The sequence below is a fragment of the Chiloscyllium punctatum genome, chromosome 26, assembly GCF_047496795.1.
Source record: "Chiloscyllium punctatum isolate Juve2018m chromosome 26, sChiPun1.3, whole genome shotgun sequence".
Classification (NCBI taxonomy): Eukaryota; Metazoa; Chordata; class Chondrichthyes; order Orectolobiformes; family Hemiscylliidae; genus Chiloscyllium; species Chiloscyllium punctatum.
Window position 1 is genome coordinate 20,397,589 of NC_092764.1, and position 144,179 is coordinate 20,541,767.

Genomic DNA, 144,179 nt, shown 5'->3' on the forward strand with positions numbered 1-144,179 from the left:
AGAGGAGCTCACTGAGCATGAAAAAGATTCTTGACCTTTGGAATAATCTTTTAATCCTTTGATCAACTATTTCAAACCTTTTCTTCATTTATTGTCAGTCTTTGCACACGAGCATCATCATCTCCATTCCAATCTTGATTTCCTTCACTCTTTTTTTTTCTCTCTCGTCATGGTTATAGTTCTGTTGTTGCCAGCCAACTTTATTCTGTCCCACAGAGAAGGTCCTCCTCAAGGTGTGAGGTAAAACCTTGTGATTAGATTCTAATGACTGGCAAGTCACAAACAGCAGCCCAGGCTTTTATTGATCATAATACTGACTCCAGCCTTGGGCACTTTGAGGCAGCTGGCCAACTTCATGCTGGCATTATATCTGATCTGAAGAAGGTGAACCCTTCATTGGGATGGCTACTGGGGTTTGGCTAAGCTTGGGATTATTGAGGGTGAAGATGTCAAGCTCAGTTGCACAGTTTGTGTGGATGAGTACTTCTCCTCTTTCTAACCCACAACAATTGGTCCTGACCACGCTTCAGCTAAGCCAGTTGCAGATTGAACACTGAAGGTTTATGTCAGAGGACCACGTCTTAAGTTTTAAAGGGGTCTATAGCTTCACTTAGGGGACAGTAGAGGGTTAAATCAAAAGAAAGTTGTGACAGGCAGGAGAGAAGGCAACTCCTTGCTGAGCATGTATCAAAGTATCACATTCTGAATGAAGGGCGGCCACACTATCTCCACTAGTCTGTCTCAACGTACTATTTAAACAAAAATAAAACTTTAAAAAATGCACATGCTGGCCATCTGAAAAACAAATGCAGGGGCACTGGACTCTGAACATTAGCTCTGCTTTTATTTCTATAGATGTGCCAGATCTGCCGAGATTCTCCAGTACTCTGTTTTTGTATGCTATTTAAATATACTGTGTGCCTGCCTGATTGTCATGAAATTGCTTTATCCAGCAGAAGTTATTGGATTCTGATTGGAGATATTTTCAGCACTACTTGCAATTTGAATGTGTGTTGTTGTTTCAACACCAAGGAGATCAAGCCTGGGGCGCACCTGATCTGTGTAGCGCCTTTTCAAAGTGGGTGGTGTTTTATATTTAGTGTGTTTTCATTACTTTTTTTCTTTGAAGCTGGAATACTGCGGGAAATCAATGTGTGTGTGTATTTTTAAATGAGCTTGGTATCCCCTTGCCTTGTTTAACTTCCATTAACTGCCAATCAGACATAATTTCCCTAACCTTCACCCCAACTAAGTGGACAATTGATACTGTTATTAAATGCTGCTATTAAGAGTATTACAGTTAACACTGATTAATTACATCGACACATTGTATAACACAATTTTGAGGGAGAGCTACCATTCTGAAAAGATCGTTCATAACTTCAGGACAGCCTAAGGATGTTCCCATTGAAGTGTAATTCCAATATAAAATCATTAAAGTACAGGAGCTGAATTAGGCCATTCTGCCCATCGAGTCTACTCCATGGTACATATGTTTCTCAACCTCATTCTGTTGCCTTCTCCCAGTAACCTTTGATCCCCTTAATAATTGAACACACCATCCAAATTGCAAACAGCAAGTGCCAACAAACAGTTGTTTTAGTCGCATTGATTGAGGTTTAATTTATTGCACAGGATGGGAGGATTCCCTTGCACCTCTTCAACTGTGCTTCTATGAAATTTCTTGAGCTGTTTTGTAGTGTATGTCTTCTATCGCTGAAAAGTGGCATTGTTGCTTCAGGAGTTTAATTGTTATGCCAGTCATGATATTGCTGAAAGCATGCCCTCTCGGACACCTGCAGGAATTGGATTGATTACGACATATTTTCTGTGAAGAAAATGTTTTATGAAGCCTCTTCGTAGATCTTTGCTTCTGTAAACATCTCATCCATCTTGAAAAATCATTGTTTTGTTTTATTAAATACATATTATACACTCCACTGTGAAGCAGATGGATCATGTCATATAGGTGATCTATCAGGAGTATAGAATATATCTTTGCATCACTTTAGTTTACAATGCCTATCAAATGTAACAGCCTGTTGCATCAGAAAACTGAACTGTCAAACTGGGTATGATAATTAGATGGCTCAGCTCTATATTCAGGAGTACTTGAACAAGCATGTATTGAGTTACCATAATACTGTTAACATTAAGAGCATTTTTGATCTACAAACAACACTGCACTTTGAATCTTGTGGTTAGAGGGATTAGTTGTTTTTGCACCACCTCTGAATTTCTGCCCTCAAGCCAGGTTAGAGCGCGCACTGTTTAAATGAATCCAGAGAAAAAAAACTATGATAATATTGTTCTCATGAACAGAGAGCTATTTCTTGTATGCAACCACTGTCAGCCTGTTAAATGCTCAAGGGAACAATTATTTTGATGCTTTGCATTCTCAAGTTACCCATATGAGGACTTAAGTACGTCTAAACAATTACATTACATTGCAAACACCCACTATATTCAGCTCTCAATTTACTCTGCATGCTAAGTCGGAAAAGAAACACACCCATCGCTAATGTGAAGTGATGAAAGCACCAATAATTTGCAGCTTCTCTTTAAGCTACGCGACAGATGCAAATATGTCTGTTAACTTTTTGATAATGATCATTGGGCTTTGGTCCATGTTTAAGCCAGAGATGTTTGTATTACGCACTTTTAAATTTTTGCAAAGTGCAAGGAACTGGAAACATTTGATAGGAAGTGTGGCTGTTATTTTGATTGTTAAGAGACGATGGAAGTCCTTAAGCAACTCAAATGCTGGAATCTTATCTGCAACTCATTCATCACTGAAATCCAATCTCGTTGCCTGCTTCAGCAGTCACTTCAGGCTTCCTTAGTACTGGAACAAACTTACTGAATAAATGTCATTATCTTTAGACCGTTATCTTTCTCTTGTTCTGACTCAATGTCGATGCCACCAAGTATTGACAGGTCATAATAAAGGAGTTTGCATCACTTCCTTTTATCTGTGTTTAACTCCTACCTCTCCTAAAAGAGCTATTAGAGGCCTCTAGATACTTTTTGCATTAAATTGACTGCTGTAAATATATATTACTAACATGTTGACACTTAAAGAGTAAACCTCAAATTTTCCCCACACAACATGATCAGCTCGCAGATGCCTCAATACGGTTGCAATAATCGTTCTGTTCATGATGTACACTCCACATCAGGCATACAGCCCAAGGGCAAACCATTTCAAACGTAACATTATTAAAAAATGAAATAAATGTCAAATGTTTTTCCAGATGCCATATTTCACTCTGATGTGCCTCATTGACATTTCTTGAGTATTGAAATTGCATTGTGAGTATCTAGTCTGATATATAGGCCTGAGGAGGACCCTCAGCAAAATGTAGCTGGAAGTCCTTAGATGGTAATCTTTTGCTCTGTTTTCCCACAATGACAGCTGTCCTGGGCTTTAGTGTGTTCCTCAACATATAGTTTTGCACCTTGAAATATGTCAGTTTGCAACACCGGGTTTTGCACTGGATGACCAACCAATTTTAGGCAGACCAAATAACATCTTTATTTTGGTGTGGAAATCGGGCACTTTCCAATACCTAGCCCATGAGAGGGTATGACAGCGATGAACAAGAATAAGCCAGCTGGCCCCTTCAAGCCTGCTCCACCATTCACTACAGTCACGGCAGAGCTGAATTTATTTTCAAATCTATATTCCTGCAGACCTCCAAATTTTCTTTTGCGTTTGACCCAAAGTACATGTGAATGCTTCCACATATATCTTTTAAGAGTAAGGTTAATTGGATAGCAATATGAATTAAATATCTTCACGAGTTCCTGCAAACCAATTCCTGTCCTGTTTGAATATTAACACAGTGCAGTTCAACTTTTGAATCTAAAAGCTGGCTTATAGATTGTTACATACTGAAATAAAAAGGGAAGAAGTGCATTTATTTGGCACCTTTCATGACCCTAGACATCCTAAAGTGCTGTAGCCAATCAGGTACTTCTTGGAAATATGGTCACCTTTGCAATGTTGGAAATGTTATAGCCAATTTGGGCAGGGCAAGGTGCTGGTAAAACAAAATATTCATGACCTGGCCAACTATTTATCTGATGCTGCTTCAGAGATAATTATTGGCCCAAACCCAAGGGAAAGCTTCCTTGGTCGCCTTCAAAAGGGCACCATGTGATCTTTTACATCCATCTTTTGAGTACAGATAGGGCTTCAGCTCAATATTTTATCTGAAGGATAGCAACTCCACCAGTGCAGTATTCCTGCACCATGAAATTGGAGTGCCAGCCTAGCCATTTAATCATGAAGGACTATATACCATATATGCTCATATTGCCCTAATTAAAAAGTAAACATGAAGACATATGAGCTGCCACTTAAGGATAAAAATGTTATATTTCACTACATTCACCTGTTAGCAATGTTCTTGAAAGAGTGTTAATATTGTCCCATTAAACTGACATTACAACCAACTTGATATTGAAAGATGCTTATAGCCAGATGTTCAAAATCACCACCTTTTTCAGAAAATAGGTTCTGTTCAATATAGACAACCATAATATAAAAAGGACAACAAAAGTCATTTTATGCTGGAATTGATCAGAGCTTATATTGTATACATGGACAATGGAAATAAATAGGCTGTCAAAGACAAACATTAAACAGTTATTGGGAGCTTTGCAAGAGTAAGATTAAGTTCCAGAGCCAGTGCAGTCTGTGAATTTGATTGCTCCCTCTTCAACTCCCTGATCTGGCAGCTTCCCTGGCCTGAGCCCAAGGCAATGGCATCTGTTTGACACCCTGCAGCTTGGTTTACATTTGTCAGACAAGGCATCAAAATCAAGGGAGCCATTTTACTGCCAAAGCAGATAGCACAACCAACCACTTGATCTGTCAGCTAAATGTCAAAATCAGTCTCAGGAGTCAGCTTGGGATATTTTACTTTGCTTGAAGGTTTGACAATAGTAGTATCATTGATAAAATAGTTGAGAATTGAATTGACTTTTTAAAAATTCTGAATTGTATTAGTGGACAAGTGTTTGGAGGAAATTTTGGGCCATACTGTAGTGTTAGTGTTAACTTACTTTGCCATGTGGCCAAACAATGCTGTCCAAGAAATAAGGCCACCTTATTATATTATGAGTTTTCTGAGAATAACAGTAACCACGGCTTGGAATGATATAGTATTACCAAAAAAAATCTCTACAAATACATTTTAGGAATATACAAAGTACATTAACAAGACTTATCAAGGACAACATAGCAATTCTTTCTGATTTCATTTCATTTGTTTCTTCACATGTCCATTCATCTCCAATTAGGCTCCTTCAAACTGAAGACCAAAATAGTCCAGACCGTAAACTTTTCTCTGAAAATTATCAATGCTGCTTGGTAACTAGCAGAACTTCCCCCTTGGTTGCATTATACGGATTATGCAGAAAGGACAGGAAAATGATTGTAAGGAATGCTGTATCTGCTATGATCCTATTGAATAGTGGGACAGACTCAAGGGGCTGAATGGCCTATTCCTATTCTTGATGAAGGGCTTTAGCCTGAAACATTGATTTTCCTGCTCCTCGAATGCTGCCTGACCTGCTGCGCTTTTCCAGCACCACTCTAATCTAAACTCTGGTTTCCAGCATCTGCAGTCCTCACTTTTGCCTATTCATATTCCATATCAAGAGAGTCAATGACCTTTTTTGCTTCACACACAATGAAGATGAAAATCGGCTAACGATGAGACAGTAGCAGCGAGAGATACTATTTTACATCTTAAATGTTTGGCAGCCATGAAACCAAATGATACAAGATCTTGACGGCAAATGTACAAACTTAATGCTTGAAGCAGTGTGCCATAACTATCATTTGCAATATGCAGTCATACTCTAAATATTGAAAATATCACCTGAATACGTAATGTGAATGAATCTGCCAGACCATCATCATTCTTGGTAAATAACATTTCATAAGTTGACTGGAAAATCTCTTTTTTTTTAAAAAGTCAGCCAATGTATGTAAACATTTTCCCTGGAGCACCAGAGGCTTAGGGGTGACCTTATAGAGGTGTATAAAATGATGAGGGGCATGGAAAGGATAAATAGACAAGGGCTCTTCCCTGAGGTGGGGGAGTCCAGAACTAGAGGATATAGGTTTAGGGTGAGAGGGGAAAGATACAAAAGGGACTGAAGGGGAGGCTTTTTTCACGCAGAGGATAGTGTGTGCATGGAATGAGCTGCCAGAGGAAATGGTGGAGGCTGGTACAAATTACAAAAGGCATTGGATGGGTATATGAAGAGGAAGGACTCAGAGGGATATGGGCCAAGTGCTGGCAAATGGGACTAGATTAGGTTAAGATATCTGGTCGGCATGGACGAATTGGACCGAAGGGTCTGTTTCCATGCTATACATCTCTGACTCTGTTTAACATTCTGCTAAAGCTGGAGAATAATGCGAACATTGCTACGGCATGGAGCTGAGGTGAATAGTACAGATGTATTTATTGGGAAGCAAAAGTATGCAATGTTGATAGGAACAGAAGAATTTGTTGATGGGGTTGGATGTGTAGTGTATGTTCGTGAGCATAAGCACCGGTTAGTGGGCCAAATGGCCTGATTCTCTGCTTAAATTTAATTTTTTTTTGTAACCTGGCAAGGTTAGACATCTGAACTACAAGAGCATTTTCACTGCCTCTGCCAATTCTATAATCTGAATTAGACTTTAAAAAGAAAAGGCTTTGTAATTACAGAGGGTTACATCATATTGTGTGTTCTTAGCAATGATAAAACCAGCCGTTATGGTGACTGTATGAACATAGGAGCAGGAGTAGACAATTCAGCCCATTGAGCTAGCTCCACCAGCTCAGATCATGGCTAAGCATCTATTTCAATCGTACATTCTTGTGCTATGCTCATATCCCTTTATATAACTGTCATTAGAAATCTACCAATCCTTTGGTTTGGATGTACACAATGACTGAGATTCAACAGCTATCTGACGTTGAAAACTCCAAAGATTCACCAGCTTCTAAGTGAAGATGTTTCTTCTTATTTAAGTCCTAAAAAGCTTGTCTTGCTTCTGAGATTGTGGCCCCTGGTTCTTCAGCCCCAAACCAATGGAAGCATCATTTCTGCACTGATTTTGACTATGCCCTTCAAAATTTAAGTTTCTATGAAATCATCTCTCATTCTTCTAAACTGCAGAAAATACATTCTTTCTGCTCAATGTTTCCTCATAGGAGGTTCCCACCACCCCAACAAGCAGTCTGATAAATCTCGGCTAACCCACTCTATGGCAATTATGTACCTTCCTTCAGCAAAGAACCAAAAACTGCACAAAATATTCCAGGTGGAGTCTCGCTGCCATTCTGTACAACTGAAGCTAGACAGCTTTGCTCATGTACTCAAAATGGTCTTGTGACATACTGTTTGCCTTCTGAATTGCTAGCTACACCTGCATATTGTCTTTCAGTTGGCGTTTGAACAAGGACACCTAGATCTTTTTGGACATCAGCACTTTTCCAATTTTTTTCACCATTTTAAGAAATACTCTATACTTTTTGCTTCTCCTACTAAAATAGATAATCTCACTCTTATCCACATTATATTCCATCTTCCAAGCGCTTGCCCACTCGCTCAGTCAAATCCCCTTAAAGCTTCCTTGCATTCTCCTCCTCAATTCTCCCATTCCTACCAAACTTTGTGTTGTCTCCAAATTTAGAAATATTACAATTGATCCAAACCCCCAAATTATTGATATCAATAATGATTGAAGTATTGATCCTTCTGGTATCCAACTTGTCAAGGTCTGCCAACATAAGAATGACCCACTTATTCCAATTCACTGCTTTCTACTTGTTAATCCTGCCTCAATTCATTTGCATAATTCTGCTAGTCTTACATGCTCCAATTCTATTTATTAATGTGGAGGTCCTGCTGATTTTAACAGTAGGATCTTCAGCAGGAGTTCATTTGATGTTTTTTCTCTCTTTCACTGTTACCTGGTGGGCAGCTTCTAGAGTGTGAGGCTGTCTGTCTGTTGGATAGGGAAAGTTACAACTGGAAATGGAGGGAAGAAGGGAGAATTTGCCAGTCATGTCATGGGGAAGAGGATGTTTGGAGGTGAGTTGGAGATTGGCGTGTGGATCATGGACAGAGAAGTAGCCTGGTTTGATGTCATGTTGATAAGCAGTTTTTTGTTCCCCCTCCTAGGATCACAAACAGTGGCAGAAAGACACCTCACTGGTGAAAGTAGCCCTTCTTGTGTTTCTCTAGCTGCTGAGTTGGAGGATTCAACTGGGGCTTAACACAACACAGAGCCCAATGTGATGGTTTCCAATACTATTGATGCTTTCACATCATAGAGAACTTCCAAAAAAAACTGTGCAAGACTTAAAATAACTTTTGGAAAGTATCATTAAGAGTGCCTGGTAGATCAGGATATTTTGAAACAGACAACCGGTCAAACTGAGAAACAAAGAAACTGCACTAGACAGTTTCAAAGGATAACTGAATCTACAATGATGACAGGGTCTATTTGTGATTTGGAGATGCTGGTGTTGGACTGGTGTGTACAAAGTTAAAAATCACATAACACCAGGTTATCGTCCAACAGGTTAAATTGGAAGCACTAGCTTTCAGAGCACCACTCCTTCATCAGGTGGTTGTGGAGGACACAAGTGTAAGACACAGAATTTATAGCAAAAATTTACAGTGTGATGTAACCGAAATTATACATTGAAAAATACCTTGATTGTTTGTTAAGTGTCTCTGGTGTTGTGATTTTTTTTTTAAAAAATGGTCTACTTGGGTGACCGCTTGTTTTGGTTTGAAAATGATGTATTGATTAGGGTTAGCTGATATTTTGGTGAGGAGGCTGAATCCCAACCTGGAATCTCTTATCAGCTGTTTTTCTGCCACAATTTTCTGCTGATGTAACTGGAAATAAATTCTCTGATTTTTAAATAAAACTATTATAGTGGTGTAGCAAAGTCAGAAACTAACACATTCTCCTTTTTGATTTCAACACAACACTTGCCATTCTGAGCATTCTAAAAATGCCTCATTGTGAACGGATCAAATTAAAAGTTTCCTTTTAAAAAACATATATTATCTTTCTGCTTTGTATTTTCTACATTTTTGTTTGAATTGGAGGGAGAGAATTATCATATTAAGGGTTTCCAAATTTTGTGTGGGAGTAAAAAGGTTAACTCAGCATGTCCACCCTTCCTCCACATTACTCACCCCAGCCATGAAACACAGCAGACACCGAAAATGTGAGTTCTGATTCTATGAGACAGTGGCTTTTGGTTTCAAACAAAATTCTTTGCTGAAATCCCTGTGTTTGTGTTCATTTGCTAAGGGTTTCTGGTACAGCTGAGTGTGAGGTTTCTGGGTGGGATATACCACCGATTTTTGCAGAGTCTGTGCAGCTGCTTCTAAGTTTACCCACTGATTTATTCTCTGGAGGGTTCCTCTGGAATGCCTAATCCACTGCAGACCTTAGCGCAGTCCCACTGGGACCAGGTTGCAGCTTGTTATCATATGTTCACTGTGCTTGAGGTGAGAGGGTCAGAATGGAAGGATTTAAGCCAATCATCATCTCTCTCTGTCAAGGAACGCTTTAGGGGGAAGGAATTATCCCATAGGGAGTTAAAGTAACAAACTCTTTTATATGAATTTTTTTTAACCTTATCTGCAAATCTCACAACACTTTAAATATACAGTGAGTCTCTCTGTAAAAGACTGAAGCATTTCATTCTCCAATATTTGCGTTGTAACGATAGTGTGAAGGGCTTTGGTATGGAAAATGGAGTTAAGATTTCATTACTTTACAAAGTGAAAATATTATATGGTAGAATATAATAAATTATAAAAATATACTGCTCAAAGGTTGCAACAAAGAAACATTTCATAAAGGATCAACTAGTTGCCAAGTTTTCCTTTATATCTTGCCACGATTAAAGAATAATCTGTTTTTACAGAGTTTGCAGATAAATCAGTTCCACATTTTTATTAAATAGGAGAAGGAAAATGAGTATACTTAAGTCTTTCGGCAGGCAATCAATATGGTCCTCACGTGTTTGAAAGAAATCGAGTTGTGGTTCCTAACATTTATTCACAGCCCAAATGAATTTATTTTGTCTCACATGCTCTCTTTAGAATTTCAAACTATTTAAAAAAAAATAAATAACTTGAGCAGAATCAGTTCTGAAAGATCCCACTGCAACATTTACACTCTTGTTGCAGTGAGGTGAGGGTTATTAAATTAATGTTATCCTAGGGAAATCAGTTTCCACCCTCGTGAAGTATTCTACATCATAAGGAACCAGCACAAAATATACACAGGCTACTCAATGTATTGCTATTGAGTAGGAATGTTATGATGAGCAGAAATCAATTTTATATTCAGTGGTGATGAACAGAGTATTTGATTGAGAGTGGATGTTTTGTGTACATTAAAAATGCAAAGTAAAATTATGTGGTTCAGCTGAACAGACTAAGAAGGCCCCATGTTCTACTCCCCTAAGCTCTATCAAAAGTGAGATGATTACTTACTTAGACCGCTAGTTGTGACATGGAGATTAGTCTTGCTGTCTCTGAGTTGATGAAGGGGAAAATCAACTGCGGTTCCATTTCTCCATTCAGTGATCCCTCCCAGGATCTGTACATAACAACAGGCCACGAGTGATGGCAAGGCAGACCGAGCCCATTATCTTGTGATACTTACTTCCTGACCACGCTCCCAGCTGAAGAATGAACACTTGGCAAGATATTGTAGCTCTTGTAATGATCACAGATTCTGAATGGCAAACAGAACCATCAGGAAAGGAAGAAGATAGTGAGAATGTGAAATTTTGTCAGATGACATGGTTGATATGATTGACATAAATGTATTTAAGGAGATGCCAGATAAGCAAATGAGGGAGGAAATAAACTTGATAATATGGTAATGAGGGAGGAGACTCATATGGAATTTAAAACACTGGAATGGAATTGATGGGCAAAATGTCCTTTTCTGTGCTGTGAAGTCTTATATATGTACATATTCTATGCAACTATTGGAAAATCAGTGTTGACTTAATTGCTTGAATTTTGATAAGGAACTCTGTAATTACAAAGACTGCCTTTTGTGCAAGTCTAAGTGAGCTAATGTGATCTGTCTTCCTCCTCTTAATGGAAGTAATTGATTTGTTTTTGCTGAAATTCTTTATCTCTACAATTAATAAAATTAATTAGATTACAGTAGCTATCAAAAGAAATTTATAAGCATATGATCAATAAGCTAATTAAAATATTTATCTCTGAGGCATTGCAGAACAAAGGAAGTTCCACTGAAACCTTTTATTGTGCCTAAGTTAGGATAGAAGACATGTCTGGGTATGCAAAGTGTTCCATTTCCCAAGGATATCTCCTCTCATTTTCAGCAGCATAAATGTCACATAAAACTCAAAAACTGATCAATGATTCAATACAAGCAAACAAATATATGATTTCAGACAAATTGAAGCAAGTAATATCACAATTATCATGAAGATTGGATTTCACAATTCAATAACTAATGCATGTAAGACATGGGCACTTAATTGGTTGAGTAAATAAGATGCATTTTTGGAGCACCTTACAAGTTGATGACAAATTGAAGATTCCAATTCTTCAGTTTTTTGTTGTGAAGTGGCAGCTAATTCCCATGTGCAGACACGGCACTTGGATATCTGAGGGAAACCTAGGTGCATGTCTACCAGTGCTAATGAAATTCTTACTCTTATTGTGAACAGCGTATTGAGTTGCAAAATGGCCTGTTGTACAGATGCTTTATTTATGGGCTAAGAGACCAATAGTGTTTCAGCTGTGGCTCTGTGACCCTGATCTTTCTTCAGAATCAGAAGGTAGTGGCTTCAAGACCTTCAGCATAAAAGTTAGGCTAAACGTTTTGGAGCAGCACTGAGCATAAATCTCAATATTGTACTCTGGTTTCTGTCATGAATCTTGAACTTACAAACTTCTGCAATAGTAAGGGAGTACTACACTATGAAATATGCGGTCTTTTACTTGAAATATTAAGGCGACTCCCTACCTGTCATCTCAGTGGGTGGCAAAGATACCCCAATATTGTTCAAGGAAGAACAGGACAGCCATCTCTGGGTATGCTGGTGTATAATCATGCCTCAACCAATAAGTGATATGGATATTTATTTCAATGCCAATTGTGGGATCTTGCTATGCCCAAATTGGCTGCCATGTTTCTTACATTGGTACAATGAATAAAATATGTTAGTGCTTAATAATTATCAAATACTTTGAGACTCCCTGACTTTATGATGGGTGCAATACAAATGGAATTTTCCTTTTTTTTTTCGCAGTTTGCAACATGACTTTTTTAAAATTACTGCAACGTTATTTGAGCCATGTGAGAAGTGTAGGAATTTTGAATATATGATACGTGATCAGTTGCATGCTTATGACCATAATTTAGTTAGATTTAATGTAAATACAAATAAGGCCAAAGATGAACTCAATATAAAGGTTGTGAATTAGAGGAAAGCTGATTTTTAAAAAAATTATAGAACTGACAGGATCTGTCCAAAATGAACTACAAATAGTCATAGGATGTTCCAGATGCCAAAAAGGAGTACAAAAAATGGTAGGGGATTGTTTAAAAAAGAAATTAGGAGAGCAAAATAGTGACTTGAGAATACAACATGGGTAACATTTAAGAATAATCCAAAGGCACTTTGTTAATGTATTAGGGGCAAATGAATAACCAGGGAAAGAGGAGGCCCATTGGGGATAAAAATGGCAATCTGTGTGTGGAGCCAGAAGACACAGCTCATGGTTCAAGTGGTTACTTTACATCTGAATTCACAATAGAGATGGGTGATGTCGGTCTAGACATTGAAGATGAAGACTGTGATGCACTTGAATAAATTAACACTGAGACGGAGGAGGTATTAACGGTTATAGCGGGTTTGAAATTAGATAAACCTTCAGGCCCAGATGAGATGTATCCCAGGCTGCTGTGGGAGGTAGAGTAGATTTCAGAGCCTCTGCACTTAATTTTTAAATCCTCCCTGGTCACAGGAAAGGTGCCACAGGACCAGAGGACAGCTAATGTTATACCATTATTCAAGAAAGGTGGTAGTGATACATCAGGAAGCTACAGGTCCATGAATCTAACCTCTGGATAAGGAAACTCTGAGAAAACGTTCTGAGGAACAGAATTAGTCTTAGTTGGGGAGGTAAGAATTCAAGAAAATCAGCATGGCCTTTGACAGGGAGATCCTATCTAACAAATTTAGGTAACTACCACCTGATGAAGGAGTGTTGCTCTGAAAGCTAGTGTGCTTCCAATTAAACCTGTTGCACTATAACCTGGTGTAGTGTGATTTTTAACTCTGTAGAATGAAAGAGTTAATGCTGCTTCAGACCTAGTTCATTTAATGTAATGTTCAGTGAATCAGTCCATGACAGTCATGGTAACAGTGACAACTGCAGATGAAGTCCCACTTTCACATTGAGAATATTCTACATCATGGTGTTTGGCACCATCACTGTGCTAAATGGGACAGACTTCAAACAGATCTTGCACCTTGACTGGGCATCCATAAGGTACTGTGGGCCATCAAAAGCAGAATTGTACTCCAACACAACCTGTAACTTCAAAGCCCAGCATATCCCCCACTTAACCATTACACTCAAGCCAGAGTATAGCCTAGTTCAGTGGAGAATGCAGAAGGGCATATCAGGAGCAGCAGGGGGCATACCTAAAAAAATGAGGTTTTAATCTAGTGAAGCTACCAAACAGGACTACTTGTGTGTCAAACAGCATAAGCAGCAAATGATAGACAGAACTAAGTCATCTCACAACCACTGGATCAGATCTAAACTCTGCAATCCTGCCATATCCAGTTGTAAACAGTGATGAGCTGACAAGTGGCAAGTAACATTTGTGTCACACAAATGCCAGACAATGACCAATAAGAGACAATCTAACCACCACTTCTTGATATTCAATGGTGTTGCTGTTACTAAATCCTCCACTATCAACATCCTGGAGGTTACTATTGACCAGAACCTCAACTGGTCTCACCACATAAACACCATGAGCACAGAAGCAAGTCAGAGGCCAGGAATACTGTAGTGAGTGGCAAGTAACATTTGTGTCACTGTGCTATCACTAGTGACCAGATGATGACCAATAAGAAAGAATCTAATCACCGCCTCTTGACATTGAATGCTGTTACCATCATTCCTGACTGTAATAGACACAGCCTTGCTGTCACAACTTACTTCTGGAAATCAGCAGTTTTGTCCATGTATAACGAGATCAGCAGCTGAGTGGCCCTTGCAGAACACAAACTGTGTGCCACTGAGCAGGTTTTGCTAAGCAGGTGTTGTTTGATAGCACTGTTGATGACATCTTCCATCACTTATGATAGAGAGTAGACTGATGGGACGGTAATTGGCCAGGTTGGATTTGTCCTACTTTGTGTGTACAGGACCTACTTGGGCAATTTTCCTCATTGCCAGATAGTTGGTCATTGTTGTAACTGTGCTGCAACAACTTAGCTATGGGAATGGCAAGTTCTGGAGCACAAATCCTCAGTACTATTGTCAGAATGTTGTCAGGGTCCATTGCCTATGCAATATCCAGTGCCTCTGCCTTTATCTTGGTATCACAGAGGAAATCAAATTGGCTCAAGACTGGTATCTGTGATGATGGGGACGACTGAAAGAATGTGAGATGAATCATCTACTTGGCACTTCTGGCTGAAGATTGTTGTGAATGCCTCTACCTCCCAGTGAGTTGGTTAATTCTCCATCACTGTTTACAACTGGATATGGCAGGATTGCAGAGTTTAGATCTGATCCAGTTGTTTTGGGATCACTCGGCTCTGTCTATCATTTTGCTGCTTATGCTCTTTGGCACACAAGTACCACCTCCTGACTGTCCAAAACTGACTAGGAGTGTGATGGAATACTTCCAATTTACCTGGATGGGGAGAAATTCTTTTTCCCTTTTGAGGGGTCAATAATCAGTTTTAAGGTAAGGAATAGGAGAAGGTTTAAAGAGGATTTAAATAAATATTTCTGTATCCAGAGAGATTTGTGTACAGAGGAACCTGGATTTATCCGAACCTCGATTATCCGAAGATTTCAAGATCCCGCAAAAAAATGTTACATCGAAGAGGTAAGTGTACTGTATTTGATTTTCCTGTACTGAAGAAGATGTGAAAATGCTGGCAAAAACAAAGAAACACCAACAGCTCCAGCATCAGCGACTGTTTTTTTTAGATAAGGATGTTACACAGCCCTTTGCAAAAGTAAGTGTTTTACAGCATTCCGGCACTTTACCGGGCTGTTCATTTTTTTAAAAAAACAGGCTGCGAATGTAAATGCATTTATGAGGCGGGGTTCCTATCACGATACTGAGTTTACAAAAACTAACATTGGAAATGGTCTTGCGATCGTAGAAGCTGTTCAGGACCTTGTTTAATGTTGGGGTTTCATGGTAAGGGTTTAGTTCTTATTTTAACCTGTAATTTGCAGACCGCAAAGATTAGTTTGTTTAAATGACAGACTCATTAAAATTATAGATTTAAACAAAATCTCTAGTAGAGTACAGTATTAGATCAATACGACTGCCCCGTTCAAGCTAAAATAGATTCTGAATAATCAATTATCTGAATGAAACAATGCCTGCTCATCTTGCTCAGATAATCGAGGTTCATCTGTATTTGAAATCTGTTGCCTTAAAGGGCGGTGGAAGCACGAACCCTCAAGACATTATATGAAATATTTACACCACTTGAAATGTCACAGCATACAATGCTATGGGCCAAAAACAGATTTACAATAGAGGGAGTTTGACTAGTGTGGACAGGATGGGCCAAAGGGCCACTGTACCAACTCTATGATTCCACTTTGTTTGCCACATAATAACTAAATATTAATATCTCAAATTTCCTTTGTGCAGTCGAAGGATTGTTTGGCAGGAAAGATGAGCTGCATCCTTTTGAACAATATATTCCATAGAAGTGTATTTGTAATGAATGAATTGTTACTGTTTGCTCTCTTCTTTTGAACAGCAAATAGTCTGATGACAATTTGTAAGAGGTGATAAAGTTCCATTATATAAGTCTTTCCATATTCAGGAAATGAGCTTTTATCCAACATTATTTGCTAGCTTTTGGCATAGGTTTTCTGGATAGGTATGAAATAAATCTACTGGTGACCCAGCACTTCTAGCAATAAAACAGTAAACTCCCATCCTCAGGATCCAATTTTGAATTCCAGTTCTATTTGTCATTTGGTCTCAATTCCGTGCAATGGCTAAGTTTCAATAGCTTCAGGCCAAGGCCTTCAATGGAGCATTTCATGTTAAGATCACCAAGGGAGGAGAGAGCCAGGCAGACACTCCCATTGCACAGAAAATATACTACTTGTTCATAAATGATGAGGTATCAATGAGGGTGGTCATTGATGTCCCACTGAAGTTCAATGTTACAAGGCTTAAACAGGCTGGTGGCTGATAAATTTCAACACTGCTTCCTCAACCAAAAGGTTTGAATCCCACTCTTCATTTTCACACAAGCTTCCCTGTGAATTGACACTCTGCCAATTTAGCTGAGTCATCAAGCAGAGAAAAAAGAATTTGATATGTATTGAAGTCATTGCTTGCTAGCCAACAACTGTCTTTTTTGTTCAAGGGAATGCAAAAGATCTCTTGGCACTATTAAAAGAAGAGCAAAGAGTTTTCCTGTGTGCCCTGGCCATTTTTCTCTTGACCAACATTAACAGAACAGGTTTGACAGATCATTTATCACATTTTCACTTTTGTGAATTTGCTGCTTAGCCTTGTGTAAAACTGTTTCAATGGACTAGTGGACGCTTGGACTCTCAATAAAGAATTCATGTGGGATGCAGCTGAGACATCTAACAATTTCAGACCTGCGGCAACAAAAGGGGAAATATTGCTTGATTGACAGTCCACTTCTTTGGATCCATGTTATAAACTTGTACTTTTTTAAAAATGTGAAATGAAGAGGCATCAATGGTTGCAGTTCTAATATTAGTATTTGAATAGTCTGCATGATCCACAATGTTCTATAAGGCTTTAGGAAAAGTAGTTTCTTTTAAGAAAGTTGTGATCGAGTTAGTTTAAAGCTTTTGCATAGATGTCATTGCTACTACTAGTTTAATCGTCTCTCTGTATAGCGTGTGTACAAGGTCAATAAGCAAGGATGTACCATACATTGGCATGGGCTTTGAGGAACATTGGAAGTGGGTGCAATGCATAGGACCGCATGAATGGGGCATATGGAATGTGTGTGGTCGGGGAGAAGCTGCTGTTAGGCATGAGAGCTAGAGGGCCCAATGCTAAATATAATAATTGTGATGAGGGCAGGTGTTTTTAAATGGTTTAAATTGGCTACAAAGTGCTTTGAGGTTTCCGGTGATCAGGAGTCATAGAGTCATAGAGATGTACAGCATGGAAACAGAACCTTCGGTCCAATCTGTCCATGCTGACCAGATATCCCAACCCAATCTAGTCCCACCTGCCAGCACCCGGCCTATATCCCTCCAAACCCTTCCTAGGATTCTAGGTAATCCAAGATGGAGGACGGGAAAAATTTCTGGCTGTAAGAGCTGCTCCTTTTTTTTGAGGTATTTTAGGTGCTGGAGGTGATTTCCTTGAATTCCAGGAGCAGCAATTACTGTTTTATATGCAGTTGCATTGTTTTGGAACTTTGGAAAAAAAAACAGTCAAAACAACAGCAGTTTTAAAAGGGAGAAGAACAGACAAAGGAAGCACATGGTGAGGACAGTGCAGGAGAGAGAGAACCTGCACAGTTACTGCCTTTGATGTTTTTGAAATCATGTGCAGCTGGACATCGGGGTGCATCTGGGAAAAATTAACAAACAGTGAATTTTACAATTAATCTTGGAGGAACCGGTTTGGGTGAAGTTCACAACACAAAATCAAATAAGTTAATCGTTGTTCTAAGTCTGTCCAAGAGAAAGGCTACATTAGTGAGTACAGTGGGTTCTTTCTTGATTATATGTTTTTGGAGATAAGTCTCTTGATTAAACTTAAAATATAAGCTATAGACATTAATTTAACCTGGTGCACTGTTTTGTAGAGGAATAAGACCGTGTTATTTTCTGGGTCGAGATTGTGAAGAAGCAAAAAATGGCCTTTGTAATGATGTGTACTTCTTGATTTTTGGAGAAGTGTTTTCAATGCAAATCCTTTTCTCTTCTTTTCACAGGAATGCAAAAATGGAATTTTCACAGTCTCCAGGTTCAGGTTATACACAAGGAGTGAATTGCAAAACTTTCAAGACTGACATTCCATGGACGAGTACAGTACTGTTGGAAATGCTGTCTTTTGGTTGAAATGTGAATCTAACTGCCTGCATGGGTGGATGTAAAAGATCCCATGGCAGTATTTTGGAAAAGAGCAGGAAAACTATCCTTGGTGTTCCGAGGAGTCTGATGTTTGTCAAAACTTTGGTAAATACAGTGGCAACAAAGATACCGTACCTGTGCCATTTTATCACCAAAAGCTTTGAAATGTTTATCTAAATTCATACTTTTGAAAGATTTATTTTGTGACCCTTAATGGGGGAATGTCAGCACCATGGAGTGAGACCTGGTTCAATCCGGTACTTGGAGGTGAATTTGTTCTCCAGTGAAGGTTGACAACAGTGACAGTGAATAGTAACTAATTTTACATTGTGCTCAGTGTTCTTTTCTGTTGAATTCAATGTCCTATGTTACTTAAAGAACAAACTAGACCTGAAATATTCTCCACATGATGTTATTCCTGTGTATCCGTTGTCTTCATACTTTGAGGTAGTAGAGATTGTGGTTTTGGAAGATGACGTCTAAAGATCCTTGCTGTAGTGCATCTTGAAAATGATACATCGTGCTCCCACTGTATGTCAGTAGTGTAGGGAGTGATTGCTAATAGTAGGGCTTGAGATGCTAGCTGAAAATGTGTTGCTGGAAAAGCGCAGCAGGTCAGGCAGCATCCAAGGAGCAGGAGAATCGATGTTTCGGGCATGAGCCCTTCTTCAGGAATCCGTTGAGATGCTAATCATGCTCATTGTTTTGTCCTGGATGGCGTCGAACTTCAGTGTTGTTGGAGCTGTACTCAAACAGGCAAGTGGAGAGTATTCCTTAATACTCCTGATTTGTGTCTTTGAAAATAGTGGACAGGCACTGAGGAGATAGTGGGTGAGTTACTTGCTGGAGAATTCCCAGCTTCTGACCAGCTCTTGTATTTATGTGGCTGACACCATTTAGTTTCTGGGGATAATCTTTGAAGTGACCAAGAAGATTGACGAGGGCAGAGTGGTAGATGTAGTCTATATGGATTTCAGTAAGGCCTCTGATAAGTTTCGACATGGTAAGCTGGTCTGGAAAGTTAGATCACATGGAATCCAGGACGAACTGGCAAATTGGATACAAAATTGGCTTGATGGTAGGAAGCAGAGGGTAATAGTGGAAGGATGCTTGTCGGACTGGAAGTATGTGCATAGTGGAGTGCCTCAGGGGTCAGTGCTGGGCCTATTACTGTTTTGTTATCTATATCAATGACTTTGAGAATGTACATGGCACGATTAGTATGTTTGCTGATGACACTGAAATAAGCATATCATGGATAGCGAGGACAGTGATCTGAAATTGCAGCAGGACCTTGGTCAGCTGGGGAAGTGGGCTGAGAAATGGCAAATGAAGTTTAGTAGAAGTAAGTATGAGATCTTGCATTTTGGAAAGTCAAATCAAGGTAGGAATTTTATGATGAGTAACCGGGTCTGAAGGAGTGTAGTGGAACGGAGGGATCTTGGAATTTACGTTCACGGTTCTCTGAAAATGGAGTCGGAGATGGACAGGGCAGTGAAGAAGGCTTTTGGTTCACTGGCCTTCATCAGTCAGAGCATTGAGTATAGAAGTTGGGAAGTTATGTTGCAGTTATACAATATGTTGGTGAGACCCCGCTTGGAGTATTGTGTACAGTTTTGGTCACTTTGTAATATTAAACTGGGAAGAAAACAGAAGAAATTTACAAAGATGTTGCCTGGACACAGTAGTCTGAGTTTTATAGGAAGAGGTTGGGCAAGCTAGGACTTTTTTCTTTCAAATGTAGGAGACTGAGGGTTTTTTTTAAATGAAAGTGTATAAGATCATGAGAGGCCTGGATAGGGTGAATGCAACCAATCATTTTCCCAGGGTTGGGGAATTGATAAATGGGGACTAAGATTAGAAAATGAGGAATGTTTGAATGGAGGGTGAGTTAGAATCAAATCTGATAGAAACAGAGTAAAAGAGATGGAGTCAAAGAATGAGTTGAGAGAGAGTGAAAACAGGCAGGAAAAGTAAGAAAAATACAATAAAACATTAAATTTTGAAATTTCTAGCAGCAACCTGAAACAAAATGGCACCTCACATTTAAAATAGTTCATTTTCTGGCCCAAAGAGATTAATTGCAATCATCAATAATTAGCAAGTCATTAAAAAAAAAGTACTTTGCTTTTAAATTCATCATAGAGAGTTCAGTCTTGTAATTAAATCAGCAATGAATAATGCAGTTTGATTAAGTTCTTTCTTGATGAGAAACTAAGGGTGAAATGCCATTCATATGAAGTTATTGACAAAGTGATATAAATCATCCAACAACTTTGAAAGATTCATGGCCATTTTTATCTGCAAGTTATTGGGTGACTGAGCAACATTAAACTTGCAATTATTATGTAAGAGATGCTGGCTAAATGTTCTTGGAGGACAAACGATTGGCTGGCCAGAAAACATTTCAACAGTTGATTCTGTAAATGACCTTGATACGGATGAGGGTTTCAGTTGCAGGTGGGTCAGTGGCAGTGAGTTATGAGTCTGCAGATAATAAAGGCTTGGAAGATCAGATTGCGTTGAATTGGGTGGTGAGATCATGAACAGTCTATGGACAAATTGGGTTGGTGCTAACAGAACAGAGTTTGTGATAGAGATCACACAAATTATTACCTTATTTTGCCAGTGCTTGGGTGGAGTAAATTGGGTTTTAATTTAGCCTGGCAACATATGTCAGTCGATTGGACAGAAGTGGAAATCATCAGTTTACATGTGAAGCTAACCCAATATCTATGGATTAAGGATGAGGAGGGATTCAAGATAGTCATTTCCCTTTACTTCTGCATGACACTGCCTGCTACACACTTTCACAGTAGACTCATTCGTAGTAATCTTGGAATAATATCTTCCCACAGCCTGGCTTCCTTAGCAGGGAGTGGAAGTTTGGAAATCAGATGAGAATCTACAATAATTATTCATCCTTTCCTTTTGAGAGGAGTGTGATTCCTCAATATTAATTTTGGTAGCTTACTTGACCACGTGAATGTAGAATTACGGGACATTTTATGATCCAACAGAAACTGGCCTAAATCTAGAAGTTTTGCTTCTACAGTTAGCTGAGCAAGGGGAATTTCAGTCCATGAGTACAGGCCAGATTCAAAATCAGGTCCCAGCAATAAAAGGTTAGCAGGCAAGTTCAATGCATCACTTATTTCTCCAACCACAATGTATAATTTTTAGATAGGGTGGAGTCATGCATTAAGCATACTTAACAAGTCCATACCAAACTTTCCACTGGTTGGAAACATAGCTGAAGATGTTATGTGCATGCAAAATAACATTTACTTTTTAATTGTGGCTATTTACATCTCGTTTTGCTTGTATTACTTATGAAACATAACTCATGCTGACTGGAAAATAGAGGATAAAAGGATACCACAAAATTAAAGTTTCAGCAGTTCTTAACTGCCATCTGAAGTCTAGATTAAATTACTGCCTTCAAGTTGCTGCAGGCTTTTTTAAAATAACTCTTTAAACTGTTAATTTGATAAATTGGTTTTACGGAGTTGTGCTGATGGTGGCTGTTCGTACATTCGGTTTCATTGATGTCTGATGGGATTCACACCAGAGGATTAATTGTCGCTGATATGTTGTATACATTACAAATCTCCTGGGGGACCCCTGGATTACTTTCCTGACTCAGTTCCCGATGTTCCAGCCAGATATCCTGATTGCGTAACTTCACGCAACACAGTTGGAAGGCGTCCTGGCAACATTTAGGAGTCAGCACCTGGTGCAGATATACTGGAATTCTCCTGGATGGATTGAGAGAATTGCAAGAGTTGTTGCAACATTTTGGCATCCTTTTATTTTAAGCATTTGTGGAATGGCTGTGAGCAGGAAGTTTCAGAGGAGTGGAGACATTTGTATTTTCCTTGAGCCTGATTTCCCATAAGCAGAACTTGATACCAATGCTTCTCATCATTTCCCCTATTGGTTACCAAGGATTAATGCAGCTACTGTAGAGATCAACATAGTGCGATGGAAACTGTTTGACTGATCTATCATAGATTGTGTAGTGGCACGTGCCAACGATGAGAATTTAAAGATTTCTGAATATTGTTTTCAACTACTGCCAACACTGCTAAGGCAGGCAAATGCTATGCTGTGAATCTACACTCCATTCAGAAGCTCCACAGAAAACCAGGGAGTCCATGTACCATCTGTAATTGAAGACAATTCTTATTTCAAAGAAGGATTTCGATATAGTTCTCAAGGCTTGAGGGGTGAAAATGGGAACATGGTACTAAGTAGAATGGTCAGCCATGATGGAGTAGGATCGATGGGCTGAATGGCCTACTGTTGATCCTGCTTTCTGTTTCTATGTGTCAATATAATAACTGTTAAGAAAATCAGCTCTCATAGAAAGGATGCACCTTTATGTTGACAGGAAATACTGCCACATTGAATGGAAATTTCCATATCTGTTGAAACAGGCCATGTTTTGCATTTGACTGATGGGAAATCTTGAGGCTGATTTATTTGAAGAGTGCGTTCACTCTATAACTATTACATTGACGGAAAATAGATTCACTTTTCGCTAATACTGCATTAATAATGCAAATACACCCTGAATCTGTTGTGAGGGCCCAAGTAATGATAACTTTAAAAAGCAAAGAGTGCAAAGCTGATTTCAATTACCAAACAAAATGTTGCAAATCAAACTTACTTGCATTTAGAATTGGTTCATAATTTAATCAATGATGCCATATAATGCATCATTCACAGCTTTAAACAAGCATTATGAAATCTGTATTACTGATAACTGAACTCGCCAATATAGGGACATCTTTGGGTGAGCAGGTCTGTGAAACCATCTGTTAAAAGAGGAGGGCAAAAACAAATAATTTTTAATGGATGGCGAAGGAGATCGATAAAGATAAAACAACATAGCCCCGGACAAAGGCCTCAATGAAAAATTACTCCTTGAAGAAAGCTGAAAAGGTCAAAGATAGGAAAAGAGATAACAGAAGAGTGCATTTGCTGTGGTTAAAAATCAATTGGATTGTAAGGTGGCAAAGCCTTAGAGCACAGAATACCTCTGTTGGGGCCAATATGCCAAGGGTCATTTGTCAGTTCAAATGCTTCAGGTGTTATTTGACAAAGATTTATTTGCCTAATTTAAGGGTGGCAATTACTAAAGGTACAAGAAGAAATTGCCATCATGTCACTGAAACATCAATCTTTCAGGGAAGATAGTATCAGGTCTCCCTTCAATGGTTACTTCATATCGATGACCCTGGTTGAACATGTTAAATTCACTGCTGCATCTGGGCAATTTGGTAGATTCACCTCCTCTGTCACCGCAGGGCTACTGGGACTAAAGATAATTCCTGTAAGGATGGCTCAGTGAGTTTAGTAAAGAGATGGTTGAAATGACACTTTTCCTAGCCTATGTGACTCAGCATCGTACATTTCCATTGTTTTTGATCATTTTTATTTCCAGAAAGAATGAAATTTACATGACAGGCCTGAACAAGTCTAGCAAACCTTTCAATCTCTTGGTGAAATAAGTACTAGCTGGCCTATTGACAAAAAGTTAATTTGGAGCAGGCAGTTTCGGGGTGCTCATTGTTGTGTTGTTTGCAATCCCTTCTTCTGATTTGGTCAGTCACTGATTGTATTTTCATCTAAAATGTTGTACAAAAAGATTTTCCAGTGAAAATTCAAAAGTGGTTTTTTGCCTCTAATACTAGGTGTTGAATCATCAGCACCATGATGAGTGGACTCCATTGTAGGCATACACTCATCAGCACCTGATATTCCCCTCTGGGCTGTCTCTGGGTGACGCTGAATGCTAATAGAAAAAAAAACTTGTCATGCTGGTTCCTTCTTTGATCAGCTTGACTGCCAGGTATTGCAATGTGCTTGTAGAAAGGTCAATAATAACACTTTATATTTATATAGTGGCTTTAACACAATGATACAATCCAAAGCACTTTACAGAAGCATTGTAAAACATTTTATGATATCAAACCACAGCAGAGGATTCTTATTTCAGATGTATCAAAGGCTGGTCTAAAAAGAAGAATGAATCTTATGTTTATTGTTACTGGTTAGTGCAAGTTGTATTGAAACTGGCTTGCTACTGAGACTGTTGTCAGGAAGCGCTCGCGAAGGAATGAAGTTTCAAGTGGATGTTGAAAAGAATGAATTAAGTTCTCCAATATTTAATTGGAGAAAACTTCTGCTCATGCACCATTGAATGTTGGTTAAGCAGTCTGAAAATTAATGTCAAGAAAGAATTTGATCTGGATGTCATTGTACATGTGAAAAGTAACTGTGTCTCTTTGGATGATATTGCCATAGGTGTCTTTTGGTGAGAAATAGAGGGCAAGGCCAAGTCTTTGGGAGCCACCGTGGTGATGGGAGCCACCAGTGGTGATGGTGTAAGATAGGAAGATATTGAACATGATTCTGTGGCTATGACTAGATTAAATAAGACACACCCCTCTCCAGCTGGACAGCAGTGCAGAGGGACAGGAGGAAGGATAATGTTTCCAACTAAGTTAAAGGCTGCAGACAGATTGAGGGGTTCACAGAGAAAAAAGCTGACTTTGTCATAATCAGAGTGACATTTGAAACATTGATAAGAGCTCTGACTGTGGCAAGTGCAGAAACCTGAAAGAAGGAATTCAAATATAGAGTTCCATGAAACATAAGAATGTATTGGGGGTAGAGTGTGTGTGTGTGTGGGGGGGGGGGGGGGGGGGGCAGCGCTCAAGAATTTTAAAGAGGATACAGAGTTTGGAGATGGCATGGTAGTTTGTAAGGTTGGAGTGGTCAAGGGTGGTTTTGTTGAGGAGGGAGTGATGATGACAGATTTAAAGAACAAAGGGATAACATCTGAAGAGAGAGTATTGTTTTCAGTGTCTATCATCTGAGTATTCTTCCTATTTATGCTGAACTAACTGAGTTCATCTCGAATATGGATTATTAAAATTGATCTCGGTGCTTTGGAAGGGAAAAGACCAATCCAGAATTTTCATTTCTGATGGCTGTTTCTATTAGAAAGGGGTATATGCATGGTCATGAGTGAGTATATAAATGGGGTGATGACCCTGCTTTAGCAGAACCAACATCCCAGTCCTCAACAACCTGGCAAACTGGCCTTCCAGTACTTATTTAAATTTGTATACTAATGCAACATTAAGTACGACAATTTCAAATTCTAACCACTGCTTTCAAATTCTTCAAATACCAGATCCTTATAATCATTCTGCAGTTTCCATTTACAGCTTCTGTTGACTTGGTCTTTTTTACTTATCCGATTCTTATCTCGTTTCACGTTGCACAGTCATTTTTGTCATTTAAACAGTTCTTGTCTTCCAACCTAGCCCAGAGCTTACCTTTTACTGTTTCCCTCCTCTCAACCACTTTCCCTGCCTCAGTACTTAAACAGACTGTTGAATGTTCTGATGAAAGGTTAACAACCTGAGATGCTAACGTTGTTTCCCTCACCCAGATACTGCCAGACCTGCTAAGTGTTTCCAGCGTTTTTGTATGTATTCTATGGAGAATCCCTATTAAGATAAGACCTATAGTACTTCAGCCATTAATTTAAGACCATTCACCAGGAAATCCAATAAATAATTCAGAAAAACTGCATTACCTAGAGTGGCGAGAATGTGGAATACTCAAAAGTTGTGAATGGTTTAAGTGAATAGATTAGATGCATTTTGAACTACACAATCATTTGATGAATTAATTTAAGGAATACAGAAGGAACCATTTTAAAGTGGGGCATGAACACTGGCATAGACATTTTCATAGAATCCCCTAGTGTGGCCATTTGGCCCATTGGTCCACACTGACCCTCTGAGCAGTATTCCACCCAGACTTGTGCCGCATCCTATCCCTATAACCCTGCATTTTCTAGGGCTAATCCTCCTAACCTGCACATCTTTAGCAGGTGGGACAAACCTCCCAGAACTCCTGGAGAAAATCCACATAGACACAGGATGAATGTGCAAATTTCACATATACAGTTGCCCAAGGCTGGACTCTAACCCAGATTCCTGGTGCTGTGAAGCAGCAGTGCCAACCAATTGAGCCACTGTGCCACCCTACAATACCTTTGTAATGAATGGACTGTTTTTGTGCTTTCTATTCTATGTATCTCCTGCCAGTATGTTTTAGGATAAAAAGGTGAGAAAGGGAAGTGAAACAAGATCTGAAAGAAAAGTTGTATTTTCCAGCAGCTTATTGATTTGAAATAGTGCCAAAAAACAGGGCATTCAATACCAATAATTTAATTAATTACAAGAGTACTAATTCCTGTCTTCCAGTTAAAGTCCTTGTTAATTCATGTATCATTGCCTCAGACAGTGGTTAAAAATGATAATCCATTTGTCCAGTTTAGGCTTTCATCGGTTGACTCTAATGACGACAACAACAAACAGCTACCGGTATTTGATACAGATGGCACAGAGTCATAAAACAGTCAGAGCTAACACGATGCTAGACAGTGCTACAGTACCAAATGTGAGCTGTAATAGTCTAATCTACTATGATAATAAACTTGCTCAGCAAGAGAGAAATGTCAACACAGATTCATATAATCAAATCACAAAGCAGACAATTTAGACTAGATTTAAATTCTAAAAATACTTAAATTTATTTATACAAAAATGGTTATCGTGATACAAAAGGTATTTCACTCATCAAATTTACAATAGGGCTGCAATACCTTTGCCCAACTATTACCAAGGATCTTGGTAAGTATTTCGGTCTGAAAGTAGATGTTTATTATTTTCAGGATTACCCTTTTTGGCCTAATCCAGACAAAGAAAAAACTGTCTCTTGTTCAGCCCAGTCTAGTTATGGAATAACTTTTCATCTCACCATCTCTGTACATTCTTACAATTGGAAAAACTCATTGGGAGAGCAGCTGCAGTCTTGAAGTTAAACATTTATATTGGTTGGGATATATTTACATGTGTTAGCTGAGTGTATGGGTATAGTTGTCTATATGACATGTTGCTATGTATATTTGCATGCAAGCATGTCTTGCTATATGTACACATGCATTTGTAAATCATAGAATCCCTACAGTGCAGAAGCAGGCCATTCAGCCCATCAAGTTCACACTGACCCTCCAAAGATCATGCCACCCACACCCATTCTCCTACCCTATCTCTGGAACCCTGCACTTCCCATAGCCAATCCACATAGCCTGCACATCTCTGAATACAAGGGAAATTTAGCACGACCAATCCACCTGACTTGCAGAAAGCGAGGACTGCAGATGTTGGAGATCAGAGTCCAGTGTGATGCTGGAAAAGCGTAGCAGGTCAGGCAGCATCTGAGGAGCAGGAGAATTGAGGTTTTGGGCATAAGCCTGATGAAGACCTACTGTGCTTTTCCAGCAATTCACCTGACTTGTACATCTTTGGATTCTGAGAGGAAACTGGCGCACTGTGTGTGTGTGTGTGTGTGTGTGTGTGTAGGCTTGTACTTTTACATGTATGTATTTGTACATTGAAAAGGAAGTTGGTAATTAATCAAATTATACCATAGATTGATAATCAATCAAAAAGATCAGATTGTGATCTATTACTCAACTGCTTTGAAGTGTTTGCCCAAGATACAGACTGAGTGCAGCGATGTTGTTCCCATTCATTTCTTCTTTCTTACAGAAGATCCTCTGCTTCTACACATTGTTGCATTGGAGGCCAGGAATGGTGCTCTGACAGTCTTAACCCACAATTCTTTAGCTCCATTCTTTGATGCAACATGTCAGAGCTGTCACACCCTGACAACCCACACTGTCTCCACAGCCTGACTTTTCACAGAACCACCAGAATTGTTCCAGCACAGAAGGTCTCCATTCAGCCTGTTGAGTTTGCACTGACTATCCTTGTCAAAATTAGAGTGGTGCTGGAAAAGCACAACAGGTTAGGCAGCATCCACAATTCCTTCATTCTCCAGATGGCACCTGAACATCTAATTGTGGAGAAAGTGAGGACTGTGCCTGCCTCACTGAACACCTCTCTTCCTACCTCGACACTGTCTTGTCCCCCTTCATCCAGGAACTCCCCACCTACATATGTGGCACCACCCATGCCCTTCACCATCTCCAAGACTTTTGTTTCCCCGACCCCCAGTGCCTTATCTTCACCATGGACATCCAGTCTCTGTACACATCAATCGCCATGATGAAGGTCTCCAAGCCCTCCGTTTCTTCCTCGCATGCCATCCCAACCAGTACCCTTCCACCGACACCCTCATCCACCTGGCTGAACTGGACCTCACCCTCAACAACTTCTCCTTCCAATCCTCCCACTTCCGCCAAACCAAAGTGGTAACTATGGGCACTCGTGTGGGACGCAGCTATGCCTGCCTGTTTGTCGGATATGTGGAACAGTCCATCTTCCACAGTTACACTGGCACCACCCTCCACCTGTTCCTCCGCTACATCAATGACTCTATCGGCGGTGCCTTGTGCTCCCACGAGTGGTTGAACAGCTCATCAACTTTACCAACACATTCTACCGCGACATCAAATTCACCTGGACCATCTCGGACACCTCCCTCCCCTTCCTGGACCTTTCCATCACCATCTCCGGCGACTGACTAACCACAGACATCTATTACAAACCTACTTCCTCCCACCGTACCTCCTGTAAAAATGCCATCCCTTATTCCCAATTCCTCCACCTCTGCCACATCTGTTCCCAGGATGACTAATTCACCTCAAGGTCGCAGATGGCCTCCTTCTTCCACGATCACAATTTCCCTTCCCACATGGTTGACTCTGCTCTCCAGCGTATCTCCCCCACTTCGCGCACCACCACCCTTGAACCCAACCCCTTCTAACGCAAGAAAACAGAACCTCACCTGCTTCTCACCTTCCACCCCACCAGCCTCCACATACATCGCATCATCCTCCGCCACTTCTGCCACCTCCAAATGGACCCCCCCACCAAAGACATATTTCCTTCCCTACCCCTATCAGAGTTCCAGAGAGACCATGTCTCCTTTGTCAGGTCCACACCGCACCGCACTCCGCCCTTCCCCCCACACTCCCCCACCAGCCTGTCCTCCACCAGACCACACCCACTCCTGGCACCTTTCCCTGCCACTGCAGGAAGTGCAAAACCAGCATCTACAAACTTTCCTCACCTCTGTCCAAGGCCCCAAAGGATCCTTCTACAACAGTCAGAACTTTACCTGTACCTCTACCATTGTCATCTACTGTATCCATTGCACTCGGTATGGTCTCATCTACATCGGGGAGACAGGATCTGCCTTCTTGCGGATCGTTTCAGAGAACATCTCTGGGACACCCGCACCAACCTGCCCCACCGCCCCGTGACTGAACACTTCAACTCCCCCTCCCACTCCGCCAAGGACACGCAGGTCCTAGACCTCCTCCACCGGCAAACCATTACCCCCTGATGCCTGGAGGAAGGACGCCTCATTTTCCACCTGCAACCACAAGGGATGAATGTGGACTTCAACTTTGTCCTCATTTCCCCTCTCCCCACATTATCCCAGTTCCAAGCCTCCAAGTTGGAACTGTCCTCTGGACCTGTCCATCACTACCCCCCTCTGACCTATCACCTTCTCCCTCACCTTCATCCACCTAATACTTTCTCGCTACCTTCTCTCCCCTCCACTCCCCCCCCCCAATTATCTCTCCGCCCCAGCCCTCAAGCCTCATTCCTGATGAAGGGCTTATGCCTGAAACATTGATTCTCTCTTGCTTCTGAAATGCTGCCTGACCTGCTGTACTTTCCCAGCAACACAAACTCGACATCTAATTGTGGAACAAACTCTAATGATGGAAGATAATATAAAAATATTTTAAGTTTCAGAAACGTAGTAGTGACTATTTTAGCCATTTGAGTGGGTGATATAAAAGAAAGTTCTATTTGATAACGTGCTGTGAAATAGAATACAAGAGGCTTGTAGGCAGTGGGGTATGTTACCTGCTGCACTTTCGAATGGGTAACACTACTTTACTCTTTTTGGTTAGGGTTCATTCAGGCCTTCTGCTGTTTGGCATTTGGGATGATGGTCTAAGTTGCATGGGACACCACAGGATGGTTGTGACAAGGAGGTTACAGTGTACCTGGCATGTGGCTAGCCAAAAAGACTGTCTGCCCAAAGGCAGCCGCAAGATGTCAGACTAACTGAGGGGAGAAGGGTGGAAGGGACAGAATTCTTGGTTTCAGGTCTCCACTCTGAGAGCGTGAGGGATGCTCCTGGCGTGAAGAAAATGAAAAACTATCTGGGTGTCCTTTAACTATGGTGCCAGGACATTTGATCCCAGAAGGTACTGATGGGGGTGAGGACTCACTGCCTGTCCCACCATAAGAAGATTTGTTGAGGTACATATGTAATGAGGTTAGAACTCTGTGATCGTTCAATAGAAGCCAACCTCACCCTACAAAGTGGCAAAATTAGACTCTATAACAGAAGACTCTGTCCATGAAAAGTATGAGTGGATCTCCATAAATCACTGGTTAGGCCTCAGATGGAATTGGTGTCCAATTTTGGGCACCAATTATGGCAGAACACCAATTCCATGGAGAATGTGCAGTAGAGATATTCTAGAATGGTAGTCAGGAGAGGGACCTCTGATGTATGAAGAGACTAAGGAGCTGGGATTGTTCTCCTTTTTAAACCAGAGAAGATGACAGGGCAATTTATTAAAGATGCTCAATGTTGCAGTGTTTTAATACAGTTGATAAGGCTACTAGTTAAGCAGCATCAGTAACCAGGGTCAGACACCTACAATAATTGACATAACATTCAGGGAGTAAAGCTTTTCATGCAAGGAGGGGTTCGGATCTGAAATGTGTTCCTTGAACAAACTGTGACAGTAGGGTTAGCAAAAGTAATCGAGTGGGACTAACTGAACAAGCCTTTCAAAGCTTACCAGAGACTAGATGGGCTGAATTTCTTTGTGTGCTGTGTGATTCTCTGATCTGATGAATGCTAAGTAAAATCCTTACCAGACTCATTGATATATGTAGAACCTCCATTAAAATCTAAGTCACTGTACGGAAAACGTTTAATAAATGCACAGAGAAAATTACTATTATGTATAGATATCCTGAGTTTTATATGATATAAACAAGTGATAAATACATCAACATTACAACACTGCCATCTAGCAAAATAACCTTGGCAGTCTTTCTGTTGCTGTCTATTAAGGTCCTTCCTGTCAAATGCCTTCTTCCCTGAAGTTTTCTAAGATCTGTATCACTCATTTCATGGGTGGGGGGGTGAGGGGAGGGTGGGCTGGATGCAGTTTCAACAAACTCCAAACTCTGTTGTCAAATGAAACACTGAAATCAAATATTTTCAGTACCGACCAATCTGGGGAAAATGTGCATTAGATCCCAAATGGAATTGTATCTGTCAGCCATTAATTACACAAGTCTGTCAGGGTAGACAGTCCTGGCATGCATTGGCACGTCAAATTGACAAGCTGTGTGAGTGCCCAAAACAATCTGCTCATGAGGTACAGCATCCGAATCTGGCCTGTTTTCAACCTCTGAAAGAAAATGGAGCCAGAAAGGTTTCACAGTTAAGACATCCTTAGTTAATTTAGTATTGTCAAACTCAAGGCTTTCTTGGTCAGTCGGATTATCATGAGGGTTCTGTCCTTTTTAAAAACACTTCACAGAGACTGGGCTGATGTCATATTGCACAGGGGAGCTTTTAGTGGTTTGGAAACTTGAGCTCACACCTTGCTTTTTTTCGAGATGTTATCAGAGGCTGCTGATTGCTTTACTTACACAACATCAGCAGTGTAAGTGACATTCCGTCACTTTAAGAGCAAGGGTTGATGGGTTTTGTTTTAGTTTTGTTGTAGCAGAACTGTCATCTGTGCTTAAACTATCTGTGGATCTTAACCATAACTGGAAATTCAACTCCACAACACTTCAACTCATGATGCGGATCAAGTTTGAGTACGCTTTCTAATTTATAGAATTAACGAATGCATTAATGCTTTCAGTAGCACAATAGACAAAAAAAGTATACAAAAATATAAATGATATCAAGCCAGATGTTGGTTGTAAGGGAATAAGGCAAGAATTTTAAGTTTGTGGGGAGGGGTGATAAGATGATTTATCCAAACAATTTTTTTAATGCAACAGGTTGAACTCTGCTGTTCCCCTTGAGGTTCACACCCATATTTTTTAAAATTGTAGCAATGTTTCAATAAAGCCAGGGGTCATTGTTCTGAATTTTGATTTTAAGATCAAATAACTGAAACTTTTAACTGAAGGTTATAGAGCTGCTCTTTAAATTTTAAGTCTCCTGTTCAAACTTGTACTAATCTGTTTCTCAAAAGCCTTTGTGCTGACAGGAGAGTGACTCCTGAAATATCTCCCCAGATAACTAAAGTTTCCTTGCAGGATTTGTGGCTTCTTTCTCTGACCCTTCCCCCACCCGATAGGCTAGGAAGAATCAAAGCAGCTACAAAAAGCTCTGGAACAATAGTGTCGATCTTTCCAACTGCTGTGTAGGCAGCCCTACAAAATTTGGTTTGAGTCATTTCCACATAGGCGCAACAGTGATTGTTGGGATTGCTGTCTTTCTGGCTTTGGTGCAAGCTTACTGTTAAATGTTAAAATCAAATGTTTCCTGTCTCAGAAGAAAAAACAGACAGCAGAAAAATCTCTTTTCCACTTCTGTTCCATGTACATAAAAACATGAGAAATCAAAGCCAGAAATAAGTCCTTTAGCACCCACCTTGTCTGCTCTGACATTTTGTGGCTATTCTGATGTTGCCTTAGCTCAATTTTTCTGTCCATTTGCTTCATAGCTCTTGTCAATCAAAACATCTATCTCACTCAGCCCTACCCAGCGCCTCCACCCCCCACCCCCCACCCCCACTTATTTCTCCAACCTGGAGGCTCCCTGCCTCTATTCCTAATGAAGGGCTTTTGCCTGAAACGTCGATTTTCCTGCTCCTCGGATGCTGCCTAACCCTTTGTGCTTTTCCAGCATCACTGTAATCTAAACTCTGGTTTCCAGCATCTGCAGTCCTCATTTTTGCCTACTTGAATATATTCGATGATCCAATCTCCACGACTTGCCAAACAAACATTTCCTGAAATCAAATGCTCCTCCTCTCTACTTCAAATTGAAGACCCTTCCATTTGAAATTGTGCCCTCCAGTTGGACACTCTCTCCAATGGAGGGAAAGATCTTCTCTACACCTACCCAGTCAAACTTGAAGGTTTCAATCCAGCTTTCCTTCTTCTAAATTCCATGTAGCTCTGACCTCCTCAAACAGTCCACTTCAGACAAATTCCAGATCGCTGAAATTATATTAATGAGCCTTTCCTAAACTGCTACCCATCATAATATTTCTTTTAAGTACACACAAATTGGCTTACAATGTGGTATGCAGAAACAGACTATTCAGTCCAATGTCCATATTCATGCTTCACATCCTTCTCTCACCTTTATTTAACTATGAGTATCATCTGTCTTTTTTCCCCCATTTATGTATTGAGCTAGCTTTCTGTTTGAATACATCTTGGCTATTCATCCCCACTACCCCAGACTGAATAATGTTTTGGGATTCATACTGCAATGTCTTGTGTTTTCAAAACCTGATTGTGTTTTGATTTGATTTTATTGTTGTCCCATGTACCAAAGTACGGTGAAAAGTTTTGTTTTGCGAGCAGTACAGGCAGGTCATTGCATACAAGGACATACAGATTTTATGTCATCTGTGCTTAAACTATCTGTGGATTATAGGATATTTAGACCGAGCAAGGTATACATGGTTACGACTGCACAGGAGTTGAGACTTGAGGTTTAAAACTGTGGAACAGGTGCAAGAAATGTGAGAATAAGATCTACTGTAGGGAACTCAGCAAATTGTTGCCTGGCGTCGGCGTCATCTTGAATTAAGGTATTTGGGTCAGTGGCTATAATTTTTGTCGAGTAGTTCAAGTACTGGTCAGGATGCACATGTACCCTCCAATTATGATCCAGCGAGATAAGAGAGAGGATGCCTAAATAAAGAACTTTCAATCACTTAAATCTGAAAAGAGGCCACACCTCCCATGCTGTAATTGCGGAAGAGCTGTGACCATCTTGCACTCACGGCCACGATAATCAGGTGGGGTCTGGGGCTGTTCAGGATGGTAGTGATAGGAGTTGGGGGTATGCCTTGTGGTTGGTGCAGGGGCAGTAATGTTAAATATGGACTGCTAAGTTTCCAAAAGTGGGGCAATAGATTATGGGTCTCCATGGGTCACAGGAATCCTCATAATGCCGTTGCTCCCAGATGACCCAGCACTTAGGACAGAATTTTCTCAGCTACTTTGAGTTGGATCCCGGTGTTTACAGAGTGGGCAAGTCCTGAAAAATGATATAAACTTCAACCAACAGGATATAGAGAAGACCAGATAAGAGTAAAAATACTGGAATCAGGCTTAGGCCTTTGAGTGCAGTCTTATCTCTCTGATGGATGTTCCATGCTGTTATTGGATCTAACCTATTCCAATGTTTGGTTAAAAAGGAAATCCATTAATTTAGGTTTGCTGTATTAAACTCTGTCTCTTACTGATCACCTCTAGGAGTATGGAAATTGAGCATAATAGATGCTTGCACATTTACTGAGGACACTCCAGATGCTGTAGCTGAGCTTTGTGTCGAGTTCCAGGCTTTGACACAGGACAGAGATGAGTTCTTTGTTAAAGCATAATGTGTTTAACTACTGTTTCTGACTGAGGTCCAGGTGGATGCCAGTGGGATATGGAAGTGAGTTGTAAAAGATTGCTTTTTCAACTCCCCAAACCTCATGGGGCCCCATCTGACCCTACTCATGTTCTTCTAAATTATCCATCATTGAGGTGCTCCCTGTAACACCCTTGCTTACCAAAAGACTCACCTTTACCTTCTTGTTTAAGCTATCTCTTGTTGAGTCACACTTCAAACTATTGCTCTCCATGATGCATGAGCATCACCATCAGTAGAACAATGTGAACACAGTGTGGGAGTCCAAGAGTGTGGTGCTGGAAAAGCACAGCCAGTCAGGCAGGATCCAGGGAGCAGGAGAGTAGACATTTCAGGCATAAGCCCCTCCTCAGGAATGAGGTCCCTTGGCTCATAGACTGTGCTTTTCCAGCACCTCATTATTCGATTCTGATTTCCAACATCTGCAGCCCTTGCTTTCTCCACGGTGTGAGAAGCCTTTGTAATGCTAGAATTAGAGGTAGAGGGAATCTTTCTGCTATGTTTATGATTCTAGTGATGAAAGGAAGTTTCCCATTTTGTTTGTGATGTTGTTGAATGCAGTGATCAGAGCAAATTTTTGACACTTAAAAATACATTTTCAATTGAACCTTTCAAGAAATCTTCCTTCCTGTCGGTCTAGGAGACTAAACTGTGAGGTGTAGAATGATATACAATCAAGCTAATAAACCTTTGTCAAAGTATACCTGACCATGTAACTCATTGCTGTTGGTGAGACCGTGCAGTATCAACTTTGTTTGCCAAAAGAAACCGAAGCAAAAGGGTAACCCATTGACTGTAAAGCACTGTGAGATGTTCTGAATGGCATGACAAAAATCCAAATTTTCTTTTCTATCAGTTTGCTTTAAGTTTCTGTGTGGTACAGTCTTTGGAAAATGATTGCAATGGCTGCATATTAAGAGGGCTCTGGAGAACACTATACTTTTTCTACATCCCGATCTTATTGCAGATCAGTAAAAAGCCTTCAGATGTGTTCAGCGGTCTTTTTTTTTCCTTTTGGGATAATTTCAAGCTGAAATATGTTCCACACCGTGAGATAAGTTGACCTCATCCTGAGTAACAGTGTGGATCATGAAAGGAAAAATGTGGAACTTTAGCACATCTATAGTTTCAAAAATTGGATAAGAGCTAAAGACTGGGAACAACAGTGAATCATTGTTACTTGGACAGTGATCGAGCCAACAATGAAGTGAGCTTTTAAAGCCCAGAATGCTTCAGCAATCCAATTTACATAAAATCCATTTCAGCACTGATTATAGCACCAAGAAAGACAACATTATTATTCCCCTGGCCCCCTTCCCCACCAAGCTAGCCCCTCACATTCATACAGTAAAGGTGCCATGGTCTTACCAGACAATAGTGCTGCTCTCGTTAGAGTGATGACTGGCAGTGGCTTAAGATGCGTGTCACCATGCCTTTGGTGAGGGGAGAGTTGAGAAGGAGAATTCTTCATGGTAACCTCAGCCAATTCAGGAATTGAATCTATGCTTTTGGCATCATTCTGCATCAAAACCAATTATCAAACCAATCAAACTGACATATAGCCCTTTTAATTGAAGACTGCGTTGTCATTTTGCAAGGATACATTTTTTTTTGTGTGTGTGCATATCCATAGGTCACTTAAGGTATCAGACATGTAGTTAAGGCAGTTAAGAAGTCACCTGCAACATTTGCCTTTATTAACTTAGGCATAGAATGCAAGAACAGCAAGATTCTGCTGGAATTGTATAAAATGCAATTTGACCACAATCGAAGTATTGTGTGTACAGTTCTAGTCATAGCATTATAGAAAGGATGCAACTGCTGTAGAAAGGGGGGATTTAACAGTTTGCTGCCTGGGCTGGAAGGTTGGAGTTGAGGAAAAATGAGATAGGCTGGGCTTGTTTTCCTTTTGAGCAATGAAGATTGCGAGGGAACCTGAGAGGTGTATACGTGTGTACAAGGTGCAGAGATACATTGGATAGGAAGATACTCTTTCCATTAGTAGAGGGGTCAATAACCAGGAGGCATATATCTAAGGTAAGCCATGGAAATCTAAGAATAGGAGATGGGAGTTTTTTTCACTCTGTGTGTTGGGAGTTCACTTCTTGAAAGAGCAGTTGAGACATGTAAGTCTGAAACATGTAAGCAATATTTATACATATTTTTTGTTGAAAATGTGTTGCTGGAAAAGCGCAGCAGGTTAGGCAGCATCGAACCGAAACGTCGATTCTCCTGTTCCTTGGATGCTGCCTGACCTGCTGCGCTTTTCCAGTAACACATTTTCAGCTCTGATCTCCAGCATCTGCAGTCCTCACTTTCTCCTCGAACGTATTTTTTTGTTGACATAGCTTCAAAGGCTTTGGGCCAAGATCTGCAAAATGAGATGTGTAGTCAGATGTGACTGGTGTGGACATGATGGGTTGAATGGCCTCCTGTGTTGTAGCTATCTGAGTCTCAGTTGATTTAGTCAGGAAGTGCTTCAACAGTGAAGAAGGGCTGTACTCCTCCCCCTCTCCTCTTCCCCCTCAACACTTTTCCCAGTCCGTTTCCTCCAAGGTGTTACTGTATTTTTTAAAAAATGTCCCCCTGTTTCTAGGAGGGAAAACTTTGCCAAACAAGATTAGGATTCATTGTGAGGTCTATTTGCCAGGAGTGCGATATTTCTGCACTATGACAACTGCAGCATTTAGCTCCAATTTGCTTAGATTCTGCAGAACATCATTCACTTTTTGTGGGATATGAGTTCACCATCAATGGGTAGCAAAAGGGATAGATTTATGAATTCGAATTGTCAATCAAAGCAACTCTTCTTAGACACATGTGCGTTGTTGCTATAGGCAGCATGCAGAGCAATTCTTTCCCTACTATATCTTCCATGTGCAATAAAACCATTTATGAGAACTCACATGAAGTTGACACTAAGCAGTATACAGGCTTTCCCAATCTCAAATGTGCGTATGCATCCTCACTGGACGCACAACATCTGTAGTTCATCAAAGAGTTTACAAGCGCTACAGATGTCACTGCAAACATCTGCTCAGTGCAGTGAAATATCACAGGGAAAAGCTGATGTGAACTGTTTGCTTGCAACTCAAATGCATGCAGTCAAATTCTGTTGATGTGAGAAAAATATCAAAGGATCGTTTGGATGCGAAAGCAGAACATTCTTTAGATGTCATAGTGCACTATTTTTAGTGAGATTTTGTAGCCAGTCGGATCATTCCCAATAAAGGTCACTTTCTCTTTGTAAGGCAGGACTGATCACAGTGGGGTCCACTTTATACAGCAGTATATGGGGGAGAAAAAAAGAAAGTTAGTGCAAAATTCAGACCAATGGCTCAGTAGGAAGTGCATCATCTCGAAGGCAGCTTGTGTATGTGTCCATTACAACAAATAGAAACCTTGCTAATAGGAGCAAGATCTTTAACAATTAATGTAATGCCCGTTTTACAAATTAGGATCACACCAGTCCATTCAACAAGTTCACAAAATAACCATCAATGACCAAATGATCAGCTTTTAGTGGTGGGGGAAGATGGGGATGGGGGCAGAAGGGGAGTGGGTGATGTGGGGTAGCACTTGCATTATCTAAACAGCAGGCAACCGACTTGCAGCAGTAACAAGGGAAGGGCAGGTGGTGGTCTCGTGTTTTTATCACCTAGACTATTAATCTAGAGATCGGGTAATTTTTTTTAGAATCCCTACAATATGGAAACAGACCTTTCAACCGAACAAGTCCACACTGACTCTCTGAAGAGTATCCTACCCAGACCCATTCCCCTACCCTATTACTCTACATTGACCCCTGACTAATGCACCTAATCTACACATCCTTGAACACTATGGGCAATTTAGCATGGCCAATTCACCTAAACTGCACAGCTTTGGACTGTGGGAGGAAACTCACGCAGACTGTGCAAACTCCACACTGACAGTCGCCCGAGGCTGGAATCTAACCTGGGTCCCTGGTACTGTGAGGTAGCAGTGCTAACCATTGAGCCACCTATTCCGGGGACCTGGGTTTGAATCCTGTCATGGCTGATGGTGGAATTTGAATTCAAAATTAAAAAAAGTAAGTTTAATGATGACTATGAAGTTATCGTCCGTTGGTGGATAAACCATTTGGTTCTCTAACATCCTTTTTAGGGAAGTAAACTATCACCCGCAATTGGTCTGGCTTACTTGTGACTGCAGACCCACAGCAATGTGGTTGACTCTTATGAACAATAAATACTGGCCTCTTTTGTGACACCCACATCCTCTGAATTAATGAAAAAAAAACTTAATAAACATCTGTTATTGAAATATGTGTAGAAGTACACTGGAGTGCTTTTGAAGCTGTGTTACTGAATTTCTGGATATGAAACAGTGTACTTTCGGGATTTGCCCAAGGACTTCATGACTTGCCTCGACAAGGGGACAGTGTTGATGAGTCTGGGTCTGCAGCATGAGATGGAGATGGAGCGCAGGCTATGAAGTGGGCTGTCAGTGCATCATGACTTCAGCCAAAGAAAGGTGAGGTCTGTGGGCACGCCATCTTCAGCTTGTTATTATTGCCAAAGAACTGGGTGATGTTGAAAGGGGCATAAAGCAGAGTCTTCTGTCGATTTTAAGAGATGCAGACATCCCTTGTTGTGAGTAATCTTGGCCAACCAGAGCGTGGGAAGGATGTCAGTTATTGAGTTGTACTGTGCTTGGATGAAGTGACTACTATGGGTGAATCACTTGGAGGGATAGGAGGCAATGAGAAGTGGTTGCAAGGCTGGCAACATTGGTTGATGTGTGAGGATTTTATGCAATATCTGGAGATGTGGGAGATGATACATGAATATGCTTTCTCCTTTCCTTACGGCACTGTGGGTGAACTGCAACAGTTCAAGATGTTGCAGCTCGAGACTATAATTTCAAGGGCAGTCAACAGTGGGGCAACAATTGATGGCCTAACAAATGAATAACCCCCTTTTATTAAAGAATCTTCCAAAAATTGCTGACCTTGAGAACCCAGCTGATATTATTTGACAATTTGGATGAACTGCTGTTGAATCTTCAAATGTAGACATTGGGGATTGATGTTTCTGGCCATTTACTCCCACTCCTTGTCCAAGAGTTGATCCTAAAGGCTTCTTGCCATTCTCCTGTCCCCACCTGTAGAATGATGACACCTCTACCTCTTCCCCCTTTCCCCCCACTCCCCACCCTTTCCCTATTCTGCTACTGCATCCAATGTCACATTGAGGGCTCTCTCTACCTGATTTTCCAATTTCATTGTTTATAATTGCACCAATGGTATTTAGAAGCAGCATTCAGTCCAGCCTCCCCTTTTAAGAGGGTCAACCCTACGATGTGGCCTGAGCATCTGGTTTACTGATGTCCTTTGGAAAAGGAAATCTGCTATCCTTACCCTGTCTGGTCTACATGTGACTCCAGACCCACAGCATTGTGATTGACTCTCAACTGCCTTCTGGGTAACTAGGGATTGACAATAAGTACTGACCTGGCCAATGACATTCACATTCTCTGAATTAATATTAATCAAAACACTTATCGACTTTCTGCTGAACACTGAGGTAGTCAGCAAACCAGAAGTCATTCAGCCATGGATTATAATTATGGGAATGAAGTGGCAGAATAAAATTTGTGTTTTCAACTTTCACTGGAACTGATGTGGGCAAGTCACAAATTGCAGTCTCTGAAAATCAGTGTATGCCAATATTTAGCTCAGTGACTTTTCCAATGTTAATATAATTTATAGAAATAATTGGTACAATACTTAAGCACATTGCTTCTTGACTTGATTTCCCTCTGATATTACGTATTTATTTCACTATAATTGGAAGTTTTTGAAATCATAAAACTAGTATTATAAAGCCACCTTCATCGATGTTTTTCATTTGCTCATCAGATTTGGGCATCACTGGCTGGCATTTGTTGCCCATTGCTAAGTGCCCTGGAGAAGGTGATGGTGAGCTGTCTCCTTGAACTGCTGCAGTCCTTGTTATAATATTCCTGTGTGTTATTTACAAATATTATACAAAGTTTTCTTGAGGGCCCAGATACTGGATTGTGCTGTGGAGATTGTTCCGGTGAAAATCAGGCAATTAGCAGTCCAACATGAGTCTTGCAAAGTTAGTGCATTCTATTTCAGACCGCTTGGGTTGTTCCATAGTCAGCTAGGATGCCCAATAGAATTATGTCATATAACCAACTCAAGGGCTGAATGGCCTATTCCTATATTCTGAGACCAGCCCTAGGCCTGTGCAAATTGGGGACCAACCTCTTGCTTCAGGCCTATTTCCAAAGAGCTTTCATGAATATAATCATTTTTTTCTTGCACAAGACTCAAAATCAATAGTCTTTAAGGAGAGTTCTGTAAATATGTTTTTTATTTCCCCCTTAACTTGCATGTGCAATCTGAATGGGCAGGAAGGGTTCACCTGACTCCACATTAAAACTGCAGGTTGTGGCTAACTGTAAACCTCCCTCATGATCTCCTCCTTCCCTGTCGATCCCTTCTGGGATTCACGGTAAATATGATACCTGTGTTTCTAACAATTCAGTAGCAGTGTACCGTCTCTGCTTCAGAGTCATATTGGACTTGAAACATTCATTCTGTTTCTCTGTCCACAGATGCTGCCAGACCTGCTGAGTTTCTCCAGCATTCTTTGTTTGTTTCAGATATCCAGCATCTGCCGGATTTTGCATTTATACCTGGCTTATTGCCTCTAAGAATACAAGTAGCATTTTTAATGTGCCAGTTAGATTCTAAGAATGTAGGCAGACCCACTTTATGTGCTTCTCTTACACATTTACTGTGGGGCAGTTCATATTGTCTCCTGATCAGTGCCCAAAGCCAATCAACTCCCAGACCCAAAAGCATAGAATAATGCTGTTGACTTCTGTCAAATCTGTTGTTTTGTGCCAGCAGTGTGTGTTGGGCCCTTAGTACTAAAGTGTATAAGCAACCTCCTCAATTTAATTGTAAAGGAACTGTGGGCCTCTGGTGCACAGATTTCAGATTTCTGATGGTTATAAAATACTGATTCGCCCTCTCAGCTCATTTTAAAGACTAGGAATTCTACTAGCAATCAGAGTAAGCAGCAAAGCTGTGTGTATGTTTCAGTGCACGTGTGGAATTCTCCAGTTCTTTGAGTGATGCTAGTCAGCAGCATAATCACTGCAGCCCACTCAAATCATTCTCAAAATGCTTCAAGAATTGCACCACTTAGTCCAGTACAACCAGGACATTATTCAACATGACCAGATCTTCAAATTTTACTACATAAAGGAAATAGTCCTCAAATACCATATCAAGTCTATAATTACACGTGGATAATAACTGACTACTGAGTTACAAGGCAGTAATTCAGTCCGGTGGTTTTGAGAGCATCATAAACCACGAGAGCAAAACTTAAGCAATTTCAGGAAATCAACAGAACCTTAAAGTTTAATAGTTATCTTAAACCAGCAGTCTGGTATCTCCTGTTCTTTACAGTGTGCACAGTGTGGCATTTATAAAAACTATATTTTAACCATTACCTGGCAAGTGCACTGAGCAAAATACAGATCATGTCAGAATGCAATATATTTCCATAAGATGCAAACTAATTACAGTAAAAGCGCAGCAGGTCAGGCAGCATCAAAGGAGCAGGAGAATCGACGTTTCGGGCATAAGCCTTTCTTCAGGAAAAGCGCTTCCTGACCTGCTGCGCTTTTCCAGCAACACATTTTTAAGCTCTGATCTCCAGCATCTGCAGTCCTCACTTTCCCCTAATTACAGTAAAATCATTGCAACATTTAAACTACTAGTTAACTTATTAAGTAATGCAGAATACAATGTGGAAAGTGACTCGGTAGTGAAGTTTCATGTAACTGATCTATTTGACATCAGAACCAAGAGCAGGAGTAGGCAATTCAGCCCTTGAGCCTGCTCCACCATTCAATATGACCATGGCTGATCTCCTCTCAACCTCAACTCTGTTTTTCTGCCCACTCCCGATGACCTTTTATCCCATTACTAATTAACAATCTGTCCATCTCCTCCTCAAACTTATTCAGTGTCACAGTGTCTACCACACTGTGGAGTAGAGAAGTCCACAGATTCACCTTTGTTTTAAATCTGCCACTCCTTAGCCTGAACTTATGAACACTCATTCGAGATTTTCCCACAAAAAAAAAAATCTGCTTTATGTCTATTTCACCAATCCTGCTAAGCATCTTGCGTACCTCCAGTTAGATCTCCCCCTATTCTTCTCAACTTTCACGAGCATAAGCCTATACTACCAATTAGGTAAAGGCTTCCATTAGATGTCACACTTTTTTGTTTTTCCTATTAATGGGATATTGCCCATTACTAATTGCCCTTGAGAAGGTAGTGGTCAGCTGCCACCTTGAACTGCTGATTCCATGATAGTTGGTAAGGGAGCACAATAATTTGTAACCCAGTCAGTCACAGAAAGGAATGATTAAAGAGTTATAAGTAAGAATAGTATATGGCTTGGAGGGGAACTTGAAGATGGTGACATTACCATGTATCTGCCTTGATTTCCCTGTTGGTCATAGTTGCAGGTTTAGAGGATGATGTTTAAGGAGACTTGGTGAATTGTTGTAGTGTACCCTGTAGATGGTACACTTTACTGCCATGTGTCAGAGGGAATAAAAATTGAACGCATTATTGGAGATGCTTTGTCTCAGATTGGGTCAAACCTCTTGAGTGTTATTGCAGTTGTGCTCACCCAGACAAGTGGAAAGTCATACTCCTGATATATTTTATTCATTTGGGTATTGCTGGCATTTAATGTCCATCTAGAATTACTTAGAAGGTAGTAAAGAGTTAGCCACATAGTTTTGGTTCTGGAGTCATATATTAAGCCAGAGCAGATAAGGTAAGCAACCCCATTTCTCTGACCAGCATTTAACCATCTGCCCACGTCAAGTTATCTGATTCAGTGTCACATTTTGCTTCATACTGTAAAGTGTCTTGGAATAGATTATTATTGAAAGGGACTATAAAAATACAAATTGATGCTGTTGAGTGTCCTCAGCCATTAGCAGAGCACATTGGAAAAATCTCAAGCAAACAGTTTATGATTTCCTTTGTATTGATTTCAGGCACTGTGGTATGACTTTCTGTTACACAGTGGGTGAGCTAACTTGTCAGCCTGGAATTTGTGTAGTTAGGATCAAGTATTATGTGAGCAAGCTTATAACTTATTTTACAATTCAATTACCAAATAAATAAACAAATCAGAACAGATCAATATTCATGGTGTGAACATTGAACAGTTAATGCAACCGATAAACCTATTCTCTTTTAAGGTGTTATCCTTGCTTAGTGTAATTTTAAGCCCATTGTCAACAATGCAACATGGACCATCGTGGAACAAGGATTATAGGAAGAAACTTCTTTAATGCTGGAAGCTGAATGGTAAGATAAAAACATTTTGTTCTAGCAATGACTCAACACTGGAAGGAAGTAGCGATAAATCTTGTTAAATCATGTTAAATCTTGCAGATGTTTTGGAAGGAAAACTAGAATTAGGCTGACCTTCGAGTTTAACAGGATACAGACTGATCAGTGGCAAATTGAATTCATTCTGGATAAATGTGAGAAATGTAGAGTGAGGTTGTCTTCTATGGAGCAGAGGAGTTTGAGAGGGGACATGATTGAGATGTGTAACATTATCAGGGCCATAAATAAGGTAAACAGGAAGAACTATTTCCCCTAATGGAGGCATCAATAACCAGGATGAATAGATTTAAGATAAGGATCAGGAGTTTTGGAGATGAAGGAAAAATCTGGAACTTGCTGCATGTAAGGGTGGCAAAAGCAGAAGCCTTCATAACATTTATGAAGTATTTAGATGTGCACTTGCAATACAAACACATACAAGGCCAAGTGCTGGAAAATGGGATTAGAATAGCTAGGTAGTTGTTTTGACTGGTATAGATATGATGGGCCGAAAGGGCCTTGTTCTGAGCTTGTAGATCTGTCACCTCCCATATCAAATGTTGAACACTTAATGAGATCCTGTAATGTAAGGTCCTTATTGTAAATACTTTGCAACATTGGGTTGGCAATATAGTTTAGGATACCACTTGCAACGTACCTGTAATATAATCATGCCCGTTAGTGGTAATTTGTTTTTTGCTATTTGCTATCAATGAAAGAGAAGGTGCAACTCCATTTTATCCTCAAAATTCCAACATTGTTTGGAATTTGCCACGCCAATCTCAGAATATCTTAATGGATTAAGGGACTTTTTGTCAGTGGTAATTATTTTACATAAAACAAAATTGATTTGCTGTATCATTGGGTTGATTGCACAGGCAAGACAAATCATAAATGCAATTCCCAGCCTATGTTGCGTTAACTGCTTCTAACCCAGATGGTAATACAGTGACCTCAGAAATCCAGGGATAACACAGGGAAGAACCTGTCAGGATTCCTAACCTTATCTGACAATTCTGCCCAGAAAGTTTAGGTTTTCAGGGAGGCCAGGATAGAGTTGGATGGGGTGTTTGATATTTGATTAGTTTGCTAAATGTTTATTAAGACTTGTACCAGATATTGTGTAACTAAACAGATCAAGGGACTATAGGTATTCCACTTTGTTAGAGAAGCATAAGTGGCTATATAGCATGTGGCGGAACAGGGCGCATCAAATATGGGGCAAGGCAGGGAGACATAGACTACTGCAGAGGGACCAAAAATTGAAACCATTCATCATCTGCACCACAATGTAGCCATTTAGTGAACACAGCTAACTCATTTAGATGGTGAGGAAAGCCAACAAAACTATTAATGTGAACTGCCACTTTAGGGAAAAGTAGGGGAACATAGAAGGGAGAATGAAAATAAAGATAGAAGGTTTGCACTAAAAATGCACAGTAAGTATTAAAATGGTTTGCAATTTGAAAAAGTGTCAGACTTTGTTTTATTTCGATCAATAAAGCTTTTACATTTAGATTTTTTTTCAATTTACTTTCATCTCCTTTTATTGTGGCAAAAGTGTTATTTTACTTTACATGTTAGAATGGCTGCTGAGGCACCCACTTATTTGCTTTGAGAGATTTCCTCTTTGTTAAATAGGTTGAAGTATTATTTTCCCTTTTTTTTTGCTACTTTGAACTTTTCCTTTACTGTCTGCCAACTGAAAATGGCAAATGGGTAGGAAATGGACTGCTCCATCTGGAGCTAGCTGTGATTGTACCAGCAGGAATTTTATACTTCAGTGAGGCAGGATAGTATCAAAACTGCTACTGCAGAGAGAATGGAGGAAGTTCAAAAGACACCACATTTTGGATGATGGTTTGAACCATTGGCGACTCTTGGGTCTTAACCACAAGAGCACAGCAGTAAAATTGTTTTGGAAAAACAATCTTGTTATTTTTTATGCCATGTCTGCACTGGAGCCATTAAACAACATCCGCTAAATAACATCACTACTCAACTATTTCTAACACCGCTTAGTAAGTGTTCAATACTCTGAATAACCCCGAGTGTACCTAGCATCACAGGGAAGCCCATTGTTTCTTGAACTACACCAAAGCAAACAGATAAATGAATAGATTAAGTTAGTTCACCTGAAAGATCCATTGCTGAAATAACAGGGTTCTATGAAATGGCTCCAGCTTGACTTGTACATCAGGACAATATTCCATGATGACCCATACAACACCAATAGACCTCAACCTCCAACTGTACAACTGATACTAAATCACAAGATGCCACAGGACAACCATCACATTTCTGTGTCAGAATATAGCACCCACCCAATATGTTATTTTTTTAAAAAAAGCTTGTTATGAATCTCTTACTTTCAATTTTGAGTTATCATTAATGGGAGTCCAAAGCTAGAGGGCATAGGTTTAACATGAGAGGGGAAGGATTTAAAAGAGACCTCGGATGCAACTTTTTCATGCAGAGGGTAGTGCCTGTATGGAATGAGCTGTCAGAGGAAGTGGTGGAGGCTGGTACAATTACAATATGTAAAAGGTATCTGGATATATGAATAGGAAGAGTTTAAAGGGATATGGGCCAAGTGCTGGCAAATGGGACTCTATTAATTCAGGATATCTGGTTGACATGGATGAAGGGATTGTTTCTGTGCTATACATCTCTATGACTATAATGGATATGATCTTTCTCCTGCAATGACTATACAGGTATATCGACAGTTTTTGTTTTAACATTGTCAGTCAGCATGCATACCAAATTCCTCACAAACAGTACGAGAGGATTCTCGCATTCTTGCTGTGCAAAATACAACTGTTAGGCAGCTGACATTTCCCTCCATGCCAATGCCTCACCTTACAATTTTGAAATTAAATGTAAGTTTCACTTGTTTTTAGAGTATCCAAAAAGAAGCCCTACCTTCTGCCTCAATGGAAACCAACTCTATGCACTTGTCATTTGACTGTTGATCAAACCATCAAAGTCTTGCAAGAAGAAATTGTCCCTCATCACCCCCCACTCCCCCATCACCACTCCATCTTATCTGTCAACCTGAAGAGGTGGAATAACTTGCCTATGTCTCTGCTCGAGATGCTAGCACGATAAAATGATTGCTCTACTTCGCCATCATTTCCAGATGCTGTGTATCTGAATCCCAGAAAATCAATTCACGGATACATCTCCAGGGAGATAGCCGAGACACAATGACTGTAGGGGTTTCAATCAGGATGGCAGCTAACTTTCCCTCACTTCAAATATTGCTCCTGGTTGATGAAACTCCAGGGAGTGATGCACAGAACAAAGTCTCCTTATAAAACTTCTGACTGGAGCCATGTCATATTGCTTAATTTCAACAAATGTCCCTTCAAGAGAGCACCATAAAAAAATCCTGAAGGAACTCCAAAACAAGCTACTTAGTTTGGTAGCCTGGAGAGAAGCCTGCGTCACATCAAAAATACCTTTTGGGCCTGCCAGCCGTATCGTGCTACGGGTCAGTAATAATCTGGGGTAATTCCTCTGAGTGGCTTCAAAGCATGGCACAAAGCGTGCATTCCAAAAATGACAATGCTCCACAAAAGGCCAAATAAGGTCATTCAAAAGGCTTATCCAGCAATCAAACTGCATCTCTTCTCATTTTTCTTGTTACGTCTTCTCAAAACACAAAACCTAATACATCGTTACTGCTACTTCATGCTATTCTCACAATTACAGTTAGCAGAGAGTCTGTGCGTGCCTCTATAACAAACAAAAATCAAGATGACATTTTTAGAGGCATGGAGATGTACAACTTCAGTCTAACATGTCCATGCTGACCAGATATCCTAACCTAATCTAGTCCTATTTGCCAGCATTTGGTCCATATCCCTCTAAACCCTTCCTTTAATATGCCCATTCAGATGCCTTTTAAATGAATGCTGTAATTGTACCAACCTCCACCACTTTCTCTGGCATCTCATTCCATACATGCACCACCCTCTGTGTGAAAAGCTTGCCCCTTAGGTCCCTTTTATATCTTTCCCCTCTCACCCTAAACCTATGTCCTCTAGTTCTGAACTCCCCCAACCAAGGGAAAATACCTTGTCTATTTATCCTATCCATGCCCCTCATGATTTTATAAACCTCTATAAGGTCACTGCTCAGCCTCCGACGCTCCAAGGAAAACAGCCCAAGCTTGTTCAATCTCTCCCTATAGCTCAAATCCTCCAACCCTGGCAACATCCTTGTAAAGCTTTTCTGAACCCTTTCATGTTTCACAACATCCTTCCGATAGGAAGGAGACCAGGATTGCATTCAATATTCCAAAAGTGGCCTAACCAATGTCCTGTACAGCCGCAACATAACCTTCCAACTCCTATGCTCTGTACTCTGACCAATAAAAGAAAGCATAACAAACACCTTCTTCACAATCCTATCTACCGTCCTACAAGAAAGAACAAGAGTAAAGTTAGATTTGAACTCCTACTGTCCTTTGCACATAACATATATTGAACTTCTTGTATGTCTGTACTTTGGGTACCTACACAGTCGTCCCTGAGTCTGTTGGCTCCAGACCTTTAAATACGGCCCTTCCATTCTTGATGCATTGGAATGCTCCTTTATTCAAATCTGTACAATGCAGGCTACTAAACAGCTCTCTAGTGTAGCCTCTAAGACTTTGTTTAAACATGCTTCTTCTCGTCTGAAGTCTTGTCTCAATCCCTAACTGTGTAGTTAGTGGTTATACCATGAAAGTTTGCAAATCTTACACCGAGCATGGAAGGCCGCCAATGGTACCAGTTTAGAATTCTGCACTGAAGGTGCTTCCCTCACGTTACACATGATCTATAAATGCAATCAATTCAGATGGAATTGCTACTGAAGTCCCTTACTACTGTCTGTGCCTTAATGTTCTATCTCCAGCTTTACTGTAGTGAAATGCCATAGTGCCGGAAGATCATAGGCTGCTGTCTTGTCTGAGAAATTCGACTGATGGTAAGTTTAACTTGAGAGTCACCTTGGCTCATGTCAGTCAAGCTATTGGTATCACTCAGCATTGCAAACCAGTCAGGCGAAAGTGAGTGCTGCAGATGCTGGAGATTAGAGCCAAGAGTGTGGTGCTGGAAAAGCACAGCCGCTCAGGCAGCATCAGGAATTCCTGATGAAGGGATTTTGCCCGAAATGTCAATTTTCCTGCTCCTTGGATGCTACCTGAGCAGCTGTGCTTTTCCAGCATCACACTCATTGCAAACCAGTCAACTGAGTGGAGGGACTCTTTAAATGATACACCACTAAAAATAAAAGCAACTGTTAATTCTGCTAATCAATAAAACAAGGTAGGTGTAACATTTGATCTATCCCAAACTGTATGTGGGCACCACAGTGCAGGATAAACAAACATCATTGCTTCCTATGCAAAATCTGTTACCTGCTCATTGAAGTGAGGGGAGCATGCAATGCTAAATACGTTCATGGCTGTATATCACAGCAGGCAGTTCAAATTCGTGCAAATCTCACACCATCGAAAATCAGTGAAACTAATGTGAATGTCTAAAACACCTTGTCCATCAAGTCTGCATGCTTTGAATTCTGGAAAAGGTGAGAGCATGGCAATGGGACACAGCCTGGTTGAAGGGGATTACTGGTTTTAATAGGGAGTAAGGTAGCAATGATAGAGGCTTGGTAACTGTAAAAATGTATTGGTTAGAAGAGAGCCAATGCCTGAGAGTTGAGATTTTGAAGGAGCAGTTAAAACAAATGGAGACCGCTTTCTTCAGAGATGGACAGAAAGAGGAGGGATCAGGATGGGGAAGTAGATGTGGGCAGTGAGAAATACAAGGAAATAATCATATACAAGTCATTATGTATAAATAACAACATCTTACCAAAGCAATAGCTAATTTAATATTGATAGTCTCAAAGAAATGGAAACATTGAAATGATGCAAGTTATGGTTTAGGATGACACAGCAGGCAAATCTCTCCTATGTTTTATTTTAATCAACCTGGTAGGTGTAGGTGTGACTTGACCTTCTGGCCCAGAGATGAAGACACTGCCATTGCAGCTCAAGAGCCCTCCTATTGTTCTATATAAACTAAGAACCAGGGTTTGGCCCTCAAGTGAATTGATATATTTTCATGAGTGACTTATTAGCTAATTGCATTCATTTAAATTGAGACTGAACTGGTGGATTAACAAAGTTGCTCTTTAATTGTCTTAATTATCACATTATGAGATTCTAAAAATAAACCAGTATGTCTAATTGCTCACATTTTTCTCATTTGTCCCCTGGCTAATAAAAGTTTCCATCTGGATAAAATGTGAGCAATTAAAGCAAAAAAAAAGGTGCATTTGTAGGTTTCAGTCAGATTTTGGGAGCAAATCTTAACTTTTTGAGAAATAGTTGAACAAAAGCGATAGTTATATTGGTAAGAGGTTAGGAACTGATTGCTCACTCCAGATTGGTAACAGGAAACCTGGTGCCTCATTCAAACAGACTGAGCTCTGATGTCTGCAGCCATTGTTTGCCATTAGTTCCATTTGTACTCTCGCTGTAAATTTTATCCAAGGAGAATCCACAGCTGATCCACACCAAAATTGAACGAGTAAAACATGACGAAACAGATCTGCCGCTGTCCTCAGTAGAAGGCACATGCCTCCATGGTTGATAGCTGTTCTATAGCTCTCACCTCTGACCGCGCAGATCCACAAGCAACAAGATCAAACTGTTGTGAAATGACTCAGTAAAACATCATCATCTTTTTAACACACTGATACAATTAACCATCTGTAATTGGACCAAGCTCGTTTTCCTCCCCCACTCCCAAACATATTCAGCTATACAAAGTTGCGATAAAGGTTGACTTGATGGTAAAGAACAGTTGCCATTCACTGGTGCACAAAATGTCTGTCCCCTGACGTTCTCCACAGTCAGCTGACAATCTAAGCCATCTCACAGAGAGAGAGAGAGAGAGAGAGAGAGAGAGAGAGAGAGAGAGAGAGAGAGCAAGCCAAATGAAGACCTCTATTAAAATAATGAAACATTTCTATAAGCTTGAATTTGACTCCTTCAACTTTTTATGATCCCTGAAGAGTAAAGCTTCACTTATAGTAAGGCCCTTCCTGGATGTAGGGCAAAATTTCAATTATTTGTGTGGTGTTGAACAGTTTGCAACAACACTTAGTTCATCAAATGAACATCATGTGATTATTTTTCTAACATGCATGTTGATTTTTTTTTAAAAAATCCTCTTAATTGTAGTTACTGTTGCAAGAGGACATTTATTTGCTTTTTTTTTGATAACATTGATCTGAAGCCTTTTAAAACGAATTGTTTGGTTTGAACTTCGGTAAAGACGAAAATAAAGCAGTTTCTGTGGCTGGCAATGAAATGTAGTGCACTTATTTTGGCATTCCATTGTCTTTTGATCAAGATCTGAACATCTTTTAACAATGTAATACTTAGTCCAGTTAAGGTACATCCCTCAAACTCATGCAACGAGCTATGCAGCAGAGTACAATTTCATTGCATGCATTGTTAAGTATCTCGTGTGGTGTTTCATTGATTGAAATTTTGGTGAAATGGCAAGTGGGAGTGGAGTTTGTATAGTTGGAGGCAGGGAATTCCTGCCCACCCCAACATTATCAATTTGAGACTTAGTTGACTTTAAATCCTACACCACACTTGTATCATTGGCCAAATGCTGAGCTTGAAAGGGGAAAGAGACATTAGCAAGTTGTTAGCAAATAAAAATTCTGCTGTCTAGGTTTCCACTAACACTCAGGTTTCAGCAGGATTGTAAATGGGCGAAATAGAGTACTCAGCACAGCAGCAGCCCAGATCTTCCTGAATGGCATCCAAAAGAGTCCCCTCCATCCTTCCAAACACTTCCTGTTGACACCACAGAGGAAAGTTTATTGCTTACCTTATCAAGTTTTAGTTTCTTGCAGACCAGGGTGCAGAGGGGACAATGGCTGGATGGATACCTTGCTCAGAGGAAATAAAGTTGCAGGACAGAATTTCATGGCTGAAATCATCTAAAACAAAAAAGGGAATCAAAGGAGAAAGAACAAAAAAAAATTCAAGAAAGGTAGGAAAGAGTGTCCACCTTTCACAAACATGACAATCCAAACACTTTTACAGTTAACCAGATAATTTTAAAGTGCAGTCACTGTTGTGTCTCATGCTTAGGAAACCATTAAGAGAAATGCTCATGGTATCATCACTGTATTATATCATGTGACATGGGGGTTAAGGTCTCCTACACCGTCCTAACTCTGGCCACGTGAAGTATGACAGTGATGGAAGGATGCCTCTGAATATATTTAATGGCGGTCCAGATACTGATCTGCCTGTGAATGTAATGATTGAATGTATTAATGAGGTGTAACCAGTTTCTTTTGGATCTAACAGCATCATGTTGCCCATGCCCTAGTTTCTTATGTTGCAAGGGATAACATCAACGTTGCTGCATCAGGTCCAGTTAACCTGCTCAAGGCAAAACACTCACCTCATGCTTCCACACTGACCTATATGTTACAGCCAATGTGTCCACAGTGAACTCCCACAAGCATAATGAAACCAGACAACATGTTCTCTTTAGCAGTGTTTGTTAAAATGCTAATATTGTTCAGGCCTTTGGGAGAAATATGGGCTCTTCTCTGTTGGATTTTTGCATCCACCTGAAGACAGTAAACAGGTTCCTAGCTTCACATTTCATCTCAAAGATAGCTTTCCCAACAGTACTCCACTGAACTGTCAACCCAAGCAGTATGCTTCCAGTTTTGGAGTACAACTTAAACTCATGAACTTTTGGTTCAAGGTGAATGTGCTACCATTTGACCTACAACTAGCACAGAAAAACTTCAAAATCATGCCTGGTTTCCTCTCCTGTTCCTTCTGCAGCAACATTACCAGTGGATTTTAACAGGTTATCCTGTCTATAACAAAACTGAGGTATGAAACAAATGGGCTATAAAAAATGAAGTTAAGTGCTAAAGTAACTAAAGAAGAGAGAAAAAAGTGATGATGTCCTACTTGGATTGTTGGTTACTGTTTAGAGAATCCATAATGAGTAATATCACACTTGACTGTATAAAAATTGCAGTGATAACAACGCATTTTTATTTTACAAAGTGGCCCATTTAGTAACACATCGTAGATATTTTTATATAGTCAAGGAATTAAAGCTTGAATGTCGACTGCACCTGCTCAACCAAAGTCTGTGTTGTTAGTGCAGACCTCTGCCACCCATTACTTGAACTCCTGATTCTGTTAGACTAGCTGGTATTTGGGTAAATCAAATATTTGAGACCAGAACAATTCATGGTCAGGTTCAGGCTGAAACAACTGTCTTAAATAGAAGGGAGAAAATTGACTACAGCACCTTGCTGCATGAGTAGGACTATAACCAATTGGAAATCTTTACAAGGTTTTCAAAAGTGATCCATCTTTCAAAAATGTCAGTTGTAATTTGGAAACTCATCGATTAAACTCAACTCCACAAAGGCCTGGGCTATGCCAGCAACCAATCAATCATCCTTTCATGTTTCACCATATATCTTCTGTACTTGTATGTGATATAGGATACAGTAATGAGACTTGAACAAGGATAATTTGAACTTACCCTGTTTCTTCTGAAACTGATGGACTAGAAGACTTTAGTTCATGAAATGGTAGTTTGTTGACAAAGCCAACGCCTTGCATTCTTGAACTGCTGTAGTCCAAATGGTCTAGGATCCACAATGCTGGTGGAGCGGGTATTCCAGGATTTTGACCCAGTAACAGTGAAGGAATGGTGATATAGTTCCAATTCAGACTGGTAGATGACTTAGCGGGAATCTTCCACATGTTGGTGTTTCCATGAGATTGCTGCCCTTGTCCATTTTCAGCATTAGGGGCTACACAATTGGTACATGCTGACAAAGGAGATTTGAGGATTTGCTATACAGTTCAGTCTGTATGGAATCCACTGCTGCCACGGTGGGTCAGTGATGCAGGACGTCAAAGTATAAAATGATGGATGGGGTTGTCGATCAAAAGGGCAACTTTGGGCTACATGACATTAAGCTCCTTGTAAATTGTTGGAGCTGCACTCATCCTGGCAAATGGGAATATTACACTTTTTGATGGTAGTTAGGATTTGGGGAGTCAACAGGCGAATTACTCACCAGAAAATTCCTGGTGTCTGATCTCCATTTTTAGTCATGGCATTTGAATTGCTTGTTGAAATAACTGCACAGAGGCCTGCATCCCATCACTAAGTCAGTTTTTTATGTACTTGTGCATGGTACACTGGTTTTGGTCGGTCAGCTCAGAGTCTGTCTCCTCAACTGAGGAGACCTTGTGTCAACCTCATCTCGGACCCATACAGGGCAATTCCCATGGTTCCCACACCAAACTTCATCTCTCTATTAAGTAGGCACTCTTGTTTAGAGCAGGCATGTAGTTGGTATCCTTCCTGCTGTCATTTCACCCTCCACCCCACCCCAGGTATGGAAATATCAAGCGCGGAGTCTTCTCCACATCAACAACTCTGCTGGAGGTATCCCTGTTGTTATGTGCAGGGTGGTCCTATAAATTGAACAGAAACTAGGACATTTTGGCATCGAGTCACGGTGTAGGCTATTTCCCCAAGCCTGCCTTCAAAGTTTGGATAGCTCTTTCTGCTAGACCATTGGATGATTGATGGTATGGAGCTGTCCTTATGTGCTAAATACCAATCAACTTCAGGAATATTCAAATTCCCCGCTGATAGATGACCTCACATTGTCCAGTACTTCTGGGAGACTGTGTATTGTGAACGATACTCGCAGCTTCCCAATTGTCATCCCTGCATTTGCCAAACTGACTTAAATGCACATCCAACCACTTTGAGTGGGCATGCAAAATGACCAGGAACATTGAGCCCTTGAAAGGACTGGCATAGTCAACATGCAACCAAGTCCAGGGTTTACCCAGCCAATCGCACAAATGTAGGGTGCCGCTGCTGGCAATTTTTGTCCTTGTTGACACCTATAGGCACTGCCCCACCATTACAATGATGTCGACATCCTATCCTGGCCACCAGACGTAGCTTCTTGCAGGCATCTTCACCTTGGAAACCCCTGGATGACCCTAGTATGGTTCAGCCAGTATCTGACAGCAACCTTTGCTTGGGACAATCACTGTAATATATCGTCCTATCTGGGAATCTAGTCTTACTGGAGCCAGATAGGTTTCAATCCAGGGTTGCGATGGCCCTTCCCTTTCTCCCATTACTGCCAGCTGTTTTAGCTGTGCTAGAACAGAATTTCTTTGTGTCAGATATTGTCAATACTGACTGGAATGATGACCAGGAAGTTTAAAACCAAAAACAGACTGATCCAGAGGAGATACCACTGGTGGAGTATCTGCCGGGGAGGGAGGTGGCTCAAGGCCTCTGTATTAGCCACTTTGTTTTCTGGACAGTGTCTAGCTTGTATGCACTGAGAATAAAGGGCCCATTGCTGAATTCTTCCAGAAGGTATAGGCAGCACTGCCTTGCCCCCCTGCAGTAGCTCTATCAGGGGTTTGTAATCTGTTACTATGACAAATTCCTGTCTGTAACAGGCACTAGTGGAACTTCCTCACACTAAAGATGACCACAAAACCTACCTTCTCTATCTGGGCAAATTTGCTTCTGGCATCAGCCAAAGTCTGGGAAGCATGTGCTATTGGGTGTTCCTCTCCTTTGGGTCATCAGTGAGCCAACATTACCGTGATACTATACAGGGGCACATCACATGTCAGCACTACCCCTCACTTCAGATCAGAGTGGGCCAACACCTTCGATGGCGATAGCTGCTTTTTCAGTTCCCTAAAGGTGGCTACTTGTGTATGCGACCATTTCTAAGGCTAGCCCTTTTTCAGTAGCAGGCGTAAGTGTGTAAAGGTGGAGGCCAGGTTATTATAAGTTTTCCATTATAATTCACTAACCCAAGGAAAGACTTGAGTTCCGGTAGAGATGTGGTAGCTGGGGTCCTTTGATCACCCTCACTTTATCCTCCAATGGGCGTAACCTGGTTTGTTGACTTTAAGTAGGTCACTTGGGGCAGCTGGAAAACATATTTTTCCCTTCTAAGGCATACACCCACCTGGTGCAAAATGTTTAAGCACTCTTAATTGGTCTTCCCTGTTATTAGTAAGTCATCTAGATGAATGGCAACCTGAGTAGCCCTTGTAAAATGTTCTCCATGGTCTGTGGGAAAAGGGTGCAGGCTGATGCTAGCCCAAATGGCAGTCTTATTTATTGGTATAAACCCTTATGCATGTTAACTGTGGCGTACTTCTGGGACTCCTCATCCAACCACAATTGCAGGTAGCCGTGGCTCATATCTAGCTTTGTAAAGGACAGCTTTCCGCCCCCCACCCCACCCCACCACCACCCTATCCCCCGGCCAACGTTGCATACAAGTCCTCTATGTGATAGAGATGGGATACTTATCCAGCTGCTAGAAGTGTTTTACCATTTGCTTAAAATCCCCACAAAGGTTTTATAATCAGTATGAACGGTGCTGCCCATTCCACAAACTGGTTTGATGATTCCTTCACTCTCCAGCCTCCTGATTGCCGCCTCTACTTTTACCCACAAGGAAAATGGCATGGGGCAGGCCTTGCAAAATCATGGAATAGCGTCCTGCTCAACATGTAAAGTGGCTTTGGCTCCTCTTGACAGTCCAAGACCTGCCTGAAAAACACATTAATATTTCATTAGGACTTCACTGAGGCAGCCATTTTCTAATTGAAAAATGTTGAACAAATCTAGGTGAATCTTTCTCAACCAATTCTGCCGTAATAAACCTGGACCCATGTTTCTTATAACCATCAACACTAACTGCTTCTCATAGGAGACTGGAATCGAAGTTGTATCTTCAATGGTTCTCCAGTGCATGGTCTCAGTCTGGCTGAGGTCTTGCACAAACTTCAGGGTTGGTGGTCCAAGCGAATCTTGTTAATGACAGCTTCTGCAGCCATAGATACAACTGCGCTGGAAAGAACCTCCATGGAAACCAGGTGACCATTTAACCAAACATTTAATTTTATTTGGTTCCTATTTGGACGTGTCACAAAACTGGTTCATTTTGTTCGAAAAGCTGTTCCTTTTCTCAAGGATAATATGTCCTTTTTTTTCAGAGGGGTCATAAACAATCTGGGCTTCAATTTGACTGATTTGGTACAGAGATTAAAACGTATTGAGATGCCTTTTTGTTTATGTGTAAACAGATGGGACTTTAGATGAAAGTGGTCATGTTTTAGAAGTGACCTGTATAATGAAAGGGACATGGGCAGCTCTCTAGCTGGACAGTTCAGTCTACAACTGGTTGGGAGTCCAACAGTGCACTGTGTGGAATCTCTCTCTCTCTCTCTCTCTCTCTCTCTCTCTCTCTATCTCTGTCCATCTGTCTGTCTCTCTCTCCAGAACAGCATAATTAAGTCTAGCTTGGATAGACTGAGTTCTGTAATGGTTCTTTTTTCTGATCTTTGTGTTTCATTGTGTAATTTTGTGAATAAAGTTCTGTCTGTTTTAAAACCTAGTAGTCAACCTAGTTAGCTTACTCGGTAATTTTCCGTGTACACTTAGCGAAACAAATTGCAAGGTTATGATCTGGATTGCCTGCTCAAGAATATTTTGAGTGGTCTGGCCTAGTCCATAATAGATCGGGGGCTCGTTGCAGGATTTTAAACAGCAAGTGGTAGGTGCTAGTGTCTTTATTTCGGGTGTTGGTTTGTTCGGGGAGACAAAATTTAGGATAGTAATGGCTTTTTCAGTCACCAAAAGTTTTCTGGATGCAGTGACTTTGAAATATTTTCAAAAGGTGAATAATACCAAGCTGCAGGAATTAGCAAACAAAATAGAATTGGACCTGCCTGCTTCTGTGAGGAAAGAAGAGATAATTGCAGCAGTAGCTCAGCATTTAAACTTGCCAGAGAAACCATCAGAATCTATAGAGATGACAAGAATTCAATTGCAAATGAGCAGCTTGAGGTAGAGGTGAAAGACCAGCAAAGGGCAGCAGTAATGAAACTGTTTGAGTTATGATTGAAAGCAGATAAGAGGGAAAAAGAGAGCAGCAGACGAGAGGGTGAAAAAAAGAGAGCTTTTGAACTTCAAAAATTGACACCTACAAAGGCAAGTCAGCCTAAAAGGCTGGAGGTAAAGGCTGAGGCTCTGCTTTAGTGAGGAAGAGAGAGGATGAGCAAGTCCCTGCTAATCAGAAGCCCAGTGAGAAACAGTTTAAGTACCTGTTCTCTCCATCTCCATTAGTGACGACCGACTTGACACTGACATTTTTTACAAACCCACCGACTCCCACAGCTACCTGGATTACACCTCTTCCCACCCTATCTCTTGCAAAAATGCCATCCCGTATTCCCAATTTGTCCGCCTCCGCCGTATCTGCTCCCAGGAGGACCAGTTCCACAATAGAACACACCAGATGGCCTCCTTCTTTAGAGACCGCAATTTCCCTTCCCACGTGGTTAAAGATGCCCTCCAGCGCATCTCGTCCACATCCCTCACCTCTGCCCTCAAACCCCACCCCTCCAACCGTAACAAGGACAGAACGCCCCTGGTGCTCACCTTCCACCCTACAAACCTTCGCATAAACCAAATCATCCACCGACATTTCCGCCACCTCCAAAAAGACCCCACCACCAGGGATATATTTCCCTCCCCACCCCTTTCCGTTTTCCGCAAAGACCGTTCCCTCCGCGACTACCTGGTCAGGTCAACACCCCCCTACGACCCACCCTCCCATTCTGGCACTTTCCACTGCCACTGCAGGAACTGTAAAACCTGTGCCCACACCTCCTCCCTCACCTCTATCCAAGGCCCTAAAGGAGCCTTCCACATCCATCAAAGTTTTACCTGCACATCCACTAATATCATTTATTGTATCCGTTGCTCCCGATGTGGTCTCCTCTACATTGGGGGGACTGGGCGCCTCCTAGCAGAGCGCTTTAGGGAACATCTCCGAGACACCCGCACCAATCAACCAAACCGCCCCGTGGCCCAACATTTCAACTCCCCCTCCCACTCTGCCGAGGACATGGAGGTCCTGGGCCTCCTTCACCGCCGCTCCCTCACCACCAGACGCCTGGAGGAAGAACGCCTCATCTTCCGCCTCGGAACACTTCAACCCCAACCCCAGGGCATCAATGTGGACTTCAACAGCTTCCTCATTTCCCCTTCCCCCACCTCATCCTAGTTTCAAACTTCCAGCTCAGCACACTCTCCTTGACTTGTCCGGACTTGTCGAACCTGCCTATCTCCTTTTCCAACTATCCACTCCACCCTCTCCTCCTTGACCTATCACCTTCATCTCCTCCCCCACTCACCCATTGTACTCTATGCTACTCTCTCCCCACCCCCACCCTCCTCTAGCTTATCTCTCCATGCTTCAGGCTCACTGCCTCTATTCCTGATGAAGGGCTTTTGCCCGAAACATTGATTTCGCTGCTCGTTGGATGCTGCCTGAACTGCTGTGCTCTTCCAGCACCACTAATCCAGTATTTGCTTTCCAGCATCTGCAGTCATTGTTTTTACCTCATTGTTTTTACCAACAGTTTAAGTATGTTCAAGCATTGCCTAAATTTAATGAGAAAGATGTGGAAGCTTTTTTCATCTCAATTGAAAAGGTGGCTAACAAAATGCAGTGGCTCGTGGCAATGTGGGTTTTGTTGATCCAAACGGTACTTGTAGGTGGGGCTAGTAAGGTATTTGCATTACTATCAGAGGAGGTATCTGGGGAGTATGATGTAGTGAAAAAAGCCATTTTAGGTGCATATGAGCTTTACCAGATGCCTATAGACAATGTTTCAGGAATCTGAGGGACACTGGTCAAACCTATATTGAATTTGAAAGGATAAAACAAAGTAATTTTGATAGATGGATAAGAGCTTAAAAGATCGAGCAAACCTAGGATGCCCTTAGGGAGGTAGCCATTTTGGAGGAATTCAAACATTTACTGCCTGAAGTAGTGCAAACTCATGTGGAAGAGCAGAGAGTTAAACAGCAAGGTTAGCAGCTGAAGTGGCTGATCATTATGAGCTGGTCTATAAAACACTGATTTGGCTTCCAGAATCAATTTCAGTCCATGAGTGTTGAAATTGGGGCAAAGAGAAATCCTCACATGGAAAAGTAGATCTCAGTGAAGATTATAAGGATAACTTACCACAGGGTAAAAAAGAAGTCCTTGAGGGGAACAACGAAGTTAAAAAGCTCCGGTGTTTTCATTGTAATAAAGTGGGCCACTTGAAATCGTGTTGGTGGGCTAGGATAAAGCCAGATGTAGGAAAACCAGACAAGTCTGCAAGCTTTGTGCTTTTTGTTACTTGTCTGACAAGGGAAGTTAGACAACTGTCTGAGTGTACATAATGACCACAGGTTGATTAGGGAGGAAGTGCCAGATCTATTTAAAAAATATACATGCAAGGGTAAAGTTTATTCGCATAGGCCAGGAGTAGCAAGTAAAGAGGTTACAATATTAAGGGACACAGAATCCTCTCAGTCTGTAATGTTGAAGGATGAGGCGATATGTATTCCTGAGGAACAATTGCCAGATAAAGTACAGATAACAGGAATTCATGGTGAGACAAAAAGTGCCCAATTGTGTAAAGTGAGGCTAGACAGTCCGGAGAAGAGTGGAGAATTTGTTGTTGGGAGTACTGGACAAATTCTCAGCTCCAGGAATACAATTTGTCCTCGCAAATGATATAGCTGATTCACTGGGAGGTGCACTGCTTAATCTAGTTGAAAAAGCCAGTGGAGATGCAGGCAACTGAAGAAATGAAAGATGTTTATCCAGGAATTTTCCCTGATTGCGAGATCACAAGATCACAGAGCACAAGTTGAAGCAGGAGAGATTGAAAGGCACAGAAAATGAAGCTGTCATAGCATTATCCGAGACCTTTTTTGATCAGATAAGCGGCACAGAACAGGAACAAATAGGTGAACATGCAAGTATCTTTAGCTCTGCTAAGCTGATTGAATTACAGCAGAAAGATGAGAACTTAAAACAGTTGTATTAGAAGGCATTTACAGAGAAGGCAAGTGAATGCATCCCTGTGTGTTATTACTTAAAAAATGATATCTTAATGAGGAAATGGAGACCACCACACATTCGAGCAGATGGGCGGCACGGTGGTACAGTGGTTAGCACTGCTGCCTCACAGCACCAGAGACCTGGGTTCAATTCCTGCCTCAGGCGACTGACTGTGTGGAGTTTGCATGTTCTCCCCGTGTCTGCGTGGGTTTCCTCCGGGTGCTCCGGTTTCCTCCCACAGTCCAAAGATGTGCAGGTTAGGTGAATTGGCCTTGCTAAATTGCCAGTAGTGTTAGGGGCAGGGGTAAATGTAGGGATATGGGTGGGCTGCGCTTCAGCGGGGTGGTGTGGACTTGTTGGGCCGAAGGGCCTCTTTCCACACTGTAATGTAATCTAATCTAATCTAAGAAATGGGCAGAGATTCATCAAATTGCTTTGCCAGTAGAGTATAGAAAGGAGGTGCTGCGAGTGGCGCATGAGCTCTCACTTAGGGGTCAATTCGGGGTGAGGAAAACACAGGCTAAAATACAAAGACATTTAAAATGGCCTGGACTACACAAGAATGTAGTTGAATTTTGCCATATGAATCATACATATCAGCTAATTGGAAAACCACATGCAGTAATAAAATCTACACCTTTAATACCTATTCTAGCATTTGAGGAACCTTTCACAAGAGTCTTGATTGTGTAGGTCCCCTGCCCCAAACAAAAAGTGGGAATAAGTATCTATTAACAATAATGGATGTGTCGACCAGATTTCCAGAGGCAATTCTATTATGCAACATCACAGCTAAAAGGGTTGTAGAAGAATTATTTAAGGTTTTTTTTACTAGATACAGACTACCAATAGAGATCCAGTCCAGGAACAAACTTCACATTCAAACTATTCAAGGAGATTATTGATAACTTGGGAATAAAACAAGTAGACTGCATACCATCCAGAATTGCAGGGTGCAGGGTGAGAGATGGCATCAAAAATTAAAGACCATGTTGAAGGTTTATGGTCAGGGTTATCCAGATGATTGGGATAATGGAGTTCCGTTTGTAACTTTTGTGATTAGAGATGCATCAAATGAACCGACCAAATTCAGTCCATTTGAATTCATTTTCGGGCATGAAGTGAGAAGACCATTAAAATTGATTAAGGAGAAATTAATATGTCAATTCAGAGACCACCCAGTTGGACTATGTGTCAAATTTTAGAGAATAATTAAATAGAGCTGGAGAGTTGGCTAGACAGCACTTAAAAGTATCACCGCACACAATGAAACAGGAAGCTGATAAGAAATCATAAATTCACAATCTTGCAACTGGGGATAAGGTATTGGTGTTACTTCCAGTAACAGGTGAGCCTTTAAAAGCTAGCTTTAGTGGACCTTATCAAATCGAGAGGAAAGTGAGTGAGGTGAACTATTTGTAAAGAACTCCAGACAGGAAGAAATCTGTGTGTGTCATGTGAATATGCTCAAAAGGTATTTTGATAGGGAAGGAAAGCAAGAGGAGAAGGTGTTAATGATTACAGCACAGAAGGAAGAACCAAGTTCAGAGGATTCTGAATTGGACATTCCTCCAATCATATTGGACAATGAGGATGTTGTCAAAAATTGGGATAAATGATTGAGTTACCTTCCACAAGAAAATCAAAATGACCTGAAAGAGTTATTACTATCACATGGGGAGGATGTACAAACCTAATTGTGCATGATGTAGATAGAGGAGATGCTGTTCCGATTAAACAAGTTGGCACAGGTTCAGAATGAGTTACAGTGACTGGAGCTCACCCACAGTCATGGTGCCAAAGCCAGATGGTACCCAATGGTTATGTGTGGACTATCGCAAAGTCAATGCCATGACAAAGACTGATGGATTTCCAATACCACAGATGGAGGACTCTGTTGAAAAATCAGTTCAAAGTCATGCCATTTGGTATGAAAAATGCTCCAGCCACTTTTCAGAGACTGACTAATAAGGCCATTGTGGATTACCCAACCATGTGGTGTATATTGATGACCTGGTGATTTTTAGTCACTCATGGAAGGAACATTTACAGCATTTATCAGACTTATTTGATTGACTTCAAAAGGCAGGCTTGGTGGTAAACCTAGCTAAAAGTGAATTTGCCAAAGCCCACGTCACCTTCCTGGGCCATGTTATTGGATGTGGACAAATGGTCCCATGGGATGCAAAAATAACAGTAATTGGGGAATTTCCCACACTGTCGATGAAAAAAGTGGTACTATGGTTCCTAAGATTGATTGGATTTTACTGAAAATTTGTGCTGAACTTTAGCAGTGTGGCTGCTCCACTTACCAAATTGTTAAAAAACGGCAACACGTTTCAGTGGGCAGTGGACTGTCAAAAGGCATTAGACAGCCTAAAAACTGTGTTAACCACTTACTCAGTATTAGCTAGACTGGATTACACAAAGCCTTTCAAGGTGGCTATAAATGCCAGTGATGTGGGTGTTGGTGCGGTGCTCTTGATGAAGAGATAGAAAGACCCATTGGGTATTTTTCCAGGAAGTTGAACATTCATCAACAGAAATATTCAACAGTGGAGAAAAAGACATTAAGCTTGGTGTTGGCATTACAACATTTCAGTGTTTATATTATCAACAATGCATCTGAGACAATTGTATACATTTATCATAACCCATTAACATTTGTGGAAACATTTAAAGACAAAAATGCCAGACTGTTTAGGTGGAGCTTGTTGTCGCAGCCATTTGGTTTGACAATCGTACAATGTGGCAGGTCGCGAAAACGTGATTGCTGATGCGTTATTGAAACTCGACTGAGATACAAGGGCGTTCGGTGGCAGGTGTGCCGCGGCCTGAATTTGCATGTGGTTGTGCATGTTTGCCTGTTTATAGTTAGAATACTGTATATGTGTATTTAGACTACTAACTGGGTTTTTGAAGGGTTTTAAAAATGAAGCTATCTTTTGGTATTGATAGGTCATTTGTTTTAAGGGGGGAGGTTACACAAAACTGGTTCCTTTTATGTCTAAAAGCTGTTTCTTTTCTCAAGGATACTATGTCCTTGGTTTTTCTCAGAGGGGTCGTAAGCGGGCTGGGCTTCGATTAGACTGGTTTGGTACAGAGATTAAAGGGTATTGAGATGCCTTTTTGTTTTTGGTGAACAGATGAGACTTCAGGCTAAAGTGGTCATGTTTTAGAAGTGACCTGTATAATGAAAGGGGTGTGGTCAGCTCACTAACTGGGCAGTTTAGTCCAGAACTGGTTGGGAGTTCAACAGTGAGCTGTGTGGAATCTCTCTGTCCCTTTCTGTCTGTCCCCCTCCCCAACTTCTAACTTTAACCTGTAAACATCTGTTCCAGTTATACCAGCTTTTAAGGGGGTTTGCTTATTAGTACTGTTGTGGGTGTTCGGAACAGCATAATTAAGTCTAGTTTGGATAGACTGAGTTCTGTCAGGGTTCTTTATTCTGTTCTTTGTGTTTCATTGTGTAATTTTGTGAATAAATATCTGTCTGTGTTTTAAAACCTAGTAGTCAACCTAGTTAACCTACTCTGGGTAATTTTCACTGTACGCTTACTGAAACAAATTGCAAAATTATAATCTGGATTGCCTGTTCAAGAATGTTTTGAGTAATCTGACCTAGTCCATAACAGATGTCACCAAGCAATTTAATTGTTCCAACTTACATGATGGAGGACAGTCCAGAGTGTGCACTCTTCTGGGTACAGGCTTATGAGATTTCTCACTCAAGTCAGGCCTTGTAGGACCTCTTTGCTGTCTTGAGTCTGCATACCGGCAGCATACAATGGCTTGCTGGCCCAGATCCTGAAGAACTGTTAGCCATTTAGCCGAGTCTCATCTTCATTGTGTGGTTCTGCTGTTGGCTGGCCTAGGGTCCTTCTGCTGAGAGTATGCCCTGCAATTGTCTCCACTCAAGCGGTGTTCCCCAAGCTCACTTGGATAGGTGAGAGTGTCCACTTCCATTAAGATGCTCTGTAGCTCCCATGTTATGTTTTCTAATGACAATGCTAGTTGCAGTGCCTGTTTGAAGTCCAGTTGGACTTCATCTAGTAGGCATTTCTGCATGGTAACATCACTAATCCCACATACCAAAGGGGGTCTCGGAATCTCATTCAGGGTTAACCCAAAATCACAGGCTTTTTCCAGTCATCTTAACCTCTTAAACAATCCTGATACTGATTCCCCTGGTTCTCTAACAACAGAATAAAACTGGTAGCATCTCAGAATTAGAGGAGACACTGGGAGAATGTTTAAACTCCACACACACAGATAGAGGAGGTTTGGGGTCATAATGTTCCTCAACCAACCTTTGAAGGTTTTGTGTCTGGTTCTTGTAGGACAGGTAAGTTCCTTTATAAACAAAAATGCTTCAGGTCCACATGCAGTCAAAAACATGTACTCATTGTTTTTCATCTGCCTCAATGTCATTTGCCTGGAAAAAAAAATCACATTCTTTCCACAGACAATGCCCAGTTTTCAACAGCAGGATCAAACAAGTCAAGCTTTCCAAATAAAGGCACGATGTCAGAAATGTTTACCCCAGCTCCAAGATGGCTATGGCAAGTGAATGTCCTTCAGGCACGTCCTGTTTTCTCCTGTCACCACTAAAATAACTGCATAGAAGCCGGTATGCCATCACCAAGTCACCCTTTTATTTACTAGTACACTGGCTGTGGCCAACGAGATCGGAGTCAGTCCCCTGAACTGAGGAGAGTCTAGTTTTCTGTTTAGTTTCTTTTTTTCTTAAAATCAGAGTTAACGCCTCTGGTCCAATGATCCCTCCTCAGCAGAACTTCCATGCCTGGAAGGAACGGTCACCGGACGCAACATGTCAACTTTGAATTCTCTTCACAAATGTTGCCAGATCAGCTGAGGTTTTTATTGCTGGTGTTGCCAATGTACCCATGTCTAAGAATTATTGTTTTTTTTAAACAACTGAATAATTGAATCTCTTTTACTGGTGTCAAATTGTTAATTCAGTTTTCCGCAGGGTGAGTCATTGTAGGAACTTCGCCAGTCAGGAATTTTCTGTGATATTTTCATACAATGCCTCTCAAGTGATTTGATCACCATTTGACTCCTTAAAATCTAGGAATATTAATCCAGCTCCAGAAACAGGCCCTTTGGCTCAAAAAGTCCAGACCGACCCTTCTGAAGAGCAACCCACCTAGATGTATTTCCTCCCCCTATTATCCTACATTTACCCCTGACTAATGCACCTAACCTACACATCTCTGAACGCTATAGGCAATTTAGCATGGCCAATTCACTTAACCTACACACCTTTGTGATTGTGGGAGGAAAGCAGAGCACCCGAAGGAAACCCACACAGACAGGGGGAGAATGTGCAAACTCCACACACAGACAGTCACCCGAGGCTGGAATTGAACCTGGGCCCCTGGCCCTGTGAGGCAGCAATGTTAACCACTGAGCTACCATGCTGCCCCTTTATTCTTTCCCTTCATTTTTTTTTTCTTTTTTCTCTATAATCATAGAATTCCTACAGTGTGGAAACTGGCCACTTGGCCCAATAGGTCCACACTAACCCGTCAAAGAATAACCCACCCAGACCCATTCCCCTATTACTCTATATTTTACCCCTAACTAATGTAATATCCTGATTTTTCTTTTCATTAATATCCTGCTTATATCTGTCAGCCAGGACTTCCTGATCGGCCCAGGTTAACAACTCCAATCAAGGATCTCATAGTCAAAAGCTCCACCTGGCTCCAATCACTATATACTTCAGTGAAATTTCTGGTCAATGTTACCGGGTACGATACTGGTGGTGATGATTTCAACAATCGTAATACTGTTGAATGTGAATCAAAGATAGTTGATTCATTCTTGTCAAAGGTTGACACTGACTGGCACCTGTCTGTCATGGATGTAACAAATCACTTATCAACACAAGCATAAATGTTGTCAAAGTCTGGCTACATGTGAATATGGAATGGTTTAGTATCTGAGGAATCAGAAATGCGTGGTACGCTGTGTAAGCAGCTGTGAACATTTCTCATCCTGACTTTATGTTGGAAGGAAGGCAATTGATAAGGTGGCTTGTCCTAGGTTTTGTTGATTTCATACTTATCCAAATACTGGAGTCAAAAAGTGTGGTGCTGGAAAAGCACAGCTGGTCAGGCAGCATCCGAGGAGCAGCAAAATTGACGCTTCGAGCTTAAGTCCTTCATCAGTGATGAGGCTTTCTCCTTTCTCATTATTCAAATACTACCCTGTTTTCAAGACAAGCCGGTATTGTCCTCCATTTTGAATTAAGTGATTTCTCCCAGATTTAGACCAAGGCCATAATGGGATCGGCCATGGCTGAACTCAAACTGAACATTAATTAACTGTTATTACAAATAATGTCACTTCATAGCATTGTCCATGAAATCCTCTATTTCTTTACTTTCGATCGATAATGTGAGGTCAGTAATGGGTGGTATTAAATTTATTCTTTTTGGTTTAATTGACTGGACAAACCTGACAATTTACCACTTTACTGGGCAGTAGATGCTGATGTTGCAACAGGTTTAGTCAAGGCATGGATAGTTGTGGAGAACAAGCACTAAATGTCATAGCTGGGTTGTTCTCAGATACATAGCTTTCGTAATATCTAGGGTCTTCAGCCATTTCTTGGTGTTGCATGGATTGAATCGAATTGGCTGAAGACGAGCATCTGTAAAGCTTGTTACCTCGGGAGATGGTCAAGATGGATCATCAGGTCAGCACTTTTACATATTAAAAATGGCTCATTGACTTGAATAGAGAATGAGTTTTAGCTGGCTGTGATTTTTTTTCCATTGAATATTAGGCCATAAAGGCTAAGATCATTCCCAGTATTGACCCAAGGGACTGCAGATCCGAAATGATTTCTGCTGTTAGCAATGTAATTATTAATTTGGCCATGCTTTGTTCTCTTTTACTGGTGTCAAATTGTTAATTCAGTTTTCCGCAGGGTGAGTCATTGTAGGAACTTCGCCAGTCAGGAATTTTCTGTGATATTTTCATATAATGCCTCTCAAGTGATTTGATCACCATTTGACTCCTTAAAATCTAGGAATATTAATCCAGCTCCAGAAAGCAGTAAACTAAATGAAATCTATCTGTGGCTTGGATTTATATAACCTGATTAATTGACGTAGCTATTCTTTGGATGTTAAAAGACTGACCATGGATTGACTGGATCAGAAGAAAAATGCTTGCTTTATGTACATAACAGACCTCTGTATTTTGAAATTGAAATTTGGGGACTTGAGAGTGGCGAATGTTGTGCGCCTGTTCAAAAAAGGGAATAGGGATAACCCCGGGAATTACAGGTCAGTTAGTCTTTCTTCGGTGGTAGGCAAAGTAATGGAAAGGGTACTGAGGGATAGGATTTATGAGTATCTGGAAAGACACTGCTTGATTAGGGACAGCCAGCATGGATTTGTGAGGGGTAGGTCTTGCCTTACAAGTCTTATTGAATTTTTTGAGGAGGTGACCAAGCATGTGAATGAGGGTACAGCAGTGGATCTCGTGTACATGGATTTTATTAAGGCATTTGATAAGGTCCCCCATGGTAGGCTTATACGGAAAGTCAGGAGGCATGGGATAGTGGGAAGTTTGGCCAGATGGATAGAGAACTGGTTAACTGGTCGAAGTCAGAGAGTGTTGGCTGATGGTAAATATTCAGCCTGGAGCCCAGTTACAAGTGGAGATCTGCAGGGATCAGTTCTGGGTCATCTGCTGTTAGTAATTTTTATTAATGACTTGGAAGAGGGAGTCGAAGGGTGGGTCAGTAAATTTGTAGACGATACGAAGATTGGTGGAGTTGTGGATAGTCAGCTGCAAAGGGACTTAGATATGATGCAGAGTTGGGCTGAGGAGTGGCAGATGGAGTTCAACCCTGTCAAGTGTGAGGTTGTCCATTTTGGAAGGACAAATAAGAATGCAGAATACAGGGTTAACGGTAGGTTTCTTAGTAAGATGGAGGAGCAGAGGGATCTTGGGGTCTATGTTCATGGATCTTTGAAAGTTGCCACTCAGGTGGATAGAGCTTGTAAGAAGGCCTAGAGTGTATTAGCATTCATTAGCAGAGGGATTGAATTCAAGAGTCATGAGGTGATGTTGCAGTTGTACAGGACCTTGGTAAGGCCACATTTGGAGTACTGTGTGCAGTTCTGGTCGCCTCATTTTAGGAAAGATGTGGAAGCTTTGGAGAGGGTGCAGAGGAGATTTACCAAGATGTTGCCTGGAATGGAGAATAAGTCATACGAGGATAGGTTGAGAGTGCTAGGCCTTTTCTCATTGGAACGGCAAAGGATGAGGGGTGACTTGATAGAGGTTTATAAGATGATCAGAGGAATAGATAGAGTAGACAGTCAGAGACTTTTTCCCCGGGTACAACAGAGTGTTACAAGGGGACATAAATTTAAGGTGAAGGGTGGAAGGTATGGGGGGATGTCAGGGGTGGGTTCTTTACCCAGAGAGTGGTGGGGGCATGGATGCGCTGCCTGTGGGAGTGGCAGAGTCAGAATCATTGGTGACCTTTAAGCGGCAATTGGATGGGTGCTTAAGCTAGGACAAATGTTCAGCACAACATCATAGGCCGTAGGGCCTGTTCTGTGCTGTATTGTTCTATGTTCTATGTATCTATGTTCTAACATTAAAAATGGCTCGTTAGATGAAATAGCTTATGCTATATCCACTGTTGTTTTTTGTTAGCTTGGGTTTTCCCTGCAGCAATTTTTAAATCTCATCCAAGTTTTGAAAATTCTGATTACCTGTGGGGGAGAATAATTTTGTCACACATCGTTTTGACAGTATTCTGCTGATCTTAGTATGCCCTAAGCCAAGGCAACTTTGCTGTTTAAAATACTGGGAGCACAGTATAGAGACAGTATTTAAAAAAATGTCCTGATGATAGATGTGGTGGTGGTGCATTCCCTACAGTAGAACCAGCACACACAGACTTTTTTATTCATTCATAGTTTGTGGGCATTGCAAGTGCAGCCAGCATTTATTGCCCATTCCTAGTTGGAACAGTGTATTTAAGAGTCAATGACATTGCTGAGTCACATGTAGGCCAGGAAAGGGTGACAGATTTCCTTTCCTTGTGCACCAGGCAGGTATTTATGACAATCAGCAGTGGTCCCATGATCATTATTAAATCAGATTTTGATTCAAGATTTTTTCATTTTCAGGTTAAGTTCTTAAAGTGACATCACCAGAGAGATGATGACTGAACAACCATTACCTGCAAGTTCCCTTCCAAACCCCACTCCATGCTGACCTGCAAATACATTGCCTCTCCCTCAGTGTCACTGGGCCAAAACTCTGGAGCTCCTATCCCAATGGTACTGCAGACATCTCCACAGCACACAGACCGCAGGGGTCAAACAGGCAGCTAGTGACCACCCTCTCAAGGGTAATCAGGGACAGAGGACGAACAATGACCCAAGCATGCCCAGAACTGTGAAATAATATTTTATAAAGTCCATGAGTGATTTGGTATGTTAGTATCTGACTGGCTTACCAGTATGCAGGGAGCTGGTTAAGTGCGAGATGAGCTGGTGTGAGACTGGAGTCACAAATAGGCCAGAACCTCCATGAACCAGCTGAATGTTTAAGGCAGCCCAAAAACTTGGAAGCCACTCTTTACTGATATTTAGAACCAGGATTTCATGTCAAAGACAGACGTGAGTGAATAGTATTTCTCTCTCTGCAGATGCTGCCAGACCTGCTGAGTTTCTCCAGTACCCTCCGTGTTTGTTTTGATATTTGGCAGAATGAAAATCGACCTTCTCAGAAACCTTAAGCTTCCTCCTTATGGAATTATTTTACTAGGTCCTTCAATATCCTTATTGTTGTTTTTTTGCCTCCACCAGCATCTCCAGCATACATGTGATAGCTACACATTTCTTTTGTAAATTCATTCACATGACATTGGCAGGTTTTAACAAGCACTAGCATACTTAGAAATTAAGTTTTGATTCCCCTTATAATTATGTAATAAAACCAAAGTGCGCACACAGGGGAAAATGTGAAAAACTGACTACAGCTTATCAGAATGTAATACTGAGGAAGATGAATATGTAGTATGTTTGTTTATGTTCTGTCATTCAACTAGATGAAGACTGATCATCTACCTCAGTTTTTAACACTAGCTTTTCTCTCTCGATCTCTCACGCTCCTCTCCAATTTTGCATGCAGTAATAGTCCCATGACAGGATTAGTCCACTGTGTGCTGGTTTGATTGGGTAATTAGTTATTCAGCTAGATATAGATTACCTCAGCACACGTTGTACATATTTTGGTGGCCTGCTGTAATATACTCAATCTTTCCATAAGCACACAACATAAACTAAATCTGTTCCTGACAATGGGTTTGATAGTGTGTGCTTGGGGCATGGCAGGGTGGAGTATGGGAAGAAATACTCCCATTCAAATCCATTTTCTGTGCGCCAACAGTAATTTCAGCCTTAAAATCCTTCTTCCAAATCAGTACCAATTTGCAGTCTATCATAGTGTGGACTTGTACCCACTAGCAACTATGTTGACAGTCTCTGCTCTTATGTTGTAGGGCCTTTTGACTGAGACAGGAGATTTTTAATCACCTCTGGGAAATCAGATCTAAGAAATGAACTTATTTTGTACTAGACTACGATGTCACGTGCTATGTACAACATATTAACTAGGAATGCATAACTGTATTAGTCAGAAATACCTATTTGATTACTTCCAACAATGCTAATTGCCTAAGTGTATATATCAGAATATCTGAAAGCCCTGAGCATTTAAATATTGATTTCAATAGCGCATGATATTACTGCATCGTAAATCCCTCGTGATCTGCCATTAAAAAAAAATCTTGTGTTGTGCCAACCTTATCCCAATAGTATTGTAATAAAAGTCCAGCGACCATGCAAACTGCATAGCTTACATGCAAAAAGTGTAGTTAAATGGGACCTACTCAACTACAGAGCAATTTATGCTACAATGATCAATTTGATTAGAAGAACTGCAAACGTACATTTGCCTAAAGTTCAGATGGCAATATAACGATAATAAGCACTGACACAGATGATGAAAAACAAACTTTCAAATATACAATCCTAGTCCTGCAGGAATAGCATCTCTAGAAAGAAACTAGTTGGAGTTGAACTCTGGGCATGATTGTAGAGTTTTTGCTTGATTATCATCAGTGGTCAGAGATTATTTGTGATTGTCTTTTTGAAAGCCCCTCTTGTGTTTATTTAGGAAACTGATTGAAAAGAGGAAAGCCTATAGCATGCAAAGCTTAAAAAATCACACAACACCAGGTTATAGTCCAACAGGTTTAATTGGCTTTCGGAGCGCTCCTCCTTCAATCACCTGTGAAGGAGCGGCGCTCTGAAAGCTAGTGTGCTTCCAATTAAACCTGTTGGACTATAACCTGGTGTTGTGTGATTTTTAACTTTTGTACACCCCAGTCCAACACAGGCATCTCCAAATCATCTATATCACGCAAGTATGTAATGACATGTTAACTCAGTGTAACAGATTGTGCATTCTTGTGTGTTACATGTAATTAACAAGAGCATAAGACCATGAGACATTCCACATTCCTTTTGATTTTGTATCCTTTTTTTCTCCATTTTTTTATCCCAATTTTGTAATCAAGTGTGTAACTCAAATAATGTTTGGAGAATGGTTATTTTGTGCACTTTTCACTGTAATCTGGTATTCCTGTACTTGAGTACATGTGACAATAAATCTAATTTTAATTCTAATCCTAGAAATAGGGTCAGGAGTAGGCTGTTCATTCCTTTGAGCCTGTTCTGCCATTCTGTATGATGATGGTTGGTATAAAATTCTTCATGTCCATTTTCCTGCATTTTCCCCATAAGTCTTTACTCCTGTTTGGATCAAGGATCTTTCCATCTCAAACTTAAATATACACAAGGACTTTTACCCTGCAGCTCTCTGTGGCAAGGAATTTCAAAGGCTCTCCACCCTCTCTTTCAATCATATTTACACTCTCCTCAACTCAGTCCTTGTACCCCTCATTTGACATCTACACTACTGCTTTGTAAAGTGCTTTAAGACTTTCTTCAATGTGATAAATAGCCCAGCCAATATTGACTTCAATGGAGAGTAACATCAGGGGGAGGCAAAACCAACATTGTCCCCAATCCTGTCAGTTTTCTGACTGCAGGGAAAGACTAAAATTATCTTCTCGTATAAATGCAAGGTTACATCAGAGTACAATGCGATTTTGATCAGATGGGCCGAGGAGTGGCAGATGGTGTTTAATTTAGATAAATGTGAGGTATTGCTTTTTGGAAAGACAAATCAGGATGGGACTTATGCAGTTAATGATACAGTTCTGGGGAGTGTTGCTGAACAAAGAGACCTTGGAGTGCAGGTTCATAGTTCCTTGGAAATTGAGTCAAATGCAGATAGGATAATCAAGAAGACCAATGTGACTTCATCGGTCAGTGGGCATCAAGTGTATGAGTTGGGAGGTCATGTTGCAGCTGTACAGGACATTTGGTACAGGCAATTTTTGGACTACTCTGTACAATTCTGGTCTCCCAGCTATAGGAAGGATGTTGTTAAACTTGAAAGGGTTCATAAAAGATTTACAAGGATGTTGCCAGGTTTGGAGGATTTAATCTCTAGGGTGAGGCTAAATAGATTGGGGCTGTTTTCCCAAAAGCATCTAATGCTGAGGTTTATAAAATCATGAGGGGCATGGATAGGGTAAATAGACAAGGTCTTTTCCCCGAATGAGGGAGTCCAAAACTGGAGGGCATAGGTTTAGGGTGAGAGGGGAAAGATATGAAAGGGAACCACGGAGCGACTTTTTCATTGCAGAGGATGGTATGTGTATGGAATGAGCTGCCAGAGGAAGTGGTGGAGGCTGATACAATTACAACATTTAAAAGGCATCTGGATGGGTATATGAATAGGAAGGGTTTAGAGGGATATGGACCAAGTGCTGGCAAATAGGACTAGATTTATTCAGAATATGTGGTTGACATGGACAAGTTGGACTGAAGGGTCTGTTTCTTTGCTGTGCATCTCTCTGTGTATCTCGATCTTTAAGTTGATCTTTTTGTTGCTTGTTAGCTGGATTGAACAACTATCAGTGAGGAGATAATTGAAACTTGTAGAAGAAGCTGCCGTAATATGAATTAAGTGCTCAAGCTTCACATTTACTTTCAGCCCTCTGATGTATTTCTGTAACAGGTTAATATATTTGTTGGAAGCTAAATAGAACATGTCTTAACCTGATCATGCAGTATGCATATTTATTACTCACTTGTTCTTTCGAAGTTATGAACTGAATTTTACCAAGAATCAGCTAACTTTCAATTTTGGTGAGTTTAAGCCATGGGGTGGGAGTGGGAACAGGGATTTGGCTTCTTTCTGTGAGCCCTAGTGAGTTTCTTCACACAACTGCTCATCTCATCCTATATGTACCAAGCCTCTATGGCATTTTTCTCACACTCACCAGCAGTGGAAGAGTGCACCCCTGCTGGGATGCTCTGGGTTTCCTGCTGTTGGTGCCATGTTCAAACTGGCACCAGGTCAAGCCCAGCCAGCAGTTGCAGTGTCAGAAGAATTGCCCTGGAGCTGGGATGGGTGACAGAGACAAATTAGTACCCTAATATGTTTACCAGGCTCTGGAGGTCCTGGTGGATGAGACCATAGAGAGGAGGGCTCTTCTCTTTCCTAAGGACTGTGGCAGGGATACCATGGCACCAGACCCTGCCAATCTGGTCTGGTGTTATCGTTATATTAGTCAGTGCAAAATTCACGTTGTGGAAGAGAACCTAGCAGTGCAGAAAAAGAGAGTTAATGATCTAATGTCTTTCACAACGGAGAATGCAACCACATTCTTGATGCTATGCCATGTCATGCTCTGTAACTGAACTGCCCCTCCCACCAAGGCTCATGCTCTGCTGCTGTCTCAATTGTATGCAGAGTCTTCCCTTGCTCACTCTCTAACCACCTCTCCCCACCCCCAGACAATAACCCTGTGTGCCCTCAATGTTACCTACTCACTCACTCAGGCCCATCACCATCTTTCTGCCACCTCCACCAGCACCAGCAGCTGTGCCTGGCACTTTAACTTCACTAATTCTTCCTTTTCCTTTCATTACAGGAGGAAATAGCCCACACCGACAGGACCAAGACAGTTGTTGGAGTGCCCAACATTCATCCTCTCAACCCCCACCAGAAGGAAAGATTTGCTCAAAATGGAGAGGACTGTGACTGCTCGTGATGATGCCAAGATGCCAGGGATCAAGTAAGCTTCATTATCAAGTCCTGTATTGCTTTCCCATTACCATCGCTGAAGATGTATTTCCACATGCCCAAAGTCTTGTCCTTATTTTATGACTCATCCTATCTGTTGTTTCCTGCAGGTGCCCATGGTATCCATACAGCTACTACCATAAAAAAGGGATCAGCCCCTCAGGTCATCATTTCCTCTTCCACCTCTGAGGAAGAAGGCACAGATCACTCAGAGAAAGCTGTCTGTGCCCTCCATCACCTCAGACACTGCCACTTTGTGGCCATTTTAGTTAGAATACAGTCAGGAGCATGTTCTGGTGAGCACATCACTGCCTTATCTGTGCAGCTGGCCAAGCATAAGGTATCACATCACTGTGACAGTGGGGTACATCAGAGACCATGCACCTGCTCAAGAAAAGGCTGAAGAAAACTCTATGGTGTCAGCCATTAATAATGTTCTTCAAATGCAGGGGCAGGCACATTTGACAAGGCACTTGGCAACCTGACTCAAAGGTTGGAAGAACACAGCAAAGCTATCTGCCCTCTATTACTGACTGCGTGTGAACATCTGGCTGCCTCAGTGGACAGTTGCTGGCTACCATGGAGTGCCACTTCAGGCACATTCAATGTCTGCTGGATATGGGCACAGAGCCTGCACTCCATTGCTCCAGCCGTTTGGCAATGTGACCAGTGAATGAAGGACCTTCATCTCACTCCATGTGTCCCTTCCTCACATGGAGACAGGGTATTGCCTCCTGTCAGGATACTCTGGAGGCATCCTTCCACCTCCACCTCAAACTTGCCTCCAATCCCTAACGGAGGAGGATGAATCTGCAGTTGGGTAGATCACACTCAGGACAACTGGGCCCTCTAACCACAAATAGCTCCATGGTCAGCCACCCAAAACTCCAGAGCTGTGATAGGTTTCTACCCGAGTTGTGGACCCCTGGAACACAACTGGATTGAATTGGAGGGAAATGAAAAAGAAAACCTTCTGAGGGTACATAGGTTGCATGTGGGATAGTTCATTATCACATTTGTTAATATATGTTCACTTTTCATCATGAGCTGTGTGATTGACTGAGTACTATTTTAGCTATAACGCGAAGAATGAAGATGCAGTAGCTAGCCACGCTTAATGCCACATCATTTTTATAATCCTATCTGATGATGGTGGGTGGCACAATGGCTCAATGGTTAGCACTGTTGCCTCACTGCACCAGGGACCCTGGTTCGATTCCAGATTCGGGCAACTGTCTGTGTGGAGTTTGCACATTCTCCCCTGTCTGTGTTGGTTTCCACCAGATGCTCCAGTTTCTTCCCACAGTTCAAACATGTGCATGTTAGGTGGAGTAGCCATTCTATGTTGCCCATAATGTTTGTGTGGATTAACCATGGTAAATGCAGGGTTATAGGGATATAGCGTGAGGTGGGGGGTGGGGGTCTTATTGCGATGATGTTCAGAGGGTCAAAATGAACTAGATGGGCCAAATGGCCTGCTGTTGTGCTGTAGGGATTCTATAATAGCTATCCTTTCCATAGCGTTCATTTTAGCATGAAACTTATCATGATTAAATGAGGAAGCATTGAATGCTATGAAGGCTTCCATCTATTTGTAACCTTGCGTTTAATTAAACAGCATGAACTGCATAGACAGATCAGCTGTTAAGCTTGCTTGTGATTGGGATTATGCAGGAGATGCTGACCTAAGCAGCAGCAGCACACCTCCAGTGAACAAAAATGGCTTCATAGAACTCCATTCCACTGAATAAACGTCAGGGAGAAGTCTTGCCTGTATTGTTTTTGCTGGGATTCTGCACTGTGGAATGCTGAAAGTACTGTACCACCTGATTAACAGCCTCATGATCTCACTTCCCACAAAACTATGCCTTTCATAGAACCTCATTAATCATCACCTAGCCTCAGCACACCCTCAAGTTGCCCGAAGCAGAGATTATATGGATTAAGTGGTGTTCTCTGTTTGCACTGGTCAGTACTGGTATAAACTCTCAGAAATCACCTGCATAGAAATCTAATGGGAATGGGCACCAATGATAGCAATGTCAAATGTACAAAGTTTAGTGGTGAAACAGAGGATTGGAAAAGTTTTAAAAGTCAACAAAAGTTGGCCAAACTAGTAACAGAGAAAGAGAAAAGCTAAGGAATAGGAAGTGTCCAATTAAATTGCCCTGTGTAGAAATATAAACCACCAGTTAATAGGAAGGGTAGAGAGGAACAAGGGAATTACAGGAAGGTTTATGGTATAAAGACTAGTTATAATGGGGGTCTCTAACTGCCTATATATTGACTGGGTTTTTAAAAAAAATTCATTTACTGAATGTGGGTGCTGCTCGTTAGGCCAGATATTGTCCATTCCTAATTGCCCAGAGAGTAATAGAGTCAACCTCACTGGCCAGACAAGCTAAGGATGGCAATTTCCTTCCCTAAGGGACATTAATGAACTACATGGGTTTATTCTGATAATCAACAATGGTTTTGTGCTCATTGTTAGATTACTAATTAATTGAATTCAAATTCCACCACCTTCCATAGTGGGATTTAAAGCTGGGTCCCCAGAACATTACCTGGATCTCTGGATTAATAGTCTAGTAATGCAAGGTTTGTGGAGGTTTGCAGGTCAGGTTGAGGTTTAGGGTGTAGGTTTGCTCGCTGAGCTATAGGTTTGATATTCAGACGTTTCATTACCTGGCTAGGTAACATCATCAGTGGCGACCTCCAAGTGAAGCAAAGCTGTTGTCTCCTGCTTTCTATTTATATCTTTCTCCTGGATGGGGTTCCTGGGGTTTGTTGTGATGTCATTTCCTGTTCATTTTCTGAGGGGTTGATAGATGGCATCTAGATCTGTGTGTTTGTTTATGGCGTTGTTTATTCCAACGAGCCACCACACACTGCAGCACGGATGAACTTTGGAAAACAGAGGAGAACCACCTATACAACGTATTCAAGAAGAACGGATACTCAAAAAATACAGTGCGCAGATTCCTCAAGAACAAACCACGACAAGCAGACCAAACACAGCCAGAAACCCTAACCACCTTACCATACATCAAAGAAGTTTCAGAAATGACAGCCAGACTACTAAGACCCCTCGGAATCCTAGTAGCACACAAACCCACCAACACTCTCAAACAAAAACTAACAAACTTAAAAGACCCAGTACAACCCATGGACAAAACCAACGTCATCTACAAAATTCCATGCAAGGACTGCCACAAACACTACATAGGACAAACAGGAAGAAAGTTAGCCACCAGGATACACGAACACCAGCTAGCCACAAAAAGACACAACCCTCTCTCCCTCATAGCCCTACACACGGATGAAAGAAACCACCATTTCGACTGGGACAACACATCTATCCTGGGACAGGCTCAGCAAAGACATGCCAGATAATTCCGAGAGGCCTGGCACTTCAACCACAACGCCATAAACAAACGTATCGATCTAGATGCCATCTATCAACCGCTCAGAAAATGAACAGGAAATGACATCACCACAAACCCCAGGAATCCCATCCAGGAGAAAGATATAAATAGAAAGCAGGAGACAACAGCTTCGCTTCACTTGGAGGTCGCCACTGATGATGTTACCTAGCCATGTAATGAAACGTCTGGATATCAAACCTACAGCTCAGCGAGCAAACCTACACCCTAAGTCTAGCAATAATACCACGAGGCCATTGCTTCCTCATCAAAGTAGTAGTGGAATGGACAGTATGGGATAAGCTTTCCTTGGTTGTGTTCAGGAGAATTTCCTCCAGGACAGTATGTCCAGTCCAACAACAAAGAAGGCATTGCTTGGCTTAGATCTTGGTAATGGCGTTGGCCATGTTGATCATCAAATGACAGGGAGGGTGCGTTTAGGGGACATACCCCAGTGGAAGGTGGTAAAGGCAGGGGAGATTTGTGGTAGGCCTTATGATGGAGAAAAATTGAAGTTTCTGCCTTTACCATCAACAGCTCAGGCTGCAACATGTTTGTAAGGGTGTAATTTGCCACAGGTATTCAGTCTGCTTGGTTGTGGGGGAGAAAGTAAGGACTGTAGATGCTGGAGATCAGAGTTGAAAGATGTGTTGCTGGAAAAGCACAGCAGGTCAGGCAGCATCCAAGGAGCAGAAGAATCGATGTTTCGGGCATAAGCCCTTTTTGTGTGTGTGGGGGGGGGGCAGCATTGTGGCATTTGGCCAGATGGCTGTGGTGAATCATTTCAGCATCAACAGAAAGCAGTTTATCCCTTTGCTCAGGTAGATTTAGGACCTGTTTTCTCACCCTATCAGTGCTGGAGGTCAAGGTGCTGAGGTTGAAGCAGAGAACAGAAGATAAACAAAAGTCCTTTAAATTGCCTGACTGTTTCCAATTCATGTTCTGGACATACATAGAGGAAAGTGATGCTAGCAACATTCAAAAAATTTGCTTATCTCTCCTTAGGTCCTCCCTATTGTATTCCTTCACCTGACCAAAGATTTGAACACAGTAAACGAGGAAGGTCTGTGAAAGGTTCTGTATAGATCTGGATTCTCTGGAAAGGTGATTGGCCATCATGCAATTGTGAAATGAGCAAATGAACAATGTGATGTAAAATGGTACATTATTGGATGCCTTTCCTGAGCCAATGACACAAGACAAGGCTGGATGTTGGCTCCATCTCTGTTCAGTACATCCTCCTTGGCCAGGCTCCAGTACACATTGTAAGATCCCGACACTTGATTACACATTGAAGTTAAGAGAGATAGCAATCTCTTCAATTTGCAAAGGTTCAAGACTTGCACAACTACTGAGTGAACTCTTGCTCGTGGATAATTACACTCTCATAGTACATTATATGGAGACATATAGCTGCTTGTTAATTGCTTTGTCCTAGCCTCAGAGAAAGCTAGTCTGATATTGTCTGAAGAAAACAGATAACTTGTATCACTGCCCTGATCACGTATTCCAACATTTCATCAGCTGGTAAAGGCAGGCTCAAGGTTTGACAGGCTCATTACAGACTTTGAAAGTGCATGGAGATGATCTTTGTGCTTTGTTCTGAGATAATCAGGGCAATCTACAAAGTGTTTACTGCACTGTCTGAGATCTCATTTCAACATCAGATGGCAGGAACAAATACTCAACACCAAAGTTCTCGAAGTGCTGCATTCCTGGCATCAGAGACATGCTCCTCAGAACTCAGCTTCACTGGGTCAGTCACATGGAGGATCCCCTAATACCAAAGGCAATACCCTATAGCCAATTGAACACCTGCACCACAAGCTGTCCTGAGCCTAGACATCAAGACAGTCTGAAAGACAACCTCAGGACTTGCAAGCTGAATCGCAAAACATGGGAAAACTTAGATCCAAATCAAGAAGTCTTTCCCAGTGATTTCACCATCTCAGGAGATCTGAATCGAGTGCTTCCAGGTCAATTGAGCACAGCGTGAAGTCATTGGTTACGTCCGTTCCTCCAAAACTGATGTCATTAGCAGGATTTGCACTCTCTTATGAATATCAAGATTATCTCTAAGGTCACACATGAAACAGCATCTAGACTGTATGGCAGGCATTTTTTTTTTGCTGATTACTCATTCATCCAAGTGGTGGGAAAACCCAAATTATGTAGTTCATACAATATCAACAGTCTGCAAATTGCATGTGTATTTGGCCAGGTTTTCAAAGGGGTGTGAGGCCAACCCAATGTGATTGGTAGCTAAATATCACAGTCAAGGAGGTCATCTCAGAATCCTGACACGTGCTGGACAGTTTCAAAAGGCCAGCAGGCTGGAAACAGTTGTAGTCAATTATGATTCCTTAGCCTCATTAAGAGACCTGTCAGTTTGAGTTTTGACTTTTTAAAGCTCATTTCAGTGAACCTGAGTAGTTTGGCTCATGATATTCGAAACACAGTGGGAGGATTAAAATTTTTCTCCGCATTGACATATAACTGGTCTCTCCTTGCTCCGTTCCAGTGTTGCTTTATAATTGTATCTCGTGAATAGTTGTGGATACTGCTGTCTTCCAGGAGGCTGCTTGCTCTCTTTGGAAAGGCTGCTGCTTGTTAGCAGCAGGCAAGCTGTTCCTACTTCCTGGAAGTCTTGGCCCCTCTAATTGGCTGAAAATGTGTTGCTGGAAAAGCGCAGCAAGTCAGGCAGCATCCAAGGAGCAGGAGAATCGACATTTCGGGCATGAGCCCTTCTTCAGGCTCGACTCTCCTGCTCCTTGGATGCTGCCTGACTTGCTGCGCTTTTCCAGCAACACATTTTCAGCTCTGACCTCCAGCATCTGCAGTCCTCACTTTCTAGCCTCTAATTGGCTGCTGTTTCCTTGCCCATCAGTGTATTTGCATGAGAAGAAAAATCACGAGAGTGACACAGCTCGGTTGAGGGGTGGTGATCTGGCCCTTTAAGGGCTAAGTAATAGTAAATGAATTTAAACATGAATAAATATAAAGTTCTATAATGGAACAAGGAATGTGAAACATATACACAGAAAGGAAGCTGTTCAACCACCTTCTGGGATGAGTTCAGAGCTCTAAGCATAGAATGAACCTTTGCCTGCCAATTCTGTGCTTCAGAACCCGAGGAAGCAAAAAAAGTTAGGTATGTCCTTCAATAGTGGTAAAGAGAAAAGACGTTGGTGTTGATTTTTGAAATATATAACAAGTCCTGATGAAGGGCTCCGGCTCGAAACATTGACTTTCCCGCTCCTTGGATGCTGACTGGCCTGTTGTGCTCTTCCAGCTTCACATCTATTGACTCTGTCTTTCAGCATCTGCAGTCCTTACTGTCTCCAAGATTCTAAGATTGCTATTCAACTCACCTTTATGTAAAACTGCCAGAAATAATTCTACAGAGACTCATCAGAGCACTGAACAGTTTCTTAAATGTTTACAAGATTTTGCTTCCAATGTCATTCCAAGTATGAATTAAACTTTAAGTGAAGAGCAATTTTTGTCATCAGTTATAAATGTATCATTTGCTGGTTTGATCCTATGCCCCCTTATCTTGCAATCAAGATTGATATGGTGCTCAGGATGAACTATCCTAGATAATTTCCTCTCATTTGTTTTCAAGTCTAAAGCGTTGAGATTTTTCTAACCTTTCTTTATAAGCCTATCCTCTGATACTAGGCATGAGTTCATTGTCCTCCATACTCTTCTGGATGATTTCCTCATGTCACGGAGATTGGGACTGACTGTGGTATTTAAGATAAATAGCTATAACCTGCGTTTTGGCAAATTGCCATTGGTCTGAAACACTGTCTGTAGGTTAGATATTGCCAGGTTGGTTGGAGATCTTACCCAGAAGCCAGAAAGCCAGTAGGGAACCTCCGTCCATTCTGCAGAGGAATCTCAATGGAATCAAGTGATCTTCAGGGGCCAGCAGCAACAACAGGAGCCAAGCTGATAGCAGTGCTACACCCAATAGAGGATCAGAATTTCACAGGAGCCCAGAACAAAGGGGGAGAGAGTGAGTCATGGGTGAACTTGTAGGGAGCAGGTGGGAAGGTCTTGAAGGTAGAGAGGTTGGATGAAATTTAGGAAAGGATAGGCTCCCATTCCTGATGCTGGGTCACTTCAGTGACTATAGGGTTACAAATAAGTACAAGCCATCGAACAGCCCCTGCCCATACTCCTTTCCTCGCTTCTGGGACCTAACAGGCCAAAGTGACAGGATTTACTGTGCAGCTTTCTGTGTGTATCCCATCAAACCCCAGGAGTTACAACCACATTGTGGTGGCCTCAGGGATAATGATCACCAATTGGCTCAGTCTTGAGCCTAAATTGCCATTCTGCCACTGGCGACCCTTCTCCCCTCTAAATTAGTCCAGAATAACATCGTACTCCCTCTGCTAGGAGACTGATGCAGAGCTTTCCCTGTGATTAAGCAGGCCTGATCATCATGGTTCACACTGTGACAGGTTACATTAAACCTAGCCCTCTGTTTCTTTCACCACAAATTTAGTCTAACCTGTTGATTTATTTCTAGCACATTCTGTTTTAATATCAGATTTCCAGCATCAGCGGTATTTGACTTTGTTGCAGTTTCCAAGATGGAGTTTGGCCAAAGCATTCCATAGCTTCAAGATCACAATCCCAAACACAGGTTCCACTGTTGCTGTAAGAATGCACGACAACCTATTTATTTTATTAGTTGTTATTCCGTATGACCTGATATGGTCCCTAAGACTATATCACTCCAGACCTTGATGTTTGTCAGCTGTTGCAATGTCACTTCATGAATAAAACATACATCTCATTTTTTCTTGTGTGCAAGACCTTGCCCTAAGATGAACTTCTCATCACGTTATGCACCTAAAGATGTTTGTCCTGAGTTTAAAGAAAAAGTTATAGTTATTAGTGAGGCCAAGATTACAATATTTTGTTCAATGTCAAACACCTGCTTTAAAGAAATGGCCATCACTGCCTTGGACAGTAGTCCAGTAAAAAGAAATATAAATGTGATATATGAGTTGCAAAGTGAAGCTCATGGATCAGAATTCTATTTAAATGGAGAGCAAATAATGGAATGCTCCATGTATGATACATTTTTAAAACAGCTGATAGGTATATAAATAATATTGGAATAAGCACATTACTTCACTAAATATGATCACAGAAAAAGTGCAAAATTAGCAAATCTCAAATAAGGTATTTAGATTTTATTTCACACAGATAAATGCATGTAGGAGTCCTATCTTCTTTTTGATTGGTTGAGGTCATGGCAAAGATTATATGAATAAACAGAGACACATAATCATAATTTTTAATAAAGCATTTTACCATGCGCTGCAGAGTCCCAGTGAGTATTACTTAGAATCCCTACAGGGTGGAAACAGGCCCTTCAGCCCAATAAGTCCACACCGTCACTCCGAAGAATATCCCACCCAAATCCATTCCCCATTACTTTACATTTCCCCTGACTAATGCACGTAACTTATACATCCTTGAACACCATGGGCAATTTAGCATGGCCAATCCACCTAACCTGCACATCTTTGGACTGTGGGAGGAAACCGGAGCACCCGGAGGAAACCCACGCAGACACTGGGAGAATGTGCAAACTCCAGACATACAGTCGCCCGAGGCTGGAATCGAACCTGGGTCCCTGACGCTGTGAGGCAGCAGCACTAACTACTGAGTCATACTTTTGCAATTATATTCATTAGGATTGAGTATTATTCACTTATTATCTTGCAACTTCCAGATTATCTTAATGCAAAGGGAAAGTTGCAGAGAACTCCTTTGATTTTTTTTCCAGCTGTGCTTATATCCCTGCTTTAGGTGCTTTTATTTTAACTAAATGATTTTCAAGTCCAGTTGAGCAGCAAAACCAACATGTTCATTCTAAAAGATGAGACTTAACAAACAATTCAGGTCTTTTTCAATATATTCAGTTTCATCACACTGTAAACTTTTGCAATAAATTCTGTGTCTTAACGATCCACCTAATGAAGGAGCAGCACCCCAAAGGCTAGTGCTCCCAAATAAACCTGTTGGACTATAACCTGGTGTTGTGCGATTTTTAACTTCTTCATTGCATCTGTTCTGTTCTGCACACAATACAAATTAACAGAATGAATCCCACATTGCAGATAGGACCATTGAGTTTTCTTTAGGAATATTTTGTGACGGGGAAAGATTTTATTTTTTTTAAATGTTCTTATAACCAAGCTATTTCTCATCTTTGCTCCTACTAGAAGCTTTCCCATTTGATGTTTGTCCTCTGGTTCAGAGATTACTGTCTAAAGTTGATAAACTGCTACAATTGGATAATTCATGTCATTCCACATTTTAGAGGAGCCTGAATGATATAATCTATTAATAGCTCAATGGGTTGGATGAATTCACCAGTTTTATAGAATTACATGGTTTTTATGGGCTTGCAATCTAAAAGTATACCAGAACCTGGGTTGATCTAATTTTGTTTTACCAGGATGATTATAGCTCCAACAACACTAGAGAAGCTTGGCAATATCTACAATCAAGCACTTTACTTTCAAAATTCACTCCCTTCACTACTGACACAGAGCAGCAGTGTGTGCCACTTGCAAGATGCACTGCAGTAACTCAAGAGGGCCCCTTAGACAGCTTCTTCCAAACGCACATTCTCAAATCTAGACAACAGCACTGGATACATGGGGACTTCATCACCTACAAATTTCCCTCTAAGTCACACAACATTCTGATTTGGAATTAAATTACTGTTCTTCCATCACCACTGTGTCAAAGTCCTGGAATTACCATCCTAACAGCATTGTGGGTGTCCCTACACTCTAAGAACTGCAGCAATTCAAGAAAGCACCTCATCATCTTCTCAAGGGCTATTAGAGTTGGGCAATGAATGTTGGCTTCATCAACAATGTCCACAGCCCATGAAAAGAGAACCAAAAGTAAATTATTGGAAATCTTAGAGGCAAAATGTTAGAAAAGCTATGATTTTTGATCCTAACCGAGAAAATACAATTTGATGCAGGTGAACAGTCTTTTCAGATGAAAGGTTTGCCCCTGAATCAATACTTTATTTTTTTCTCTCTTTACACGTTGAAAAAGAACTTTGTTTTGCACCATTTTCCATTTTATTTCCTTCTTTATATTGCTGTAGGTTTGTTTTAGTTCTACAATTTTTGGTGGTACATCAATGCACTTTTGTGCTTGAGAGCAATGATACTATCGTATAGCCTTTATGTTTTCTCTTTTAGCATTGCTCTTTCCAAAGCAGATAGCTGACAGCAGTTCAGAATGGTTACTAAGGTGAGGAATAGTCAACAGGGGACTTCAGACAATGCTATCAACATTTTGCAAAAATTAATAAATTGTTTTGAAGCAGTTTGAATATGTATATATTTTCTTTTATACAGTGTGGAAACAGGCCCTTTGAACAAATCCACACCAACCCTCTGAACAGTAACCCATCCAGACCATTCCCCTACCCTATTATCCCTATATTTATCCCTGACTAATGCACCTAGCCTACACCTCCCTGGAAGCTATGGGCAATTTAGCATGGCCAATACACTTAACCTGCACATCTTTGGACTGTGGGAGGAAACCAGAGCACGCAGAGGAAACCCAAGCAGAAACTGGGAGAATGTGCAAACTCCACACAGACAGTCACCTGAGGTTAGAATCGAACCCAGGTCCCTGGCGCTGTGAGGCAGCATTGCAAACCACTGAGCCACCCTTATGAATTATGTTATGAATAACATAATTTAGCAATGATTGCAACAAAAAAACTACTGTTTCACTTGACAGATTGCAATAGAAAATGGAGCAATTTGCAGATCCATATTGGACATTGCTCATATGGGTCGTCCCTCTGGTTCCCTGCTCCGCTTCTGTTGTTTGGTTTGAACTAAAGTAACCCTAGAGAAGAAGCACAATGTCTCCCAAACACTTGATGTTTTCTGTGAGCAGTGGATACTGCACGTTCTGGAAGGCATACTGGGGACTGCTGTTATTATGCAAGGCCTGAATGTGACGGTTAGTGGTGAAAGAATGGCCTAGAGAGAAACTGTCCACAAAGATTTAGCAGTATCGCGAATGCAGACTTCCAATGGCAGTTTAAATTGGTGCCTTTGACTGAAAATCTGAAATACCCAACAGAGCAGATACCAGACAAGCTGGTCAGGCAATCGGATGTAAATATCAGGAAATGTCAGTTCCATTCAAATTATTGTGCAGTAGGCAAAATAAGGATTTTTCATTCCTGATGAGGGGCTCCTGCCCGAAACATCCATTTTCCTGCTCCTCAGATGCTGCCTGACCTGCTGTGCTTTTCCAGCACCACTCTGATCTTGAAAATAAGGATTTGTACGTACACATTGGGGTCAAGGGAAAATTATAACAACAGACTAAAAATATGAAGAAGTTTTATTTAATTAAAACTTGACACTTTAATTTCATGCTTCCAAGGGAATGAGATACTATATTTACAAAATTGTTTTTTTTTCTCAGGGTGAGAGAGGCTGTTTAGAAATATTTATGACTTAATATAATGTTAATAAATCCTGTTTGATAAAATTAAGATATATTGATTAGCCATTACAGAAAGGTTAATGTGTTCATAGTTGAACTGCACAGCAATGAACAGTTTCCAACTGATCCCATCTATGAATTCTGTAATAACACATCCTGTTAAGAACTGACAAACAACTTCTAAATTTCAACATCTTAACATATATAGAAGTTGTTTTTGGTTTCAATGTAATGAAAGTTAACATTGACAGTCTTGTAATTATTACAACTCAGACTCTAAGCCATTACAAGAATGCATTTGGGATGCTTTCTTTTATTGGTCAGAGCATTGAGTATGGGAGTTGGGAGGTCATGTTGTGGCTGTACAGGATATTGGTTAGGATTCTGGTCTCCTTCCTATCGGAAGGGTGTTGTGAAACTTGAAAGGGTTCAGAAAAGCTTTTCAAGGATGTTGCCAGAGTTGGATGATTTGAGTTTTGGAAGAGGTTGAATAGGCTGGGGCTGTTTTCCCTGGAGTGTCGGAGGCTGAAGGGTGACCTTATAGAGGTTCATAAAATCATGTGGAGTGTGGATAGGGTAAATAGGCAAAGTCTTTTCGCTGGGGTGGGTGAGTCCAGAACTGGAGGGCATAGTTTTGGTGAGAGGGGATAGATATAAAAGAGACCTAAGGGGCAACTTTTTCATGCAGAGGGTGGTACGTGTATGGAATGAGCTGCCAGAGGAAATGGTGTAGGCTGGTACAATTGCAACATTTAAAAGGCATCTGGATGGGTGTATGAATAGGAAGGGTTTGGAGGGATATGGGCCAAGTGCTGGCAAGTGGGACTAGACTAGGTTGTCTGTTTCCATCCTGTACATCTCTATGACTCAATTGATTGGTTTCTTATCAGTTGTTCCCTTCATAAACAAAAAAAGGACAATTTCTTCAAGACAGTTTTTAGTTTTTAGGAAGGACACCAGAAAACTGTTGAAAGATTCTCAATTATTTTTCCTTTGACCTTTTCCACTCTGCTCTACAAGAGATGGATTATACAAAGTTCCCCCAAGAGGTAAATGGAAAATAGGTTGTGTTACTGAACTGTCTAGATCTGAATTGTTCTAAATTACAAAAGTTCTTACAAAGAAAGAGAAGTAGTTATTCTCTTCAAGCTGGCATATGGCTGATTACAAGATCAGGTAAGCCTGTGATAACTGTTGTACAAGGTTCTGAAAGGGTTAATGTTGGAGATTGTGTAGGGATCCCCATGTAATCAAATGATGTCACATAGTCTTGGAAGAACAGCCAAAGAGTAGCATGATATCCCATTGAGGTCAGATGTGTCATCTCTGATTCTTGTTAGTCTGAATGATTATGTTTAAAACCATCAAAAATAACTTGTACCTTTTATGATCAAGCAATAATCCTCATCCTGTTATTAAGACAAAAGGCTCTTGTTGTTCAGAATCTCTCGTGGTTTATCCGCATCACTGTTACCTGAACATAACATAGGGAGAAGAATTGTTGGAGGACTCTTGGAGCATGGTGGTGCTATCCCTCCCACTCTGCCAAAAGGTATGGGTTCAAGTCCCATCTGCCCCAGACAAGTTCCAGAATAGGTCTGAACAAGTTGATTTAAAATATCTAGAAAGAAGAATTGATGGCAACACTCCGTTCAATCCCACATATTGCCAGTGATTGGTACCACAACCTGTGACAGTAACTTCCTTGGTTAAAAAAGCCTATTAAGGCTCACAGTATGGTTTGGCACTAACCATCTGTCATATAGCTTGCTTGATATTCAGTTCTATTAAAGTCAATGGAACTGATCATGGGACAGGAAGTATACTGACCAACAGTTTCAATTCTACACATTTGAGGCCCCCACTCAAGAAAACCATTCTAATTCAACATTCATGTTCAATCTTGAGGAATAGCCATTTGGCATGGCATCAGGGTAAAGTTAGTGTTGAGTATATTCCTAAAGGTCATCAGGATGAAAGAACATTAGAGAGAGAAAAAGATGGACCAACAATTACTGACCTTGTTTGTCTGGGAACTAAATTATACACAAAGCAGTCAGTGAATTTTCGAAGTAATTCACTGTGAAAAGCACTTTGAGATGTTTGGATGAGGTGATAAGTGCTATATAAATACAAGTATTTCTTTTAACTCAATTATATGACACAAACATAACGTTAAACCAGGCCCTCAATTTTCTCTCTATTTAATAACTGAAAATGTTTCTCAGCTGTTTCTTATCCCTCTGATCTCAGTACTTAGTCCTCACTTATTCAGACCACCTTAGTTGCCTTAGGATCTTTACTCCTGCAAAGAAAAATGGGCAAATTATATCACTGTGTACTTACAGATTTCTTCAGCAGGCATGACATTATTTATATTTAAGTAACAAAGTTATATTTAAAATGTGGGGGTAGTGGGGTATTCTATAATGGAACTTCAAATTCACAGTGACATAATTCATCAAGACGTCTAAGTCAAGGAAAGAAAGAATGTCATGGCAACCCAATTGGCCTATGGATGTAAGTACAGAGTACCCTGACCAAAGGAATAAGAACCAGCTGAGAAGCATTCCTATTAATTTAAAATGGAGAGTTTCAGTAATTTAATGAATGCTGTGACTTCACTGTTGCACTTTTTGGAATTCCCTTTCAAAGCCAGTTCAAAGTCGTGCTGGTGTTAGTTCAATCCCCCCCCTCCCCCACCTCAAGAATTCTCCCTTTAAAATTTTTAAAACTGTCAGTTTTTCCCAGAACCTTTGCTAATTCACACCACTTTACAGAGCACTACCAGTTTTAGATAATTATTGGAATGGAGCTTCTGTAAGCTGTTTGAGTTAAAGATGAAAATGAATAATCCACTTCCCTGTCAGACACGCATGTGGTAGGATCAATTTATGAGCAAATTAAGCAAAGAGGACTTGCCAAGCTTTCAACAGTAGTCCTAGTGTTTACACTGGATAAACCCTTTTTAAAAATCTTGCATCGATAAATATAGCTTATGTATGTTATGAAGCATGCTTAACTGCTATTTGAAATAGTCTGATTTATGAGAGAGAACTGTCCCTCAGAGAAACTGCACATATTGCTTATTTTGGCAGGTGCAATGCTTTTGATTCCATAAAAAAAACTGCTATCAACTCTACTGTAAAAAGTCCCATTATTTGACTCCAGCATCTAGAAAGGTGTTAACCCCTAGTACGGAAGTGTGTACTGTTTAGAACTACATTTGGAGAAAACTCAAAGATATCTGGCTCAGTGAAAACATTTTTGTTACATGAGGTATTTGGCCTTGGTTATTACTGGTGAGATTCTACTTTGAACACAACATAGAAAAACATTGTGAGAGCAAGAAGAACAAATGTTGGGATGTATCTTCCTGTACTCTGGCCTGTTCTCATTCATTCATTCTTACCTTATTAGAGGGCAGCATGGTAGCTCAGTGTTAGCACTGCTGCCTTACAGTGCCAGGGACCGGGGTTCGATTCCCACCTCGGGCGACTGTCTGTGTGGAGTTTGCACATTCTCCCCGTGTCTGTGTAGGTTTCCTCTGGGTGCTCTGGTTTCCTTCCACAATCTAAAGATGTGTAGATCAGGTGAATTGGCCATGCTAAATTGCCCATAGTGTTAGGTACATTAGTCAGGGGTAATGTAAGGAAATGGGTCAGGGTGGGTTACTCTTTGGAGGCTCGGTGTGGACTTGTTGGGCCAAATGGTCTAATTCCACACTGTCGTGAATCTAATCTACTTCTAGTGCATTTATATCATTCCATAACTAAAGACAACAGATGGTATAACAATGCATAGAATCATAAACAGGTACAGATCCAACAAAGGACATTCAAACTGTCATATTCATGCTGGCTATCTCTAACAGCGATTCAGCTAGTTTCACTCACCTTTTCAACACAGCCCTGCAAGTATTTTCTCCTTAGGATATTGAATTCTATTCCAGTGAGAATAGTTTATTCTACCTATTCTGCCTAGATGTCTCACGATTTTCAATTCTCTTCTCAAGAGAGAACAACCACAGCTTTGCCAGACTATCCTTGTAGGTGAAGTCTTTCATCCCCAAACCATACTTTACATCTCTTCTGCATCGTCTTCATGTCCTTCCTAAAGTGTACGGCCCATAAGTAGACACTTAGCTGAATATCCAGCTAAGGTCAAGACAGAGTTTTTGCAAAAGTCCACCATAGCTTCCTTGCTTTTGTACTTATGCCGCTCTTTATAAATCTCAAGATCCTTTATCCCATTCAACCATTATTTCAAATGAGTCTGCCATCTTTATCAAAGTGTCCACTGACTCCCTGGTTCCTTTGCTCCTATATCCTTTATTTAACTTGTTTTTCCTTGTTCTGTCTGCCAAAATGGATCACTCCCCCACCCCTTAAGACCACTGCACTACTTACTTGGTCAGACTTCATATTGAGTCTTAAAGGTGACTTTTCACCATTACTTTCTATTTCTAATCACTAAAATGGTCTCACATCCATAGTTCTTGTATTTCTCAAGGCTTTAACTTTGCTGACAAGCCTGATATAGCATTTAGAGTTAAAAAATGTGGTGCTGGAAAAGCACAGCCAGTAAGGCAGCATTTGAGGACTAGGAGAGTAAAGGGTTTGAGCATAAGCTCTTGAATATGGTATTTAACAAAATGATATTTGGATGTTCCTGTATACAGCATTCATTGCATTGCCCTCATCAACTCCTACTGCTACTTAATCAAAAAGTTCTGCCAAATTAATTGATGACTATTTGCCTTTAATAAAATCTACGTTAGCTTTCCTTAATTAATTCACATTTGTCTCAGCGACTATTAAAAGCTTTGCAATGACTGCTACAAAGCTGACTGACACATAGCTGCTGATTTACCTTTCTATTCATTTTTAAATGTGGGTATAACATCTGCAATTTTCCAGTCCTTTGGAACCATCCTGTAATGAAGGAGAATTGGAAGATTACGGCAAATCCATCTACAATTTACAGCCTTACTTCTGTCAGTGTTCTCGGATGCATCTGATCTGGTCAATGACCACAGTTAAGTAGAGCTAACCTTTCTAATATCTCCACTTTATTAATTTTTAGCCCTCATAGTGACTTAACAACTTGGGAGCATCGTCATGGTAAGGTCAGATGCAGAGTAGTCATTTAGTGTCTCATCCATGTCTTTTCCTCCATGTGTACATTCCCTTTTTGGTTCTTAATCAACCCTGCTGTGCCTTTTACCACATTTTACTATTTAAGAGGCACTTAGAATAGGGAGTGAAGGATATGGCAGATGGATTGTTTCAGAATGGCATCATGGTCAGCACTGACATGTTGGACTGAAAGGCCCATTATAGCGCTGTGCTGTTCTATGTGTATCGAAGACATTTCTGTTTATTATTGGCTTTTCTTACACTCTGTCTTTGCCTGTCTTGTTTCTTTCATCACTTACATGCATAACTTTTTATATTTAAACTGGTTCTCATTTGTTTTACATTCAAGTTAGGACGAGCAGTCTATTGAGCCTGTTCTGCCATTCAATAAGATCTGATTATTCACATTGCTGTGTACTCCTGATAAACTTTCACCCTCTTGCTTCTCAAGAATCTCTCCACTGTTGCCTTTAACTGCCTTTTGAGGATGAAAACTCCAAAGATATATGATGTCTGTTTGAGCGAAAGTCGGGAGTTAGAGGGGGTGGGGAGGTGGAGGAGAGGTGGGATCGAAATGTCATCTGTCTTAAGTGGGTGACTATTCATTTTTAAATGGTGATCTTTAGTTATAGATTCTTGCATGCAGACAGATCCTCTCCATATTCACCCTGTCAAGCCCCCTCAGGACCTTTTATTTTGAAACCAAGTCGCTTTCTAAGCACCTAGCAATTGTCCATCTAACACCAGGGAAGGTGGGGTTGACCGAGTGCAAACCCAGGGACTTGTTCAGGGAACATTTATGGTCCACATGCTCCAATCAACTCCACCTTCTGGTTGCCAGCCATTTCAACTCCGCCTCCCGCTGCCCCAACAACATGTCCATCCTGGGCCTCTTCCACCATCAAAATAAGACCACGTGCAAACTGGAGGAAGAACACCTCATCTTCTACCTCAGGAGCTTGCAATTGTACGGCCTTAACATACAATTCACCAGCTTCCAAATCTCCCCGACCTCCATCTCATCCCACGCCCACCTCTCTCTCTGCCCTGCCCCCTTAACCTGAGCTACCCTGTCCATCTTCCCTCCGATCTATCACTCCACCCTTCCCACTGACTAATTACAGCTACCTCCTATCTGCATCCACCTATCATCATCCTATCCACTTCTCCCCCCCGCCGGCCCCACTCCTTACCTCTACTTATTTCTTATCCTCCTTCTTCTCCAGTCCTGATGAAATGTTCTGACCTGAAATGTTGGCTCCACTTCTCCTCTGATGCTGCTTGACCTGCTGTGCTTTTTCCAACTCCACGCTTTGTTCATTTACGTCTCAATGCCTATTTTCACGTTTCTAGAAACCTCTGGCTTGATTGCTCTTGAGATGTGGAAGACTGGTTAAAGGAACAGTCTGGGAAAATATTGGGATTGGGAATTGGATTGAGTTGGCTTTTAAACCCATTACTACCCTGGGTATACATTTCAGGGGATGGGGTATGGGTCAGTTGCCCACTCCATGGAAGCAGATAGCCATTAAATGCTGTTAAGAAGCCACTTTGCACTAGTGTTGGTATTTCGCTGCCATTTGGTGTTATCCTTTGCTGTGTGTAACAAATAGATGGTCATGAGGTTGGAACTGCTTGCGCAACATAATAACAGTGCTTTTGGGACCAAAGCCCCATTTGTCACTTGTGAGCATGGGTTGTCCTTTCTAACCCAGTGGCCAGACCAGCATAAGGTGTCCTTATTTGATTATATTAATAGGGACACTGGGAGACCTTCATATTTCCTGGTGGCTTCAGCAGGACCAGGGACAAAGTGAGGACTCCAGATGCTGGAGATCAGAGTCAAAACGTCTGGCACTGGAGAAGCACAGCAGGTAAGGCAGCATCTGAGGAGCAGGAGAATCGACGTTTTGGGCAGAAGCCCTTGCTTATGTGCTAGTAGGCTTGTATCACTGTGGGACATCTGATTGGATCAGGAGATTCAGGAAACAGCCTACAGCCAGTTTTGTACAGTAGTGATTGTGAAAACAACAACCTCAGAAGCAAGACTGCATTTCTGGGGCAGGCAAAGGACCTGGGAGGGCTCAGGACCCTTACATGTGTTGTGTTGTGTCTCACAGCTAGTATGCAGTATACCTTTAAGGGATGAGGAATTGAGGTTTTGGTTAAGAAAAAGCAGAAAGCATATGTCAGATCAAGAGAATCCTTAGAAGACTGTAAAGGCGGTCGGAGTATACTTAAGAGGGAAATCAGGAGGGCAAAAAGGGAACATGAGATAGTTTTGGCAATAGGGTTAAGGAAAATTCAGAGTTTTTATAAATACATTAAGGACAAAAGGTGACTAGGGAGAGAATAGGGCTCCTCAAAGATCAGCAAAGCAGCCCATGTGTTGAGCCACAGGAGCTGGGGGAGATACTAAACAAATATTTTGCATCAGTACTTACTGTAGAGAAGGACATGGGAGAAATGAAATGTGGGGAAATAGATGGTGACATCATTAAAAATGTCCATACTACAGAGGAAGAGGTGCTGGATGTCTTGAAATGCATAAAAGTGGATACATCCCCAGGACCTGATCAGGCATAACCTAGAGCTGTGTGGGAAGCTATGGGAGTGATATCTGGACCCATTGTTAAGATGAGATGAGGTGCCGGAAGAGTGGAGGTTGGCTAACGTGGTGCCGCCATTTAAGAGAAATGATAAGGAAGAGCCAGCGAACTATAGACCAGTGAGCCTGACATTGGAGGGAATCCTGAGGGACAGGACTTAAATGTATTTGGAAAGGCAAGGACTGATTAGGGATAGTCAACATGACTTTGTGCATGGGAAATCATGTCTCACGAAATTGATTGAGTTTTTGGAAGAAGTAACAAAGGATTGATGAGGGCAGAGCAGTAGACATGACCTATATGTACTTCAGTAAGGCATTTGACAAGGTTCCCCATGGTTAGCAAGGTTAGATCTCATGGAATACAGGGAGAGCTAGCCATTTGGATAAAGAATTAGCTCAAAGGTAGAAGACAGAATGTGGTGGTGGAGACTTGTTTTTCAGACTGTGACCAGTGGAGTGTCACAAGGATTGGTGCTGGGTTCACTACTTATCATCATTTATATAAATGATTTGGATGCGAGCATAAGAGGTATAGTTATTAAGTTTGCAGATGACACCAAAATTGGAAGTGTAGTGGACAGCGAAGAAGGTTACCTCAGATTACAATGGGATCTTGATCAGATGGGCCAATGGGCTGAGGAGTGGCAGGTGGAGTTTAATTTAGATAAATATGAAGTGCTGCATTTTGGAAAAGCAAATCAGAGCAGGACTTATACACTTAATAGTAAGGTCCTAGGGAGTGTTGCTGAACAGAGAGACCTTAGAGTGCAGGTTCATAGTTCCTTGAAAGTAGAGTCACAGGTAGATAGGATTGTGAAGAAAGCATTTTTTATGCTTTCCTTTATTGGTCAGAGCATTGAATATTGGAGTTGGGAGGCCAAGTTGGGTCACACTTGGAATACTGCATGGGTTTCCTTCCTATCGGAAGGACGTTGTAAATCTTTTCTGAACCCTTTCAAGGATTGGAGGAATTGAGCTATAGGAAGAGGCTGAATCAGCTGGGGATGATTTCACTGGAGTGTCAGAAACTGAGGGGTGACCTCATACAGGTTTATAAAATCATGAGGAACAGTCTTTTCCCTGGGGTGGGGGAGTCCAGAACTAGAGGACATAGGTTTGGGTTGAGAGGGGAAAGGTATAAAAGGGGCCAAATGGGAAACGTTTTCACACAGATGGTGGTACGTGTATGGAATGAGCTGCCAGAGGAAGTGGTGGAGGCTGGTACAATTGCAGCTGGCAAATAGGACTAGATTTGGTTAGATATCTGATCGGCATGAATGAGTTGGACCGAAGGTTCTGTTTCTGTGCTTTACTCTTCTGTGACTGTTTGTGCCCATGGCATCATCATTATGTGACCTTAAGGCCTCTGATTCCATCTTACCTCCGGGCCAAATGCAGCATGAGACACTGATGGAAGTGTGGTGTGGTTTGCAATGACTAGCACAGTACTTGTCCAGAAGTTGAGGTGCTTGCAACTGTAATAAACACATCTCTCAGCACCATGCTGCTCGTTGGATGCTGCCTGAACTGCTGTGCTCTTCCAGCACCACAAATCCAGTATTTGGTTTTCAGCATTTGCAGTCATTGTTTTTACCATGTATCCATGTCCCGTTCTTTATGTTACAGACGCTAACGTAAGTATTTGCCCAACACGTACAAATACCTGACTGGAGGCATGGTGATAGATCACCTGAGCTTTACGTCAGGGTCCAGGACTGACTAGAAAATGCAGTTCAGAAAATTGGTTCAGGACACTTTCCAAGGTGACTGTGATGATTTTCTCAATGAACAAAGTAAACTGAAGTGGCTAATCACTTATGTCTCCATTTATGATACCACAAAGAAATATCTTTGGAACTATACCAGAGAATTATCCATTCATAAAATACCTGCTAGTGGGAATGTCCACTCCTGGACTGCTTCCCCATAAACCATTGAAAGAACAGCAGAATAAAGGAGAATTGAGAGACACCAATGGATGCACTAGATCTTAACACATTACTTTTAACATTTCGGGTTATGTGGCACTTCTGCAGAATTCCTTTCATCTAGAACGCACTCACATGGTATAAATAGCACACTTCAATGCTGGCTCGAAATGCAGTCAATTTCATTCGTGATATAAATTTGTAAACAACTACTGGGAGTTTAGTATCCTGTATTTAGCACACTTGCCAATCAAAACAAGGAAGGAAATGCTTCTTCTGACTTAAGCCTAATTTATATGTGCTTCTTTAAGAAAAAAAGGAAAAGTACAAAAAATAAATTAAGTATATTTAGTTTCTGTTTGTTTTTTCTTGCACAGAGCTATGTTTTACCCATAGTTCCTGCTTTCTTTTTGTTGGATGATAGACATTGGAGGGAGCCAGGACATTTCAATTTTTTTGTCTTATTCAAGGTGAGGGATGCCAGTGCTTGGGAGTATAATATTTTTCCATCTTGGGCTCCCAGTGTCAGCGATAGTGCAGCCAGATGAGGAATAAAGCTGCTTTTGCTTTGACCCAACCACGTGCCTTAATGCCAGCCTTAGAAGAGCAACTTCCTTCTGTGTCAATGACATTTTTTCCAGTCTCTATGCCAGCCATCCTTATAATGTCTGGGTGAGATTACAAACCTAGCTCTAAACTTGTACTGAATTGTGGCAGTTTATTTTGTGCCCTAGGGCCCAATCCACAAGGAATTTATTTCATGTGGGATTACTTCTGCCAGCCTATTCATGTGGTCTGAATTGTGTCCAAGTTTACAGTTGAAGGGACACTGTTCAAATTGAATGTGCTGCCCAATATCTCACATTGACTACCTGTTGACATATCCCTATAACTTTGATGATTTGGTGTTGTGTATCAGCTGTTAATCACTGCACCTATCCAGTTCTCCTTTCTCACCACCACAGAGTTTCTGTCAAAGCATAAGCATTGGAATTTCTTCCTTTCAGTAACTCAAGAACCAATAAAGAAATGCTGTTACTTGGGGTCGGGGAAGAGGGGTCAGTGGATGAAATTTGCTGTTCTCCATGTACTATGAATGATTTTTATACACAAAGAGGAAAGGATCTGTTCCACTAATAGCAATGGCAGAGGTGAGATTCTTACAAACTGCATGTCTCCAGGTGGGGATAAATTGAAAGGGAATGTTTTAGCTTGTCATTCAATCATTTAGTGACTCCTTGATTTGAATAGTTTTTGTCCATTTTCATGGGCAGATTAATGGGAGAAAGCCTTGGGCTTACAAATATTGGTGGTGTTGTAAGTGAGCCTGCACTGAGATTCTTGATTTGTGTAAAATCCACTGTCGTCCAGTGTTGACATGTATCTGGCAGCCCAGTGTGTAACATGAGTCAGTCCTGGGCGGTCTCGTGCAGGATAGCAGTCCCTACATTAAATGTCAGTTAGGTAAAATTGATCGATAACTAAAACCAGAGCTACCAATGAAGTCAGGATTTTGAACTATTGGACGCTACAAGCATAATTATAAGCTTGGTTATTAGGGCAGTAAATAGTTGTTACTTTTCTAATAAGTATTGTATAACCCTTGTATTCATTTGTCTTGTTTGTGTATTTCCCATACAGTAAAAGAAGCATCCATTCTAAATTGTTAAAGGGGCCAGTTGGTATAACTTTGAACTTGGGAATTGAATAACAGAGGGGTGACAGCAAGGAGGAATGAGAAGAGAAAGAAATACAAACTTTGATATTTACATAGAAATGGGGAGGGAGTAGAGTTGCATGTTAACAGTTATAAAACCCAGAAAGTTCAAATTTAATGACAGGACTTCACAATAATTGTGGAAGGTAGAGAGTTACAGAGTGTAGTGCATTTAGGTGATCACAAGGGAAAGATAACAGGGAGAGGCAGAACACCAGTGCAGGTTTGCAGGGAGGGCAGAATTAAAGAAATCTTGGAGGTAGAGGAGACATGGTTTCTTGAAAGGAGATCAATTGCTGGAAGTGGATGGTCAAATTTATATATTTGTCAACATAATCGTTAAACTCCCTCTGTTCTTTTAAGTAATGAATCCTTCTCTTGTTCAAGGCATAATTTTTTTCTGAACTAAGTCGTATGAACTCAGACTTACAACATTGCAATCCATCTGTTACTTATTTGCCTATTCCACCACAATCAATCTCACTTTGCAAATTCCTTTATCAAGCTTACTATTTTGGGATCATCTACAAGTTCAGACAATATCCCAACTAGTCATTTTTTTCAAATCACTGATGTGCACAAGTGAGCAGAAATGTAGAAGAAATTAAAGGTGAGTTGTAATCAATAGTAGTTCCCTGGTTCAATGTTTAGCTATGCCTGACGTCAATTCATGGATTGGTGTCTACAACTCCTCATGTATTTATTGACAGGCTTAACTTAAGAATTTTTTTCTAACAGCATTTTAGGGGTCAGGGACAACTCTAAGTGTATGGATATTTGGTGTCATTCATGTAGCCTCTGCTTCCTCCAGCACTAGAATTGTCACCAAGACAATCTGAAAATGCCATTCGAGAATGGAAATGCTGCTTTCTACAAAAACATCCCCAGAAAATCTTCAGAGCTCCAACCAGAGAGAGGGAAGATCATGTTGCACCAAAAATGGGTCTTCCGGTTCAGTCCAGCAGATTTCTGGAGGTACTTGTGATCCTCTTAGCTTTAATTCACCTCACTGCAGCAATAGATCCTTTTATTCTGAAGCTGCTGATGTACTTAAAGAATTTCTTTTTAGATGCACCTATGCCATTTACTCCATCACAATAGTGGATAATTCCATTTTTTCACCCATCACCGAGTAAAGAACTTTGTCCTAAATTCCTTAATGTTTTTTTAAAATTATTTTATATTCCAAATCCCTTGTTTTAGGCTCCCACACACCAACGTAACTTTCTGACATACACATCATTATTTCTGACTCTGCAATGTTTGGTAGAATTTAACACTTTCCCTCCTTCCCCTGATTAATTCTGTGGTAGAAAGACCTTCTCTCCCCACCACCAGCCAAGTCCTTAAATTATCCTATTAATCCCCATTTAAGGGCCTCATCCAACTGAGTTGATATTAACTCAATGGTAGACAGTGAACTCATCGTGTGGGGAGGGTGACCAGCTGACCTATGCTGGGTTGCCTGGAAGCTCCCCTGGATATTGTAAAAGATGCTGAGTGCTCGATTGAAGGACCTGGAAATGGGAAGAGTGACCACCTTGCCCATCCCTTCAATGAAACACCCATCCAATGTTAACCTGGGTTGATTCAGGGCCTCGAATGAGGGTCATTCTGGCAGCAGTCTCCCCAGTGGCACCACATTAAGTCAAGCCATCCTTCTTTGATTGGCTGGCAGCCCTAAGTAATTCGGACCTCCACCCTCAGGTCTCTGATCCTGGGCAATCCAGTGAAGTGCCTGAGTGGCACTTTATTTGGTGGGCCTTCCCTAGAAGCTAGACTCTTGCTGGTTCTCCAGCTGATGGGTAAACCCCCAAAGCCATCCTCCATGTTGTTGCTCTTTCTATGGAGGATTGATGAAAAGCCTAATGAAGTATATTTACAGCCTGGCTGTGCATCATTTTTTTCCTACTGGTTGCAATTTCATGATATCATTCAAAATTACCCATCCAACATTTTATTTTGATTAGGTTAGATTAGATTACTTAGTGTGGAAACAGGCCCTTCGGCCCAACAAGTCCACACCGCCCCGCCGAAGTGCAACCCACCCATACCCCTACATTTACCCCTTACCTAACACTATGGGCAATTTAGCATGGCCAATTCACCTGACCTGCACATCTTTGGACTGTGGGAGGAAACCAGAGCACCTGGAGGAAACCCACGCAGACACGATCTTCCACAAACTGTTTGAAATCTTGTTTGAATGTTAGGCCCCAGAGGAACCGCTTGTGACTAATAATCGACAGGAGCAGACTTCGATCAATTTCATAATCAGGACATAACTTAAATTCAAATATATTTTTAATATTTTTGATTACAATCTGATGATGCATAGTCTCTTTCACTCATCCCTGTGAGCGCAGTGCAAATTCACCAGATGTTATTGATGAGAGAAATTAACTGAAGATCAATTGCAGCTGGAGGTAATATATAGCACAATGCAAAGAAAAGTAATATAATGGGATGACAATATAATCCCAATGGAATCAGTGTCTGCAAAATGTACTTCTTACAGCTTCAGCTTATTACTCCTACTGCATGGAATGAAGAACTGGCTTTGTATATTGGTCTTTAATTTTTACCTTGAGCATCATAAGTTAAAATGCTTATATGCTTCACTGAAGGTTTGTTTCGAATATATGTTTACCCTTAAGTAACCTCACTATTCAGCTGCTTGACCTTCTGGCAGAAAATAGCCACCAAAAACATCATGTTAGATGTAGGTGAAATTAAGTGACAACTCTGTAATGAAAAGTGCAACTGTTATCATGTTACCAATTAAAAGTCCTTTACAATACTGTTCTGCATGTTATTTAATAACATCTATGAGATATTCTACATTGAAATAGGTAACCATATCATTTGATACAACTAGTCTCTATTGACATTTGTCATCCATGTTTCAATTTGGATTACACCACAATGATCCTATTTCTCTTCAACTCCTTCCATTCATCTATCCAAACTAGATTCCTGAAGAAGGGCTTATGCCCGAAACGTCGATTCTCCTGTTCCTTGGATGCTGCCTGACCTGCTGCGCTTTTCCAGCAACACATTTTCAGCACCTATCCAAATTAATCTTGAATATTGCCAGAGGGTGAATTTTAGGCTCTGCATCCCCAAAATATGTATAGGGACAGGTTCTGTGGCCAGGTAATTAACTTTTAGATTGGCACTGCAGCTAGGTCCAATGGGTTTAACGGAGATGCACTTTAAAGGGACTCTTGCAGTACAGTGACAGTATCCCTACCTGGGAGCTGTGTTTAAGTCCCACCTGTTTTGACGTGTAAATTGACATCTCTGAACAGGTTGATTAGAAAATTTCTGGAAATGAGATTTTGGATAGCTGCATGTAAACTACTTGCTGCCGTTGGTATCTTAATTGGTGCAGGCAAATTAGCCACAGGCATTGAGGCAAATTACTAAACAGTGGGGGCTAATTGGTTAATATCTGTCATATTCAGCCCCCAAAATCAAGAGCACTCCAACTTCGGTCATTGAGCTCCAGCACACAGATGACATTCATGTATGTATTCACTCAGAAACTGAGATCCAGTTGACTCCCTCTCTGAGGCACATAAGAATTTGGGTCTTTAAAAAAAAACACCTGGAAACCTAAGATCTTCTTCCAACAAACTCCTACAGCACAAGACCTTCTTTTCATACCTAGTAGGATCGACAGCTAGATCTGAGGGCCTCTGGTTTTTGTAGCAGTGGCTCCAGTGACATTATGAAGCTGAATTTCGAGCCCCTTGATTTGATGTTCCATTTAAAAAAAGAAACAGGTGCATGAGTTGACATTAAAAAATGTCACATCAGAGGTGTAATAGGCCATTGCTGTAACCCACCTTCAATTAAACTGTAGTCTGCTACCTCATGGTTTATGGGGGAAAAAAACTCCTTTGGTTTAGTAAAGAATTAAAATCTCAACAGGAAAGAAAATTGGATCTAACTGTTTTACTAGGATCCAAGGTGACCTACCAAATAATGGAGAACTTGTAGCTTGATAAATTATGATATATATGAGCCAATTTTATATAATACATCAACCAACACCTTATTTCTCTACTCTAGTCAATCAGCAGTAAACACCTTTTACAGTGTGCTTGACCCTTAGAGCACAAAGACCCCTAAGACATCTATCAACAAAGTTAAAATCTGGAATTTATTATAAAGGAAATCCCATACCCACTGGGCTACAGGTTGAACTAGTTACAAATTCATTTCAAATTAGAGCCCTCTGTACTGCTAAGGTCAACCAGTCCACCTCACACAAAGTGCCAAAAGAGCAGGATCACGAGTTAAGACTTTAACCCTTTCAGCCCACAAATGTTTTACTGGTTCACTGAATGTTTCATTTGTTTTAGTTTCTTTTTTCTGCTATTGATGTCTGAAGAGATTGACAGTAAAAGAGCAGAAAATTGAATGAAAAGTACTGACAGCAATCTTTACTTTTATTTGCTACCCTGGGAAAAAGACACATGTCCACTTATTGCTATTAATGATTAATAACACAGTGCTGATTGGGACTGTTCAGTTTGATAAATGCTGTATTGCCACTCATAATTGTTTGTCTGAGTTGGAATTATCAATATATGAATCAACATCCTGCACAGTTTCAAGGCTTCTTCATTGCAAACAGCAGATTAAGAATAAAGCTCAAGGAACCACTCATGACTGCTTGTACCAAATTAGCTTCAAAGCATAATCAATGAAACTCTGTAGTAATGCAAATAGTCAAAAATGTCATGGTATACAATATTTAAAGGACCTTCACTCTCTGTGTTCAGATGTTATACAATGTCTGATTTATTGACATTCATACTCATATGCTTTGGAGCACCCATGATCCTATGGCATTCATACACAAGTCATTTGCTTTGATTTATTAAGTACAGTGAAGGGTTTTGTTCTGCATGCAGTACAAGCAGATCATAACATAGAAGGAGATACAGATCACAGGGTGATTAAACTGAGCGAGACTCACAAAATTGCGGCTGCACAGGAAATGCACAAAAGCAAGGTTAATGTTAGATTTGACATTTGAGAGGCCCATTCTTTATGTTGGGTTCTGAGGAAAGAATGCCCAAAAAGTGCAACTATGAGTCATCACAAAATTCAGACACACCTCTAACCTTGATAACACTTGCCAGCAGTATTTATTTCCACTTACAATTTTTCAGATACTGAAACTGACAAAGTCAGCATGCAACATTCAGACTTGAGTTTGTAAATATCTTATAACATTCATATTACAAGAATGCCAGGCAAGAAGAAAGATTCTAAACACTTCCTCTTTACACATGATGACATTATCGTAACCAAACGCCCACCAACAACATTCTGGGAGATGGACTGAACAAACACTTAACTGGATCAGTCATATAGATATGGATAACTCATACTGTGGATGCAGCAACAAAGCAGAGAATGGGTAATCTCTTGAGTCTCAAACTCTTTCACTAACTACAAAGTTTGAGTCAGAAGTCTGATGCAAGAGGCTCCACCAGCCTGTATGATTGCAGCATGAACAACAATTGAAGCTTGACAACTTGATTAATCTGCTTAATCAGCAGCCCGTCCACCATCTTAAATGTTTATTCAATCCCTCCATTACTTACACAACATGACTGCTGAATAAAACAGATACAAGATGCAATGCAGCAACTTGGTAAGGCTTCCCAAATCTGCAATGAATACACCTAGAAGGGCAATGGCAGCAGGCACTTTTTTTGGAACTTCCAAAAGCACCATCCTGATAAATATGGTGCTATTCCTTCACCGTGTGAGAAAATTCCCTAACAACTCTTTGGGATTACCTACAGCACACATATTTCAGTAGTTCGGAATGGCAGCATGCTATCATACTTTCAAGGGTAATTAGGGTTGGGCAATAATTGTTGACACTGCCAGCAATGCTCACATTCCCTGGATGAATGAGAACATTTAAAAAGCATACCACAGCCGCTTGTATTTCCTGCACTTCAGGTTTTGGGCTGAACAAGGTTAGCCTTGCTAACGTCATAAAGTTTGACCTAGATGTTGACACAGATTCATTCAGACCACCCAAATCTCACTGCGCAGAGCTTCTTCTGGAGCTAATTAAAGTGGAAACACAGAGAAAAAGACCCCTCTGCTCAAAGGTATCCACTGAGAAGCTCACTTCCTCATTCAAGTTTGGAAAGTGTGGAATCCACATTATTGTCCAAGAGAAGTGCATGAAGATACAACTATAACAATCATTGCACTTCATGATTTGGAGATGCCGGTGTTGGACTGGGGTGTACAAAGTTAAAAATCATACAACACCATTTTATAGTCCAACAGGTTTATTTGGAAACACTAATTTTCCTCCTGATGCTCCACAATGATCTGATGAAGAAGCAGTGCTCCGAAAGTTAGTGCTTTCAAATAAACCTGTTGAACTATAACCTGGTGCTGTGTGATTTTTAACATTGCACTTCATGCATATTTTTGCCGATTTCTTCCGTGGTCAGAAGGCAGAGGGAAATGCAGTAGGAATACAGCATTAGCATTATTAACCACTTCAAGGCTATTGTGTTAGATGTTGTTTTGGTCACATTAACAGACATTGAGATAAGAATATCTTCACTTTTCTCTGAGAGTGCATTTACAAGTTTCAGTGCAGATCTGGCTGTGTGCAAAGGTTGCTATGGGCACTGACCATTGGTCATGGGGGTGACTCGATCAAAGGCAAAGGAGCACCCATCAAGAAAGACCCCATGGAAAGTTGTTGAGAGGTCACCTGGGTTTAACTGGCTATCTCCCCAAGTAGCAGAAGGCCTTCTCAATGTGGGCAAGTGGCCTTCATTTTTGTTTTCATTCATTCATGGGATGTGGGCATCACTGGCTAGGTCAGAATCTACTGCCCACACCCAATTGCATAGAATCTTGGAATCCCTAAAATGCAGAAAGAGGCCATTCAGCCTATCAAGTTTGCACCAAGCCTCCGAAGAGCATCCCATCTGGAAACTCCCCTCCCCCCAACCCCAACCCTCCACTCCATTCCCATAACACCACATGAGATTTTTAGCATCACTAACCCGCCTAACCTGCACATCCTCAAACACTACGGACCTCACCAAAATCCACCAACATCCTGAAAATTAGAGGTCATTTTGGAATAAGATCAGGAATTACTTAATTATGCAAGGGATAGCAAAATCTGCTTATCCTACCCTAATAATGTGGATGCTTGGTTAGTTGGTGGAGACCCTACGTATTTTTGTTAAAGGATATCAAGACATATAGAAGAAAGGCATGCAAATTGATAAGAGATATAAATAATCTAGCATTTAACTGAATGGAAAAAAAAGACAGGCTTGAGGAGCTGAATGGCTTATAGTTGTGCTCCTATATTTGTAGGCCATACTTAGGCAACTTCCCATATTGTGGTAGCACTGTGGCTCAGTGGTTGGTATTGCTGCCTCACAGTGCCAGACACCCTGATTCAAATCCAGCCTCAGGCAACTATCTGTGTGGAGTTTACACATTCTCCCTGTGCCTGCGTGGGTTTCTATCGGGTGCTCTGGTTTCCTCCCACAGTCCAAAGATGTGCAAGTGAGGTGGATTGGCCATGCTAAATTGCCCACATTGTTCAGGGCTGGTGAGTTTTCCAGGGAAAATATTGGGTTACAATGATAGGGTGGGGGGGTGAGTCTGGCTAGGATGCTCTTTGGAGAGTCAGGGTGAACAGATTGGGCCAAAGGGACTGTTTCCATACTGTTGGGATTTTATTCTATTATTATAAAGCTATTGTTGTCAAGGTTGAACCAACACCAGCTACATTCAGTGCTGTGGTCTTGAGCATTATAGCCATGATAATGTCAAAAACCTTATTAAACAAAATCAATAATCACGAGACAATTAATTGCTAAACTTCATCCTTTTGCTGCTAAATGAAAACAGTTAAATAAATGATTTTCTAATGAAAATAGGAACAGCAGTAATCCTAATGTTAGCCTATTTTAATTCAGAATAGGATGCCCCTTTAACTTAATGATGATGTTGATATACAGTGAGGCAGGTGCTTCCTGTGCATGTGATGATAATTGTCTCATTTGCACACAAATTTAGCTTTCCCTCATGTTGGCATGTATGGATTGTTGCTGGGCCAACTGATTCGACATGGCATGTTATCCCGCAGCAAGTTTCATGCATGATCTCAGTTACTGTGTATAGCCCAAAACCAGTTTCTGAGCAGATCAGAGAGATAACGAATCATTTATTACAGCCAACTAGTATGGTCACAGAGTGGTTATGGTACTAATAATGCAGAGATTATTATTATGTTCAAATCTCACCATGGTAAATTGAGAAATTGAATTAATTAAATCTAGTAACTTTTTTGCATTAACACCAGAAAATGACCATGGAATGTTGAAAGAAATCCACCTGGTTCAGTAACGTTCTGTGAATAGCACTTGTCATAGTGCTCCTGTGTAACCTCTGTTGGTGTGATTTTGAGCAATTAAGAGAGGAGCAATAAATTCCCTGTTTCTCTTCAATATTCCCCATAAGAAAAACTTTTTAAAAAAGAATTACGCGAATTTCGGCTGTTGGAGATCAAATCAAGTTGGTGACAGCTGTGTTTGTTCTCCCTGAGGGAAGTCCAATTCCTCCACATGATTTCAGTACAATATGAAAAACTGATGTCTAAAATTAATGCAAGCTGCAGGAAGAAAAGAAACACTCCACACATTGTTGCAAAATGTTGAGTTCCCTTCCCGAAATATGGAACAGATCTGAACGTGTTCAACATACTCAATTCTCTGTATGTAGACGCCCAGTGACATCATGTTAATAAACTGTTTGTAAGACAAACAGTAGGCATTGTTCTCTCAACAGTGATCTGTGCTGTGTTACCTGTTCTGCACTCAGAGTAACCATAAAGGAGACACAAATAATGCGATCATTTGATCGCTGAGGGATGTGCAGGCCAAACATGGAGGTGGATCAGGAAAGTGACGCTTCAGGGCTATTTGGTCAGTCTTTTCAATCTTGTTACTAAAGGCAGTCTGAGAACATTCTGGAAAATTATGACTGATAGACAAAGATCCATACCTTGTTATAGCACCTTTAGAGTCAAGAGGGTGAGGGATGGTGAGGTAAGTAAAATAGTTCCCTCTTCCACCATCCGGTGTACTTTTAACCATATGGCAATGGAGATATTTTCAATTTTACATACTGGCTACATGCACTTTAGGTTGGCCTGAAAGGCAAGCCCCAGTGGTGAAATATCAGGATTGAAATTTCATAATGCCACGCTGAAATTCACAGAAACTGAACTCTTCAAAAATCCTGAATTGAAGCATGGCTCCTCAGGAAACCCTATTCTAACCTCATTTTTAAAATGATCCTTGAATGTAATGCTGCCTCTCAGCTTTTCATTTTCTCCAAAATTCCACATAAATTCCTTTAGTTCAAGCTGTTCTTTGCTCGTGCTTCCAAGATTGTAACGGTAGATGCCTGTTGTATCCTCAGCACTGTATGGAATGCAAGCTTTGACTTTTCTTTTGTCTGTTAAAGCTCTTGGCAGCAGACTTGAACCTGGAAAACTGTGACTTTGAGGTGAGATGTGGAACGTGGAACAAATTGAGTAAAAGAATCTGAAATGCGTTCTGGGATCTGAATTTCATATTTAAAGTTTGGAATCCCCTGCCTGCTTGGTACATCAATGTGGACGTGGAACTGTTTCAATGTTTTGCAAATAACTAAAGTTATACCATAGACTGACCTGTGAGTACACAAAAAGTGAATTCACACAATTATTATACCATGAGGTTTGCAGTAGCGTGAATAGAGCTTGACAGCAAGGTGAGGGACTAAACTAATTGCAAATGCAAAGGAACGAGCTTCCACCAAAGTAATAGTACATTTTCATTTGTTTATGAGTCAATTCATGTTGTCATCTGATTCAAAATCAGGGGTCACAGTCTAAAGACACATGGTGTTGGCAATTTGGGATTGAGATGAGGAGAACCTTCATTCAAGGAGTGGCGAGCCTCTGGAATTCTTTACCACAGAAAGCAGTTGAGGCAAAAAAACATTGAATGTTTTCAAGAAGGAGTTACAGTTATCAGGGCTAGAGGGATCAAAGTGCATAGGAAGAAAGCAGGAACAGGGTATTAGTCCGATGATCAGCTACGATAGTATTAAATGGCCCAGCAGATTTGATGGGCTTACTTCTGCTCCTATTTTCTATGAGAAAGAAAAATGTCTTTCTTACCAAAGCTAACCTTGTAAAATGGAAGCACTGAAATATGAAGCAGTCCCTGCACCACAAGCAGTTAATTTCATATCTATCTTGCCCATACTTAATGGTTATTTCATAAACTTAAATGAAATTTCTTTTCATAATAGAGAACTTATCCTTTTGCATATGATCTCTACATTGTGGTTGTTCGTAATCTTGGAAAATTAAAATGAAACATAGAATAATAAAATCCCTACAGTGCACAAAGAGGTCATTTGGCCCATTGTGTTGTTTCAGTATTCCAGAAATTTGTCAGGATGCAAATATCATAACTTTAGTCTACCACCTGCAAAGATACCAATCTGAGAGAAGCAACTGCAACTGAATTGCAGTATCAGATGTGAAATTAAACTGTACAGTTATATTGATTTAGAAATTATGGTATGAAGGAAAGGATTTTGAAATTATGTTGTGTTGAATTATTCACACAATCTCATAGGTTGTCTTACTTTACAAAAATCTTTCTACGTATATTCTTTGTCCAACTTTCTGAACTGTGAACTATCTATAGGTCAGCAGTTCAGACTGTCCAAATATAGAAAAAAACACATGCATTTTACCCATTTCAAATATAAAATTTAGAAATTTGACACTGTCCATAACCAACACCATTCCTCATGCTGATTTTGATTAAAATATATACTAAAAAGCATTGCTATAATTTAATGTACTGGCATCGCAACAGTGGCTAAATTTCAAAAATTACTTGACTGTGAATCACTTTGGGACATCTGCTAGATTAAGGAAGTGCTATATAAATGCAATTATTTATTTTTTCTTCCATATTAATTTGATTTGGAGCTAGGAAGCTTGGCAAGAAATAACAGAGTACAGAAACTTGCAACACCATGTTCAACTGTTTGGCTACTGGCACTTGTAACCTTGTTTACATTTTAAGTCTGGTGGAGAGGGACAAGCTTTATAAAACTTAAGTGGGTGGGTAAAGTGAATTTTATGATGAGGCTGGAGTCAATCTAGTTTGACACAGGGAATCACACAGATCAGAAACAAGTGGACCCTGATTGGTAGATTTGTTGGCATGGAGAACGCACCAGCATTTCTGTGCAACTATTAAGGAGCAGCAGCATGAGTGGTATTCCCCACTAACAGGACCCTGCCTTCAAGACATTCTGTCTATCACATAAATGAGAAAGGTGGCTAATGAATTTCAGTGTCCATGTGATGCTTTGTATGTAGATCATATCTCTCAAATACTGACAATTCATTGCAAATAGCTGAATGAATATGGAATTTGAGATAACCAAAATACTGACCATACCCAACTAGCCTGTGCTCGCAAAACTTACAACAATGTCCAATGTCAGGTATGATTTTGCATATGGACAATAATTGTTACAATATCATGATTCTGCAAAGAATTATGCTGCCAATTAAGTTAAGGTTGTCAGTCAAACTTGAAGCATAACACATTCACACTGGTACAGTGTTATGATCCCAGCTGATGTTATTATTGTACAAGTTAGATTCAAGACTGAAGCCTCGTTACATAAATAAATTTTTTAAATTAAGTTGTCTCTCATAGATGCTGAAGCATGCAATGCTTCAAATTTTGCCTTAACAATACAAGTCTGCTATTGAAAAAAATGATATAATAGAATAAATCAAACTATCTACTTGTGACAAGAATTCAGAATTTTTAAAATACATGGCAAAAGTATAATCTCATTAATCACAAAACACTTCTTTATATATTAGAAAGAAAAAAGAACAACATTTTTTGGAATGTACCCAGAGCATGCCCCGATACAAAACCTGAGAATACACCTCCTGTAATCCAAAATTACTACTTTAACAGTATTCAGACCAAAGTCTCTGACTCTACCACCTTTGTAGGTTTCAGTCGTTGTGACTTTAGTGTATAAAGTTATTTGCGATAGCTTCTTTCTGGAGTGATAATACATCTGAATTTATATGGATTCTGTTTTAGTAACATTTTCAGGTTTTATTCCAACATCGCTGCCTTGGGACCAACATTTATTCTTCATTCTAAGGTAACATGGTTCCTTTATTGCTCCCTTCTCAGGACCATGGTGTATACAGCCATCTTATTCCAAGGACTTCACAGGCCTCAGAACTCAAAGTAAAACATAAATAAAAACACCGTCTCCATGCTATGGATGTTTCTGTTTAGCTTCTGAAAAAAAAACAAATTCCAGAAATATCTAACAAACCTTGAGGTCCGATCATTTAACTGCAGGGTTGAAAAACAGTCTAAGGTGGACAAAGATCTATCAGTGAGGTAAAAACAATGACTGCAGATGCTGGAAAGCAAATACTGGATTAGTGGTGCTGGAAGAGCACAGCAGTTCAGGCAGCATCCAATGAGCAGCGAAATCGACGTTTCGGGCAAAAGCCCTTCATCAGGAATAAAGGCAGTGAGCATGAAGCATGGAGAGATAAGCTAGAGGAGGGTGGAAGTGGGGAGAGAGTAGCATAGAGTACAATGGGTGAGTGGGGGAGGAGATGAAGGTGATAGGTCAACGAGGAGAGGGTGGAGTGGATAGGTGGAAAAGAAGATAGGCAGGTTCGACAAGTCAAGGAGACAGTAACTGAGCTGGAAGTTTGAAACTAGGATGAGGTGGGGGAAGGGGAAATGAGGAAGCTGTTGAAGTCCACATTGATGCCCTGGGGTTGAAGTATTCCGAGGTGGAAGACGAGGCGTTCTTCCTCCAGGCGTCTGGTGGTGAGGGAGCGGCGGTGAAGAAGGCCCAGGACCTCCATGTCCTCGGCAGAGTGGGAGGGGGAGTTGAAATGTTGGGCCACGGGGCGGTGTGGTTGATTGGTACGGGTGTCTCGGAGATGTTCCCTGAAGCGTTCTGCTAGGAGGTGCCCAGTCTCCCCAATGTAGAGGAGACCACATCAGGAGCAATGGATACAATAAATGATATTAGTGGATGTGCAGGTAAAACTTTGATGGATGTGGAAGGCTCCTTTACGGCCTTGGATGGAGGTGAGGGAGGAGGTGTGGGCACAGGTTTTACAGTTCCTGTGGTGGCAGGGGAAAGTGCCAGAATGGGAGGGTGGGTCGTAGGGGGGTGTGGACCTGACCAGGTAGTCACGGAGGGAACGGTCTTTGCGGAAGGCGGAAAGGGGTGGGTAGGGAAATATATCCCTGGTAGTGGTGTCTTTTTGGAGGTGGCGGAAATGTCGGTGGATGATTTGGTTTATGCAAAGGTTTGTAGGGTGGAAGGTGAGCACCAGGGGCGTTCTGTCCTTGTTATGGTTGGAGGGGTGGGGTCTGAGGGCAGAGGTGTGGGATGTGGACGAGATGCGTTGGAGGGCATCTTTAACCACGTGGGAAGGGAAATTGTGATCTCTAAAGAAGGAGGCCGTCTGGTGTGTTCTATGGTGGAACTGGTCCCCCTGAGAGCAGATACGGCGGAGGCGGAGAAATTGGGAATACGGGATGGCATTGTTGCAAGAGATAGGGAGGGAAGAGGTGTCTGGAACCCTGCACTGCCCGGTTCTACCTCCTTCCCAAGATCCACAAGCCTGACCACCCTGGCCGACCCATTGTCTCAGCATGCTCCTGCTCCACTGAACTCGTCTCTACCTACCTCAACACTGTCCTATCCCCCCAGTCCAGAAACTCCCCACATATGTTCGAGACACCACCCACGCCCTCCACCTCCTCCAAGACTTCCGTTTCCCCGGCCCCCAACGCCTCATCTTCACCATGGATATCCAATCCCTCTACACCTCCATCCGCCATGACCAGGGCCTCCAAGCCCTCCGTTTTTTCCTCTCCAGATGTCCCCAACAGTACCACTGACACTCTCATTCGTTTGGCTGAACTGGTCCTCACCCTTAACAATTTCACCTTTGAATCCTCCCAATTTCCTCCAGACCAAAGGCGTAGCCATGAGCACACGTATGGGCCCCAGCTATGCCTGTCTCTTTGTTGGCTATGTAGAACAGTTGATCTTCCGTAATTACACCGGCACCACTCCCCACCTCTTCCTCCGCTACATTGATGACTGCATTGGCGCCACCTCGTGCTCCCGCGAGGAGGTTGAGCAATTCATCAACTTCACCAACACATTCCACCCTGACCTTAAGTTTACCTGGACTATCTCTGACACCTCGCTCCCCTTCCTGGACCTCTCCATCTCCATTAGTGAAGACCGACTTGACATTGACATTTTTTACAAACCCACCAACTCCCACAGCTACCTGGATTACACCTCTTCCCACCCTATCTCTTGCAAAAATGCCATCCTGTATTCCCAATTCCTCCGCCTCCGCCGTATCTGCTCCCAGGAGGACCAGTTCCACCACAGAACACACCAGATGGCCTCCTTCTTTAGAGACCACAATTTCCCTTCCCACGTGGTTAAAGATGCCCTCCAACACATCTCGTCCACATCCCGCACCTCTGCCCTCAAACCCCACCCCTCCAACCGTAACAAGGACAGAATGCCCCTGGCGCTCACCTTCCACCCTACAAACCTTCGCATAAACCAAATCATCCGCCGACATTTCTGCCACCTCCAAAAAGACCCCACCACCAGGGATATATTTCCCTCCCCACCCCTTTCCGCCTTCCGCAAAGACCGTTCCCTCCGCGACTACCTGGTCAGGTCCACAGCCCCGTACGACTCACCCTCCCATTCTGGCACTTTCCCCTGCCACCGCAGGAACTGTAAAACCTGTGCCCACACCTCCTCCCTCACCTCTATCCAAGGCCCTAAAGGAGCCTTCCACATCCATCAAAGTTTTACCTGCACATCCACCAATATCATTTATTGTATCCGTTGCTCCCGATGTGGTCTCCTCTACATTGGGGAGACTGGGCACCTCCTAGCAGAGCGCTTTAGGGAACATCTCCGAGACACCCGCACCAATCAACCAAACCGCCCCGTGGCCCAACATTTCAACTCCCCTTCCCACTCTGCCGAGGACATGGAGGTCCTGGGCCTCCTTCACCGCCGCTCCCTCACCACCAGACACCTGGAGGAAGAACGCCTCATCTTCCACCTCGGAACACTTCAACCCCAGGGCATCAATGTGGACTTCAACAGCTTCCTCATTTCCCCTTCCCCCACCTCATCCTAGTTTCAAACTTCCAGCTCAGCACTGTCTCCTTGACTTGTCCGGACTTGTCAAACCTGCCTATCTTCTTTTCCACCTATCCACTCCACCCTCTCCTCCTTGACCTATCACCTTCATCTCCTCCCCCACTCACCCATTGTACTCTATGCTCCTCTCTCCCCACCCCCACCCTCCTCTAGCTTATCTCTCCATGCTTCAAGCTCACTGCCTTTATTCCTGATGAAGGGCTTTTGCCCGAAACGTCGATTTCGCTGCTCGTTGGATGCTGCCTGAACTGCTGTGCTCTTCCAGCACCACTAATCCAGTAAAAGATCTATCAGTGATGCACAACAACGTATGAATTCTAAAGCCAGATCTCAAAAGCTTTTTTTAAAAAAGAAATCAACATGGTTACAGGAATACTTATAAGTTATTTATTAATTTCAGATATACAGAAAATCCACGTTACCAACTCAAAAACAAACTCAAAATGTTTACTCATTGCACATTTCAACTCCACAACATAAATGATAGCCATTCTCTAGTTTATTTCTCAGGGCAATGCCTTGATGAATCAGTGTTGACTTGCCTTGTTAAAATTTAAACAAAGCCTGGTTATAACTGAAAATTCACTTGCCAACCTATCAACACAGTTCTCACAGACAGTAGAAATGATAGCTGCCCTTTACTCTGGTATTCCTTGCAAGTTGGCTTGATGAATGCAAGTTGAAAAAAATTTCAGAAATTGTGTTGTCTTTCAGAAATATCCGCAACATTGTTGATATTTAACTGTCTTCTGAAATGACCAAGCGGATAACTCAGCTGTACCAAACTGTTACAGTAAATTACAATATGAATAAAACCAAGCATTAACCCAAACAAGTCAAATGATCTTAGGGAATGTCTGCCAAGATTGGGAGAGGATAGTTAAATCATTTACACAGAATCGTACCTATCAGCCAACATCCCAGACTCCTCCAACCATCCCTTAGTTGGTGCTGACCCACTGGAAAGGCAGAATTGCTAGAAGAAGCACTGCAAAGTTATACAATTAGGAAGGTGTACGCTGAAAGTCCTAAACAATGATTCATGAAGTGACATGGAAATGACTGTCCCTCAGCTGATGAATTAGTACTCCCCCATGTTGAACATCACTTATAAGAAGGACTGAGAGTAGCAAGAGAACATAATCTGTTCCAAATGGGGACTTCAATGTCCACCATCAAGACTAGTTCAGTACCAACGCTACCGACAGAGCTGGCTACTTTGAACACGCATCATCAATAACATGAATTGTGTCTGTTCCAAGTTTTTTCTTATTGCTTGCCTACGCGGGTTACACCATTATAAAGCTGAACCACAGCCAGATGTTCTCGGACGGGTGACCATTGTGGAACTAAACACCAAGCGAGGGATTAAACGTAGGTGACAAGACCAACAGGCTAGTTACCTGACTTGCATCATCTGTTGTGTCGTGTGAATTTTAATTATCACCTTTATCACCCACCACCTTGCCGTGCAATAAAATTATTATCTTATTGCTAAAATTTTAAAATATGAATTAATTTTAAAACAGGCCAAAATTACTAAAACCTAAAGTTTTAAATTATACATTCAAATCTATTTCACAATAAAACTTCGACAGCCTAAAGGAAGTCCATTATTCGCCCATAAAAATCCGAAGCAGTTCTAACGTCAAAGAAATTGAATGGTTAGGAGTATCATGGGCGAACATCTTAAACTTATTATGCCCAGTGACTTCATCAACAAGTTGTTTTTGGCATACACTTTCCTCTGGCTCCTACTACAAAACTGAAAAAGGGTACGCTCGTATCTTGCATAAGATCCAATTTCTCCTTCTTGAGGTGTTGGTACTTCAATTCCTTCCTGTCCATGCTTGTTCCAATGATTCGTTCTCATTTTCAAAACACACCATAATGTCCATCAGCAGTACATGACCACTTTTAAACAGAATAACGTTGGGTATCCAATGGTTTTCTTCGATATCATTTCAGCTATCTTATTATGCCTTTTTATCCTCATATTCTTAACTGAGGAAGACCATCCTGATAAGTGGGATTTGTTTCTTCTGATATATCGCATTGTTTATTGTTCAAGTGTCTTCCATTGTCCTTGTGGGATCAAGGTTTGTTCGTAATAAAATTGTATTTATAACTTTAGATGTCTTCATATATAATTATCCTTTTATCCAGACATTAGAAATATTGTCATTTTTAAAGTAATAGATGCTCGTGCCCTGACAAGGCAACACCACCAATTTTTGCATTTCTACATCCCTGCATTTATCATAATTTCCACTTATCTTTTCAAATATCTCCTCTTGACTTTCCACGATCTGATTTTCCAAAGTTACAGCCGACAATCCAATTACCTGGGGATTCCAAATTTCCTTCATACTTTTCAGTTGACTTAATTTCGTCAACTTCTCCGAAATTTCAGAATTATTGAAATCGAATGAGGCTTGTAATATTTCATCCGGGGTTCTTTTAAATGCCTCGTATTTACACCTCACCGCAATTGGTATTAATGTCGATTGGTATTAATTTGTTCATTCCCAATCCTCCATCTCTATTGTGTGCATACAGGATGCCATCTGTTAAAAATTATGGCAAATGTAATATTTCTTTTATGAAACCCCTAATTATTAGATCTATTTTATTTAGATAATTTTGGGATGCTTCTAGTAAAGTGAGGTAAAAATAAAGTCTCGGAATAAAATATGTTTTAAATAGCGCTACCTTTTGCATGGGTTTCAATAATGATTTCTTTAAATTGACAATCCAATCTCCAACACTTCTTACGAGATAGATATTCCTATTCCTACCCATGGATCAATTTTTGCCCCAAGGTATCTCTCTTTATTTCCGGGGTCTATATGTTGGATTTCATTATTATTCAGACTCCATTTCCTATTAGTAATATAAATGAAAGTTTTATTTTTATATATAAAATGGATTCCTTTTGTTATTCTTATATTTTACTTCTCACCCTGTGTTTTCATAAAATCTATGTACTATCTTTAAATTACAAGACATTCCTTCATAAGATCTACGTATTAGGACAATATCATCAGCAAATGCTAACAATGCACAATGGTTAGTCTCTTGTTCTGGATCTAAATAGATTCCTTTATTACCCTCCTCCAGCGTACTAATGAGGGGATCTAACGTTTTCTTAAATAAAATAGGTGACAAAGAGTCACCTTGTTTTACACCTCTTAAAATCTTTACTTTATTTGTCTTGCATCTATATTGTTATGAAAGACATAACCACCACAACTTGTTGTAGTAAGGCATTAATGTGAAGGGAAAAAAAACATTTAAGCTAGCAGTCACCAATATACCTTTCACAGATACATTGATCCATGAGTTTACGGTTAGGAGTGACCATCATACAATGCTTTTGGAGCCAAAACCCCATCTTCACATTGAGGATACTCCCCCATTGTGTTGTGGGGGCATTGGCAGTACACTAATTATGATAGATTCAGAATTAATCTAGTAAGTGGTAACTGGGAATCCAAATGGCACTATGGATAATCAGTAGCACTCAAATTGTATCCCACCAAGATCTGCAACATCATCATTTGCCATATCTCTCATCCCATCATTAGCATCAAGCCAGTTGGCTAACCATGGTTCACTGAGAAGTCTGGAAAAACATGCCAAGATTAGGATCTGGAAAACCTGAAATGAAGTGCGCATCTGGTGATATTACCACCCCGGTCTATATGTATGTTAAAGAGTGGGGGATGCATGCTACAGATGAAACAAAGAGATCCTGGAGGCAATGAATCAGATAAAAGACCTGAAATTCTGTCACATTCAATTGTGAATGCAGGGGACTTCCATGAAGAGCCCTACTCTGAATGATGGGGAAGCCAAGCGCACAACGCTTTTTCTTTTGCGAGGCTGTTCCTTGACATTCAAAAAAGGTTTTCTTCCACCCTGATGTTGTGTGGATTGAGGTGATGAAATAATCCAATATTGGATCTACCAACAGTGAGGCAGGTGGTGCTAGTTGAAGTGAGTGGGGTGTTGAGTTTTCAAATGCTCACTTGTATTTTTTGATTTTTTATTGAATTCAAATTCCACTTTCTGCCATGGTGGGATTCGAGCACGGGTTCCCAAAATATTAACTGGATCTCATTATTAGTTTAGTGACAATACCACTACATTACCTCCTCTTGAGAAGACCTTCCCTGTCACAGCTCGTAGGCAGGTCCCTCTGTCATTACTATAATTCATTTTGTCTCCTTCCTTGAAAATGGTCACTGTTACAGTATCTCGGCGATCCTCTGTCATGCTCTCCATCTTCCAAATGAGAGAGACGAGGTCGTGTGTGCACACAAGAGTACTTTTCTGCCTCTTAGTATTTCAGCAGGGATTCTGTCTGCCCCAGAAGTCTTGCGGGTTCTCAGTTGTCAGCTGGCTTTTTCAACCTCATGTTGGGCTGGGGTTGTGCTGAGATGGTGATGGGTAGCATGCTGTCAGATGAGTTTGAGAGAACTCAGATTGAAGATTGAGTCTCAACTGAAGAGGCACTCCTTCCAATCAGTGTTCACTGTCTATCAGTTCATGATGAGCACCATTCTATTCTTAGCTCTCAGTGGTGAAGAGAAGGCAAAGCTGAAACATTTGCAACCATTTTCAACCCAGAAGTCTTGAATGGATGGCCAATCTCCGTGGATTCCTGAGATCCACATCACCATAGGTTCTGGATTTCAGCCAATTCAATGCAATTCAATCTGCATTAGATCAAGGTTCACTGCATTGGATACGACACCTGATAAAAACTCAATTGTAGCATTGAGGATTTGTGGTACGGAACAAGCAAAACTCATTCCAGTACAACTAAAACACTGGAGCCTACCCAACAAAGTGACAATTATCCTAGATATATCCTGTGTACAAAAAAATATATAATTATTGCATCATTATCCTCCTCTGAATCATTGACAGTGGTGGAAGATTTTGTTGACAGTGAATTCAAGCAGCACTTACCAATGAGTTGCTAAACATTGTGCAATTTGGACAACTCATTCCAGACATTACAGCCTTTGTCCAAACTTAGACAAATCAGTTGCATTCCTAAGGTGATGAGAAAGCAACTGCCTTACATCAGTGCAAAATTTGACCCAAAAATGACTTCAATGAAGTCATGTAAAAATGGAAATTAGGGGAAAAGCTCTCCTTTGGGTGATGACATAGCTAGCAGAAAGGAAGGTTGTGAAGGCTGGCCATGTCAGCTCTAGGACATTGCTGCCAGGACAGCCAGCTTTGGTTACTTCATCAATGAACTTTTGTTCATTAAAATATCAGAAATTCGTGAATACATTCACTGTCTGTTTCATCTCAAATTGCTCAAATATGAAGCAATTCATCGATGATCCATTAAAGAAGCATTGGCTGTCTCCTGCAGGGGTTGAACCGCCTCCCCTTGACACTAAAAGTAATTATCATTAAAATATCCCACCGGGAGTTGGGGTGGTGGTTGTGGTAATGCTCAGCATTGACCCATTGACCACTAATTGTTCTAAAATCCTGGATGTGTTTCTCTTGCAATATGGTGGGAGTTTTTTCACCAGGTGAATCCCAACAGTTTGAGGAGGTGGCTCACTACCACCATATCACGTGCAAACAGACAATAAACATGTAGTAAATACTGGACTTGCTAACAATGTCTACATTCCATGAGTGAATACATTAACATTAAGGCAAAATTGCTTTCTTTGATCCTGCAAAGATTGTACAAAGAAGCACGCCTTGCTTTGCATTGAAAAGGTATCACTGAAAACTATCTGAATTGTTATTGTACTATAATTTATATGCTTTGGTGTGAAATAATTAGCATAATTCACAACTAAAAGCACCATGATAGTGATAATACGCTACCAGTCCTTTTATTTATTTTCTCTTTTACTGGTGCTAAGGGTCTGATATATAACAGACTACATTATTACAAGAACTATGCAGTATATTAATGTTAGTTAGATAGAAATGACTCATTCAAGATAATATGTTATGGCAGGGGAAAAAACAAAATAATGGAGATTTAGATATTGGGGATGAATTCCAAAATATTTTAGAGATCAAAACTGGCATGAGTTTGGCCAAAGTTTTGGAAAAGTTAGAATTTTGGCCTGAGTTATAGCATTTAGAATTGAATATATTCATTGCCCAAAGGTTAAGATAACACAAATTTGTGATACAGAATCTAACCACGCTTAGTCAATTCTGCACATATTCGATGTGTCATGATGATAAAATATGGACTATATGTCTTTAATAGTTCATCAACTAACTTTATATCCTTGGATTTTGGAGCTGAGGGAAACACCATTAAAAACTAATGAGCTGGAACACTTTAAAATGGCTGCCAAAGTTAGCTCAAATGAAAATAGCCAAATTCATTGGAATTTACACAGGAATGTCTAATGGCTGAGGCTCACCAACAAACTCAGAAAAGGAGCAGTTACCTGGAGACGGTCAAGTTGAATTCATATGCAAATTCCGATATAGCAAGCATTGGAATTCATAGTCCCATTTAAAGTATCTACAGCCACCAGTTGCACTTGAATTAAATGTTTTAAGGCTTTATTAAGTTGAAGAAATATAAGTTTTTTTGTGAATAAGAGTGTTCGTTTCTCAAACAACGAAGGTATGTAAAACGTTATTTGTCAAAATATTATTTTATCTAATCTCTGCATGGAAAATATGGTTGACACTGGGTGTGTTGGCACAGTAGGTGCAGGTGATGTGTTGGCATGGAGGGTGTGGGGGGGTCATGGGTCAGTGGGAGAGGAACACATAGCATCATACAGTCATAGAGGTCTACAGCATGGAAACAGGCTCTTCAGTCCAACTTTCCTATGCTGCCCAACAGTTTGATATGGTGGTCATGAGGAGCTATAGGAGGTGCTGGAAAGTGTAGTGGGCATGAGGTTTTGGGTTTTGTGACACTCTTTCAAATGGTCTTAAACCAAATATTTTCTTTAGGATAGGGGTGGCTTGGAGATGGGAGTGGTAGTGGGTGGGAAAGATAGAACTTAACTTAGTTTCTTGAAGCACTTTGGCTTTCTGGATAATTATGATTAATCACAAAATGTTTAATTTCCTCATACCCCATTCCCAACATATTGAAATCAAAAACAATGGTAGAAATGTGGACTTGAAATCTGGTAATATTTCAAACTATTCTAAAACGTTTATTTTTGATGCAAAGATAATTAGTGGTCATCTTAGATGTTGAGTCCTTTACTCTTTACAAATTCAAAACTGCAATTTGTGAGCAAAGTTTGGGCCTTGCGATAACATCAGTTGTAAAATTCTTCAAAATTGATACGTCTAAAAGGCTTTTTTTGTTTTTTTTTCAGGGAAAGCATCCTGGTATTAATATTATTTTTCCTGTGGGTAAACTCCTATTGACTTCAGGAGCTACAGAGTTGCTAAATTAATCCGAAAACCCTGAAGCCAAGAAACTATTCACGTTGTGGTAAAAGTTATTTAACTAGTTAGTGCTAATTTTTCTGACTCGTGTCTCTCTGTTGAAATATCAACTCCAAAAACATTCAAGTTAAGTTGCATACAGTTTACCAGAAATTAAACTGAATAAGAAACTAGCTCCAAAAGACAGCACAGATGCTAAATTAGGTCTATCCTTTGCTCAATTTTAACAATTGCAATTATATGTCTTAAATAAATAGATACCTGTACAATATGGAACTTATTTTGTGATGCTATGATTCATATGCTACGTGGATTGAAGTTGTGAATGTTGTGATTCGACTTTCTATGATACATTTTCCAAATAGCAATACTATCCCTAAAATATTTCATTTACACCAGGAATGTCTTTACAAATTTGAAACATGTTTCAAATCTCAAGTTTTGTCCAGATGTTGTGAGATATATGTTGCTTTGATGTAGAATAGCACTTATAATGACATGTGATTAGGTCAGATAAAGCATCATGTTTTCCCTCCAATCGCCTCCTTCCATCCAATAAATGCTATTTTATTAGTATTATGCAGATCTATGTTTGTGGTATTAATAGGGTACATTAATGGAATACACCAAGAAGTACAATAAAATTTGTGAAGTAAAGGGAAATGTAACTTTAAATACAAATATCATTAATTCCAGAAGATGAAAACCTTGCCCAAATAAAACTGAAGGCTTCACATGTATCAAATTATTTTCATCTTTTCCTATTTACAGTTTTCAACCAAACATCACTGTTTTATGCAAATCATTACAACATGATATAAACAATCAGATTTCAGTACTATGAACTTCTTAGGAACTTAAGGTACACCGATTAGGAGTTTCATTCATCAGGTTTGCTCTCTTGTACAGACTATAATAAAATTTGTGGCAGGGTCATCAAAACAGTATTTGTTGTAACTGAGAGGCTGGTGGCGCAGATTGTACATTCTGTGCTAAATGTTTCTGTTGGTAGAATGCTAGTTAAACTGTTCAGACTATGGGGGATCATTGAGGCAAGGAGTTACTAATTCCTGTTATGTTTTCAAACTGCACTTAACAAACATAGATGATCAGAACGTGCCAATATTATTCTTCATCCAGTGTGCTTCAATTTCACTTAGATTGTATATGGAATGCACTGAGCAGAAGAACAACATTCTCTCGCGATGGGCCAAATGACAGAGGTCCAATCAAGAGATATTTCTCTTTGTCTAAGGCTGGCTGGACAATATCAGAGACCTACCGATTACCTGCCTGCTCTTTTAAGCTGAATCCTTTGAATGATGCATGAGGTTTTCACTACTGGGATTAAGGCTCAAATCCAATAGGGAGTTTTAGAAACTTCAAATTTAGATTTAATGTCATAAAGAAAATGAATCTGAATAGTTTTAATCACCAGTGCTGTAGTGGTAATAGCCTAAAACATCCTCTGATAACTCCGCTAAGGCTCTCTGCAAAGTAGAGGGAGTTATGGAAAAACGAACAAGTCAGATAAAAGTAGGGTTTGAGAAAATACTTTTGGAATTGAGATATGGTAGATTCAGAAATCTCCGTAATATCCATCATTCCTTATCATAATTTTCAGCTGATTTAGAAGAAAATTAGATATCAGCAAAAACTCCACTGATGATAATCCAATGCTTGTTTACTAAAAGCAGTTTCTGCACTATATCAGTAACCACAATCAGAGCTGCAAAAACCATAAACTTAATAGGCCTTTACATAATCTGAATTTATACAACCGATTTAATTTACTTTCTTTGTAATCATTTCCACTGCTGACACTAAAATGACTTTCAGCAGGGTGGTTCCCATGAACTTCATGATATTCTACCATATGGTTTAAATTAACTATTTTCCAATAAAAGCCCTGTGCAATGTACTGCATTCTTTGTATATAACACTGTTTACCCAGCCACCCATGTGTTTCAATTTATCAATTAACTAATAAAAACCTTCATCTAATGCACTGCATTCCATAACTTACATACATACCTCAAATACTCAAACTGGAGAATAACAAAGATAAAGCAAAGGTCTGTGGTCAAACACTATCTACTGTTAGGTAAGGTACTTTTTGATTTCAATCTGATGTACTAACATGCAAGCTATTTGAATTTTAAACATTCCTGGCAATGTTCAACTTTTTAATAGTTCTCAATATTCATTTAGCTTACAGTAATGAATACAGGGAATTACATAGTTGATTTGATTTATTATTGTCACATGTACTGAAATACAGTGAAAAGTATTGATTTGCATGCTATTCAGATAAATCACACTTTACATTAGTATATCAGGGTTACTGGACAGAATGCAGAATATCATGTACAGCTACAGAGAAGGAGCAGAGAAAGATCAACTTGAGGATAAATGTAATAATTAATCCTGCACCTCCAAGAGGAGGCTTTTCAAAAGTTTGCTAACAGTAGGGAAGAAACTGTTCTTGAATGTGCTGAGGTGCAATGCAGCACTTTTACACATGGAAAATGCTTGGAATAAAAGGAAAAAAAGTCAAAGTTATATTAGACTTTGGAGTTATAAACACTTATTGATGTCTAAGACCCAATGAAAAGTTAAGATTATAAGGGAGGACTGAGCTATGTGTACCATATTAGATCCAGCACACTCAACATCTGCTGTATATATGCACAGACCTACACTCCTTTGCTCAACAGAGGGATAAAGGACCTTGACCACACCTCCAGCTAGCCATTCCTTTCTTGAAGACAGGAAAACACTGTAGGGACCCTAATGGAGGAGGAACCATAGATAGTATGTCACCACCAACCCTCCACCCCCAATTTCCCCAGACATCTCACCTTAGGAAAGTCCAGAGGTACTTGGCCTCTCCACCTCCAATCTGCTAGTAGCCCTTGATGCTGTGGAAGTTCAAGCCGAGAAGGGTGAGCCTGCATTTAGCCAGGACACTGTCAATATCTTTGAGACCTCTTTCACAAGCAGCCAGGATTTTCTTCCCAATACTCCAACATCAATAGGCTTCGCTATAAGGCAGGTTCCCTCCACCCAACTTACAGTTCCTGAGAATGTACCTCGACTTAGAGTGAGAAAAGAAAACTTTATAAGTATACATAGGTTACATGGGTAACATTTCATTGTAGGTAGCAACTCTCAGTTATAAAGATACAGTTACATTTTATCATCAGCTGTGAGTGACTGCTATTTGTGCTGCAACTACTGGAATGATGGCAGAGAGACTGGTCTTCCTTACAGCACCAACAAAGTCATCAGTCAACAGTGGCAGCATATGCAAATAGCATTTAGCCATCATCATCCCAACAATGGAATATGGAAGCTTCCGACAAGGACGGAAATGAGATCCCATATTTCAAACTCAGCTGCATAGAACCTTTACATTGTCCACCTGATTCAGGTGTATTCTGATAAAATCATTTGGCACACCTAACATAAGAGATTGTTCGTGTGGTCAGGAGAATGAAAATGTCACACCTCTACATGACTCAAGAAAGCCAGCAATGCATATATAATGATAGTGTGCAAATGTTATAGTCGAAGGTGTAAAATGAGAAGGACATTGTGCAGGCAGGGAGACCTTGGAATGTGATGCAATTTTTGTTGTTATAATTTCAGATCAATTGGAAGCCAAAAGAAAATGATACATCTTCCGTTGCACTGAAAGTATATGCAGGTAATGGAGAAGGACAGGGCGGTGAGAATGATTAATTCTCAGAGAATTTGAGTTTCCTAAATGCTTACAATTCATTCCTTATGAATTCATAATGTTGTCACCTTCATTGATGGTTTCATATTAAAAGGAATGAATTTCAGATCACTTAGTGTTTAATCTGCACTCAATAACTGGCTGTTTAATTCAGAGATGCACCCAAGCCCTTGCACGCTGTCAGTAAACATGGGGATTAATGGGATTTGATTTTGGGTTTCAACTTCTTGAATATAGATGAATTCCTGAATGTGGGAGAACTAATTCAAAAAAGAATGTTAATAAAAAGCACATGAGAACATAGAATTTATAAATTTAGTACAAAGGCAAGGAGGTAATGCTAAACCTATAAAAGTCATTTGTTAGACACAGCTAGAATATTGTGTACAGTTTAGGGAACCTTACCTTCGGAAAGATGCCAAGACCATCGAGCAAGTACAAAAGTGATTAGTGAAGGAGACTTAGTCTGAAAGGTTTAAGTTATGAAACTGTTTGGAGAAGTTTGGGCTCTTCCCTTCAGGGAGATTTGGTTTCAGTGATCATAATTATCAAGCCTTTCAATGAAGCTTGTAGGGACTATCTATTTTCTACATCTATTATACCTATGACTGTTTTATCCCTATTATGGCATGAGGTTGAGATTATCACTAAATGAATGAAGGATGCGATTAGAATTTTTAATATATATATATATGTATATATATAGGAAGGTCATGACTGTTTTGGAAAAGATGTAGAAAGGTTTATTGGAAATGTTCCAGTATCGGGAATTACAGTTATGTAGTAGACTGAAGACACAGGGCTTGTTCTCCTTGGAGCACAGAAGGCTGCATGGAGATTTGGTAAAGATGTTTAAGGCATGTGGCATTTAGATAGAGAAATAAAAGAAACTCTTAAGGTTGGCAAGGTGGCACTGTGGTTAGGACTACTGCCTCACAGTGCCAGGAACTCAGGTTTGATTGCACCCTTGTGTGACTGTCTGTGTGGAGTTTGCATGTTCTCTCCATGTCTGTGAAGATTTCCTCCCACTGTCCAATGATGTGCAGGTTAGGTGGATTGGCCATGCTAAGCAAAAATTGCCCTGGAGGTGTAGGTTAAATGGATTAGCCACGGTAAATGTGGGATTATGGGGATAGGGTAGTATGCTCTTCGGAGAGTCAGTGCAGACCTGATAGGCTAAATGGTATCTACCTGCGCTGTAGGGATTCAATTATTTTTTTTTTAAAAATATACGTTATTCATAACAAAGGAAATCTTTATGCGCATATACAGATCTATACAGTTTTTGCATACCAAGAAGAAAACAAACATTGGGGTTTGACTTTCTCAATTCTATGATTCTTTCTGGTTGCTGAAGAACTAATAACCAAAAGGAACAGATCTTAAGCGGTTGGCAAAAGTACCAGATGTGATATGAGGAAAGCCATTTTTAAGAGGCAGTGGTGAGGATTTGGAATGCAGTGTCTTCATTAGATCAATATTTAAAGGGGAAATACGTGCAGAGATATAGGAAATGATGGGAGAAGTTGGAGGTGGGAGGGTATTGAGTGAGGTAAAGATGGGGGAATGCCTAACTGAAACAGCACAGAACTGATTGACCAGATGGTCGCCTTCTCTATGTCTCTCTGAGATAATAGCCATAAACACTTGATTCTCGTCAAAGTTATAAGAAAGGAAAACAGGCCAAATGGCATCCTTCCAAATATAAATGTATGATTCTATTAGGTTAACTACAGCCAAACCTCCAAAAAGAAAGTAAATGTTTATCCCTAATTAATAGAGATTTAATATAAATCCAAATACACAAAGAATCCGGGTAGTGCCTTTAGAACTTGGCCTGACACTTCTGATCTTATCTTGTCACACTTTTGCATCAATCTATCGTAATGTTTGCAAAGTACTTGCAATTAATGTACATTTTATTCTTGTTCAGCCATGTCCTCACTTACAGTTTCATCTTGCTTTATGGTCATGTACAATATTTATCTCAACCTTAACCGCCACTTCAAGTCATTTTTCTTAGATTAGATTAGATTACATTACAGTGTGGAAACAGGCCCTTCGGCCCAACAAGTCCACACCGACCTGCAACCCACCCATACCCCTTACCTAACACTACAAGCAATTTAGCATGGCCAATCCATCTAACCTGCACATCTTTGGACTGTGGGAGGAAACCGGAGCACCCGGAGGAAACCCACGCAGACACGGGGAGAACGTGCAAACTCCACACAGTCAGTCGCCTGAGACAGGAATTGAACCCAGGTCTCTGGCGCTGTGAGGCAGCAGTGCTAACCACTGTGCCACTGTGCCGCCCACTCAGTCGCCTGAGCTATTTCTGTCATAGCTTTGTTGAAATGGTTGGAATTTTCCTTGCCCCTAAATTACATGGGAAATGGTAAGTCAGTTGGGGAAATACAGCATGATTGGAAAAATGAGATACTCAAAGTCAAGAAAAATCGAATCCAATTTTGCTCCGAAGTTTTGATTGATGAGCTGAGAATCTTACTAGTAAGCAGCGAGAGGACTACTTACATGCACTTACATCTAATTAGTACTGCATGGCACCTCATTGATATGCAATTTCCTAATTTCTCACAAGGTGGAGAGAAACTTGGTGACAATTGGTGCATTTTAAACTCACTTGCAAGACATAAATGAAAGAGTTGGATGGGAACGTGTGGAAGCTCAGAACTGATTGGGTCAGCAAGGAGTGCAAGGAAGAGAATAGCATGAAGTTTTTTTGGTGGGTGGGGTCCCCTAGATTACCAGGCTGAACCTGTGAGTCACTCTCTGAAGTGCAATCTGTGTTGCCTTTTATCTTCACCTGAAATGAGCAATGGAAATGAAAAATGGCTGCAACTACACCCAGAATGGGTGAAGTAATTTTTTTCTGTATAGAACAAGCTCTACTTGTGAGCAATGTGAGGTTCTTTAAGGGGTAATTGCATTATAGAATACAAGTAGAAGACATGTGTAATCATAGCACCCTACATGTAAAATGCATGCAGTGTTCAACTGTGTGGGATACAAATCCTGGTCACAAGTCACCTTGACCATATTATTGGTCATCACAAATTGATCACAATTATTTCTGTGAAGCAGAAGGAACCACAGGTGACCTTTAAATTGTCACCTGTAAACCACAATTCACAAGGACAATCATGATCTTGCTGGCTGTAAAACTACACAGAGCTGGTTTCCACTCACCTTGAATTGTTTGTATTTTCCAACATGCTCTTAAATGCAACACTGCCTTTCCTGGATGAGTGAGGGAGCAAGTTATGTTCCCTCTGAAATTCCCTGCTGCTGCATTGACCTTTGAAGTCTGTATGTGGTGACAGCATCCAGAACTGGAATTCAATGTGGCCACATGACAATCAATATACACTGTAGCTACAATGATCTAGTAATATTATCACCAGACTTTTAATGTAGAAACGCAGCTAATGTTCTGGGGACCCGAGTGAAATCCTGCCATGGCAGATGGTGGAATTTGAATTCAGTAAGAGGCTAATGACAACTTAAAATATTTGTCAATTGTCAAGAAAACCCCATCTGTTTCACAAATGTTCTTAGGGATGGAAATCTGCCATCGCTTACCTGGTCTGGCCTAAATGTAGCTCCAGACCCACAGCAACGTGGTTGATTAACTGCCCTCTCGGTAATTAGAGATAGGCATTAAATGCCTATTTTGTAGCTCAGGTTGAGGTTTAGGGTGTAGGTTTGCTCGCTGAGCTGTAGGTTTGATATCCAGAGATGCCCATGTCCCATGAGTGAATTTTTTAAAAATGTCTACTTTAGAGGGAATATCGGAGCAAACGTTTGGTAATGCTATGAGGAGAAACTACTTCACCCAGAGAGTGGTGGCTGTGTGGAATGCTCTGCCCCAGAGGGCAGTGGAGGCCCAGTCTCTGGATTCATTTAAGAAAGAATTGGATAGAGCTCTTAAAGATAGTGGAGTCAAGGGGTATGGAGATAAGGCTGGAACAGGATACTGATTAGGAATGATCAGCCATGATCATATTGAATGGTGGTGCAGGCTTGAAGGGCAGAATGGCCTACTCCTGCATCTATTGTCTATTGTCTACCATGCTTACACTCTCCTACTGTATTTGTGTGGCATTGCTTGTGCTGCATTCTTTAGATTAAGGTCCACCTTGTTAACGGCCCATATACAAGCAAACCTTGGACCTCTGTGTTGGTGTCCCCAATCCCCACTGAATCAAGGAAAAAACTGTAATTCGTGTGCTGCGTGAATGCTGTCTGCTCACTTTAAGAAGAATATTTTCTGCTTCTGATATTCCCCACAAGGGTTCATTGGAATGGGTCCAGCCACAGCAGGGGTTATTGTCATTGTGGCCATGGTGCTGCGAAGGCTCAGAGAAATTGAGGAGGAATTTATGAGTCAGTGAGCCCCACGGCCAACAGTAACCTTCAATGGCTGCCAAACATCCTCCAAGTGAAGTTGAACAGCTGAAATTCCCTCAGGGTGTGGAGGAGGTGCAGAAGCCAAGCAGTTATTGGCCTCACTGCCACTTCCTACAAAGGAACAGGGAGCCATAGACTGTGGATGTCCCAAATCACCATCAAGGAGCTGAGTCACTGCTCGAGGAAGACTCATGAACTAAAGGGGTGGGTGGCCATCCTATCCCAGTGATTATCAAGGCAACAACTGTGTTAAATTCTTAAGCAACTGACCTTTTCCAAGGATACACTGGAGACCTGTGTGGGATCTCACAGTCTTCAATTCACAAATGTATCATGGCTGTTACTGACACAACTTAAACCAGATCATACCACTTCATCTCATTTTGGGTCAACGCTAGAGCAAGCAGGAGGCTTTGCCAACACTGTTGGCTTCCCCAAGGTATAGGACACTATAAACTGTAATCATATTGTGTTGAGGGCACCATATCATAATGCACTGACATCATTAACAGAGATGGTGATCCAATTCATCAATGTACAAGTTATCTGTGATCATGGATATCACATCCTAATGGTCTACACCTGATACTCTGGGGGCTGCCATGATGTGTGTATGTGTGTGTGTATATATATAATATATATATATATATATATTCTTGAGAGCACATATTCCTGCTTCATTACAAAAGGCAGGTGCCTTGCAAGGATGGACACTGGGAGACGAGGCTACCCTACATCACTATGGTTGATGAACTGTTTACATAAGCTTCTGACTTGTGACCAGGATTTGTATCCCACACAGGTGAACACGACATGCATTCCACATAGACATTTTTGCAAGGATTGTGAAGGTTTGTAGCTCAGGTTGAGGTTTAGGGTGTGGGTTTGCTCGCTGAGCTATAGGTTTGATATTCAGACGTTTCATTACCTGGCTAGGTAACATCATCAGTGGCGACCTCCAAGTGAAGCGAAGCTGTTGTCTCCTGCTTTCTATTTATATCTTTCTCCTGGATGGAGTTCCTGGGGTTTGTGGTGATGTCATTTCCTGTTCGTTTTCTGAGGGGTTGATAGATGGCATCTAGATCTATGCGTTTGTTTATGGCGTTGTGGTTGGAGTGCCAGGCCTGTAGGAATTCTCTGGCATGTCTTTGCTTAGCCTGTCCCAGGATAGATGCGTTGTCCCAGTCAAAATGGTTTTTTTCATCCGTGTGTAGGGCTATGAGGGAGAGAGGGTTGTGTCTTTTTGTGGCTAGCTGGTGTTCATGTATCCTAGTGGCTAACTTTCTTCCTGTTTGTACTACGTAGTGTTTGTGGCAGTCCTTGCATGGAATTTTGTAGATGACGTTGGTTTTGTCCATGGGTTGTACTGGGTCTTTTAAGTTTGTTAGTTTTTGTTTGAGAGTGTTGGTGGGTTTGTGCGCTACTAGGATTCCGAGGGGGAATCGGGAATCGACCCCTCGGAATCTTAGTAGCACACAAACCCACCAACACTCTCAAACAAAAACTAACAAACTTAAAAGACCCAGTACAACCCATGGACAAAACCAACGTCATCTACAAAATTCCATGCAAGGACTGCCACAAACACTACGTAGGACAAACAGGAAGAAAGTTAGCCACTAGGATACATGAACACCAGCTAGCCACAAAAAGACACAACCCTCTCTCCCTCATAGCCCTACACACGGATGAAAAAAACCATTTTGACTGGGACAACGCATCTATCCTGGGACAGGCTAAGCAAAGACATGCCAGAGAATTCCTACAGGCCTGGCACTCCAACCACAACGCCATAAACAAACGCATAGATCTAGATGCCATCTATCAACCCCTCAGAAAACGAACAGGAAATGACATCACCACAAACCCCAGGAACTCCATCCAGGAGAAAGATATAAATAGAAAGCAGGAGACAACAGCTTCACTTCACTTGGAGGTCGCCACTGATGATGTTACCTAGCCAGGTAATGAAACGTCTGGATATCAAACCTACAGCTCAGCCAGCAAACCTACACCCTAAACCACATAGACATCATTAGACTCTTAGTTCCAGATTATTATTGATTTCAAATACCACTGTCTGCATGGCAGGATCCAAACCCAGGTTCCCAGAACATTACATGGATCTCTAGATTAACAGTCCAGCAGTGAAACCACTAGGCTGTGGCCTACTTCACTGTTTTTGTACCTGGCACCAGTCCTTCTGACCTCAAAATATGAGCAATCAATCCATTTGTACCAACATAATATGGAATTCAAAGCTAATGTCTGTTCATAAAGGTTTATAAGAAAATCATAATTCTCTTCATAATTATAAATCATTTTGATTAGATAAATAAGAAAATAGCTGACACTTAATTTAGTCAGAAACTGCTGGAAATAAATGAAACACCCACAGCAACAAATGAAAGGTGTAGTTAGAGATTTTATTTTAAACACAGTACCATGGAATGCAGTTGTGGTAACAATGGTGAAAGAGTATCACTAAAATGGGCATTCATACACAATTACAGGAATGTAGTTGTGGATTGATATGGGTGACAATAATACTCAAGTACCATCAGAAACCAGTGAAACAAGTGTCACCTTGGATTTTAAACTGTCAACGTCCATGAAGATATTTGAAATCTTTTCCTTCAACTTTTAGATATTTAGTACCACGCTTCACTCCTTGGAGGAATAAAGCCATGTTGATCAAGTCCAAAACACCTTGATTTCTTTCATAGGTAAGGCCTTAGACAAAGATGAATGATTATTGCAAATCCATATTTAATTAACAATGCTGCGTTTTAGTAGAGGTTCTAGATTACGATCAATCTTGCCGATTAGAATTGGAAAGTATCTGTCATTTTATCTTATGCAGCGCACCAAAGAATTGGCAGTGATTCAAATAGCGTATGATTGACTGCAATTGTAAATTACCTGGTTGAAATGAAAGCACATGTTGGGATATCGGGATCACAGCTGTGCAATGTTAGTATGAAATCCTGCTACCTTTTGGCCATTTCATTCTTTTGCTTGTGGCATTACTTTTTCTTCTTTTTATACAATATAGTTCAAGCAAAAGGGCAATATGCATTTCTGATCATTATCGAGCTGTATATCTGGACATCACTTCCCCACAATGTTCATAGGAATTTCAATATGTACTTAATTTATTCATGGAAAAGGTTTACTATCAAATTAAAGGCACATTTTCTGTGCTTGGTTTGTGCCAAACTAAAATTTGGCATTGTTTGCATTATAAAATGTGTGTTATTATATAAAACATAATAAAGTGTACAGCAGAACAATTTATTGGGGCACTTAATGTCTCTCAATAGAACTTTAACATGGTGAAGATGATTAGCGATAAATTGAATGCCATTACAGGAAATACAAGGACCTGCAAAGTTATTGGCTGGTGAGCATATGATTTTATCTTTCTTCCAAAGAAGGCTGAGGATTTAGTATCAATGCCAAATGCTCAATGAGGACTACAAGTTCATACTTCAATTCTGCTTAATGCCTTTGAAAGACTCTGATGATAATATGTTTGATATTTGTCATTTCCTTTAAAATTCAATGGTATGGGGCCAATAAATTAAAATGGGAACAAGTAAACATTTTTGCTCAATACTACAACCAAACTCCATAATGTTTTAAAGTTTTTGAGTCTGTCTAATCTATGATCCAGATTCCAATCAAATAATGGACAAATATCTCTTTAGAGTAAAGGCTTAAAGATAGAACAAAGGCTCAAAACTATATCTTGGCTGATTCAAAGGTTAGAACTGTTGATAATGAATATGTTTGAGTTGATTACCATAACTGTCAAATATTTTTGAGCTAAAAGTAAGTGAAATGGTCTATTGCCAAAGTGAGTATTGCCAAATGCCGTTTATAAATTTAAGTTGTTCACATATAAAGGGCTTGTTTTTAGAATTATATAAAAAGTCCTTGTGGAAACACAAAATATTTGCATTTATTTAATCAATACTCTTCAGAATGTTTGCTGACTTTATTACTGTCTTTTTTTGGAAGGTGACATACTTACTGCTTGATTTGATCTTTAAGGATTTCCTTCTTTACCATAAACAATCAATAAAAGAGACAGAAACAAAAGATATTCATGTTTCTCATGTTCTTAGTACTTGAACAGAACAAAAAGGCAGAAGGAAAATTCAATAAAAATGACACTATGTAGGTTAATAATTTTAACGAGCAATATACCTAGATGTTGCTGTGTGGATTTGACTCAGCTCCAAGTCAATTTAATTAACTTTCTTTCAACGTTCTACATATAATTTGTTTTTGCCATAGGGAGCATGTGTGCAATTAATATTGCAAGATGCAAACTTCATGGCTAACCCCATCCTTATCAGTGCCAATTCAACCAATATTTCTTTTTAATCTGTCTACCTCCCGAATGTATGCAATTTGGGGTGCTGGGAAATATGTAGAATACTAATACATTTGTAACTGGAAAAATTGTAAATCCACCCAACATCCAAAGCAGACTGTCTAATACCTCACGAAAATTGGTTTCAGCTGAGTCTGGAAAAATGATCTAAAATGGCAGTCAGGTGAAGATCTCCATGTCAGAAGGTTCTGTTCTGGTACTGTGCATTTTTGGATTTTAATTGATAGCTCGATTTGTAGATTGCTTATTTCTACTTTTTCTCAAACGTACTCACCCTGAAGCAGTGCCCACTCTGCTATTGTGAAGGTCTAATACACACAAGACTCTCTCTCCTGTCCCTGAGAAGCAGTCCATGAGAACATTTATGTTCCAAGCAGGTTATCTCTGATTTCTGCAATCTCAGTCTTCACTATATGCCCACATCACCAATGCCACCTTTGTCAAGGGTGAACATTATGTCACCTTCTAAGAATAAGGGCAGCCAAAATTATAGAGTTCTTGAATTTACAGCAGTGACTGGCTACAGAAGTGAAGGGCAGCACTTTAAGTAATCATCGACTTTTGTGTTGAGAAAAGTCAACTGCACAGTTCTACTTCTTGCTAAAACATTTACAACAGCAACTTATGTTTAAGGTCAATGTCTTGGCAGGTAGCTACTCATTCACGTTCCTGCCAAGCAATTCATTTATTTTGTAGTTTCACCCAAAAGTTAAAACAAGAAATGGATGGATATGATCAAGACAAGTTTTCACAGCTAGTAACAAGCAATGGGCAGAAATGTTTCTTTTTGGTCAGTACCCCAATGTTGGGGTCAAATGGAAGACCCGATCCCACACCACATTGGGTACACAGTGACAGTGATTTTGTGTTAATTGATAATTAATAACCAAATTGGTATCCAAAGAGGCATGGTGAATTTATTCATGTAATAGCCAATGAAAAGAAGGCCTTCCATCAAAAAAAGGACATTGCAGGTGAGGGACCCTATCTGATAATGTGTCATCTCAGTACTTTTAAAACATAACACAATAAGATGTGAGCAGACTTAGGCCGTTCAACTAATTGAATACAGTCTACCATTCAATTTGATCATAAGCGATCCAATTTATTTGCAACTCCAATTTTCTATCTTATACCAAGAAACCCTAACTCCCGTAAATGAATCTGTCTCAGCCTTAAATATACAGACAAAATCAGCTGAGATAGCCCTCGGTGTAAAGAAGTTCACAGGTTCACCACCCTTTGAAAGAAGAAGTTTCTCCTGATTTCTGATTTAAATGGGTGAGGTTTGACTCTGAGATTATGCCCTCTTGTCTTAGATTCTTCCACAAGGGAAACAATCTCTGCATATTTACCCTGATAAGCACCCCAGTAAGATTTCCTCTCATTCTTCTAAACTCCAATGAAAACAAGCCCTACTTACTCACCCTCTCCTCATAAGAAAACCTCTCCACATCTGCAATAAACCCAGTGAATCTTTTTTGGACCGCCTCTAATGCCAGTAAATCTTTCCTTCGATAAGGGGACTAATACTCTTCACAGTATTCCAGCTATGGTCTGACTAGTGTCAGTATAGTTTTAGCAAGATCTTTCTACTTTTACATTTCATTCCCTTTGAATTAAAGACCAAATTTCCAATTGTCTTCCCCATTATTTGATGCATTTGGATGCTGGTTTATTTTGTGATTCATGCATGAAAATCCCAAATCCCTTTGTACTGCAGCTTTCAGTAATCTTTCTCCATTTAAATAATCTTCAGCTCCTCTGTTCTTCCCGCCAAAACACATAACTTCACATTTTCCTGCATTACATTCCATCTGCTAAGTTTTTGTCTATTCACTCGATCTATTCCTAGCCCTCGGCAGGCTTCTTGTCTCATCTTCAGTAATTACCTTCCCACCTATTTTTGTATTCTCCACAAACTTTGTGGCAGTACATTCACAACAATGTCATTGAGTATCAAGGTGCTGTGGTTAGATTAAAGGAGATGGTCATCGTCTGGCATTTGTGTGGTGTGAATGCTACTTGACACTTGTCAGCCTAAACCTGGATATTGTCCAGATCTTATTGCATTTGAATGACTGCATCAGTATCTGAGGAGTTGTGAATGATACTGAACATTGTGCAATCATCAGTGGATATCTCCACTCCTGACTTTCTGATGCTGGGAAGGTTATTTATGAGGCAACTGAAGATGGTTGAACCTCGGAAACTATTTCAAGGAATTCCTGCAGATATGTTTTGGAGCTGAGATGACTGACCACCAACAATTGCAACCATCTCCCTATGTGCCAGGTATGACTTCAGCAGAGAGTCTGTGTCCTGATACTCATTGATTGCAGTTTTGCAAGTGTTCCTTGATGCCATACTTAGTTGAATGCAGCTTTGGAGTCACTGTCACATCGCCTCTAAAATTTGCATTTTTGTCCACGTTTCAACCCTGTTCAACCCTGTCAAGTGTGAGGTTGTCCATTTTGGAAGGACAAATAAGAATGCGGAATACAGGGTTAACGGTAGGGTTCTTAGTAAGGTGGAGGAGCAGAGGGATCTTGGGGTCTATGTTCATAGATCTTTGAAAGTTGCCACTCAGGTGGATAGAGCTTGTAAGAAGGCCTATGGTGTATTAGTGTTCATTAGCAGAGGGATTGAATTCAAGAGTCGTGAGGTGATGTTGCAGCTGTATAGGACCTTGGTAAGGCCACATTTGGAGTACTGTGTGCAGTTCTGGTCGCCTCATTTTAGGAAAGATGTGGAAGCTTTGGAGAGGGTGCAGAGGAGATTTACCAGGATGTTGCCTGGAATGGAGAATAGGTCGTACGAGGATAGGTTGAGAGTGCTAGGCCTTTTCTCATTGGAACGGCAAAGGATGAGGGGTGATTTGATAGAGGTTTATAAGATGATCAGAGGAATAGATAGAGTAGACAGTCAGAAACTTTTTCCCCGGGTACAACAGAGTGTTACAAGGGGACATAAATTTAAGGTGAAGGGTGGAAGGTATAGGGGGGATGTCAGGGGTAGGTTCTTTACCCAGAGGGTGGTGGGGGCTTGGAATGCGCTGCCTGTGGGAGTGGCAGAGTCAGAATCATTGGCGACCTTTAAGCGGCAATTGGATAGGTACATGGATGGGTGCTTAAGCTAGGACAAATGTTCAGCACAACATCGTGGGCCGAAGGGCCTGTTCTGTGCTGTATTGTTCTATGTTCTACGTTTGAACCAATGCTGTAATGAGAGTGCCCCTGGTGGAACCCAAACTGGATGTCACTGAGCAAGTTACTACTGAACAGATACTGCTTAATAGCACTACCCAGCGCCTCCAACCATTTCTTGACATGACTTGGAGTGAATCAAATTGGCTGAAGACTGATGGCTGTGATGCTGGAGACCACTGAAGAAGGCAGAGATGGATCATCCACTTGGCACTTCTGGCTGAAGATTGCTTTGATTGCTTCAACCTTGTCTTTTGCACTGATGTGTTGGGCTCTTCAATTTTTGAGGATGGGGATATTGTGGAGCCTCCTCTTCCAGTGAGTTGTTTAATTGCCCGTTACAATTTACAACTGGATGTGGCAGATTCTTGGTGCTTGCTGCTTCTGATGAGATAAGATTAGATTCCCTACAGTGTGGAAACAGGCCCTTCAGCCCAACAAGTCCACACTAACCCTCTGAAGAGCAACCCACCCTGCTCTGACTAATGCACCTAATAACCATGGACAATCTAGAATAGCCAATTCACCTCACCTGCACACCTTTAGAATGTGGGAGGAAACCAGAGCACCTGGAGGAAACCACGCAGACACGGGGAGAATGTGCAAACTCCACACAGACAGTCACCCAAGGCTGGAATCGAACCTGGGATCCTGGCGCTACGAGGCAGCAGTGCTAACCACTGAGCCACCGTACATTCATTATGTAATTATTACTATATTATGTATTTCTAAGTGCTATGCTATTATAACCTTTACGATAGACCCTAATATTTTTTCAATGACGTTTGTTAAACTAACTGCCCTATAGCATTACCAGTTTATCTGTGTCTCTTCATTTTAGATAATGGTGTTACATTAGTAGTTTCCAATCCTCTGGGAGTTGTTCAGAATTTAAGGATTCTTAGAAGATTACAACCAGTACATCTTGCTATCTCTGTAACTACTTCCTTTAAAATCCTAGGATGCAACTCATCAGGACTAGGAGGCTTATTGGCCTTTAGTCCTACTAGTTTCCTCGTACAGATAACTTTATTTTTACCAGCACCTTATGAATCGGCACTCTTGAAAATCCAGCAAAATCATATAACTTAAAAACGGAAGTTTACTGTATTATCATGATGACCAAGTAGTCACTGAGGGTGTAAGTGAGAAGGCTCTTTGCCAGTGACTTTTATTTCAGGCAAATTTGCATTATTATGTCAGTGATTTATGCTGTAAATAAAGTATAACAGTGATATGTATACTCCCTGCATTACATTTCTATTACTTACTGTGTGTTTTTACATTATGTGGATCTCCTGATTAATTGGAATATTTGATCAATTGATGCACTCCTGGTCCCATCGGTGCTGATTAATAAAAAGCTTGCCATACTTTTTTTCTTGTGATAGTTAATGTCTTTTTCCAGCTAGCCACCCGCCTCCACCCTGCCCCCCCCCCCCCCACCAAAATTAAACTATTTAAGATCTTTGGATTGCTATTAGTTTTCTCTTCCATAAAGATTGATGCAAAGCATTTGTTTAACTTCAATGCCATTTCCTGGTTCCCTCGTATTATAGACCCAGTCTCATTCTCTCAGGGCATTTATTCACTATTGCCTCTCCCCTCCTTTTTAAAGAACCTCTTACTGTCTATTTTTATGTTACTTACTAATTTGCTCTTATGGATTGTGTCCTCGTTTTTTTTAGTCACCTTTTGATAGCTTTTAAAATTTCCAAGTCCTCTGCTTTATCTCTAATCTTTGCCACATTGTATGTTTTTCTTTCTTTCAATCTGATACTATTCTTAATTTCGTTGGTTGACCTCTGCATATCCCCTTCCCAGAATTCTTCATCCTCACTGGGACATATCTTTTCTGTGAGTTATGATCTTTTGTTTTAAATGTTTATCTTTGTGTATCACCCATCTTTTCTGCAAACGTCTTTCCCAGTCTGCTTCAACCAGCTGAGCACTCACTTCCATGGAAATATTCTGTTTCTGTCACAACTTTTTCGCTTGCAAACTGAATGCTAAATTCGGCTATGTGATAGTCACTGTTCCCTAGGAGATCTTTTATTCTGAGATCCATTTCTTAAACCTGCATTATTACACATTACCAGATCCAAAACAGACTGATCTCTAGTTGGATCCACAACATATTGTTCGAGTAAGCTAGCCTGAATATACCCTATGGATTATTTTCTTTGCATGAACAGGTTGTTACAGCTGCTATGCAAAACTGTGAAAAAGGACTCCTTCAACATTTTAATGTCTGCCTGGAATAATACCCCCTCGTCAAATCCGGCACTGGGAAGTAAGCACTGAGCAGCTATCAATATCTGGGCAAGTGCAGTCTACAGGCCAAAGAGGAAATTTCAGTCACTGATGCATGGCTTTTTAATAAGCTTAAGAAGATGTGCACCACTTAAGGATGGGTAATTTTAGCAACCTCCAGGAAAATGTCTTGAGAGCAAAATGGTGCCAGCACACCAACCAGTAATGAAAATTATGCATTTCCCTGTCTCACCATCTTACCTCCCAACTTTGAGGCAAGAGACTCACTTAATGTATCAGCAATGATAGACTTCTGAAATTGTAGCTGAGCTGTTAAGGTTTCTTGGTTGCCCAGTTGTATGATGCATCTCAGCAGCAACTTGCACAGCCAGAGTGGAAGCAAGTCTGACCTCAAAAAAATTCTTTCCACTATTTTCCCAAGCTCTTAAGAAGATATAGCGCCTCACTAGGAAAGACTTTCATGTTGAGTTGGAGGCTGCTTTTGCACACCTTTTGAATAGCTAATTCAAGAATGACATTCACACATGTCGAAAAGCCAAGATGCAAGTGTTCAGAAGTGTTTAGGAGTGGTAGGAAATTCTGGAGGGGCTGGGTGATAGAGTAATAACATTTCAACAAGTAGTTTACATTAAAATCGGAATCTGACCACTGGTGGAAAGTTGTTTCTGAATCATAAACCTGCAAAGGAAATAGATCTTTTGGAATTCCTACTTATATTATGAAACACAGTTTATGGAACGAATTCCTCACTGGTGCAATTTGAAATTGATAAATGTCAACTAATTATGAATTTCACTCTGCACAAGGGAAGTTGCATTTTGCAAACTGACCCATTTTCTCTTAATTTTGTGCTGATTTTGGCACATTTGAAAATGGAAAATTACAAATCACTGAACAGCGATTTACAAAATTAGTACCAATCCCATTGGTTTTACACAAATAAATAATCATCAACTCTGCAACTGTATGTTCTTGTGACTGACAGAAAGGGAAGGACAGAAAAAAACTGAGAGACCTTGTGATAATTTGAACATCAAAGGAGCACGGCCCCATGTTGCATATCATATGGATATGCAATGAAGTGTCTTCATCTTTGATCACTATCCTGAAATACAAACACTATGAAAACAGCATCACTGCAAGGCAATCAAGATGAAAAGCAGCCACCATTAATTCAAGGTCAGAAGTCAGACGATACCAGGTTATAGTCCAACAAGTTTATTTGAAATCACAAGCTTTTGGAGCTTTGCCCCTTCATCAGGTGAAGTGAGAGGGAAGCAAACAGACACAAAACTTATAGGCAGCGAGATTAATGGACACCCGGATGGGCCCCAGCTATGCATGCCTCTTTGTCGGCTATGTTGAACAGTCCCTCTTTATTACCTACAAAGGCATTGTGTCCTAACTCTTCCATCATTATATCGATGACTGCATCGGTATAATGACTGACACCAATAACTACTTCACTACTCCTCCTCCCACCCAGTATCCTGCAAGAACTCTATCCCATTCTCCCAATTTCTCTCCCTCTGCCGTGTCTGTCCTGAAGTGGAGACATTCCACTCCCAAGTATCCCAGATGTCCACCCATTTTGAACAACGTGCTTTTCCTCCCTCTATCATCCAGACAGCGGTCCATCACACCACCTCCATTCCCCATTCCATTGTTCTAAACACACTCCCTCCAAGCACAATCAAGACAGAGTCCGCCTTGTCCTCACCTACCTCCCCACCAGTCTCCACATCCAATGCATCATCCTTAAACACTTCCGCCAACTCCAACTAGACCCCACCACCAAGAACATCTTCCCTTCACCACCCCCACCCCTCACCTTCCGCAAGTATGGTTCCCTTTGATAGTCCTTGGTTTGTACCAGTCTCCCCACCAAACCCCACCAACCCCACCCCCTCCCCCCCCCCCCCAGCGAACCCCCAGGTACCTTCCCTTGCAACCGGAAAAGATGCAAAATCTGCTGATACACGACCTCCCTCATCTCCATCCAGGGCCCCAAACAGTCCTTCTAGATGAGACAAAGGTTCAACTGACTCTCCTCCAACCTAGTTTACTGCATCAGGTGCTCCCAATGTGGTCTTCTCTACATCAGAAAAACCAAATGTGAACATAGGGAATGGTTCACCAAGCATCTCAGCCAGGCTCGCAGGGGCTGACCAAACCTCCCAGTCACCACCCATTTTAATTTTCCTCCCCACTGCCTTTCCAACATGTCCATCCTTGGCCTCCTTCATTGCCACAACAAACCAAACTGCAAAATGGAAGAACAACACCTTATCTTTCGCCTGGGCAGCCTACAACTGGAGGACTCAACATTGAGTTCTCCAATTTCAAATAATCTCCCTTCCCATCCCCCGACTCCCTTCCTAGCCGCTTCCCCTCCCTCCTTCTGCTCCCTGCCACCAACCAGATCCATTCCTCCTATTGACTAACCTCTACCTGTGTGCACCTATCCCCTCTACACCAATCTGCCCCCATCTCCCCCTTTATCTGCAGGTCCCCTATACCCACTCCCAGTCCTGAAGAAGGGTTACACCTGAAACGTCAACTTCTCCACCTCCTGATGCTGCCTAGCTTGCTGTGTTCTTCCAGCCTCCTGTCTGTCTGCAAGCTATTAAGAGTCAACCACACTGTTGTAGGTCTGGAGTTACACTTAGGTCAGATAAGGTCATAAGTCACATGACACCACATTACAGTCCAAGAGGTTTATTTGAAATCACAAGGTTTCAGAGCACTGCTCCTTTATCAGGTGAAGTGCGACTTCTGACTTTTTTCACCCAATCCAACAACGGCACCACCACATTAGGTCAGATAAGGATAGTAGATTTCTTTCCCTAATGGGCACTATTACAACACATAAAATTTCACAACAATTGGAAATCATTTCATCATCATCATTACTAATGCTAGATACATCAATTGAACTTAATTTGCACCAACCATGATGGGATTTAAACCCATTTCCCAGAGCATCTGCCTGAGTCTTCAGAATTTCTAGCCCCAAAGATATTACCAATGTGGCACCATTGCCCCACAGTTAAAGAAAGGATCGGTTTCCCAATAATTGAATAAGTTGCTGATTGTTCACTGTCTAGACTTGCACATGAAAACTGCAATGGATGAGTAACACTTGAACAATAGTCAAATGTAAGCCAATGCCTTTGGAGAAGAGGTCAAAAGAAGAACAAACTGGACTTTTGGATATTTAAAGCAGAGGCAACAGAGGAATAAATCATACAACTGTTTAAAAAAAATAGGAACAGGAAACATAGGAGCCCTTCAACCTGCCCTTCCATTTGAGAAGCTGTGGCTCTGGTCTGAACTTCACTTTTCTATCTGCCTCTCATACTCTTGACTTCCTTGTCTACCAGTACTCTGCCTAAATCAGCCTTGAATAAATTCCAGCCTCTAATGTTTTCTGAGGAAGGTGATTCTAAATTAATGATGCTTTGAATAAAAATCCTCAATTTCATCTTAAAGGCAAGACCTTTTGAACTGTGCTTGCTAGTTCTCGTCTCTCCTACATGGGAAACCATTCTCTCTGAACCCAAACCCGGTCAAGTCCCCTCAGTATCTTAAAGTTTCAATAAGAAATTGAACATAATGACACTGAACAAATATGTATGCTGTACACATTGGCTATGCTTTGAAAATGAAGTATAAAAAATGTTGTGGAGTTGCTGGTGTTGGTCTGGGGTGGACAAAGTCAGAAGTCACACAACACCACGTTATAGTCAGTTTATGATTTCAAATAAACCTGTTGGAATTTAACTTGGTGTTGTGCGACTTTTGACTTCAGAAAAGATGTCAGTAATTTTTTTTCATGTGAGTTAAACAGGAAGCGAAAAAGAGATTACTTTTGCATGACAGTTGTGACAAAGAGGTAGTCACAAGGCTTTTCCATCAACTATGTTTGGTCCACACTTGTCTGGGAAGATTATGGTTTTAATAAGGGTGATTGCTGCACTATGTCGCTTGCAGAATGCATCCTAACAAGAATGTAAACTGCGGCTTGAAGTGCAATCATTTACTCTGCCTCCCCTAGCAGTCATCGTCATGCTGGAATAACATA

The 144,179-nt window shown here is 40.8% G+C and overlaps 1 long non-coding RNA gene across 1 annotated transcript; it reads left to right on the forward strand.

Moving 5' to 3' along the window:
- The first annotated feature begins 16,691 nt into the window (after positions 1-16,691).
- LOC140496158 (uncharacterized) lies at positions 16,692-76,952 on the forward strand. The gene is made up of 3 exons (XR_011964186.1): positions 16,692-16,787; positions 75,744-75,887; positions 76,006-76,952. It is a non-coding gene; the product is annotated as an uncharacterized lncRNA (long non-coding RNA).
- Positions 76,953-144,179: the final 67,227 nt, after the last annotated feature.